The sequence below is a fragment of the Haliotis rufescens genome, unplaced genomic scaffold, assembly GCF_023055435.1.
Source record: "Haliotis rufescens isolate VD_foot unplaced genomic scaffold, xgHalRufe1.0.p SCAF_92, whole genome shotgun sequence".
NCBI lineage: Eukaryota > Metazoa > Mollusca > Gastropoda > Lepetellida > Haliotidae > Haliotis > Haliotis rufescens.
In genome coordinates, this window is record NW_025964386.1 from 143,129 (window position 1) to 260,535 (window position 117,407).

The 117,407-nt window shown below is 41.6% G+C and overlaps 7 protein-coding genes across 12 annotated transcripts; 4 read left to right on the forward strand and 3 right to left on the reverse strand.

Annotated features, from left to right (window-relative positions):
- The first annotated feature begins 2,153 nt into the window (after positions 1-2,153).
- On the forward strand, positions 2,154-53,709 carry LOC124135632 (E3 ubiquitin-protein ligase Rnf220-like). Of its 3 annotated transcripts, XM_046501055.2 has the most exons (15): positions 2,154-2,200; positions 2,967-3,566; positions 26,501-26,627; positions 33,529-33,571; positions 39,396-39,473; positions 40,368-40,410; positions 43,430-43,560; positions 44,098-44,230; positions 45,200-45,296; positions 46,005-46,091; positions 46,841-46,869; positions 47,295-47,370; positions 48,581-48,692; positions 49,683-49,757; positions 50,594-53,709. In XM_046501055.2, exons 2-15 carry the CDS (start codon positions 2,978-2,980, stop codon positions 50,663-50,665), a joined length of 1,692 nt encoding a protein of 563 aa, XP_046357011.1. In that variant the 5' UTR covers positions 2,154-2,200; positions 2,967-2,977; the 3' UTR covers positions 50,666-53,709. The 3 variants fall into 3 exon arrangements, with proteins under 3 accessions (XP_046357011.1, XP_046357009.1, XP_046357010.1); XM_046501053.2 differs by lacking the exon at positions 2,154-2,200 and having other exon boundaries at positions 2,636-3,566; XM_046501054.2 differs by lacking the exon at positions 2,154-2,200 and having other exon boundaries at positions 2,637-3,566; positions 43,430-43,491.
- A 360-nt stretch (positions 53,710-54,069) lies between these two features.
- Positions 54,070-66,566, reverse strand: LOC125377681 (basic proline-rich protein-like). The gene is made up of 19 exons (XM_048391592.1): positions 66,542-66,566; positions 65,251-65,444; positions 64,283-64,459; positions 63,776-63,991; positions 63,311-63,502; positions 62,829-63,041; positions 61,672-61,842; positions 61,243-61,458; positions 60,778-60,969; positions 60,296-60,508; positions 59,139-59,309; positions 58,710-58,925; positions 58,245-58,436; positions 57,763-57,975; positions 56,606-56,776; positions 56,177-56,371; positions 55,712-55,903; positions 55,230-55,442; positions 54,070-54,243 (listed from the first exon to the last, which is right to left on the reverse strand). The coding sequence occupies exons 1-19, from the start codon at positions 66,564-66,566 to the stop codon at positions 54,070-54,072; spliced, it is 3,546 nt and encodes a 1,181-aa protein (XP_048247549.1).
- A 4,505-nt stretch (positions 66,567-71,071) lies between these two features.
- On the reverse strand, positions 71,072-81,050 carry LOC124135631 (store-operated calcium entry-associated regulatory factor-like). Of its 4 annotated transcripts, none has more exons than XM_046501052.2 (8): positions 80,904-81,050; positions 80,352-80,516; positions 79,617-79,714; positions 78,143-78,235; positions 76,371-76,481; positions 75,067-75,179; positions 73,734-73,936; positions 71,072-73,448 (listed from the first exon to the last, which is right to left on the reverse strand). In XM_046501052.2, the coding sequence occupies exons 2-8, from the start codon at positions 80,413-80,415 to the stop codon at positions 72,997-72,999; spliced, it is 1,134 nt and encodes a 377-aa protein (XP_046357008.2). In that variant the 5' UTR covers positions 80,416-80,516; positions 80,904-81,050; the 3' UTR covers positions 71,072-72,996. The 4 variants fall into 4 exon arrangements, with proteins under 4 accessions (XP_046357008.2, XP_046357004.2, XP_046357007.2 ...); XM_046501048.2 differs by having other exon boundaries at positions 73,734-73,939; XM_046501051.2 differs by having other exon boundaries at positions 73,734-73,939; positions 80,352-80,506; positions 80,904-81,038.
- Positions 81,051-83,234: 2,184 nt separating this feature from the next.
- LOC124135630 (NADH dehydrogenase [ubiquinone] 1 alpha subcomplex subunit 11-like) lies at positions 83,235-86,266 on the forward strand. Its single transcript, XM_046501047.2, has 4 exons — positions 83,235-83,425; positions 83,990-84,085; positions 85,021-85,140; positions 86,016-86,266. The coding sequence occupies exons 1-4, from the start codon at positions 83,305-83,307 to the stop codon at positions 86,201-86,203; spliced, it is 525 nt and encodes a 174-aa protein (XP_046357003.1). The 5' UTR covers positions 83,235-83,304; the 3' UTR covers positions 86,204-86,266.
- Positions 86,267-90,437: 4,171 nt separating this feature from the next.
- On the reverse strand, positions 90,438-98,449 carry LOC124135673 (cell adhesion molecule 4-like). Its single transcript, XM_046501115.2, has 6 exons — positions 98,397-98,449; positions 95,779-95,909; positions 94,663-94,837; positions 92,856-93,035; positions 92,122-92,253; positions 90,438-91,319 (listed from the first exon to the last, which is right to left on the reverse strand). Exons 1-6 carry the CDS (start codon positions 98,437-98,439, stop codon positions 91,222-91,224), a joined length of 759 nt encoding a protein of 252 aa, XP_046357071.2. The 5' UTR covers positions 98,440-98,449; the 3' UTR covers positions 90,438-91,221.
- Positions 98,450-99,303: 854 nt separating this feature from the next.
- LOC125377682 (leucine-rich repeat extensin-like protein 5) lies at positions 99,304-101,209 on the forward strand. The gene is made up of 2 exons (XM_048391593.1): positions 99,304-99,330; positions 99,644-101,209. The coding sequence occupies exons 1-2, from the start codon at positions 99,304-99,306 to the stop codon at positions 101,207-101,209; spliced, it is 1,593 nt and encodes a 530-aa protein (XP_048247550.1).
- Positions 101,210-101,530: 321 nt separating this feature from the next.
- LOC124135672 (cell adhesion molecule 2-like) lies at positions 101,531-109,649 on the forward strand. The gene is made up of 6 exons (XM_046501114.2): positions 101,531-101,648; positions 103,168-103,289; positions 104,237-104,402; positions 105,659-105,826; positions 107,758-107,889; positions 108,392-109,649. Exons 1-6 carry the CDS (start codon positions 101,603-101,605, stop codon positions 108,463-108,465), a joined length of 708 nt encoding a protein of 235 aa, XP_046357070.1. The 5' UTR covers positions 101,531-101,602; the 3' UTR covers positions 108,466-109,649.
- The last annotated feature ends 7,758 nt before the right edge of the window (positions 109,650-117,407 follow it).

Below are 117,407 nucleotides of genomic sequence, written 5' to 3' on the forward strand. Positions count from 1 at the left end.
TTTCAAGACACTTGATTCTATTCAATATGTCTGTCCTCCCTCATTTTACACCGACCCACATTACCCAATCCAACAAAAGTGTTTGCATAATCTGATATTTGGTGTAAAAACAAAAAAACAAAAATGTTTTATCATAAACCTACTTCTATGAGACTTAATTTCACTAACACACTTAACATTGCACACTCGTTTCAAAGCGAGTGAGTGTGCAGACTAGACGGGGGTGTGGGTAGGGGTGACGGACAATTAGGTTGGGTGCGGTGAGAGGTCACATATTTACTGGTGATAAGTTTGAACTGCTGCACAGGGTATGATCCTGGAGGTACCAGTGACGATCTTTTTTAAACTTATTCTTAGCTTCAATTTAGCATCTGCATTTTGCATAGGGAACATAAATGCTTAGAACAGTTTGAATAAAACAACCAAGCTACTCTACTTAGTTGATAATATAGTGTTATTGACTGTTAATATAATGTTTAAAGAACTCTAGGGTGTTGCATGTCCATTATATTTATCATAAGAGAGTAGGGGGCGGTCGGGTAGCCTAGTGGTTGAAGCGTTAGAACGTCACACCGAAGACCCGGGTTCGATTCCCGACATGGGTACAATGTGTGAAGCCCATTTCTGGTGTCCCCCGCCGTGATATTGCTGGAATATTGCCAAAAGCGGCGTAAAACCATACTCACTCACTCATAAGAGAGTAGAGATAAACCGTCAGGTTACAGGAAGTATACAACAGAAAATTGAAAACATTACAAACGTTTTCAAAACGTCACTTGACTGAAAACAGTCGTCGAAACACTACAAACTTAAGGTCCAAAACACAACTATGATACCCGTATCAATACATCACTATCGAATAACCATGTCTTGTTTGTTTCATTTTAGCCAAACATGGGTATATCTTTTGCCCGGCAGTGTATAACACCCTGATGTACTGTTTAACTCCACATAATATTAATAACATGAGGGGCGGTAGGGTAGTCTATAGTGGTTTAAGCATTCGCTCGTCACACCGAAGGGCCAAGTTCGATACCCCACAGGGTGAGAAGCCCATTTCTGGTGTCCCCCTCCGTGATATTGCTTGAATATTTCTATGTGGCGTAAAGAATATACTCATTCACACACTCAACTGCATGTTCCAAATGAGCACTGTTATCTTTATAGCGGCCTGCATGAGCTAACTGTTCATTAACTATAATTTACAACATCTCTTAAAAAATACAATACTCAACAAGCGTTTTGACGGTTAACAGTGATGCATAGTCTGTCTTAGGATAAAAATGAAAAATTGAATCCAAGTAAAAGTCTAGAATGATTTGGCAAGTCTAATTTACCTTTGTTCTGGGTTCCATTTGGATTTTTATTTTGTTGATATACATTATTATTTATAAAATGACTTTTTTCCTGGAACTATATGTTAGTCTAAGTGATGCTTTACAAGTCTACATAACTATCATCTGTTACGGTATAATATGTTGAGCTATCTGTATTTACCTGTCAAATAACACGTTAAAATTCATGTCTCATTGAATGACCTGACAAAGTTGATATTTTCATGAGAGACACAGCCACGAGAAAGCGCGTTCGGTTCCCAGTATAATTTAGCGCGATGAAAGAACCGATAACCTAGCTCTACACTGAACACAGTATTTTAGCTCCAAAATATCTAGCTCTGCCAAAGAAATGACTGAACTGAATGCAATATATTAATGGCTGTTAACAGGAAACGTAAAAAACTAAATTCGCAATTTAATTACCGTACGTGTCTTCGTCTCAAGGATGAAACATACGCCAGGTAATTGTATATGGTTGCTATTTTCACTTACTCACATCTAGATGAATATACAATTTCATTTTAACGTTGGTATTACGGAGAGATGCAAACGAGACAAAAATATGATAGATTCTAGATCGATCTTAAATTTGTAAATATTGTGGAAACGCTAACATTGATCTACAGTTTAAATATTTCACAAATATCAGTCTTTTAACATATTGAGAAACAAGTAACCACAACAATTGCAACGTTTCCCGTTCCAAGGTGTTTTACAAACACCGTTCAGCCCACAGAGATTCGTCTGCTATCAAATACGGAAGTGAATATGGGTCGGGGAATCCCTCCCTTCCCATAATGCCTGCGAGGACATCCCCGTATCGAAAACGAGGCCGGGCGACCACTAGAAGTTGGGAGTATCGAGTAGGTATACCCAATATCTATCTGTCAATATTCATTGTCATCGATCTAAAATACATGATTATATGCCAATCACTTATCGAGTCCACCTTTTATCCTTCTGAATATTCAATTATTTTCCTGTTTTGTTGGCTTAAACTTGCAATTTTCGTCGAGTAATTATAGGTCATAGAGCAAGCCAACTGAGCGCGCTGGATTGTTTACAAACAGGAGTAAAACGAATCCGCGCTCATCCGCTTTCATCCTTCTATTTGTCAAATCAATGGGTGTCAAGTTAGCAACCTAATCAAAGTAGATTTATGGTTGGCCATTATTTCTCATATTTAACTACCCTTTCGTTGTCTAACACTTGTGTTATTTTCACTGTGTATTCCAAAGTGATTGGTAGAGTGTGACGTCACGGGGGTTCCCATATATGGAAGCCCATTCATTGTGTCAAATGAGTTGTAGTGTAAGTGCAGGGACGGGACTGATCAGTCAGTGTGTAAAGTGAACTGTAGGGTGACAGACACATGTTCAGCTCTCCGACAAGCCACAGTAGGATGTAGCTCTTGGACTTTTTACGATTATTTGACAACAGCTGATGTGACTAGTGGATAGCATAGCTGTGACAACAGTGTCATCCCAGTAGTTTTGTATTGTCAAATATTTACTCAGAAAAATCTGAGAAAACTGTTTTGATATTGCACACTTGCCATGAGTAATTTGACCGATTTCGCCATGTTTCGTTTTAACTTGTGGCCTAAACCGTTCTTTACCCCTCAACCAGGAAACGCAGGGATGGAAAACACATCATTTGTGCCGAATCCGTTGACATCTCCAGCGCTCATGGTGTTAGCGTCAACTGCAGAGGGACACGAAGCGGCCCGAATGCCATCGTCCCATCCATTCCAAGGACAAGGAATGGACAAGGATATGCCGACACCTTTCAATACCACAGCATTTACAATGTACAGACCAGGGGATCCATTTTCCCCACCCATCTATGCCCCCCTCCCTCCCTTCGTCAGATCCAACTTGGACAGGGGTGTGGGCCTCATAAGCCCCGGGGGAGGGGGAGCATTTCGCCCCCTGGGGCCAAACAGTTCCGAGGGGGTCGAGAACTACCAGTCTGCATTTACACCAGCCAAGAAGGCTAAATTGGACGATTCCGGATGTCACTATAGTAGCAGCGAAAATTGTGATCCGAATTTTAGTGAGTCGAACCCGGACTCGACAAGCATAAGGGACACCACACCATTTATTGTGAAGGAAGAGCGCCCCTCGAGTATAAGTTCTGCTGGCTGCGACACAAACTCCGAAAACCAGTCTGAGCCTGGGGACTTGTATGACAGAGGAACTCCTGATTCTGAAGGAAGAAATCTTAGAAGTGAGTACACAAATTAAAAATAATTTCAAGTGAAATAAAGGTAATTTTCTCATAATATTGATCGCAACTCTGTGATCTCTGAGTTTACGGTAATTGTTTTGTGAATTTGTATAGGTATTTTGGCAGGTGCATACGTACTACATGTGTATTGTAGGTGAATGTTTGTAGGCCTACAATGAGAATAGGTGTGTTATTGTTTGCTTTAGAAAAATGTTGGATGTGTTTTGTGGTTACAATTAAGAACAAATATTGGTTTCCCCATGAAATGTTACAGTGGGAGAATGATTCATGACCTTCAGATTTATTGAACTATTTTCATCCAAGAAATAACATGACTTAGCAATTTCTAAATTGTTTGATAATATATCATAAAGACGTCCACTTAAACTGGTATTTTAGATGTTATGTGATCTCTATGAATTGTCATTGAAGACTGGTAAACTCTAATGAGAACAGAGATGTTAATAATATAATTGTCTTAAAAATATAAATATGAAGTTGTAGGAACTAGGTACTTGTATATAATATATAAAGCTTTACACAAAGCAGTATATCTCGCCGCAGCTGTTCACATAACTCACATGAAATTTAAAAGATTGCCGTCATGGGTTAAACTAACTAGATTTATGTTTTATCATGATGATAGATGTTATTTTTTAGAGGTTTGTTTTTAACTAAATGTTTTACATTGAAAGGTCTAATATAGTATACAAATTCATCATTAATCTGACTGTTCAGTCCAGAGTGATAATTGATAATTCTGTGGTATTTCAATAATTTCACGGTATTAAATTATTGTTATGTTGGTAATGATAAATGTGAAACATTTCTATTGCAACAGAAGGTTTAATAAATTCCTGCATGAAAGAGTTCAGACAATTGTATTATCAATTGTATTATCAATTGTGAAAATCATTTCTGTGTACTGTTGAGACTCTTGCGTGTCTTGAGACTTTAAATTATCCCCTATAGTCTCTTGAAGCCCCCACACTTGTGTAAATGTTCTAAAAATCATATTTCTATAAAACAAATTCCCTTTTATTTTTATCTGAAAAGCTATAATCATTCTGTGATCTTGGTTCAAAATACAGAAATCATAAGTGGATAATTTGGAAAGTATTTGATATTTTCATAATTTCTATGTTATTGTGTACGCTGATAGTTTAAAACGTTGACTTCTTAAACCAAATGAAATATTCCCAGTGAGTGACCGAGGGTTCTACTTTCACTGTGTTGTGAAGCTGAATTGGTTTTCACCTTTTTAGTGAAATTGAATGAAAACTAAAATTCTTATCATCCACAGTGTGATCTTTGTAGCACACATCAGCTGAAACACACAATAACACACCAGAGTGAATTTTCCCTTGAGTGAACAAATTTTGGATAATCTCTCAACCAGAAGATTGTATCTTTAGTGTTTGTGTTATTGAGTATAAACAAGAATAGTTGCTGCAAATATATATTCCACATGGTAAAATGAAAAATATACCCTTGTCAAGGATAAAAAAATACTTTGTATTCAAGGCGGTACTGGTGTAGGGATACTTAAAACGATTTTCAAAGGTACAGAGTATATCAGTTTATGAAGTTGTATAAAAAAAAAAATATCTAAGTACATGTATTCACAAAATAATTAGTTTTAACATACATAACTAGAAAAAAAGGTGATTCAGGACTGAACTTTTATGATGAGGCATGTTTAGTTTTGTAAAAGTAATTCAAGCATAAATACACTAGTAGCATTTTGGTAAGAAGGTTGAAACAATACACCCAAACTCTGATGCACTACGATACACGGCCTACGATACACCGTACACACAGGCCTGACACAGGCCTGACACAGGCCTGTATCGCAATATTTGATGAAACAAACTACATGTTTACCTTAAGAATAACCCTATATCTTTATGTGTTTTTATGTGTGCTTGAAAAACCATGAACATCTTACAAATCAGCTGATCATTTTGGTTTTCCTGGGTTTTTTTTAAATGGACTAAGTCCGTCATCATTGTTTCAGTTCATGGGTTTTGTATTGTTATTCTAGATTATGAATATACATATTGTGGCCAGTATATTCAGATACATATTTATCGTTGCCTTTTGTAATGTTGCACCAATACTTGTTAAAAAGATCTCACTTAAATATATGAATGATAAAATCTTTTGATAAAGGTGTGTTTTCAAATGGATTTCTTTTAGCTGAAGTAGAAAAATGAGACTACAGTACGATGTTAATGAAGACACTAACTTAAAACATTAACAAATAATATAGTTAAGATTTTCTACTATATCAGTTATTCAATCAAGATTTAGGTCTGTAGGCATGGTAAGGTCTACGTAATCATAAGATGTTTTAAAAAATTCTGAAAAAAGTGAAATTGACCTTGTGTTGTGACAAAATAGTAGTATGAAATTTAATAATCAAAGAATACAAATTATCAGTTTCATTAAATAATACATTAATAGCCAAGCAAGGTGCATGCTCTCTAAAATTGAAAAGTTTCATTTAATTAAATTATTATTTAACAAAATCAGTTACGGGAACTTTTCACAGGCAAGTGTTTGAAAAAAAGAAAGAAAAGTTGTTTAAAAAAGAATTTTCATAAATAATAGTAAATATCATGATGATATGCTCTAGAGAAATTTGGTGGTTACAATCACACCCAGATGGCTTGGATTGTTGCGGTTTGTCTGTGTCGGGGCCAGTTTCACAAAGTGATCTTAGTACTATTGTCATAATTCCCATACAATTCACATAGAATTTCATTCCGATAGTCTCAGTGCTATCATGGCTATGTGGAACAGAGTCCAGTGTCAACTATTTGCAGACTTACGTCATACAGCTTGAATAATGCTCAAGATGAAGGCAAAAAAATTGAAAGCTGAAAAAGTTGCGTCCCTTGGGCCCGCCAGAAACCTTTGATTGTGGGTTCGAATCCCGGTTCGCCCCGATTATGTTTCTAGGTTTGTCAGCACCTGCATCACTTCGGGCTTTCCTCCCACATTAATATGACTGGAATACTGTTAAAAGCAGCGTTAAACACAACTCAACTGTATAACTGACATTAACTGTATGAAAGCTGAAAAAAAATATGTCTTCAATTCTGCAACCCGATCTTTGCCAAGAGCATGAAACACTCCTTTCAATTTACAGAATTAGCCAAAATGAATATTCCCCCCGCATCTTTATATAATGGAATACATCTTGTCAAAGTGTTTTGAGGACCTATCTATTTCATTTTTACACTTCCGGCAAATACCTTTTTTTGATTGATGGGTATTTTTAATCAATTGAATTTATTCCTTTAGTTGAACTATACAGCTGCAATCATTTAAGTTAGGTCCATATTTAGCCATGTAGGGTCTGCAAGTTGTTGAGACTGATGGGGTAGTCCAGTGGTTAATGTGTTATGCTGACGACCTGACCTTGAATCCACACGAGATTTGAAGTCGTGAAGCCCACTTTGATGTTTGGAGTTCTGCGTCTGCAATATAGCTAAAAGCAGTGCAAAATCCCACTCTCACGTAATCATCAAAAGTGCTTTGAATTCTTTAAAATTTCCAGGGGAGATAACTTTTCAGGGATTTTGTTGTTTGTACCTAGCATCAACAGTGTTCAAAATTAAGAATGAAAGTAAAGTCAAGTCAAGGAGTCCTCAGAATAACTTGATGGTAAATGTGAAAGAATTTGATCAAGGACCCCTTTACCCCATATTTTCTAACATTGATTAAAGTAAACTCACTCTGTAAGCTGTGTGGATTCTGGGTAAGAAACATGAAGAAAAGGCCACTGCTGTCAAATGTTTCTATGAGCTGTCGACCACTGGTTTCCCTTGGTGAGACTTGAGTATTTACAATTTGTCATGTTATAACAGGAATATTGTGGCATTGTATAACATTCACTAACTCTAGAGAACTGAGAGCAACAAGACTTATTTTTGCAAATGATACAAGCTTATCAGGGTTAGAAACTAACAGTTTTTGTCCACTAGTCCTTATAATGATAACATATAGCAAAACCCTTAAAATGGGCCAATTTCTACTAGTCCTTATGATACCTTTACTATTGGGCAGTTTGGTAAGGACTACAGGACTAGTGCCAATTTCTAACGCTGCTTATGATGATAGAAAAAAACTTGTAGCTCTATAGTTCACAAACCGATCTTCGTAATATGACAGTCATAACTCCCATAGAGTTACGGTTTATGGTTGTTGCAGAGATCACTTTGTGAGAGAGTTATGTGGTACATGTATGACCATCATAGAGATCACTGTGTGAAAATGTTCAGGGTGCTGTTGTACAAAATGATCTTAGCGCCAAGGTAATCGTAACTCCCATACCTTAACATAGACTTACGAAAGTCATAGCGCTAAGCTTGTTTTGTACAATCACAGAGATCATTTTGTTGAAACAGGGCCCAGTGTCTTCTGATTATACGGAACAAATGATATTATGTTAATCCCAAAGCCCCGGACAAAGACACTGACAGAAATCCCCCCCTAGAAACTATCCCTCCACCTTTCACACGGTAAATCGTTGACACTTAGACTATAATCCGCACATCTTTAGTTACCAGCACCCCCTGGTGGGGAGGAAATGAACAGGAATGGGTGACTTGACCTTGTGGAACAGCTTTCTGTCTTAACATCAACAAACACATGATATTGAGATTAGCGAGATTACTGTTATTAAGTGTGAGAAGACAAATTGGTATATCATTCAATATACCAGGAATGTCCACAGCTGATGACTTCAGCCATGTGATCAGGCCGACATCGTTCTTTGTTCGTTAAGCTTCAATAAGTAGTAGTTTGATAAGAGGGATTTAGGAATTTGTGGTAAGAAGCCATTACAGGTGACCGACCTTTTGAATTATTGTTTGTTTTAGGTGAATTGGATCAAAGATGTTTTTATAGTTAGGTATCAAAACAAAGAAGGTAGGATTGTTTCTGTAGCATAACTCATAAATTGTTTTACCATAATACTTCAGTATGAAACTTTGTATGAAGTGTGGTTAAATTGTTTAACTTCCCCTTTCATATTTTAGAGTTCCCATATATGGTGTTACTATGAAGTTCATGACCAAATTTTATAATGTCCGGTTGGCACTATTTCAAATCAGACATTTAGCAGTAACAATCAGACAAGTCTGATGCACAAACCGATTTCCAGATCTCTGCTATGAACCAGTTTTTGATGAAATGTTGTGTTGTATGGAATATGTCATCTCTATTAGGGGGGCGGTTGGGTAGCCCAGTGGTTAAGGCGTTCGCTCGTCGCGCCGAAGACCCAGGTTCGATTCCCGACATGGGTACAATGTGTGAAGCCCATTTCTAGTGTATCCCCGGATATTGCTGGAATATTTCTAAAAGCGGCGTAAAACCATACTCACTCCCTCACTCACTCAGTCACTCACTCATCTCTAATAGACTTGAATTAGATGGTTGGTTGGTTTGTTGTTTAACGCCTCTCTCAGCAATATTGGTATTGAAAGAGTTTAAAAGGAAACACATGATTCAGTTTTTTGGGGCAGTGTTTGTGTCTGCCATATTGTCACTTGACTGGTTACATTGTATGAAATCTTTGATCAGCATTTCGAAGTTGGAAGAACATGCCTACATGACACTTTTTATGGATAAGGAATAAAAGAAGTTGTTATCCATAAAAAGTGTCATGTTTTCATGGTAAACTGTATGATCAGTTTTATGACATACAAAAGTATGTTTTATTTTGTTTAATTATATTAATATATTTATAAGGGTAGAGGATATAGTATAAACTTAATAGTTGCTTTGTTTGATATAGATATGGCTCTCATTTTGGAATTATTTCTCAATCTTTGGTTATTGTTGTCAAACTGATTTATGGTGTAGGTATCTCTGGTGTATGGTGTAGAGTGGAGGGATTATTTTACACATTTGACATATTCGTATCTGGTTTCAAAAGTCAGAGTCATTCTCAAGGTTATGGCCACTATGTTTTACCAATGATAATTCCAAGAGTATAGACCCCATGGGGTGTCCGGCTTAAAATGATCCCATGTCGTAACCCCATGGAGATTCCAGGCTAGAATAGGTCCCCATCAACCTATGCTGGCTGTAAGAGGTGACTCTGTGGATGGGTGGTAAGGCTTGCTGACTTGTTGATAGTGTGTGATCATGCCGTGGTAAGCTGGTTCCACTGTTGGTACGTGACCCAAGCTTCACGTAATTTAGTCAACATAAGGCGTTTAAAAAAAGTGGTACGAATCTGTACCACACCTGGTTGTGAGTGAGCAAGCGTAACATCCTGATTACATATGTAGTTATTTTTATTATGCAAATTTTATATCTAGGTAACTCTTCAGGTAAACTGTGAGCAAACAAACTTCAACATGATATCTGAACTATATAATGAAATGTCAAATGGATTTGAATGCCTTTGTATAAAGCTACACATTGGATATAAAAAATAGCGAAAATAAGAGGAAAATCAATTTTCCACTATGATGCAAAAAGATGAGAGAGTAATATACACACGCTCTGCAGTGCGTCGAACTTGGCCATTGTAACTCGGCTGTCTTGATGATAATTTGCTATGGAACACAACAATTTGTTCTCATAATTGTTATTTCGTTTATGTGGAACCAAACTGTTTCAAAACAAATTTCAAAATATTGACCCCATTACTTTTTATGTCGACGTTGTGCGCGAATTTGTGTCAGTCATGGCAGAACTTTATTGTCACTCTCATTTGTATTTACCAAATCACTGTACTGTATCTATTTCTAATGCCAAAATTATTCGTACCATTATTTTCCCATGCATATTCTCAATGACGTGACCCAATTTTGCGACGAATAGTTAAATGGATCTCTCAAAATAGTAGAAAATGCCACACAATCTAAAATCTGTATTTTCGTGTGTTTTTTCTCTCTAAAATGTATTTACTGCAGTAACGATTTTAAGGTTTACAGGCGATGTTTCAGAATGGTTATTGGTGTCTTCATAAATGACAGATACCCATGATGCTTTTGTAATTGAATTCTATGTGTAAGAATCAGATATTTTGATTTCCAAAGATGAAATTAATTTACGCTGTGAATGTTGATTTAGTATTAAATGTAAATTATAGCGATATTTACGCAATGTAGGCCTACTTAACCATGTCAACCTTCAAAGTTGTTAACATTAATTTGGTTTTGCATAGAACATGTAGAATGACTGCATGATACCACAGAACATAGATCTCGAAGAATTCACAACTGTGCACTGCTTTAGTGTATGTGATGTATTTTGAGTTTTACTCAACATCAAAGATTTAGTGAGGGTTGAAGGGGACACATATGCCCTAGCTTCCAGAATCCAGGGATTTATTAATTACAAACCTAAATAAACATGGAGACATGAGCTCACCTCTAAAGTTTGTTTTGAGTGAAAATAATTTCAACAAACTGCTCTGCTAATGTTAGTTTTGTCGAGTGCAGCTTAACTTCGCAAACAAACTTTACGTAGTCTGTTTATTGTTTTCAAAACCAAGGACCAATGAACGCTATGTTTTGTGTCATCCAATTACAGCCTACGACAAATCGTGACTGCCTGTCTGCTAGTTTAGGTAGACAGAGTCCAGTCTAATGGTGTGGAATCATTACTCAAAATGTCATCTTGTCCATGCTCGATTGTTTTACAGGCCATTGTCATATGCATTGAATATATCGGAGTGTGGTGTTAGACAAACAAAATCTATAACAAACAAACACAACTAATGCTTGCTGTAAGAGTCAGATAATATGGATCAGATAATCAGCTGATTGTTCATATTGTGTAAAGACTCATAGATATGATAAAATTGTATATAATTTCACGTTGCCCTGGTACATGTACGTGATAGGGAACTAGTATTCATTTTCATTTTTTAATATTCCCTGATCTTTTCTCATTTTCAAGTTTGGCTGTGAGCCAGCACATGATGCAATTGTTGACTTTGTTGACAAAATGCCACAATTTGAATAAAACATGATATATTCCCCCAAAAAATCTTCACATGGAATCTTTGACCAGTAATGATGTTTGTTATTTGACAATAAAACGTTAAAGTACTTACTTATGCTAAATAATTACACAAGCACAAGTGTTATATGTGTAGACATTCTTGCTTTGTTCCTGGTCAAATGTGTGGTATAAAATCGTGATATTTCGTACATGTACATTTGCAGTGATAAAATATGTTTACAGAGAAACTGTTTGCGGGCACAAATCTGCCCCAAATCTCATTCCAACCAAGATGGGTATTCATGCTGTCTAGTGTTTTATTGTGGAGGTTCATCCCATCTCAGGTCTGACATTGATGATGGTACGAGCTAATCTTTGTCTGGTCACCATAAACTGCCACACATTTCATCTAATCTCAGGCTGGACATTCCACCATTTTCATACACCTCGCTCACGACAAACTCATATAAAGCATTGATAAGCCTGGACCCTTGGTCCTACGCCCGACGTGCTTGCTATGCTTATCTTGGTGGTAATTACACTCACCCCTTGATAAGCATATATTTCCAATATCTCCATTTGAATTGACCATTGCATGATGGGAAGTGTCATTTACGGTTAACGAGAGGACATTTCTGGAATTATTGGTCAAATGGACCATTGTGGACAGACTTGTAGCAATCTAGCATCTGTCTGTATCGTGATGGACGTTAATGACACCAAGGTGTAGTTACCTGTTTGTAGTTGACTGTGAGATCCTTTGTTACAACTGGAGTAATTAACAGTCTTTATCAACCAGGGCCACTATTATTGACAGTTGGACAGGATAGTAGTGTTCAGTGATAATGTTCCCAATCACTGAATAAACTGCCCAACAAGTAAGGTCTGCCATACCTGTAATGCATATGATCAATCATACAGTTCTCCTTTGTGATCAATGTTTGGAATTATTCAGTGTTGAAATAAGCTTGACAGTCATTGTCATAAACCCTTATGTTATTGACTGAAAATTTAGGCCAGCCCCAGATTAAAAACACATAGCCCCAAACCTCAAGGACTCTTAGCCCCACTTAATTTTAAGCACTCTTAACAGTATGCAAGTTTTCTATATATTGTTGAGGGGGCACGGGTGGCCCAGTCGTCTGAGGCGCCACAATTCGCTGTGCAGCGTTGCGTTCCTTGGGCATGCCAGAAACCTATGATTGTGGGTTCGAATCCCAGTTCACCCCGATTAGTTTCTAGGTTTGTCAGCACCATACCTGTGCTCACCGAAGTTGTAAACGCCTGAGTGCGACGTTAAACAACAAACAAACAAACAACAAACATGATAATGTACTTTTTGACTAGTATTTAATATTAAGTCACATAGACCCCCAAAATAGAGTCTGTACATAGGATCACAAAAGGTAAAAAAATGAAATCTAGAATTGCATGTATATTAACCTAGGTATCATATAAATCCTGACCTCTTAATTACATCATGGGACACTTTTGGTCATGTGACATTCAGTCACCCAATCACAACAGGTGGCCAGATTAGAATATCAAAGCTTTCCAAGGAACTTAATATGCATACATTTTCCATTGACATCAGAATAAATCACTTGACTGGAGCATAATTGTCACCACAGACGGTATAACTTGTCTCAGAAGTACAATTGCCTGTGTTCATCGGTGTCAATCTAAGCTGTGACCCCTATTTGGTTCAACAAAGGTGTGTACTGGTCATTTAAGAGCCTTAGAAAGGGACTCTTGGGAGAGCCTTCTATGGCTTCAAGTGCTTCAGCCATGTGCTGGGTGTTAGGAAAATAGTATTAAGCAGTGGATTCTGCAGTGGTAGAAATTGGCACTATAGTCCTTACCAAACTGCCCAATAGTTAAGGTATCATAAGGACTAGTAGAAATTGGCCATTTGGTGGGGTTCACTATATGTTATTATAAGGACTAGTAGACTAAAACTGTTAGTTTCTATCGCTGTAGTGAGCTGTTAACCATGTTAACCAGGGATGTTTGCAGTAATAGTAAATGTTATGCGCATCTGCATTATTTCAGCCACATAGCGACAAAGTAATAGCAATATAAGCTCTAATAATTAGGCGATATATCTCAGTGTAGAGCTGTGCTAAATTATAAATTTGGAACCAAACTTTTCTAAAATATGTGTACTTAAAATTAGCTGTTTCAATCAGAGGTGGTTATCATGATTTGAAACCTCTAATTGACCAATCAAAGTATTTGACAGAAATGATCTGTAAGATAAGAATAGCCAGAAGATCTAGTGGCCTTCTTGTATTCAACTAACCCTTTGAAAATTTTACTAGCCACAGGCCAGTGGGCTTGCGTTAAGTCTCTGTTACCCTTTACGATCCTTGTGTTAAAAGTGCAAGAATAGTTTTGTTGAATCATTAGCCTATGAGAACTTGTTGAACTACACACAAGCTGACAGACTTCAGTAAATTGTTAAAATGACCAATGTCATCATGGTCATATGCGTTTTCATAATGTTTACGAAAATGAACTTCTTCATGAAAAGTTTTGCGCATTCTAACTGCATGGTATTGTGAACATTTGCTTTTGTAAAGAACTTTCAGTATAAAAAGATGGTTTATTAATTTCCTACTTGAGTATTACTGATGGAGGTTTGGTATCTGGCATCAAATTGTGTTATCATGTTTGGGTCTTTTTTCTTATTAAAATATCCGATGGGTTGTGTTATCGGCACATAACTGGCATTAGGACTTGAGAAACTGCCACCAAATAGTGCTTTGTCTTACATAATCATGTCAGTTGTATTCAAATATTCAAAACTACCTAATACACTTGATCCAAGTACATATCTAATGGAGGTGTTTGATCTGAGCAACGATTATCTCCGTGTCATGGAACAAGTGGAAACTTTTCTGCTTGGACTTGCATACAAGGTGCTCGGCTGTAGGGGGATTTGGAAGCCTATGTAGTTAGCCATTACTTTTGAATTCATCATTATGAGGAAATCTCCCATATCGCTTGTTGATGGCCGTGTGAGATAGGAAGTGTCCTAGGTATTATCACGTATTGATGAGGCGACTTAGTCTGACTTGCCCAGCGGTCATTAAGGCGAAAGGGGGCTTTTGCTAGCCCATCATAGCACTTATTGCACAACAGATTGCCTGTCGACCCGACGCGGGACAGTCGCGAACAGGTTGAGCTTGTTCCATTACTCTTCCAAATGAACCTGTTGCCGATTCGGACCAAACGTGATACTGATCCCTAGGCAAACTACTGCATAAAATACTCATTTGCTTTTGCAAATTTGTTGGTCATTTGCATCCGACTGCTCGTTTATTCTCATCATTCGCAGTCAACGTTAAAAAAACTCATTCCTCAATCAGACCTGTTTTTGAATAACATTACCCAATGGCTTTGGGGAGTTGCAATTTCACAGTTTAGAAGCTAATAGAGGCTCCCCTTTTAGTGTATTGGGGAGAGGAACGCGATTGTCCAAAGCGTCCTGTATTTATCTGCTTGTCGTGGCTTTGAATATATGAGAGAGACAGACATGATTTACTATCCAGCCTTATCATAATGTATTTCTTCATTTTACAATGATCCGATTGATGCCGAAATTCATGCAGTAGTAATTAAGAGAGGCATAATCCCATTGACAGCAAGAGGACCCCTTGGCAACTCCGATAAGCAGTTTGCTATTTCATTGTGGCAAAAGTTAGCTCAAAGTTTATTGCTTCATATTTAACAAAAAGGAAACACTATGAAAGCCACTTGTGCAGATTCTTGTTTGTCAATGACAGAACGTCTTTGTGGCGTGTTTTAGTGGGATTTAAACCGGTATTGTTCTGTGAATAGGGGGCCAAATAAGTGTTCAGAAAGTCAGGCCAGGGACAGCCCATCTTTGTCGTGATCAAACAAACATGGCTGCCTTTCTCTGTCATTTATCTTCATTATTTGTTCGACTGGTTGTCAATTTTGTTGTACGAAGTTCGTCTCCGTCGAACAACCTAAGTCAGTCATTCAAACATTCTGTTGGAGAATATTCTGTCTTTTGTGACAATCCAAAGCACATTGCCTACAAAGGATTTGAAAACCTTTGGTGTGGAAAATAGCCGGCTTAGAAATAAACACTTCTACTATAGCCAAACCTGTCTGAGAGCGTTGAGCCTTTTATTAACTGTCATTGCGAGCCAATTTTCCATGTGGCTGCGCAGAAGCAATAAGGCACAATATCAAAAAGTGATAGTTGGTCGAGGCTCGAACTCGGAAAGTCTCAAGTCGACCTTGCTACAAATGAAAAGACCTTTTGGTAACCTTTTATCTTTCTAATCTAACACATGGCTGACTTCAATACAGCGCCAAACAGCTGTTCTTGTAGTGATTCTGGGTTGGGCGGACACAGTATTTTTGTGTATATAAAATGTATGTATAGAAAAGTTGTTAAGATATAGTTCATGTTGAGTGAATTCTGAACATGAAAGACTTCGAAAGTGAAATGATTGAGTAAGATCGGATATTGGACCTTGTGAGTCCGTTGTGCAAGACTAAATAAAGTGTATGGTGATTGAAGCTTTTCATCAGCAGTGTTGAATGGCATTATTTCATGTGCATTATTTGATTTTTGAATGTTTGAATTTTAAGTGTGGTTTACATTTGTGAGAGTTCAGGGATTCATTTTCTGCCATCAATATTGCATTTCTGAAATTAGTGAATGACCTAAATCATAATAACTTGATTCAAACATTGCCATAATATTTCAGTGCCTGAAAACTTAATTAAAGTTATGATAGAAAAGAAGAGTTATAGATAGTGAGAAGTTGCTTTATGACATAAAAGCTTCATTGGTCATAGGTAATATGTTCGATTCAAATGATTCATTAGCACCCTGTGGGGATTCTAGGGTAGAATAAGTCTCCAGCAACCTATGCCCCAGAAGAGGTGACTGAATCATGGGGTAGCTTTGTACACCGACAACATAATTCATTTCTTACAATATCAGTCCCTGGACTGTCTTCTCAAGACTTGATTGTTTACAGGCCACTGTCATATAGCTGAGAAGTGTGTCGTTAAACAACAACCACACGCGCACGCGCACACGCACACGCACACGCACACGCACACGCACACACACACACACACACGCAAAACTTTCATAGTCCCTATTTGATCAAAACATCATTTGTCACCATCAACATTTACTCATGCCTTGAATATTGGTGAGAAAATGTCTACAGAGCATAGATTAATTTGATAATGATTTATGGTTTTAAAATCTATCAGATCTATGGTTTATATGAACTTTTGATAGCCAAATACCAGTGAAGTTGGTCTTGATTAAATCTATACTTCCTTCTATTTGCAAGGTTAAAAAGCCCAGCTGCCTAAACAGCTCACGTTGGCCGTTAGTTCAATCGTGTACTCCTAGACTTCTATCACAGGTTTGTCAAGGCCCTTATTGATATACTCAAGTGGCTAAAGGCTACATTAATAGACACTATTTGCCTATTTATCTACTTTCTCGTACTCTTTAAGTATTATCACTTGATAAATTTTTGGTTGACAACAAGTGTGTTACTTCACATGAGCTTACCTTTATTGTGAATCTTGTTAAACTTCTTGTTTAAATACAAATGATTGAGAATGCAATTTAAAGGAGGAGAACCATATTTCTTAACAGACATGTGTGTGACTTTTCAACAGTCTGCGACAATAGATACCTTTAAGAGCTTGATGTCGTAAATAATGGTTTGGTTGTAGATTTCGAACCTGTCATGCTGTCATTGACTTGCACAAGATGTCGTCAATGGCCATTAAGTGTGTGTAAATAGCACAGTATAATTTCACATCATATATCAAAGCCTGTGTTTACAAACTGCAGCATGTTATCAAAAACCATTACATTAGTATATTATTTCTCAGATCTCTGACATTTTCACGCTTATTGTTGACTGTTAGTTATTTAGTAAATTTGGTTCTTTCCACGGAGGTGCTGAATACAGAATAATTAATGTCATTCCTGTTCACAGTGAAAGATAAACGAGACCTCATTTCCTTCCAAATGAAACTGACCCCTGGTCCGAGGTCGTTGATTTCGCCTCACATATTGTTTGAATAAGTTTATTAATTGAATTTAAATTTTCTGGGTGTCGTTGAAACGTACACTGATAGCGAGGAGGGCCATGTTAGGTGTTCATTCCTTGATAGAGCTATTAGGCTTAGTTGTGATATGAAATTGGTGTGTAAATTTACGTTATCTTGCTTGGGCTTGCCTCAACTGTCAGGTACATACCTGTTCTATTGTCAGATTGGTGAGTCTTCTCTTTCGCGAAACAAAGCACCATTTTATCATGTATTCACATACAAGAAGAGAATCTTTGCTTCTAGTCACTTAAGATATGTAAGTTTATAACTGGCTCATCAAAATTAATTCTATCAAGCAGTTTTCTGGGATGATACTTGTTTACTGTCAGAGGAAGAAATTAATATTTACAGTTTATGAAGATTATTGGGCGTAAGTGTACTACCTTTTCTGTAATACAACTGTTGATATATTTATGAAAATCAAATTGTTAATTTGCTTGTGTGGATTGTTTGGAATACTGTTTCCTTTTTATGCTTAAACTCTGGCTTTGAACTGAGCATTAGTTTTAATATTAAGTATATACTATCTATTCAAGAATAAAAACAACAGCATGATTGACATTAGAGAGCTTTAATTTCTTAAAGCAATTGGGGTTTTTAATGTAAAAATAATTCAACTAAAAAATGTCAATATGAAGGTAGCATTTGTAAAAATAATATACATTTTTGAATTTTAATTAAGATGAACACAAAAGGAAGAGAATTTATGGATGTCAACGTCTTTATTATGAGGAACACAACGTTTCTGAGTACATCAGGTGAATGAAGGAGTAAGCATGTACTCCGAAACGTTGTGTTCCTCATTATAAAGAAGTTGACATCCATAAATTCTCTTCCTTTTGTGTTTATCTTCTAAATGCCTTTCAAAGACAAGATGAACACATTGACATGTTAATATCTTTAAAACAACGAAAACATTCAGTGGTTATTGATCTGTAAGGGAGAACTGAATACAACAATTTAATAAGGATGAAATCAAAACCAGTTTCTAACGTTATAGCTTGTTTGCAATTATTAATTTCAATTTATATGGAGTAAACATATTTCCTTTCAAATGAACCATTTTAAACTGCTGAAAATTATTGAAATGAGTGAATTTCATTGTCCCATAAATTATTTTGTGCTACGTTTTGAAAAAGCCAGATTAAAGTTTATCATAAAATTAGAACAGTCTGTAATTGTACTTACATTTTCTTTTACGCATGTACGTATTGCGCTAGCTATCTACAACAGTGATATTAACTTTCCAGGTCTTATATCATGCTTCAACTGCCAAATTAATAAAGTATTTTTCTTATCAACACGTGTCAAAAACAAAACTGTTTTGTTTATGGAACATGTTGTTTTCAAGGCAAAGTTCATATTGCAATCGAACAGATTGACAAAGGATTTCAAAGACACGTTCGTGGGATTGCTGCTATTAGCTGAACAGCATGAACTTTACCCGGATAATTACAATGGATTTATGTCTGTTGAGTCTTGTTACATACCATGATATCAGAGTCCTTTATTTCAGCATGGTGAAGTCAGAAAGTTTTAAAAGAGCCTTCCTGGATTGATATGAACAGGGGTTTCCTTAGTCCTGCATGGAATATATTTATTTTATGAAAAGAAATATATCTAGAAACGCATACAAAAGCAAGTCTAGCCAGCTCAAGCTAGCTCTATTCCACAGCATAGGAACATTTTTTTAATTTTTAGTCAAGAAGGATATTGTGTAATATAAGATTTCAGAGACTTAATGTTAGTCTAGGGTTTACTTTACACATAAATGTTGTCAGCCATTATTTTTGTATCATTTTATAACAGTAAATATGGGTATTGTGTATGCAAAACATGTTACATACTCTGTTCATATTCGAAACTTGGGAGCTTGGGAAGCCTAGTGGTTAAAGCTTACGCTCGTCACACCAAAGTCCCGGGTTCGATTCTGCCTATTTCTGTTGTTCCCACCGGGATATTGCTGGAATATTGCTAAAAATGGCGTAAAACCATACTCACTCACTCACTATTTCAAACTTATTTTGTGACCTGTGTGATTTTGATTAAAAAAAGTCAGTTTGATCTATTTGGAAAATGTTAATATATATATTATAAATTCAAGTTAGATACAGAGCCTTTTGGCTATCTCTTTAAGCTTTCTTATTGTTTTTGAAAATGTGGGTCTTATTATAAACATGAAGTAGAAAAACATCCTGCTGGAACAAATATCTCAAAACAATGGTTTGTCTGTGGGAAATCTTTATTACCAAGTGAAACTGTAAGCTGAACATTGCACTTACTTTTGGTTCTGATGAAGTTTGTTTGATTGTTTGTTGTTTAATGCTGCACTCAGCTATATTCCGGCTATATGACAGTGATCTGTTAATAATCGAATCTGGACCAGACAATCCAGTGATTAATATCATGAGCCTCGATCTACACAATTGGGATACGAAGACATGCCTCTGACAAGTCATCCAATCCTGTTATGTTCCGTTGCCGATTGGGTCCATGATTAATATAAGATGACATTTTTAGAGCAAGTAGCAAGCATTTGATACAGATACCATAATACTAATAAAAATAAGTACGTTTTTTTAGGTAAAAAACACCACTAGACGATGGATGAAAATAAATTGTCGAATAGTGATTGCTTTTTATTGACAAATGCAGGAATATTTAAATATAATTTATTTTAAAATAAGTTAACAACAGCACAAGACTCCAAACAATTTGTAATTTTCATCGTTGTATATGATATATTTTGAATTTCATACCCTTTGAATCAGGCAACTTCAAACTGAATAGAATAGACTTGAGTTTAGTATCACTTAACATAATTTATGACTGCAACAAAAATAACATTTTTGTTGCATGATATATTTTTACGAGAGACAATAAATTTGATTCCCTAGTGTAAAATCACATATCTCGGTCTGTATCAAGTACACTCAAGTCTCCGTCAATGTTGTACTTGACACGTTTCTTTTGTTTTGAAAGAATGAATTCATCATTCATTCACGCTTGCTGAAGAGCTGAACAGTAACTAAAAGATCAAGATATAATTTGACAAAATTTATAGAGTCATGTTGTCATTAGATTGACTCAATTTGTGATGTATCTATGTTTTCGTTGACTTTCCACTTAGACAGAGCGTGACTTGGATCGTCAATAAATTTGGCTAAGTTGTTGGATTGACTGGTCTAGAAGATAACCCCAAAAGAATGCGATATTACCCTCTAGGTTAGTGAGAGTTATCTAGCAACCACAAGTTTCTTGTAGCTGTTTAACTGGCTTGGTGTCAACACTGTATACCACTACATGGACATCTTGAGTTTTTTCCATGCACTTGAAGGACATTCTGTGTAGGAGGATTGATTTAAAAAATTATATTTTTTGCTTGATATTCTGGCTTTGTTTGGATGTCAGTAGTGAACATCCTTTATCTTAAAGGTTTTGAATAGGTTTGAGAGGTATTTAAATATTTATGGAGAAATAGTTATGTCTTTTAAATGTGTAAATTTTTATTTCATCTATACAGAAATGAAGTTACAGCCGACATCGTTGGTTGCACATGATTGTGTCGGATTAACGAGTATGTCGGATTAACGAAATTAAGTGATTTGTGATCGAAAATCGGACATCTTCACGATAGATAATAACCGTGTGTACCTTGTAATAAAATCATTAAAAACGAAATATTTATATTGTTATGTTGTTTATTCATTCATTCCTTAATTTATAATTAATGACATTGCAATAATAATAATTGCGTTGTCCAACAGCAATACCACGTGGCGTCGCTCCAATTGCATTTGCCGATTCAAGATCAGTAGCCAGGCTTTGAATATTAATGAAGTCATCCATGCTTTCTTGTTTACATACCAGTCGACCATGTTTTATATACCTGTTCGTATTTTAAACTGGCTTCATGCACATTTATCTGGCTTCAATCTGTAAACTACATTTGTATAGCTTTGTACATACAGGTTTGAATAGCTTTTCCTGTTAATTGTTAAAGTTAATCTCTGCAGCCAGTGCTTGTCAAAACACGGGGTTGTGTACTCGCGGGCAGATGACCACGGAGTACGCTGACCACTGTGTCGGATTAACGAGACTGATTAATGAGTGATTTCGGTAATTCGTTTCAAATTAGGTGTGTCGGAGTCGGAGTGCGAGAATGTCGGATTAACGGGACTAAATAGCACTGAATCAATCGGTTCCCATCATTTGTGTCGGATAAAGCCGAGTGTCGGATTAACGAGTGTCGGATTAACGAGACTTGACTGTATATTGGTTTAGTGACTGGGATTTCTTCAAAAAAATTCCAAATTCAAAATCACATATGTTTTAGTCACATTCATAGTGGCTTGTTCAAGGAAGTAGTCACATTTGTAATGGTTTGTTCAAGGAAGTAGTCACATTTTTAGTGGCTTGTTCAAGGAAGTAGTCACATTTGTAATGGCTTGTTCAAGGAAGAAGTCACATTTTTAATGGTTTGTTCAAGGAAGTAGTCACATTTTTAGTGGCTTGTTCAAGGAGAAAGTCACATGTGACTAAAAGTGACTATCTTAGTAAATATCTAATGTGCAATTTGGAGCTTTCTGAAATATAACTGACATGACTGGCGCATTGCAAATGTAAACAATTCTACAAGTAAACCCATGTTTATGTATTGCTGTTGCAACATAGACCAAATGTCTTCTTTATAGTCTCGGTTGTTTCAGTGATGTTGAAATTGTGGTAGCATTGATTGAGGGCATGCTTGAAGGTCAGGGGTCAACTGCCAGAAAAACAATATATGACCCATACAAGCATGGATATATGTGTACAATACAAATAAACATTATTTAAGGGATTTAATCAGATAGGTATTTGCCCATGGTAGGTTATTAGCGCATATTATCAGTATGGTTACAATCTCCAACCACACAGCTTCAGAGGGGCGTCAGGTGGAAGAAATCTGCCTTTAGTAAAGTGCTGATACGTTACATGTAACACATAGATTCCCAATTTGAAGTTTTGACCCTAAGAGTTCAAAATTGCTTAAGGATTTTGTATATGTTAGATTATATTATCAACTCACAATGTGATCATAGGATGGTTTCTGTATTGGAGTTGAGATCTTAAAAATCCAAACGGGGGACAGAGTTGCTTCACTTCTTTAATATCCATTTCATAAGATACAACAAGGGTTTATTTATGAAACAGAAAATTTGCTATTTTTTTGTTTTAGTTTCGAGTGGTAAGGTGATTTAGGATCAGCGGGAAATGAGAAACCCAAATAGAAATATAAACAGCCTGTCTTTTCTTTCAACATTACATTATTCACACAAGTGGTTTTGTAAAGTGAGATTTTTAAAAATATTCTTTTTTTAAGATGTTGATTTTGATTGTTTAGGAGCACATACCGGGGTATATATAGTATATATATATATATATATATATATATATATATATATATTATGTTGAATGTTCTGGTGAGACGATGTTCATATATAAATGTTTCCTTGTTATGTTTTAAAGAAATTCCTAATGATCTTTTAATAAACTTTGTCTCAAAAATGTAAATATGACTCTTTGAGTTGACACCAAAATATCACATTAGATTCTTTTTTTGTCATTTGTGCTTTATAACAACATTAAATAACCATGATAACATTAAATCCTGCAGGCCAATGAACTCACATGATAAACTTTCAAACAGAAAAAAACTAATAACAAAGTACTTTCTCCGATTTGCCCTTACTTTATATGCCTTAAATATTGCAATACTTTGCAAACTTATTTTGCCAAGCTAATCCCAATGTAAGATCCAAATCATCCCAATCTGATGCGTGTACCTCAAACATTAAGACCACGGTCACAGTAAATCCCTCTAAACCCTACACTTATCTGCCACTGATAAATCATAAAACTCCACTCCATACCTTCTGAACCTGGAGCGTTTGTACTATTTGAACTAAGAGCCATTCCTTTTTCATATTTATTTGACAATCGAGAGAAGCTGCCTAGTAAGCCATCGCACTATGCTAGTCTTCATGCTCCTGATAGGAATAAAGTCGTCTGCCCTTTTATGTTCAACAAGATAAAAATTGTTTGCGATTGTCGATGGTGGGTTGTGACATCGTCAATCTGGAGATATGACATGCTTGTTTGATGTCCTACAGGGAGGCTCTGGTCGGCATGTTCAGCGAAATCCTCAAGTGGAGGCCTATATTCCTGTTTGATTCTGTAATTAACTGAAGATCTTGTGTGATTATTTCATTGATTTATTCATGTCGAGACAATCCTCTTCGCACTGCCTTTTGATGGCAGTATTAGCAACGGCACTGCATAAAGATCAGAAAGCGTCATGGCCGCCACACGAGCAGAAGACATCTTTGATTATGTCTCATTTCCTTGACAAGGTTTTTATCTTGTGACACCCAACTCACTCGAGTCTTTCATGCCATTGACTAACCGCTTTAAGTTTACTTGTGGGAATCACAGAGGGATTTATTGAAAATTGTCTCCTAGAAACTTAGATTATGGCTGTCTTAGAGAGCCACTTTCTGTTGCTTTTCATTTTCCCGCCTACTGAATCTTAGTTCAGTTTTTGACAGATGGCAATTTGCCGAGATTCCAGCAATATGAGATTATCAATTTGTAATTATGGGGCAGCAAGCCTTGTCCATCAGTTGGATGTCTTTTGCCAATGGTTATTCTAACAGGATGAAACATTTCCATACTATTTCCCGGCTGCTAATGCAATGGCGTATTTTTCTTATGGGTAGATAGATTGCTGTTGAATCATTTTGTGGGATGAAAGTAGTTTTGATTGTTATCGTAATGAACAGTGCATATTTATTCAACTTCTTCAAGAACTAAAACAAATTGGCTACTGATAAAATTGATCGAATACTCGCTGAGCAAACGTTTTTTTCATTACACAGATCACAGACATATTCAGTTGGGAAAATGGATTTGAGGATGGCAAAATTAAAAATAAGTTGGCTTCAAGACGGTACTTAACATAGTAACATGGTTAGATGAGAAAACACATAAATGTTTTGATTAGTTATGTGGACAAATAATAAATAATACAAACATAGACAAAGTGATTTGGGGGGGGTAATTTCCAGGTTGTTCAAAAATCATACGGATGGCTGGAGTTGCAAATGACAAGGCTCTTAGATCATGTAGGTTGAGAGTGAATATTTTCATTACCATGATTACCTAATTTGTTGTCGATTAAGAGCAGGCTGTTTCGTGATCCAATTTGTAAAGAATGGTTGGTTTATTCAAGATTCAAATATCTGTTGTGTGTGAAAAAAGTGTCATTGACATTTTGTGCCATGTTTACCTTGTTTTCTCATCATTCTAGCACTGGACTTGTTGGAAAGAATTTAAAGGAGACAAACATTCACTACATGATATGCATGATGGAGGCTTATTTTCTTTTAGAGAGATTATCTGTAGAATATTGTTCAGTTTTATAAATATCACTTATTTAGAAAAATAATTGATTTATGTGTGCCTTTGGCAAGCATAATACATAGTATTTATTCCTGATATTTGATATTTATGAAACTGAAACTCACACAAGTAATAGCCTCTTTACATATAATGTCATACTTAAAGTATAGATATAATAAATGTTTAAGACTTATTTTCATGTACTTGCTAATGTAACTTTCGAATAGAAACTGCGTAAGAATCATCATAACAATGTCTGAGTCAACCACCGCATATATATTTCTATATATACTAGTATATATCGTTGGACCATAGGTTTTTGAACATCACACGTTTTCGGACGGCCATGTTTATCACAATTACTAGCGCTGTAGCAAGGGATGTGGTGTCACACAGACATTGTAAATACTCCGATGATGACCTGTTTTTAGGATAGTCATCTTTTATAAATGAGTGAGATGTTTTGTGGTTGTTCTTGTGATTAGCGAGTAAACTACGAAAGTTTCTTAAGCATCCAAAAACCCATAACACGGGGATATATAAATCTATTACGTACACACCAAGCAGTTATGCACATTGTATATAGTGCAACGGTTTTTGTTTGTGTGCATGACCAATCACACATTGGGAAACTTTCTTCCGTGCAATAGTGTTTCTTGCAAGTAGACATGGCATCGATATATGGATGGGTAGGTGCTTGTATGATACCTGCATCTAACTATTGTGTTAAGTGTTTGGTACAGAGCTCCAGATAAGCTTTTGGTGTTGTGGGTATTTTACCCATGCATTTTAAAATCATTGGGTATCAGTAATTCACCTGGGTATTCAAATTTCTGTTACCCACTAGTTTTTACCCATGTGGGTATTTAAGTTAAATATTTAAAAACCCTATTCATCATTCCACAAGAAAGTGTGATGGCTAATGATCATGATCTAACTGTCATCGTGGAGTTTGGCAAGGTTGACGGAATGCCCGTTTATAATTTCAAAATAAGCTGATTTGCTAATCGAATACGCAGGGTAAAATTACTTCACAATATTTTGATGATACGCACAAGTTTTATTTTTGTAGCGTATCTGTAATGTTCGTTGCGTATTTGATACGCTTGGATTTTATTTTACTGCGTATTTCTGCATTTCTGATGCGTATTTTACGCAGATACGCAACTTATCTGGAGCTCTGTTGGTATATATACTACTCAAAAGAAGTCATATGAAACAATCAGGTGTTCTTTAATTTCTTTTGAGTAGCAGAGATAACTTTGAGTACATCATCAGATATGCCAGTGTTCTGACATGTTGATTGTTAAAATGAAAACTAATATCGTAACAGTTCTGAATAATTACTTGAATGATGTAAAATGTAAAATGTAAAATGTGTGTGTTTATTTCAGAGCAGCGGAAGCGAAGTGTGTTGGATGGCCAGACACCATGTTGCCCTGTCTGTGGCATAACCCTCCGAGCTGGGGAGGTCGAGTCCCACCTTAGTCTGGAGCTGGACAAGCTGGAGAAACTCAGCAGGTAGGAGATTTGTGTATTATGTAATTTTATTGAGAACATGGGTGGCCAAATCGCCTGAAGCCAAGGGAAAGTGTTGTGTTTCTGGTTTGGGGGTTTGGCCTAAAATGACCCATCAACTAAACTTTTGCATGATTCATCAACACCAGGACCTGAACAGTACAACTGAAACGTATTTGTGTCCAGTATTAAAATGCCTGGTTCACAGAGATTCATGAAAGTTCAGAAGAGTAGCACTTGACAAGCCAAAAAGACCTTATAATTCTACCACCCCCCACCCCCCCAAACACACACACTCACACACTCACACACATCACACACACATCACACTCACACCACACACACATCACACTAACATCACACACACACCATGCTCACACACCACACTCACACCACGCTCACAGCACACACACCACGCTCACACACAATCTACACCAATATGAGAGGCATCAAGTGCAGTTTGTATGTTCAGTTTTGACATAAGGCATCACAGTTGGTTTTGCAGAGTTCCGTCCCTTAGGAGTGCCAGAATCCTTTGATCTTGGGTTCAGATTCTCCCTGATTATGTTTTTAGGTTTGTCAGCACCTTACCTGTGCTGGTGCGTTTCACCAAAGTGGTAGACACATCTTGAAACTGCATCACTTGAGGCTTTCCTCTCACATCAAGCTGATGCACAGTGATATAACTGAAATGCTGTGTGGTGTGTTAAATTTAGCTCACACTCTCACAAACAACCCCAACCCACACCAACCCACCCCTAACCCTATGCTCTCACCCACAAAGAAACTTTTTGCCTTTTTGTGTGACATGCTGTAAAAGTATTTTGTGAGTTTACTTGTAAATCCTAATGGTAAATATTTAATGTGTCGCCAGCAAACATGTCAGTTTCTTTACTAACAATAAACATGTTATTTCTCATTAAAGTACTCTCTCACCGAGAGAGTATTCGTAAATTTTCTAAAGCGTGACAGTTATTTTATGACCAGACTGTGTCCACCATAAAGCACTACCATTGCTAAAACTGGACGTTACCTCACATTTGAAATACTTCCCATTACAATAAACGTCCAGGGGCTTGAATGCAGTTAATAACTCGACTAGAACCCAGAATGTAATCCCACCCGATCATGAATAACAAACAGTAAATGTATCAGAAGTAGACGCCATAACTCGAGTTAAAGTTCGCAGCCATCTGTAATACTCTATATCGGACCATTACTGTTTGCCAATATAGTTTTCATTGCCTAAGGAACACGATAGCAACATACAAAAATATCAGTACAGAGTTGTAAGACGGCTAGATTTTGTTTAATGGATCAAATCGTCTCCTCCATCCCCTTGCCGTGAATTTTATGTCAACTTGGTTCTCGGAAATTTGTGTACACTAAATTTTACGATCAACTCAATTATGTTCGTATTAGCCTTTCCCCCAGATGTGTAAGTTTTATGAAATGTAACAGCCTCCAATATATGTCGTCTATATTTCTTGCCCCATGGCAGTTAGTGTTCGCAGAACAATTGAAGAGTCAATCAGAGGATTTACCTTTCTGATTTCCTACAATGATAGCGTATAATTTTATCAAATTGCAACAAATAAAAGCAGATTTATGGCTGTCAACGGGTCAGTCTGTTTGCAAAGGCGCCTCTGGAAAATATGATTAAGTCATGAACAGGGATCCAATAGCTGACTAATACTGATTTAACGGTTTGACAAAGGGCGGGCATTGTGACGCGTGGCTTGATCGGGATTCTGTTCGGGAGGTTCGGTGATAAACAAGGGAGAGGCAGAGTAGTGGGCTTTATTATTAAATTTCCTTCACATTGTTATCACTGTTCGGCCATCTGCTCTCGCTTCAAATGCTCGGCAAATATTTCTCAGTGAGAGAAGTGTCTGCGAGTTCTTACATTCATCATAATTGCAATCTTGAATATGGCAAAGCTAATTTGATATAACAGCTCTTGTCATTGGCACCCAGTATTGTCGCTTAACAGCCCCTGTAGCTTGGTAACGGATGCTCAGTTAAGTCCGTCCGGCAGTTGTGCTCACGCGTTAAGGGTTTGATTAATATAAGATATTTTTATCCACATGTAATGTAGAAAAGTTATCTTTCATCATTTGTTGTCAGCACGGATGGAATTTATGTCAGTTTCAAGATGCTGAGTGCTGTAATTTAGAAAAGTTCTATCTTGAGATGAGTGGGGATTCAATCGAATGAGAAAATGTTGAATCTGATAAGATGAACAAGTTCTTATTTCTTTAAGGCTGAATCATCAACTCATCATGCTCAAGTTGAACTTTAACTAGAAAATAAACTAGTAACCTTAACTAGAAAATGTTAAACCAGCAATAGAAATTGGCACTAGTCCTGTAGTCCTTGCCAGACTGCCCAATAGTGAAGGTATGATAGTTCTAGTAGAAATTTGCCCTTTTTTTGCTATGTGTTACCATTATAAGGGCTTGTGGACTAAAAATGTTAGTTTCTATCATTGAAAACAGTAAATACATTGGAAATTCTCTCCGTTTTGTTTCTTTTTTCTTAACTTATTCACATAAATAATAGCCATCACGGGTTATGGTTGTATAATGACTATATACATACTATCTATTCGCTATTTTTTTTTCAATTTGCTTGCCAAGGGCACTTGGTTTAGATTAATCCCTGCACGTCTGTTAACATATTTCACTAAAAGAAAAACTAATAGTGTTAAGGGAAATAGTATTACAAGGTGAATATGTGAGTAATAAGTGTTGCCTTTGCTTAATGGTTAAGACAGCAAAAGTTTTAGTCCAAATAGTTTTGTTTTTAATAATTGTAAACTGGTAATGTAGTATATATTTTTAACCAATAAACTTCACTTCGTTTATATATACTCTAAACAAGCATTGTTGTTTTCAATTTTATTGTTATTTATGTTTTGACTACCGACCCAATGGTGTGTTTTTTAAAAGTAAAAATCCATAAAGGGTGGCAGGGTAGCCTCGTGGTTAAAGTGTTTGCTTACCATGTCAAGACCTGGGTTGGATTCTCCCATGTGTGAAGCCCATTTCTGATGTCCCCCCCTCTCATGATACTGCTGGAAATTAAGATGTGGGTGGGTCAAGGTATGTGAGTTTAGAGGTCCATCAGTCTTGTCCACTTCTTTTTCGACCCATGAAGATCCAGGGTAGAATAGGTCTTCAGCAATAGCTTGCCGTAAAAGGTGACTATGCTTGTCGTAAGAGGCGACTAACGGGATCGGGTGGTCAGGCTCGCTGACTTGGTTGAAGCATGTCAACAATCCCAATTGCGTGGATCGATGCTCATGATATGAATCACTGGATTGTCTGGTCCAGACTTGATTAGTTACAGACCGCCGTCATATAGCTGGAATATTGCTGAGTGCAGCGTAAAACAACAAACCAAACCAAACCAAACCTTGATGAGTGTTCCTTTTGTATTTGAATCTAGGGACCCCTAATATCGTTACCTTTAGGCGTTTTATATTTTTCGGGTTACGGACCCGCCGACTCTAATTTTTGAGAAAATGTAAAAAATATATGACAGATTTCCATATATTTTTCCCCCACCGATAGCCACGTAGTCAGTTATTTTATTTGTTATCATCACCTTTTAATAAAAAACATATGAATTTACTGTTGTAAACTAGTAAAGAGATACATAATCGATCTTTGACAATTGACAATTGTCCGTGTTGTAAGTGGTAGAATTTTTATTGTTACAAGGGGCTTTATTGTCACAAAAGGTGGTCTTTTGAGCACAGAATATGTTCATAAAGTATGCCAGAGGCATTCTGCATTAAAAAAAAATGCATCTGGCTTTTTTTTTCTTTTTCTTTTTTCCCCTCCTCCAACCCTGGACTTTGGGCTGAAAAATCCGTAATCCTAAAAATAAAAAAAGCCTGGCCTTACCATTATGAAAAGGGCCCCTTGACTTATATGCTTGATTTAGAACACTGTTATTTATAACTGATAGTCATTTTGTAGGACTGAGATACTCTAAATTCCATCTCTACGGTATACCCGAGATATATCAAACATGAGCGTTATAATTATTCATCTAAACTTAAAATTGTCAGTTTTCTTTTTATGCATGGTGTGTGCAAGGGCTGCAACGAATACACTATGAGGCGAATATGATTCATATCATGAATATAGGGTAATGAATACGGATATTAATTCACGAATGCAATAACAAGTCAGCAGCTGATGTATTATTTGTTATATTCAGTGAAACAATAACAACATAAATTATTTGACATGGTTGTTTAACTATTAATATATTATACATTTATATACTGCGCTTATCCAGGTACTAGTATCTGCTCAAATGCGACAATGACCAGTGACAACAATACTGTCAAATTAAGTATATTATAAGAGTGTTGTCTTTGAAGAAATCTAAGCATATAATATGTTGTTCTTATGGATATTTGTAGGTACAGGGTATTTAAATGCACATGATTGCATATTCATAAATATTCGATTCTAGTGGCCACGAATAACGAATTCAATTCATGAATGGATACGGTTCGATTCAACGAATACGCGAGTGAATTGTGACAGCCCTAGTGTATGCCCATTGTAACTGTTCTCAACCCTTTCAGTTTCATCCATAAGTTTTACATCCTCTGAAACAGTAAGAAATTTCGACAATCGTTTGATTATATATTTCTTAACAATGTTTTGGTTCATATTTCTTTAATTAGCATACAAAAAAAGATCAAGCAATTTCAAAAGTCTGTCTTGAAATTTCTGAAACAGTTCCATCAATCCGCTAACTGATGCGGTAGGAAATGGTGGTCCGGAAACCGAGATTCTCACACCAGCACGTGGACTGAAAACCAGCCAATAAGTGAGAGCATTGTTTGCCTTGATTCGTCAACACGTGAAGTTGAAATTTTGTTAATTCACAACTTTATTAAATCTGGCCCTTTTCTGAAGTCAGGTTCAGTAATCAGATTTATCCTCAGTGTCCACTTTGTGAGATTACACGCACTTTCCACTTTGTGGTCTCTCTGGATCCTACGAGCGCGCTTGACAGACACCGTGTGCAGGCAACTCCGCAAACCTAAGACAGACGCGAAATTGATCTGTGTTCTTAGTGATTATTACATGATTAAAGGTCCGATTAGAAACCTAATCAGTTTGCTAGTGGTGGCCTCATGTTAGCCTGGGCAGTGATTTGGGGACTTGGTTTGTCAGATGAGGCTATAACCCAATTTGAGGCTCACTTGAAAGAACAGGGGTTCATTCATCAGCCAATTAAAGACTGATCTTCACATTGAGGTGCACTGATTGGATTAATCGAAATCGAATTAGATTCTTTAAATTTAGAGAAGTGCAGATAAGAGTGTGATTTACTGTTTGAAGGTCCTGGCCCTTTGAAGCTCGACTGGAGGAGAGTCCCTCTGGGTTAAAGCAGTCATGCTTTGAAGTGTTGGCTGTGAGGTGATAAATGATAAAAATCAAATTTGTGTCTTTTGTGAAAATTTTATGCTATCAAAATATTTTTATCCCTTTGGGAGATAGCTCTTAGGCAAGTATGGCTTAGCCACTGTTGAATGTTTGGAATAGTGATTTTTTTCGGGGTAAATGGAAAAGTTTAATCTGGAGAGAGGTTTGAATTTGATGAATTTCATTTTGATAATGGATTTAAGTTTGAAATAAAATTTTAATTCGTCTTAAAACATGTAAAATTTTCATTAAAATTTTGAAGCTTCAATTTAACATGAAACTTGTGATGAATGTGTGATTTTTTTTAAGGATTCCTTTTTGTAAATATCTCTAAGTCAGTGGACATAGTGAAGGGTTGAAATGTAATTATCAAAGGAATGTCTTGATTGAAGAGGTAGAAGGGTATTTCAGAATCGATTAATTCCGAAAATGAGAATTTATTTCAACAAATAACAAGGGTCATTGACAGTGTTTTCAACAGATTTCCTTAATTTCTTAAAAAAATAATTTTGACTTTCATTGTAAAGTATGGACAAAAAGATGTATATTATTTGTGCAGAAAGATATGTATGTGTATAAATAATAAAATGGTTTGGTATCAGCATCACCAGTTCCTGAGGAATGTTTTGTTAAAGTTTCTGATAAACCTGATCACTTCTGTTCTCTTTCATTTCAGTGCTTACTGTCTGTTGGATTTTGAATATGTGCAAATCTGGGGGGTTTTCCCAATGAAATTAATAATAAATATCATGAATATGTCAGATAAAGGACTTTCCTGCTCCTTTAGTCATTCACAGAGGAAACTTATAAGTATTCTCCAAAAGGTTGATGAATTATGTTACTGATCATGCTGATGATATCATAATTGCAACCATGACCATTTGACATTATATATCAAGCAATCTTTGATCGTAATCACATCTACCTAGTCGTCTTGTACACTCCATTGATGTCATACAAGGACAGATACCAACTCATTTCAGCCCTTTGATAGCTGAATCTGTGATACAGTGGGCCATCCTCAATTGTTATGTGTACTGATTCAACTTGTCAGAGGACAAATCAGACTTGAGAATAAAGAAAGACGAAATCAGTTGGCACTGGACACACTCTTCTGGATAACAGATAAATTGACTTGTGAAAGTACAACCCATCTTCATTTATCCAGGGTACTTTATCTCCTTTCTATGTGATAAGTACCCTGGGACCACTCACTGCCTTCTAGGGAATATACAGACCACTAAACTTTCTGCTTTTAACATTAGGGTTGGGACAGGGACCCCTTCACTTTCATTCTGAGCTTCAAACAGTGGCTCCTGTCCTCTTGGTTCACTCACACGAGGGCAGGAAAAGACTCAAAGACTCCTTGATTGTACCTCTCTCAAGGCAGTAGCAGGGCTTTCATGTTACTTGTAGGAAAATATCTAATTTTCAATATTATTTTTCAGAGGAGGAAGAAAGTCAAGGGACTCCACACCTCAAGGGAGAAAGGTAATATGGAATTCTTTTATGTGAAAATATCAAAATAAGTAGAAACTGGAAGTTAAAATGTGTGAATGCTTATTTACCATTGCAGATCATTGTCAGGTCAGTGAAAATACCTGCTAATGTTTTTGTGGGCAAAAATTTTGTGGTTGGTTGAGAAAGTTTGTGGACTAAGATGGCTGCTCATAACAGATTGTTGAAACTTTGTGGTATCCGTTTCTGTGATTTAACAGATAGTCATCAACTTGAATAAAAAATTTAGTTTGTATGTTATATGCAGGGATCACAAGCCCACTGTTCAGAGCAAGCTTCCCCAATGTTAAAGGTATCCTGAGAACTATTTGTAATTTAGACAGTTTTGGGGTGTTCTTAATGTACTTGTAGATTTTTTAAGTTAATTTCTGTCCCTGATTATTTAATAGTGTAAAACTTTTAAAATGAAATAGAATTTGAATATGTTGGTCTGTCCTGTTGTAAGTTGAGTCAACATGTTTCAACGACATTGGTATACCTGAAATGTGTGGAAAAGATATCCTCCATTTTGTAGCAGCAGTGTATTCAATCGTATCATATCCCCATCATATTGTTGCCCTCTCTTAAAAACAGTTCCCTTATTTCTGTCCAAATCTCATATCTCCATATCCCCACTCCAGCCTCATCCCATCACTAAATCTCATCCTCCATCTTTGTTCCTCCATCTGTGTCATTGCAGGGTGGTCAAAACTTATTCAAGCCTTCATATTCTAACCTCTGTCAAAGTAATTATTTCTCCTGATATTTTCTGTGTGTTTTATATTTATGACAACAATGATTCTATTTTGGTGTTATTGTTATGAACACAATTTGTTTAATTTTTCACACGGGATTGTAAACTGAACTGCTTTCTTTTATCCTGTTTCCATTTTGCTGCATATTGATATGAAAAATAGAAAAATGAGAGTCGATATGTATGTATATTTTAGTTTATCGTAAAGTTATGTCTTTCGAGCCATAATTTATCTTAAAGCTCTGTCTTTTAACCCCTGTAACTTCGAGATAAATTTCCTCATTATTTTGGGGTGCCTGTCACTGTCGGGTATGCTGCAATCAGGCGTGTGTTTTTTTGCATATCTCTTGTGCCCCATGGGGGGGCACGGGTGGCCCAGTCGTCTAAGGCGCCGCGATTCGCTGTGCAGAGTTGCGTCGCTTGGGCACGCCAGAAACCTATGATTGTTGGTTCGAATCCCGGTTTGCCCCGATTATGTTTCTAGGTTTGTCAGCACCATACCCGTGCTCGTGGGTTTCACCGAAGTGGTAAACGTCTGAGACCTGCATCACTTGGGGCTTTCCTCCCACATTAAGCTGACACGCCGTGATATAACTGGAATACTGTTAAAAGCGGCGTTAAACCCAACTCACTCACTCACTCACTCACTCACTTGTGCCCCATGGGATATCGGGTTAGAATAGGCTCCCAGCAACCATCTGGTCATAAGAGACGACCAAATGGATCGGGTGGTCAGGCTCAGTGACTTGATGGATAGTGTGTTCAGGCTCAGTGACTTGATGGAGAGTGTGTTCAGGCTCAGTGACTTGATGGATAGTGTGTTCAGGCTCAGTGACTTGATGGATAGTGTGTCCTTGTTTCCTGACTGGACTGTATTGTTGCTCACAATATCAATCACTGGATTGTCTGGCCCAGCCTCAGCTATTTACAGGTTGCCATCATATGGCTGGAATATTGCCGACTGTGGCGTTAAACAACAAACAGTCTCATCCCTCATCTTACTCCAAACAATATTCATGCCATCCCATCCCTGTATTCTGAAATTTGATAAACGACATGGTGGTCCCCAAAGTTCATTCTCCCAAATCCTCCGTGACAGATTGCTAGAAACTTCTCACTGTTTTCTACCCGACGTACACCTGACATCTCCGAGACAAGTAAATCCAGGTATGGGTATCAGGTGCAAATTTTGTAAGCCTGATATTGATGTAGATGTCCTTTTAAAATTTACTAGTCTAAGTGACTGCTCCGACATTGATATTATGCCCATGGCAGTGAAAATTAATATGTTGGACTTTTTCGATGTATATGTTTCACATACACTCTTGACGCTGACAGAAAGATCCTGTAAGTCTCTGTTGACAGTGGAAATAGATATGTCGCAAAATCCAGACATAGCGTGGCATGGATGGACAAAAGAATAGGATTCGTGTTCTTTGCTGAGGTCTCAACCATGTAGGGATAGACATGATAGATTTCAGTGAAAAGAGCCAACACACAGACAGGACCAGCTGACAGTGAAAATATCGAGTTCACTATCTTGCCTCTGATATGGACAAATGAAAAACATTATCTATCTGCCTTGCTGGTTCATGCTATTTAAAGCAGAGTTAAACCCAATTCACTCACTCAGTTATTGTTCATAAGCTGCATGGGTGGCTCAGTCGTCTGAAGCACTGGCTTGGCTGGGAAGAGTTGCATCCCTTATGAGTGCCAGAATCCTGTGATCGGTTGGATCTCAAGATTGCCTTGATTGTGATCTTGGTTGGTCAGTACCATACCTGTGCTTAAGGGTTTCTCCAAAGTTGTAAATGTCTACAAGAGCTGCATCACTTCGGCACTTCCTCCAACATTAAGCTGACATACTGTGATGTAACTAGAATGCTGTTCAATGCCGCATTAAACCCGACTCACTACCATCATCTGTTGAATGCAGAAGTGATTATTTATAACTTGATGATAACAATTGAGACTGTTTCAGTGACCATAAGACATAGTTTGACTGAGTAATAATTTGTTGTGTACACAATTAACTGTTCACTGTCTGGATACTAATCAAAAGATTATTGACTCTGGTATAATGAAAGAATCGGATGGTCCTTAACTTCTTTTGAGTAGTTTATTAGCTTGCCTTCTGCTATTAGTGCTGTCCACGGGCCAAAGGACCAGTGGTTAGGTCAAATACTCTGTTACTCTGCCCACAGCACTCCAAGCTGATTACCCCAAGCACTGGAGGGTTGGTACTGGGAAATCAAATATTTGTTTGTTGTTTAACGTCGCACTCAGCAATATCCCAGCTATATGATGGCGGTCTGTAAATAATCGAGTCTGAACCAGACAATCCCTCGCAATTGGGATACGATGACATGCATCAACCAAATCAGCCCGATCCCCCGATCCCGTTAGTCACCTTTTACAGCGAGCATGGGTTGCTGAAGACCTATTCTACCCCGGGTCTGCACGGATATCAAATAAAAATTGCTAACACCTGTATGGAACTGTTAAGCAGTCACGTCCTGAATGACAGGTGTAGGGTACATGGGCAGAGTTGGGGGCCTTCCATCTAATATTTTAGGGGAGGGGACCTGAAATTCTGGTTAGAAACAGGTTATTTTTTCAGTGTACAATTTAGAGCCGTATAATCTGAGGCTAAAATATTTTTCTTCAGATACTGCACTTGCTATTTTAAACCTGAGATTTTGTCCTCTACCACTTAGAAGATAATCCAAATGAGGAAAAATGGGTATTGATACAGTGTTTCCAAAAAAGTGTATGTTACATCGAATGGTTTCTGAATGAGTTGATTCCAGATTGGAGGCTGCAAGCTCACTAAACATGCCAGGTGCTTCAACATTAACACCCTAGTTACCCTGAGATGCCTGACTAGGCCTGCCTTAAATATCAACCAGACACTGCCCCTCCCTACACCTCGAGATTATTTACCTGTGATTTAGACATCTCTCAGACCAATTCACCACCATTTCCCCACCCAACCTACCTCACCCATCAAACACTAACCCACCCACCTTCCCACCCCAACCCCTCCTGGCTGAACTCTAGTTGCCCGAGATTTAAGACTATACTTGCCTACCAATCTACCACCATTCCCCACCCCATCCACTAACCCCACCCCTCTCCTGGCTGAATGCTAGTTGCCCTGAGATTTAAGACTAAACTTGCCTACAATCCACCACCATTCCCCACCCCATCCACTACCCCACCCCACCCCCTCCTGGCTGAACGCTAGTTGCCCAAGATTTAAGACTATACTTGCCTACCAATCCACCACCATTCCCCACCCCATCCACTACCCCCTCCCTACCCCCTCCTGCCTGAACGCTAGTTGCCCCAAGATTTAAGACTATACTTGCCTACCAATCCACCACCAATCCCCACCCCATCCACTACCCCCTCCTGCCTGAAAGCTAGTTACCCCGAGATTTAAGACTATAACCTCCCCACATGTATTGTCCTAATCTGACATAGCATGTCTGGGTGTAAACCCAATACCCCAGCAGTTAACAAGGTGAAGAGAGGTAATTAATGGGGGGCGATCACCATCTTGTAGAATTGTCTCAAGCTGACGCTCGCTGAATGGTACGGCTAGTAGGAATGTGGGTGCCACCCGCCTCACAGAAAACAATCTGGCGTGGCAGTCCTCTGGCTGTCAACCTAACAATGATGTCTGTATTACCACTTCAGGCTGCTATAGCCCATAGCCCATCAAGCTTGAATTTAATCAGGGCACTTCTAGACATATCTGTTGCACAAGTTGCATAGACCATAATCCCTGTTAATCCTGGTCCTATCTGATAATCTTGATATATCTCAGCAAATGCCAGCTGACAAGGCAAGCAAGCTACTTTAATAAGGATGTCTCTTGTAGCTTAAGTTTCTCGAAATCTTCAGAGTGCAAATGGTGAAAAAATTGACTGGTTCAGATTTCTGATTTTTTTATCGAGGAGATAATTGTCTCTTTTGATGGGTTTTTTGTCTGGTGGTTGAAGTGGAAGCCAAGGGGATAAACTATAGATCCAGTTCCACGGTCGGCCAACCCTCGGTGTGATCTGTATTCATGATTGGGAGGAGGGTGGCGAGTGACGGACGTCCGTCTCATGTCCGTCTCGTCAAGGCCGTTCAGGGAGCGTTAATTACATATTCATGGTGCATAGGTTATAGAAATACATTCACCTTGTTGAGTCAGACCAGAGAGATGTTTGTCTCCGAGCAGGGTCAAACTTATTTAGATGTACATTGTCATTTGGATTTTCTCAGCTCAATATTCATTACTCTCATTACATTGCTATATATTCACACTGAGGGAATAGGTAAAAAATAAATGATATTTATATAATAGAAATGATTGCAACTTGTATAAGAATCACTTGAATAATTACAAACTCCAATACTGTATTATCAAATTTGAATTTTGGGTAAGAAAATGTTTTTGTGTATTCAGCTTAGAAATAGTTATGTTATTTTGGGCGTATTTTGACAGGTTTCAATTCATGAATATCATTAAGTGTTCAAATAGATAGTCAGACATCACTTTGATATTTAGTACCAGCCTAACATTCTTATACAGGCTGTAAACATGAAATAGAAAAAAAGTGTGAAATAAAAGAAAAACACAGAATTTCTGCATTGAAAAATAAAAATATTTGAGTTAACAAAATCATTATTTAAAACAGTAAAATGAGTGTTTAAAACAGTAACACTGAATCTATCCTCCAAAGTATCTTTGAGTGGTATTTTTGATTGGTTCATTATGCCCTGTCTAAAGTACCCATGGCTGGAGTTACAGGATGCACATACACTATAGATGCAATGGACAGTGTGACATCAGGGCATGGACAGTACTTGGGTGTGTCAGGAAACATCACAATTGGCCAGCAAAAGGAAGCAAACGAGCGATGATCGACTATGATCGATAATAGTTTTGAGCATCCTTGGTAATTCAGCTCTTGATTTCTCCATTCTTTTAGGATAAATGCCCTAGACCCTAGACCTTAGATATGTTTGGAAAGGGACATCCCCATGTTCATCTGTGTTGTTGTTTTTCAGACTTTGCCATCACCGTCCTCCTGCAGGAAAGGGAAGGAGTCACCGTCCCCTGAGGTTGCGTCTCAAGCCAGATTTGAGGTACAGCCTTAGTGCCCTTGTTTTACAAAGTAAATGTGTTTATCAAAGTTAACAAAGATCCACATAAATAACTTTGCTTTCTGTCTTGTTTTTATTTTAATTAACTCGCAGTGCTGTATCTAAAACTGTAAATTTGGTGACATCCTCACCTAACTTGCGCATATGATTTTGGGAGCAGTGGGGTAGCCACTATATATGTGGTTAAAGCATTGGTTCAGACACGGGCTCAGTTCTCCACATGTGGATATTGTCTCAAACCCATTTCTGGTGTTTCCCCACCTCTTGATTTGATTATTGCTATGCTTAATTGCTAAGAGCAGCCTAAAAGTGTTGAGTGATGCTCATGCTATCAATCACTGGTCCACCTGGCCAAGACTTGATTCTTTACAGGCTAGCATCAGTTAACTGGCATATATCTCTTATTTGTTTTCTAACAAGCCATGTAAAAAGATAATTCAATTAAAAAATATGATAAATTATACGATGATAGATGACATTTGCTGTACAATTTCCGTACAATACATGCCTTCATCTATTGTGTGCCATCTTAAAGCATAGTACATATGAAGTCAATATGAGTTTACACAACTGTACTCTCAAACAGATACCTTTTCAGATTGTCAAGTTTACAATAGGTTTTGAGTTGTGTTTTTAGCCCAGACATAATCCCTTCTTAACACAGTATCTGTTGATTGAATGTCTTGACGCGATGTACAATTGGAATTGTCATGAAATTAATCCACCCAGCACAAAGCTCCTGTACAAGTGTTTGAATCCCGACCCAAACAAAAACAGCTTAAGTTCCCGACAAATTATGTGAAACCGAAGCTGGTGCGACCTCGTGTCATCACCTTATTTATAGCCCTGTTTCATTTTACTATTGTTGTTTTTCAGTCCTACCTACGTATACGCTGTAATCGGCAGTCACGCCTCAGCGGTAAGTATGTGTTAAGTTCTATTTATCATCCTCCAAACTGTGGGTGGCTGTTGTTTCGACACTGTCCCTTCACACTACAGTCTCTTGAATTTCTCGGAACAGGTGGATTTCAGACATGAAAGAATAGCGCGCATTCTTTGCATTTTCAGTTTTAACTTTATACTTTTGGGGAACAAATGGTTTTTTAAATGTTTGGTTTTAAGGAGAACAGTTATATTGTGAAATATTTGAGTTGACAAGAGCAGCAGGAGTGATAAAGTTTCAAGAGATATTGTTGTCAAAGAAACTGATAGATTTTGTGGCATCTGCAAGTTCTCGGGTGCATGATTTATCAGAATTTGTTTGTATGGAGCTGCTTTGAAAATTATCCTTTCATGGTACAGCAGTATCAAAATTATAGTGTGAACGTATTAAGTATTACTGCGTCTTAGGCATATTTGCATATTTAATTTTTTTTTTCTTCATTAAGGCTATGAAAAGCTCTTAAATGTTTCTCACGATCATGTTGGTTGTTTAATATGAATTGTCAATGCAAGAGAATAAATAACCAGTCTAGATTAGCCCCCGAAACAGATTCCATTCAGCGTAAAGGGCCAAATAGCTGTAAAAGTTGTTTGAATGGACCTGAAAATTAGGGATGATGAATGTGATATATTTACGATGATGAATAACTTCATGTTTTCTTCTGAAAAATCCGCCTTTTTTAATTGTTTCATGAAGGTCAAAATTGTCCCGATTTTAACGGATGAGTTATCTTTCCTTGCTTAATCTGTGCTGCCATGTTTGCTGGCTAGTTTTCATCCTACTAAGAAAAAAGAAAGAAAAAGTGCCTGTTAACCTGGTTGAATACTATGAAGGGGACTGTTACGGGGTTGAATGATTGATTGAAACTTTGAAGCATTGAAGCATTGTATTGTATGTGGCCTGATGGCAATAAGCAATGGCAGGGGGAAATAAGTTAACACCAGCACTGCACTACACTATTGATATCTGTTATTGAATAATATTGAGGATCATTTCCTCAAAAGTATTTTTTGTTAAACATACAGCCTTATCTCAGACCATAATTAGAGGTACTTCCCTTTTACAACCTCCCTTGTGATATTCTAGAAGTAGGATATGGTGGACCTACAAACGTTTGAGACCATGTCGAATATTGCCAGGAAAGCTGAAGGTACAATGTTAACTGAGGCAGTAGTATCATGATACTGATTTTTGACTATTGCAATACTATTGAAATATGGGGGACCTTTGATATATTTACCTAATTTCAAGCCTGCAGTTTGTCCGGGTCAGTTTGTCGAATGTAACAGGCATCCTTAGGACAAGTAGAATTCCAGTAGGAATTTTAGGGGAATCTTATATGTTATCACTATTCGTGAATGTTCCAGTTTATGTTGTGTCCCTGATAAATTGAAAGCTGTATTAATACAAACTCACATATCTATATCTTACTAGAAATTGTGATGAAAGAAATAGATTGAATCTGTATTATCATATTTTTCTTCTCAAAGTTTTCTTCTCCGTATTTTTTTTTCGGATTTAGATTATAAAATTTTAAATAATTTATTTATATTGATAGTGACAGTAAGTCAAATGTTTTCACCTTTAACTTGTTTCTGGTCGGCAGAAAGAAAGAAAAAAAAAGTACTATTAAATATTTAAAAAAAAATTACAATTCAATTTCTTCTGGTCATGGGATTTGTAAACCAATTTTTGAAATATGTCTGGCCTTATGTTCATGAACAAATGCCGAACATTTTATGCACCCAGTAGCAGGGATTCTAATTATTGGGAAACAGATGTGATTTATGGGTCGGTGCTGCTGTTAAGTGTGACACATTCCCTGGTATCAAAACTACAAATACTTCTCATGAATTTCTGCGTTCACAAAAAGCGTTCATAAATTTCCACGGATCTATAAAACATGCGAACATCAGGTCTTCAAAACAAGGTTCATCAGGTCCGAACACATCACTGGCATCCCTCTACCCACGACAGCTGACAAAAGCATTTATTTTAATTAATGTTACACAACTGCTACAATGGTTGTATCATGTTTCCATTTCCTGTGTCCTATTATTCAAACAAATCCCTGTAACAAAGTAAACGTCTCCGATACTGACACACTGGTAGTCCTACATGACTATTATTCCCCTGTACCAGGCTGTTAAAGCGGGGTTCGTAATCGGAGTGTTTTGCTCGGCAATTTGTCTCGGTGCCCTACCGGCTTCCTTTGCTTGGATTGTCAGGCTTAATTTGATTAATATAAACTGACTAGATCAAGACTGGTTTAGACTGGTTGTGTCATTCACCTAATCCTGTCCTTATCGCGAATAATGCTGACAATATTTTATTTGATACGAGCAAGGGTCAGAAGGATATCAACGAACTTCTTGAACTTTATCCAAGTTGCACTGGAGACATAGGAAGATCATTATCTTTGTCTTTAAGCATGATTAATCTGTATTGATTGCTCTATTAGTCATGCCGTGAAGGTATCCTTGTTATGAAAAGCATTAGTGTGGAGATTATTGTAGCTTCAGAGTTTTCCTGCCTATTGATTTGGGTTGAAATATGGGAGATAAAAATAGTCTCTTTTGTCATGGTCACAAAGTGTTTTAATTTATGAAGTTGAATACTGCCTTCTCTTCCTTTGTTCCTGGTTCATATACAACTCAAAAATGTTAAGGATCACCTGATTCTTTCATATTCTTTAGTAATAGGAAAGAATCTGGTGATCTTTTACTTTTTTGAGTGTATGTTATAATTATTACAACTGTCAACTTTTGCCACTAGTTTTAGTCAAACTCTTTCTGCCTATAAGCTCAGCTCATAGTAGCCCATATATTAACATTGAAGTATAACAAGATTTGCATATGAGTTGGTAAAGTGAGCATGTGTCTTTCAAAGTTAATATGGTAACCACTTTTTTATTATTACATGTTATTTATGGTTGGATGAACTCTTCTGTGTTTTAAATTAATGCAAAATGTTACCTTTTTTTTTGCATTTGTAGCTCGGTGCCGGAATAAGAAGAAGAAGCCATCGGAGGAAGGTTACAAGGAGACATTATGTCCGGTGTGTAATGACAGACTAGCAGGGAATGCTGACGAACTCAACGCCCATGTAGAACAGTGCTTAAAGAAGGCTGGTTAATTTTACAGAATAGATACATTACCATTCATACCCATCTTGACAAATGATCGTTATGACTTCTCAAACTAGAACACTATTTAGGGAAACAATAACTTTAGAATAACTGTTTGCTTGGTGAACTGTGTCAGATGGTTTTATGAGGATATCCATTTTTGAAAATACACTGGAATGCCTTATACCCATTTTGCCTAAATTGGTCACTGAATTAATAATAATATCCTTGTTCAAAAATGGGTTATTTTCTGTTTTCCCCAAATTATATCCCTATAATCAGACGAATGCACAGCTGCAATAGTTTTGGGACAAGGATAAGGGAACACTAGCTCCCTCATTGATGAATGCAGCGCTGGAATATTGCTAAAAGCAGCCTAAAACCTTACTCACATATTGTAATGCCATGACGTAATACTTATGCTAGAACAAACTAGATATGCCAGACTAAATATTCGAGGTTGCTGTTACTTTTCGCTAGTCAGTTGTTGGAGGTAACTTTAGTTCAGGTTTTATTGTGAATGTCTTTCTCCACAGTATCAAACCCGTGGAGACCTGGGTGAGGATGAGCCAGTGGACGTGGAGGGGGACGGCGACCAGTACGAGGAGTATACATGGGCGGGGCAGACCAGGATCAGGGCTACCACCATGCTGCAGGGGGGGTTTGCCAGTGAGTTGTTCATTCATTCATTCACACTTCATAGCCCGGGGTGGGGTGGGGTGGGGTGGCCCAGTCATCTAAGGCGCCTCGATTCGCTGTGCAGAGTTGCGTCCCTTGGGCATGCCAGAAACCTATGATTGTAGGTTCGAATCCCGGTTTGCCCCGATTATGTTTCTAGGTTTGTCAGCACCATACCCGTGCTCATGGGTTTCACCGAAGTGGTAAACGTCTGAGACCTGCATAACTTCGGGCTTTCCTCCCACATTAAGCTGACACGCCGCGTTATAACTGGAATACTGTTAAAAGCGGCGTTAAACCCAACTCACTCACTCAGTCATAGCCCAGGGGGTGAGGTTGGGTAGCCTAGTGGTTACAGCATTCGCTCATCACGACAAAGACCCGGGGAACGTGGGTACAATGTGTGAAGCCCATTTATGGTGTTCCCTGCCATGATCTTGCTGGAATATTGCTAAAAGCAGCATAAAAGCTTTCACTGGCTGTTGGGTGGCCAGGTTTCTGGGACTTGATTGCTTGCATGTGGTTGTATCCCGTCGACGTGGGACATGGTCATGATATCAATCACTGGTTTGTCTGGTTCAGATTCATTTACTTAGATTGACGTAATATTGCTGGAATTTTGCTGAATGTGGCCTTAAACAACAAACAAAAGACATCTTTGATTGAAATAAGATGTTTGTTTGTTGTTTAATGTCACACTCAAAAATATTCCACCTATATGGTGGCAGTCTGTATATAATCAAGTCTGTTTCCAGTGTTGACATTATGAGCATCGATCCACGCAGTTGGGATACGATGACATGAATCAACCAAGTCAGCGAGCCTGACCACCCGATCCCGTTAGTTGCCTTTTACGAGAAGTAGGTTGCTGAAGACGAATTCTTACCTGAATCTTGAAATAAAAAAATGGTTGCATTTCAAAACCATGATGACACAGATTGTCATGTTTGTCTGTTGCAGAGTCAGGATTCCAGACGATGAACTTACGAAGAATACAAGACGAAGATATTGATCTCAATGTAGACGGGGATGATTCTGAAGAGTATGGAAAACCTCAGTATCCTTTCATTGCAAATGTGGAAACAGGCAGACATCATTCACCTGGCAACGTGCCATAATATTCTTGAGAACTATTGCAGTTGTTCCAAAATCCATAGCAGGTCCCCATTTCAATGATGTCCAATCTAATGATGTTACACTGATGAGCTGGCTGACTCGATTAAGCACTGTCATGCTGTCAACCACTGGTTTATGTTTAGCTTTAGTTGATTACCCAAAGTGCTTTTGTTTGTTTGTTGTTTAATGCCGCACTCAGCAATTTTCCAGCTATATGACGGTGGTTTGAAAAAAAATCTAGTCTGGACCTGACAATCCAGTGATTGACATCATGAGCATCGATCCTCGCAATTGGGAAACGATGACATGCATCAACCAAGTCAGCAAGGCTGACCACCCGATCCTGTTAGTCGCCTCTTACAACAAGTGTAGTCGCCTTTTATGGCAAGCATGGGTTGCTGAAGACCTATAAAAGTGGTAAACGTCCAAGACCCTCATCATTTAGGGTTTTCCTCACACATATAAATGTTTAAATATTGTTAATCCAAACTCACTCACCCACTTTGGAATGAACTAGTTTAGGGAAAACGAATCTCGAATATCTGGAGTTCTACTCCTGTGCAATTTAGCCATTGAAGATATAATTTTTCGACAAATTGCATGATGTTGAGGAGTGTGAGACATGTTTCTTTTCCTTAACCTTGTTAAGATTTTCTGAAGTTGATGTGATTCCTGTCAGTGCAGATGAACCGGGCGAGGACCGCGAGAGACAGGCATTGAGAGGAGCGTTACTCAGGTGGGTAGACTTACGCTGTTATCTCAGGGGGGCATGGGTGGACCAGTGGCCTAATGTGTGCACAGTTGTGTCCCTTAGTCATGACAGGATCAGTTGATTAAGTTTGAGTCCCAGTTTAGCCCATCTTCCAGAGGCAAGGGCATTAACTGACTGTAAAAGTCAAGTTTCCACCCTTGCTGAAATAGGCTGCAATTATGGAGGTATAGTATGACTGGACAAACGAGTTTAGGCAAAGTCCAGTCAAAATCGCGTAACAAAATCGACACCCGGTTTACAAACAACATGGATTTCAAATGTGCAGATTTCGGTCAAATGCAGGATTTGCAAAAGATTTGTACCGTCTACTTGGCATCGACAGACGTTTTCCAAATCTTTTCATGTTTTTAATCAAGGTGCTCACGTGATATGATGAAATTCGCTAAGTAAGGCCGGTTTTTTACAATATAGATCTTGATTATTGGTCAGATTGTCTTGACTGGGCGCTGCCTTTTTGTTTGAAGCAAATGCAAGTGATATGAGAGGTGGAATTAAACTGGTCAATAGGAGGGGCATAGAAGGGACATAACTTTGTTTTAAATCTGTAACAGGATCAGTTTGTTTCTCAAGTATGTGAAATCAAGTAGTTTGAGTGAAAAGTTTCTATATCATTTTAATTTCTCTTCTTTTTGAGTAAGTGTGTTTTGGAGATTATGAAATTCATCTCCTGAGTTTTAGCTGTTAAACTGATGATTGTAATGTCTGTCTTTCAGTTCTGACCCAAGTTCTTCACATACAGAAGGTAAGTAATATCAATGGGGTTTTCACTTGTGAGTGGAGCGAGATGAGCCACCATTGCCCAAAATATACACCAACAACTTTCTTGGCATGCTTTTTTCCATTAATGTGAATTGATAATTGTCGAACATGAACCAATTCGAGCAACCATATAGTAAAATACATGGACATCAGCAAATTTATGGAATGTTGCTTCAGCTGAATAAAAAAAATCTAGACTTGAAGAGTTATGTCCCCTTAACTGGTGTTATCCAGACATGTTTAAAGTTAATGGGTGTAACTTTGTGATCTAGGGAGCAGCTATGTCTGCATTGTGGTCTGATATTGTCACTGAATGATGGATAACTTAGTATTTTGTCGACGGGCCCCACTGTATCCTGTGTCGAGTGCATTTGTAATTGCTTATGCCTGATTCTTGCTTATTTCTAGGGCATTCCAACTCTCCCGAGTGTCAAAGTAAGCAGTCACATGACCACAACCACGATGTTCCTATGGAGGGGTCAAGGTATGTGCTGCACATTGAAGACTTCATGAATGCGTGGATTGGACTACAAGTTCCATTCACACCTACAGATATCTTGCATTATTGTTGGTCTCTGTATGTTTATTTGTTGTTTACGCCGCACTCACCGATATTCCAGCTATATGTCGGCCTGTAAATAATTGAGTCTTAAACAGACAATCCAGAGATTGACATAATGAGTATCGATCTACGCAATTGGCACATGATGACATGCATTAACCAAGTCGCCAAGTTCCGATCCCCTAGTTGCCTCTTACAACAAGCATGGGATGTGGAAGACCAGTTCTAACCCTGATCTTCACCGGTACATCTAGATAGCACTGGTAGTGGACAAGGGGAGTTCCAATTCGGACACTGTTATTGGCGTAGTGGTGTCACCATCATTGTATGCACTGCTGTAGGTAATCTACTACAGTCTACACCAGACACATCACTGGTTGATGTGATGAGCAATGCACCATGCTGTCCTGCTACAATGACACGGAATCAACCAAGGCACAAAGCCTGCCTGATCCAATTTAATCGCTTTCTTTGATAGGTTGCTGGGGATTGATTCTAACCCAGAATACCAATGGGGTCACAGGTAGCATGAGATTCCACAATTTGCTGTTCAGAGTTTTGTGCATCAGACGTGCCATGATCAGATGGTTTGAATGCCTTGTGGGCCCTACTGATGATAGTTGGTCTGTCAGCACCACACCTGTGCTGTTTCGGTTTGCATCAAAGTAAACGTCAATAAACTTTGTCACATTATCCTTTCCTTCCACGACCAACAAAGATAAAGTTTGTTTGTTGTTTAACGCCTCACTAAACAATATTCCAGCTATATGACGGCGGTCTGTAAATTTTGAGTCTGGACCAGACAATCCAGCGATTGATATCGATCCACGCAATTGGAATCGATGACATGCACCCCAAAGATGAAGTGACAAGATACAACGGCCTCACCGGGCTCACCCCATTCACTGTACCTGTGTCATTACTTCACTTTGTTTTTATGAGCAGATGACTGTTCTCAACAATAGTGAAATGCATGCTCAAAAACAAGCTGATACAATGGGGTCAAAATCATGTTGAAATGAGATTTCCTGTAGCAATGGTTATCTGTTCACTAAAACACTACCGTTAAAAGAATATCTGGAACAGCTTTATTTTTCAATGATCTTAAATTGCAGTTTGTTTTTTGTTTCAGTGTGAGCACGAGCACAGGTTCGTCTACATCAGAAGTTATCAGTGCACTGCGGTCCCGACTCCGGGATCTGGAGGAGGAGAAGTCCGAGAGACAGAAGTGTCTCATCTGTATGGTGAGTAGCAGATGGCTTGCCAACTGTGGCCAAGGCCAGCCATATTATATTGTTTTCCAATATCAACTTAAGAGGCAAGTGGTGGAAATTAATATAAATAAAAACCAACCTTTGATTTAGAATACACCTGTAGGTTATCCATTGATCTTCCACCTGATCAAGGGTTCAAATTGTAGTTTCATCTCAGTGATGCTTGGTTTGTCAGCACCATACACTTGGGTGTATCCAAAAGTGAAAAAATTTCTTCGACCTGCATTAATATGCTTTTCCTCCTACACAATACTCTCAGCTCAGGACAAACTTGAGCGTTATCATGATTCAATTCACTGCAAACCGACACAATTTGGTTGCGTAGGGTGTCATAGTATACTGTGGGGCCAGAGTTGCAGGCCTAAGCAATGCCAGCATGTGCTGATCATCGGTTTAATGAGACCACCTCCATGATCTAGTGGTAGAGCATCTAAGCGGAGAGTGGAAGGTCGGAGGTTCAGTCCCTGGCCACGTCATACCAAAAGACGTAGAAAGATGGTACTTGTTGTTATCCTGCCTGGCGCTTGGCATTAAGGGGCTAAAACAAGGAGTGGTCGGCTCGGAGACAGTATACTGAGTTGGGTATTCATGTTAAACTGTTACATGGTATCTCAGTGGGCTAGCACTATAAAATCAATGTTAGTCAAGACTAGTACAGTCAGCCACACCCACGTGCATGCACGTTACTATATAAGTGCAATCATCTTGAATGTAATGTTAAACCCCATTTCACCTTACCTCCGTTATATGTTTTTTTGTCAGGACCAGGCCAGACTTCAAAACGTTTTTATGATTTGGTTACCCACGGAATCATGACATACCCAGATACTTGAGGTATATTACGGAATATATGTTTAAAGTAGGGCATAGTAGGTTTAGAATATAGGTATGAAGCTGTCCAATTATAAGTAGGGTAACAGTAAGAGAAACACTTGCTTACCCATGTTTAATGTTTTACAGGAACCCTACCGGAATGCCCTGACGTCAATACAGTGCTGGCACGTCCACTGTGAAATGTGTTGGCTCAAAACACTGGTGAGTCTTGCAAGACACAACTGAGAGAAGATGGTATATCATGCAAAATACATTTCTCAGGATTTACTAAAACTAATGCTGATCCTGTGTGCCTTTATACAAGTTTTGTAGATGATCAGGTTTACCAGGTTAACTTTCTCATTTGGCAATATGTTTTGAACAAATTAAACCACTACCCGACATGAATTTCCTCATTATATGAAAAAATGCACCATCTATATCTTAAATGCTGTATCCTCTCTAGTAGTGTTTGCTGTAGTTGTCAAATTTGAGATTCTTTGGATTTGCTGAGGTCTCAGTGCTTCATGCTGCTTAAAATGGAGATCAGGCCAACCAAAGAGCTGAAGCCTGGATTCCATAGTGTTGTATGATGATGTCATCAACATATAAGGAATGTAAATTTGTGCAGCAGTCAATGTTTCAGTTATTTCTCAATGTCTTGCAATAAGTTTGTATTGGCCAGGAGAACCAGTGGTTGATAGCACAACCCACACCATAGGAGCATGACGAGAGTCGGCCAGATCAGTGGAACCATCCAAACATTATTTATGTCTTGGGATGGTGGCGTAGCCTAGTGGTTAGAGCGGTCGCTCGTCGAATGGGTACAATGTGTGAAGCCCATTTTTGGTTTCCCCCGCTGTGATATTCCTGGAATATTGCTTAAAGTGGTGTAAACCAATACTCACTCCCTCATAAGTCTAAGGGTGTTACGACAAACATGGGATAACCATTCTACCTTCCACCCTGTTATCCCAAGAAAGATCAGGATCTGTAATTCATGTCAACAAGATCTCATATTTTAAGACAGATAATTCTGAATTTCCTTTTTCTTTCAGGGAGCGAAGAAGTTGTGTCCACAATGCAACATGATTACCTCCCCTTCTGATCTCCGAAGAATATATCTCTAGTTCCCATCCCATCCACCAGGTGTCCGTAGGCTTGTAGTCTTGTTTGCAATCAGGGACAATTTTCATTGGCTGTGGATCCTCGTTGTTTGCTGGCTTAGCCAATCAGAAATCAGTACCTGGATCTGAGGTGAAGAAGTCAGTACAAGAAATCTGTTGGTGATGAGCTGCCCTATTGGTGCAAAGTGTTATATGTGAAAATGTAAATAAATAAAGGTTTTATTGCCAAAGTAGACCGTTGTAATGTAAAAATACCATACTGTACAGATAAATTATATGATATGATGTATTGTTATAACTTTGAATTATGTAATGCATAGTCGTGGAGGACTAGTGTCATTTTGTTCCAATGTTATGATATTTGTGGATGTTTTAAAGGTTTAATCATGATCAACCAGTATTAATGTTTAAGTCATCCCAAATTCACAAGATTTTAGTTTCCTGGAATTGTCATTTATTTGCATTAAAAAGATAAATTGGTTCGTTCATTATGAAGTACATGAAAAGTCATGAATTTCAAAGTATACCTGTTTTAAACAAATATTACATCAAAATAAGAATTTGATTTTTTGTTTTCATAAATCAAGTTGATTGAGAATCAGTTAAACACAGGATGTTTCCTTCTCAAATTATGAAGTTCAAATGCTGTTTGTCAAATGTTTTGGTTAATGGTCTCCTACAAAATGGTTATTTCACATGGTGAATTGTAGTTTTGTGTTGAGAGCCTGTAGCAGCACAGTCAGAAAATCACAGTATTACAACCTGGAGACATTATTTCCATGTGTGATAGGACTATTAAGGCATAATATTTGTGGTATCATTTTCTTTTGAAAGAACCTGCATTTTATAAACAGTGCTCCAGATCCTGCTCCCTCCAAAACCCTGCTTTCATTATGGTTGTCATAAACACTGACTGTAATTTGTCTTGTTAATCCAGAAAATTGAATACCCGTAATGTTTTATGGGGTTTAAGAGTATTCAGGAAGAGATCAAGGCCACAGTGGGGCGTGAAATATAATATGTTTACAGTAGGAAGTAATATATCCCTAAAGAAATTAAACTTGGTTGCTTCATAACATGATTTTTCCATAATGCTACACGGCGAGACCCCCTTAACAGTTCGGAAACAATGCAAGCAAAATGATATTTTCCAAGCCAGAGTGTATATTGGCATTGCCCTACCCAGAATCTTTTTCCTTGCCACCTGCAGATGTACTACTGTTTCTCAGAAGTTAAAGAACACCCTATTTTCTTCATATTTCTACAGTTAACCTGTCATGCCACAACAGATTAACTAGTAATATGAAAGAATAGTGTTCTTAACTTCTTTTGAGTAATATATTTGTGATATGTACTTGTTAGATGCATATAAATTGTCCGGAGATGAGATAGGAATATTTTATGACAGACTATACTCCCATAAAACCTACAAGTAACTCGTGTGGCCCTATGCGTATTGAGATAATGTGATCACACGAAATAAAGAGCGAGATTCGCTTATGAGTCATGACATCACTTTTGAAAGGAATTATTTGGGTCATGGTTGTTTTTGTTTTTTAAATTGTTGAGACTGCACTACATTTCAAAAGTCATTGTTTATTGTGAACGTTTTGTAATAGAATGTATTTCAAGATTTACTTTCAGAAATAAACCTAGACATATTTGACCCAATTCGGTAAATCTAGGTCTGCTCTGTCAGTACATGTGAAAAGAAATACCAGCAATAGTTTTGTATTGGAGTGAGTGTTTGTTGATGAAGTCCAGTAAACATTGTCTACTTGTGTGTCATGTGAATTGCTTCAACATGGCTTAGCCTCCAGCATTTAAGAAAAAGGGAAGACTTCGGAATGATTGTAGGTGTAGATCTTTATAAGTGTGATAATCAGTCTGCATTTCATATTGATCACTTCTTTCATAATATTTAAAAAATATACTCCTGAAAAGAAGTTCCAATAGCACCCGATTTTGTCATATGACTTACTATAGTTGGGTGTTCTTTAACTTCTTTTGAGCATTATATAGTGAAAACAGTTGATATCTTGTGACAAATGCTGCCAACAGCAAGCTTGTACCAGAAATGATCTCATACCGATATTATTGCATTAGATGCAGATATTTGTTTTTTGGACTGGTGAATTTTTTCTTTTCATATTCTTCCTTATCTATGCTGCTTTATTAGGGCAGTCAAATAAGATTTAACATTTTTCATCTGTCAAGTCTTCATATGTTGTTGAAACTAAAATAAAATGCTGTCCCAAATTAACAGAAAGGATTAACTAAATATTTTTCAACTGATCAGGGCCCACTTGCACAAAGCGATCTTAGCGCTAAGATAATTGTAACTCACATACTTTAACATAGGGTTAAGATAATCGTAGCACTAAGATGGCTCTGTGCAAGTGGCCCTAGGATTGAATCCCAGGTTAACCTTGGTTTGGTGGCACCAAATGTCTTTGAGCCAAGTCAGTCCTGCCTTTCCTGCTACATTAAGGCAATGTGGCATGATATAACCAATACTGTCAGGCCCCACCACAAACCATTCAGGGAATGTGACAAGTATTTAATCATATCAGCTGAGCTCAATACGAAAACAATGTACGAGTCAGCGATAGGTTCAGGGAGCTGTTTTAGCAGTTCACCAGAAATTAATGTACATGTATAGGTTTTATGTGACCTTGGACCTTGGACCTTTCATTTAGTTGGTTCATTCAAAACTTGTCCGCTGAAGGCAGAATATATTTTACCAACAGCAGCTGTTTTACTCTGAGTGTTCTGTTGTATGAAAAAAACATTGATACTGGAGAGTTAGACAATGTGTATCTAAATTTGTGTGTAATTATATTTATGAATGGGTGACTGTTCACACACGGATTGATCTCTTCGTGTAGAACAGACTTTGGGAAACTCTACCAAGTGCTATGCTCGACGAGTTGTAGATATTGTGTGTATGATTATTGTTCTTATGAGCTGAAAAATATTCCAAAGATATTCTCCACAGCACACCACTGTGGTGAAAAAGTGTAAATAAAATGCCAGAAAATTTGAAATCATCTTTGTTCTTGTTTGTTACCAGTTTTAAAAAGTGTTAAGGACATGATTTCACTCGTTTGCCTGTTCCAGGCTTGATAATGCATAGACTGCGGACATTAGACAACATCATTCAACACTTTAAGAATCATCCTCCAAGAAAACACAATGTCTATTAATCTGAAATATTGATGTTGGATTTTTTTTCACATCAACATATTCTATAAATTTTGAAAATCTTCAAGAACCCTGCAAACCACATTGCCCACACAGATGCTTAGGTCTTGCAAACAATTACCTCTCAGAATAAATATCATAAACTTCATGACAATGCTGTGGGGTGGCACCCTTACCTCGCTGCCTTACTCTCCCACACTCACTCACTCACACACTGAAGGGGGAGGCTGGTCAGGGGCAGGTGCCTGGTTGTTAGCCGTGGGAGGCTGGTCTGGGGGAGGGGCCTGGTTGTTAGCAGTGGAAGGCCGGTCTGGGGGAGGGGCCTTGTTAGCAGTGGGAGGCTGGTCTGGGGGAGGGGCCTTGTTAGCAGTGGGAGGCTGGTCTGGGAGAGGTGTCTGGTTGTTAGCAGTGGGAGGCTGGTCTGGGGAAGGTGCCTCGTTGTAAGCAGTGGGAGGCTGGTCTTGGGGAGGTGCCTCGTTGTTAGCAGTGGGAGGCTGGTCTGGTGGAGGTGTCTGGTTGTTAGCAGTGGGAGGCTGGTCTGGGGGAGGTGCCTGGTTGTTAGCAGTGTGAGACTGGTCTGGGAGAGGTGCCTGGTTGTTAGCAGTGGGAGGCTGGTCTGGGGAAGGTGCCTCGTTGTTAGCAGTGGGAGGCTGGTCTGGCGGAGGTGTCTGGTTGTTAGCAGTGGGAGGCTGGTCTTGGGGAGGTGCCTCGTTGTTAGCAGTGGGAGGCTGGTCTGGCGGAGGTGTCTGGTTGTTAGCAGTGGGAGGCTGGTCTGGGAAGGTTCCTGGTTGTTAGCAGTGGGAGGCTGGTCTGGGGAAGGTGTCTGGTTGTTAGCAGTGGGAGGCTGGTCTGGGGGAGGTGTCTGGTTGTTAGCAGTGGGAGGCTGGTCTGGGGGAGGTGTCTGGTTGTTAGCAGTGGGAGGCTGGTCTGGGGGAGGTGTCTGGTTGTTAGGTGGAGGAGCTCGTCTGGGAGAGGTGCCTTATTAGCAGTGGGAGGCTGGTCTTGGGGAGGTGCCTGGTTGTTAGCAGTAGGAGGCTGGTCTGGTGGAGGTGTCTGGTTGTTAGCAGTGGGAGGCTGGTCTGGGGGAGGTGCCTGGTTGTTAGCAGTGTGAGACTGGTCTGGGAGAGGTGCCTGGTTGTTAGCAGTAGGAGGCTGGTCTGGGAAGGTTCCTGGTTGTTAGCAGTGGGAGGCTGGTCTGGGGGAGGTGTCTGGTTGTTAGCAGTGGGAGGCTGGTCTGGGGGAGGTGTCTGGTTGTTAGCAGTGGGAGGCTGGTCTGGGGGAGGTGTCTGGTTGTTAGCAGTGGGAGGCTGGTCTGGGGGAGGTGTCTGGTTGTTAGGTGGAGGAGCTCGTCTGGGAGAGGTGCCTTATTAGCAGTGGGAGGCTGGTCTGGGGGAGGTGCCTGGTTGTTAGCAGTGTGAGACTGGTCTGCCGAAGGTGCCTGGTTGTTAGCTGGGAGAGGTGTCTTGTTAGCAGTAGAAGGCTGGTCTGGGGGAGGTGCCTCGTTGTTAGCAGTAGGAGGCTGGTCTGGGGGAGGTGCCTGGTTGTTAGCAGTATTAGGTTGGTCTGGGTAAAGTGCCTGGTTGTTAGGTGGAGGAGCTAGTCTGGGGAAGGTGCCTTGTTGTTAGCAGTAGGAGGCTGGTCTGGCGGAGGTGCCTTGTTAGCAGTGGGAGGCTGGTCTGGCGGAGGTGCCTGGTTGTTAGCAGTAGGAGGCTGGTCTGGCGGAGGTGTCTGGTTGTTAGCAGTAGGAGGTTGGTCTGGGAGAGGTGCCTTGTTGTTAGCAGTGGGAGGCTGGTCTGGGGAAGGTGCCTGGTTGTTAGCAGTGGGAGGCTGGTCTGGGAGAGGTGCCTTGTTGTTAGCAGTGGGAGGCTGGTCTGGGGGAGGGGCCTTGTTAGCAGTGGGAGGCTGGTCTGGCGGAGGTGCCTGGTTGTTAGCAGTAGGAGGCTGGTCTGGCGGAGGTGTCTGGTTGTTAGCAGTAGGAGGTTGGTCTGGGAGAGGTGCCTTGTTGTTAGCAGTAGGAGGCTGGTCTGGCGGAGGTGTCTGGTTGTTAGCAGTAGGAGGTTGGTCTGGGAGAGGTGCCTGGTTGTTAGCAGTGGGAGGCTGGTCTGGCGGAGGTGCCTGGTTGTTAGCAGTGGGAGGCTGGTCTGGCGGAGGTGCCTGGTTGTTAGCAGTGGGAGGCTGGTCTGGGGGAGGTGTCTGGTTGTTAGCAGTGGGAGGCTGGTCTGGGGAAGGTGCCTGGTTGTTAGCAGTGGGAGGCTGGTCTGGCGGAGGTGTCTGGTTGTTAGCAGTAGGAGGCTGGTCTGGCGGAGGTGCCTTGTTGTTAGCAGTAGGAGGCTGGTCTGGCGGAGGTGCCTGGTTGTTAGCAGTGGGAGGCTGGTCTGGGAGAGGTGCCTTGTTGTTAGCAGTGGGAGGTTGGTCTGGGAGAGGTGCCTTGTTGTTAGCAGTAGGAGGCTGGTCTGGGAGAGGTGCCTTGTTGTTAGCAGTAGGAGGCTGGTCTGGCGGAGGTGCCTGGTTGTTAGCAGTGGGAGGCTGGTCTGGCGGAGGTGTCTGGTTGTTAGCAGTGGGAGGCTGGTCTGGGAGAGGTGCCTTGTTGTTAGCAGTAGGAGGCTGGTCTGGCGGAGGTGCCTGGTTGTTAGCAGTGGGAGGCTGGTCTGGCGGAGGTGTCTGGTTGTTAGCAGTGGGAGGCTGGTCTGGGGGAGGTGTCTGGTTGTTAGCAGTGGGAGGCTGATCTGTGAGAGGTGCCTGGTTGTTAGCCGTGGGAGGCTGGTCTGGGGGAGGGGCCTGGTTGTTAGCAGTGGAAGGCTGGTCTGGGGGAGGGGCCTGGTTGTTAGCAGTGGAAGGCCGGTCTGGGGGAGGGGCCTTGTTAGCAGTGGGAGGCTGGTCTGGGGGAGGGGCCTTGTTAGCAGTGGGAGGCTGGTCTGGGAGAGGTGTCTGGTTGTTAGCAGTGGGAGGCTGGTCTGGGGAAGGTGCCTCGTTGTAAGCAGTGGGAGGCTGGTCTTGGGGAGGTGCCTCGTTGTTAGCAGTGGGAGGCTGGTCTGGTGGAGGTGTCTGGTTGTTAGCAGTGGGAGGCTGGTCTGGGGGAGGTGCCTGGTTGTTAGCAGTGTGAGACTGGTCTGGGAGAGGTGCCTGGTTGTTAGCAGTGGGAGGCTGGTCTGGGGAAGGTGCCTCGTTGTTAGCAGTGGGAGGCTGGTCTGGCGGAGGTGTCTGGTTGTTAGCAGTGGGAGGCTGGTCTTGGGGAGGTGCCTCGTTGTTAGCAGTGGGAGGCTGGTCTGGCGGAGGTGTCTGGTTGTTAGCAGTGGGAGGCTGGTCTGGGAAGGTTCCTGGTTGTTAGCAGTGGGAGGCTGGTCTGGGGAAGGTGTCTGGTTGTTAGCAGTGGGAGGCTGGTCTGGGGGAGGTGTCTGGTTGTTAGCAGTGGGAGGCTGGTCTGGGGGAGGTGTCTGGTTGTTAGCAGTGGGAGGCTGGTCTGGGGGAGGTGTCTGGTTTTTAGGTGGAGGAGCTCGTCTGGGAGAGGTGCCTTATTAGCAGTGGGAGGCTGGTCTTGGGGAGGTGCCTGGTTGTTAGCAGTAGGAGGCTGGTCTGGTGGAGGTGTCTGGTTGTTAGCAGTGGGAGGCTGGTCTGGGGGAGGTGCCTGGTTGTTAGCAGTGTGAGACTGGTCTGGGAGAGGTGCCTGGTTGTTAGCAGTGGGAGGCTGGTCTGGGAAGGTTCCTGGTTGTTAGCAGTGGGAGGCTGGTCTGGGGGAGGTGTCTGGTTGTTAGCAGTGGGAGGCTGGTCTGGGGGAGGTGTCTGGTTGTTAGCAGTGGGAGGCTGGTCTGGGGGAGGTGTCTGGTTGTTAGCAGTGGGAGGCTGGTCTGGGGGAGGTGTCTGGTTGTTAGGTGGAGGAGCTCGTCTGGGAGAGGTGCCTTATTAGCAGTGGGAGGCTGGTCTGGGGGAGGTGCCTGGTTGTTAGCAGTGTGAGACTGGTCTGCCGAAGGTGCCTGGTTGTTAGCTGGGAGAGGTGTCTTGTTAGCAGTAGAAGGCTGGTCTGGGGGAGGTGCCTCGTTGTTAGCAGTAGGAGGCTGGTCTGGGGGAGGTGCCTGGTTGTTAGCAGTATTAGGTTGGTCTGGGTAAAGTGCCTGGTTGTTAGGTGGAGGAGCTAGTCTGGGGAAGGTGCCTTGTTGTTAGCAGTAGGAGGCTGGTCTGGCGGAGGTGCCTTGTTAGCAGTGGGAGGCTGGTCTGGCGGAGGTGCCTGGTTGTTAGCAGTAGGAGGCTGGTCTGGCGGAGGTGTCTGGTTGTTAGCAGTAGGAGGTTGGTCTGGGAGAGGTGCCTTGTTGTTAGCAGTGGGAGGCTGGTCTGGGGAAGGTGCCTGGTTGTTAGCAGTGGGAGGCTGGTCTGGGAGAGGTGCCTTGTTGTTAGCAGTGGGAGGCTGGTCTGGGGGAGGGGCCTTGTTAGCAGTGGGAGGCTGGTCTGGCGGAGGTGCCTGGTTGTTAGCAGTAGGAGGCTGGTCTGGCGGAGGTGTCTGGTTGTTAGCAGTAGGAGGTTGGTCTGGGAGAGGTGCCTTGTTGTTAGCAGTAGGAGGCTGGTCTGGCGGAGGTGTCTGGTTGTTAGCAGTAGGAGGTTGGTCTGGGAGAGGTGCCTGGTTGTTAGCAGTGGGAGGCTGGTCTGGCGGAGGTGCCTGGTTGTTAGCAGTGGGAGGCTGGTCTGGCGGAGGTGCCTGGTTGTTAGCAGTGGGAGGCTGGTCTGGGGGAGGTGTCTGGTTGTTAGCAGTGGGAGGCTGGTCTGGGGAAGGTGCCTGGTTGTTAGCAGTGGGAGGCTGGTCTGGCGGAGGTGTCTGGTTGTTAGCAGTAGGAGGCTGGTCTGGCGGAGGTGCCTTGTTGTTAGCAGTAGGAGGCTGGTCTGGCGGAGGTGCCTGGTTGTTAGCAGTGGGAGGCTGGTCTGGGAGAGGTGCCTTGTTGTTAGCAGTGGGAGGCTGGTCTGGGAGAGGTGCCTTGTTGTTAGCAGTAGGAGGCTGGTCTGGGAGAGGTGCCTTGTTGTTAGCAGTAGGAGGCTGGTCTGGCGGAGGTGCCTGGTTGTTAGCAGTGGGAGGCTGGTCTGGGGGAGGTGTCTGGTTGTTAGCAGTGGGAGGCTGGTCTGGGAGAGGTGCCTTGTTGTTAGCAGTAGGAGGCTGGTCTGGCGGAGGTGCCTGGTTGTTAGCAGTGGGAGGCTGGTCTGGCGGAGGTGTCTGGTTGTTAGCAGTGGGAGGCTGGTCTGGGGGAGGTGTCTGGTTGTTAGCAGTGGGAGGCTGATCTGTGAGAGGTGCCTGGTTGTTAGCCGTGGGAGGCTGGTCTGGGGGAGGGGCCTGGTTGTTAGCAGTGGAAGGCTGGTCTGGGGGAGGGGCCTGGTTGTTAGCAGTGGAAGGCCGGTCTGGGGGAGGGGCCTTGTTAGCAGTGGGAGGCTGGTCTGGGGGAGGGGCCTTGTTAGCAGTGGGAGGCTGGTCTGGGAGAGGTGTCTGGTTGTTAGCAGTGGGAGGCTGGTCTGGGGAAGGTGCCTCGTTGTAAGCAGTGGGAGGCTGGTCTTGGGGAGGTGCCTCGTTGTTAGCAGTGGGAGGCTGGTCTGGTGGAGGTGTCTGGTTGTTAGCAGTGGGAGGCTGGTCTGGGGGAGGTGCCTGGTTGTTAGCAGTGTGAGACTGGTCTGGGAGAGGTGCCTGGTTGTTAGCAGTGGGAGGCTGGTCTGGGGAAGGTGCCTCGTTGTTAGCAGTGGGAGGCTGGTCTGGCGGAGGTGTCTGGTTGTTAGCAGTGGGAGGCTGGTCTTGGGGAGGTGCCTCGTTGTTAGCAGTGGGAGGCTGGTCTGGCGGAGGTGTCTGGTTGTTAGCAGTGGGAGGCTGGTCTGGGAAGGTTCCTGGTTGTTAGCAGTGGGAGGCTGGTCTGGGGAAGGTGTCTGGTTGTTAGCAGTGGGAGGCTGGTCTGGGGGAGGTGTCTGGTTGTTAGCAGTGGGAGGCTGGTCTGGGGGAGGTGTCTGGTTGTTAGCAGTGGGAGGCTGGTCTGGGGGAGGTGTCTGGTTTTTAGGTGGAGGAGCTCGTCTGGGAGAGGTGCCTTATTAGCAGTGGGAGGCTGGTCTTGGGGAGGTGCCTGGTTGTTAGCAGTAGGAGGCTGGTCTGGTGGAGGTGTCTGGTTGTTAGCAGTGGGAGGCTGGTCTGGGGGAGGTGCCTGGTTGTTAGCAGTGTGAGACTGGTCTGGGAGAGGTGCCTGGTTGTTAGCAGTGGGAGGCTGGTCTGGGAAGGTTCCTGGTTGTTAGCAGTGGGAGGCTGGTCTGGGGGAGGTGTCTGGTTGTTAGCAGTGGGAGGCTGGTCTGGGGGAGGTGTCTGGTTGTTAGCAGTGGGAGGCTGGTCTGGGGGAGGTGTCTGGTTGTTAGCAGTGGGAGGCTGGTCTGGGGGAGGTGTCTGGTTGTTAGGTGGAGGAGCTCGTCTGGGAGAGGTGCCTTATTAGCAGTGGGAGGCTGGTCTGGGGGAGGTGCCTGGTTGTTAGCAGTGTGAGACTGGTCTGCCGAAGGTGCCTGGTTGTTAGCTGGGAGAGGTGTCTTGTTAGCAGTAGAAGGCTGGTCTGGGGGAGGTGCCTCGTTGTTAGCAGTAGGAGGCTGGTCTGGGGGAGGTGCCTGGTTGTTAGCAGTATTAGGTTGGTCTGGGTAAAGTGCCTGGTTGTTAGGTGGAGGAGCTAGTCTGGGGAAGGTGCCTTGTTGTTAGCAGTAGGAGGCTGGTCTGGCGGAGGTGCCTTGTTAGCAGTGGGAGGCTGGTCTGGCGGAGGTGCCTGGTTGTTAGCAGTAGGAGGCTGGTCTGGCGGAGGTGTCTGGTTGTTAGCAGTAGGAGGTTGGTCTGGGAGAGGTGCCTTGTTGTTAGCAGTGGGAGGCTGGTCTGGGGAAGGTGCCTGGTTGTTAGCAGTGGGAGGCTGGTCTGGGAGAGGTGCCTTGTTGTTAGCAGTGGGAGGCTGGTCTGGGGGAGGGGCCTTGTTAGCAGTGGGAGGCTGGTCTGGCGGAGGTGCCTGGTTGTTAGCAGTAGGAGGCTGGTCTGGCGGAGGTGTCTGGTTGTTAGCAGTAGGAGGTTGGTCTGGGAGAGGTGCCTTGTTGTTAGCAGTAGGAGGCTGGTCTGGCGGAGGTGTCTGGTTGTTAGCAGTAGGAGGTTGGTCTGGGAGAGGTGCCTGGTTGTTAGCAGTGGGAGGCTGGTCTGGCGGAGGTGCCTGGTTGTTAGCAGTGGGAGGCTGGTCTGGCGGAGGTGCCTGGTTGTTAGCAGTGGGAGGCTGGTCTGGGGGAGGTGTCTGGTTGTTAGCAGTGGGAGGCTGGTCTGGGGAAGGTGCCTGGTTGTTAGCAGTGGGAGGCTGGTCTGGCGGAGGTGTCTGGTTGTTAGCAGTAGGAGGCTGGTCTGGCGGAGGTGCCTTGTTGTTAGCAGTAGGAGGCTGGTCTGGCGGAGGTGCCTGGTTGTTAGCAGTGGGAGGCTGGTCTGGGAGAGGTGCCTTGTTGTTAGCAGTGGGAGGCTGGTCTGGGAGAGGTGCCTTGTTGTTAGCAGTAGGAGGCTGGTCTGGGAGAGGTGCCTTGTTGTTAGCAGTAGGAGGCTGGTCTGGCGGAGGTGCCTGGTTGTTAGCAGTGGGAGGCTGGTCTGGGGGAGGTGTCTGGTTGTTAGCAGTGGGAGGCTGGTCTGGGAGAGGTGCCTTGTTGTTAGCAGTAGGAGGCTGGTCTGGCGGAGGTGCCTGGTTGTTAGCAGTGGGAGGCTGGTCTGGCGGAGGTGTCTGGTTGTTAGCAGTGGGAGGCTGGTCTGGGGGAGGTGTCTGGTTGTTAGCAGTGGGAGGCTGATCTGTGAGAGGTGCCTGGTTGTTAGCCGTGGGAGGCTGGTCTGGGGGAGGGGCCTGGTTGTTAGCAGTGGAAGGCTGGTCTGGGGGAGGGGCCTGGTTGTTAGCAGTGGAAGGCCGGTCTGGGGGAGGGGCCTTGTTAGCAGTGGGAGGCTGGTCTGGGGGAGGGGCCTTGTTAGCAGTGGGAGGCTGGTCTGGGAGAGGTGTCTGGTTGTTAGCAGTGGGAGGCTGGTCTGGGGAAGGTGCCTCGTTGTAAGCAGTGGGAGGCTGGTCTTGGGGAGGTGCCTCGTTGTTAGCAGTGGGAGGCTGGTCTGGTGGAGGTGTCTGGTTGTTAGCAGTGGGAGGCTGGTCTGGGGGAGGTGCCTGGTTGTTAGCAGTGTGAGACTGGTCTGGGAGAGGTGCCTGGTTGTTAGCAGTGGGAGGCTGGTCTGGGGAAGGTGCCTCGTTGTTAGCAGTGGGAGGCTGGTCTGGCGGAGGTGTCTGGTTGTTAGCAGTGGGAGGCTGGTCTTGGGGAGGTGCCTCGTTGTTAGCAGTGGGAGGCTGGTCTGGCGGAGGTGTCTGGTTGTTAGCAGTGGGAGGCTGGTCTGGGAAGGTTCCTGGTTGTTAGCAGTGGGAGGCTGGTCTGGGGAAGGTGTCTGGTTGTTAGCAGTGGGAGGCTGGTCTGGGGGAGGTGTCTGGTTGTTAGCAGTGGGAGGCTGGTCTGGGGGAGGTGTCTGGTTGTTAGCAGTGGGAGGCTGGTCTGGGGGAGGTGTCTGGTTGTTAGGTGGAGGAGCTCGTCTGGGAGAGGTGCCTTATTAGCAGTGGGAGGCTGGTCTTGGGGAGGTGCCTGGTTGTTAGCAGTAGGAGGCTGGTCTGGTGGAGGTGTCTGGTTGTTAGCAGTGGGAGGCTGGTCTGGGGGAGGTGCCTGGTTGTTAGCAGTGTGAGACTGGTCTGGGAGAGGTGCCTGGTTGTTAGCAGTGGGAGGCTGGTCTGGGTAGGTTCCTGGTTGTTAGCAGTGGGAGGCTGGTCTGGGGGAGGTGTCTGGTTGTTAGCAGTGGGAGGCTGGTCTGGGGGAGGTGTCTGGTTGTTAGCAGTGGGAGGCTGGTCTGGGGGAGGTGTCTGGTTGTTAGCAGTGGGAGGCTGGTCTGGGGGAGGTGTCTGGTTGTTAGGTGGAGGAGCTCGTCTGGGAGAGGTGCCTTATTAGCAGTGGGAGGCTGGTCTGGGGGAGGTGCCTGGTTGTTAGCAGTGTGAGACTGGTCTGCCGAAGGTGCCTGGTTGTTAGCTGGGAGAGGTGTCTTGTTAGCAGTAGAAGGCTGGTCTGGGGGAGGTGCCTCGTTGTTAGCAGTAGGAGGCTGGTCTGGGGGAGGTGCCTGGTTGTTAGCAGTATTAGGCTGGTCTGGGTAAAGTGCCTGGTTGTTAGGTGGAGGAGCTAGTCTGGGGAAGGTGCCTTGTTGTTAGCAGTAGGAGGCTGGTCTGGCGGAGGTGCCTTGTTAGCAGTGGGAGGCTGGTCTGGCGGAGGTGCCTGGTTGTTAGCAGTAGGAGGCTGGTCTGGCGGAGGTGTCTGGTTGTTAGCAGTAGGAGGTTGGTCTGGGAGAGGTGCCTTGTTGTTAGCAGTGGGAGGCTGGTCTGGGGAAGGTGCCTGGTTGTTAGCAGTGGGAGGCTGGTCTGGGAGAGGTGCCTTGTTGTTAGCAGTGGGAGGCTGGTCTGGGGGAGGGGCCTTGTTAGCAGTGGGAGGCTGGTCTGGCGGAGGTGCCTGGTTGTTAGCAGTAGGAGGCTGGTCTGGCGGAGGTGTCTGGTTGTTAGCAGTAGGAGGTTGGTCTGGGAGAGGTGCCTTGTTGTTAGCAGTAGGAGGCTGGTCTGGCGGAGGTGTCTGGTTGTTAGCAGTAGGAGGTTGGTCTGGGAGAGGTGCCTGGTTGTTAGCAGTGGGAGGCTGGTCTGGCGGAGGTGCCTGGTTGTTAGCAGTGGGAGGCTGGTCTGGCGGAGGTGCCTGGTTGTTAGCAGTGGGAGGCTGGTCTGGGGGAGGTGTCTGGTTGTTAGCAGTGGGAGGCTGGTCTGGGGAAGGTGCCTGGTTGTTAGCAGTGGGAGGCTGGTCTGGCGGAGGTGTCTGGTTGTTAGCAGTAGGAGGCTGGTCTGGCGGAGGTGCCTTGTTGTTAGCAGTAGGAGGCTGGTCTGGCGGAGGTGCCTGGTTGTTAGCAGTGGGAGGCTGGTCTGGGAGAGGTGCCTTGTTGTTAGCAGTGGGAGGCTGGTCTGGGAGAGGTGCCTTGTTGTTAGCAGTAGGAGGCTGGTCTGGGAGAGGTGCCTTGTTGTTAGCAGTAGGAGGCTGGTCTGGCGGAGGTGCCTGGTTGTTAGCAGTGGGAGGCTGGTCTGGGGGAGGTGTCTGGTTGTTAGCAGTGGGAGGCTGGTCTGGGAGAGGTGCCTAGTTGTTAGCAGTAGGAGGCTGGTCTGGCGGAGGTGCCTGGTTGTTAGCAGTGGGAGGCTGGTCTGGCGGAGGTGTCTGGTTGTTAGCAGTGGGAGGCTGGTCTGGGGGAGGTGTCTGGTTGTTAGCAGTGGGAGGCTGATCTGTGAGAGGTGCCTGGTTGTTAGCAGTGGGAGGCTGGTCTGGCGGAGGTGCCTGGTTGTTAGCAGTGGGAGGCTGGTCTGGGAGAGGTGCCTTGTTGTTAGCAGTAGGAGGCTGGTCTGGCGGAGGTGCCTGGTTGTTAGCAGTAGGAGGCTGGTCTGGCGGAGGTGCCTTGTTGTTAGCAGTGGGAGGCTGGTCTGGCGGAGGTGCCTGGTTGTTAGCAGTAGGAGGCTGGTCTGGCGGAGGTGCCTTGTTGTTAGCAGTGGGAGGCTGGTCTGGCGGAGGTGCCTGGTTGTTAGCAGTGGGAGGCTGGTCTGGCGGAGGTGCCTGGTTGTTAGCAGTGGGAGGCTGGTCTGGCGGAGGTGTCTGGTTGTTAGCAGTGGGAGGCTGGTCTGGGAGAGGTGCCTTGTTGTTAGCAGTAGGAGGCTGGTCTGGCGGAGGTGCCTGGTTGTTAGCAGTAGGAGGCTGGTCTGGCGGAGGTGCCTGGTTGTTAGCAGTGGGAGGCTGGTCTGGCGGAGGTGCCTGGTTGTTAGCAGTGGGAGGCTGGTCTGGGGGAGAGGTGCCTTGTTGTTAGCAGTAGGAGGCTGGTCTGGGGAAGGTGCCTGGTTGTTAGCAGTGGAGAGGTGTCTTGTTAGCAGTGGGAGGGTGGTCTGGGGAAGGTGCCTTTCATGTTAGCTGGGAGAGGTGTCTTGTTAGCAGTAGAAGGCTGGTCTGGGGAAGGTGCCTTGTTGTTAGCAGTAGGAGGCTGGTCTGGGGAAGGTGCCTGGTTGTTAGCTGGGAGAGGTGTCTTGTTAGCAGTGGGAGGGTGGTCTGGGGAAGGTGCCTTTCATGTTAGCTGGGAGAGGTGTCTTGTTAGCAGTGGAAAGCTGGTCTGGGGAAGGTGCCTGGTTGTTAGCTGGGAGAGGTGTCTTGTTAGCAGTGGAAGGCTGGTCTGGGAGAGGTGCCTGGTTGTTAGCAGTGGGAGGCTGGTCTGGGGGAGGTGTCTGGTTGTTAGCAGTGGGAGGCTGGTCTGGGGGAGGTGTCTGGTTGTTAGCAGTGGAAGGCTGGTCTGGGAGAGGTGCCTGGTTGTTATTTTGGGAGTGTGTGGGGGAGGTGAGGTGGGGGAGAGGTGCCTGGTTGTTAGCAGTAGGAGGCTGGTCTGGCGGAGGTGCCTGGTTGTTAGCAGTAGGAGGCTGGTCTGGGAGAGGTGCCTTGTTGTTAGCAGTAGGAGGCTGGTCTGGCGGAGGTGCCTGGTTGTTAGCAGTAGGAGGCTGGTCTGGGGAAGGTGCCTGGTTGTTAGCAGTGGAGAGGTGTCTTGTTAGCAGTGGGAGGGTGGTCTGGGGAAGGTGCCTTTCATGTTAGCTGGGAGAGGTGTCTTGTTAGCAGTAGAAGGCTGGTCTGGGGAAGGTGCCTTGTTGTTAGCAGTAGGAGGCTGGTCTGGGGAAGGTGCCTGGTTGTTAGCTGGGAGAGGTGTCTTGTTAGCAGTGGGAGGGTGGTCTGGGGAAGGTGCCTTTCATGTTAGCTGGGAGAGGTGTCTTGTTAGCAGTGGAAAGCTGGTCTGGGGAAGGTGCCTGGTTGTTAGCTGGGAGAGGTGTCTTGTTAGCAGTGGAAGGCTGGTCTGGGAGAGGTGCCTGGTTGTTAGCAGTGGGAGGCTGGTCTGGGGGAGGTGTCTGGTTGTTAGCAGTGGGAGGCTGGTCTGGGGGAGGTGTCTGGTTGTTAGCAGTGGAAGGCTGGTCTGGGAGAGGTGCCTGGTTGTTATTTTGGGAGTGTGTGGGGGAGGTGAGGTGGGGGAGAGGTGCCTGGTTGTTATTATGGAAGTGTGTGTTGGGGGGGTGGGGGTGGGGGAGAGGTGCCTGGTTGATATTTTGGGAGTGTGTGTGGGAGGGGGAGGGGATGTGTGGGAGAGGTGCCTGGTTGTTATTTTGGAAGTGTGTGTTGGAGGGGGGAAGGGTGGGGGTGGGTGAGTGCTGATCTAGGGGAGGTGCCTGGTTGATAGCTCTTAGGACTCGTGTACCAAAAGGGGGTTGGCGCCCTCAAATATGAATGAAATGTTTGCCGACCCCAATCCAATGTTATGTAACGATTTTACACCGTAATGATACTGGTTATTACTGTTTACAAACCAAACTTACAACATGTTTAAAGCGTGGTTTTGGATTTTAAATATAATTACAGTGACACTGTTTCGTCTTTAGATATCAAAATTTGAAAGTCTCTGTATCTCACGTTGCCTTTTAGATATCAATATAATCTCTGTCTTCCAGATACCATGGTTTGAGTATTAACCAGAACATTGCTGATGCAATATGAAATATTAACTGCCTCATTCACTCCAGAAACAAGCACAATACACAAGCAACGACTGTGGCTTACCCCGGGCCTTGATAAAGATCCTCATTCTCAAGCATTAGTTATAACGATTTATATGAGTGAGTGAGTATGGTTTTACGCCGATTTTAGCAATATTCCAGCAATATCACGGCGGGGGACACCAGAAATGGGCTTCACACATTGTACGCATGTCGGGAATCGAACCCGGGTCTTCGGCGTGGCGAGCGAACGCTTTAACCACTAGGCTACCCGACCGCCCCCGATTTATATGAAGATCGGTTTTGAATTATTATTGATAATTGGCACGGAGTTCGTCCGTCCGGTTCTCGAAGGGGACACATTTTCTCAAAAACTAAGTCTGTGAAATGAAATTTTGCACACTGGTGTTACTGGTCATGATCTCAAATGAGTTGAGATGTCGTAAATTCAATTTTAACAAAGCTATGGCCCTTGCTCCGTGATTTTCAACTTAGCGCATACTGCGTGAAAAGGGGACAAGTTTTCTCAGAAACTACTGAAGTTACATACATGAAACTTTGCATGCTTATCTAAGAGATACTTGTCAAGACTGAGTTCGTAAATTGATCCCGTCAATAAATATTTTACAGGGTTATGGCCCTTGATCCATGTTATTTTACTTTGTGCATAGTGTGTGCAATTGGAACAAGTTTTCTCGGTCTAGTGAAGCTACATGAATCAAAGTTTGCATACTTATCTAAGAGATACTTGTCAAGACTGAGTTCGTAAATTGGTCGCGTCCATTAATTGTTTACAGAGTTACGGCCTTTGATCCATGTTATTTGTGGAAGGTTTTTTTTTCTCAGAAACAACTAAAGTGACGTAATCTAAAAAATACTTATCAAGACTGAGTTAGTATAGAGAAAGGGCCTGTTGTGTGTATTAATTTCACATTTAATCATTTTTTACTGATGACAAAAAAACAAAAACAGCCCTATCTCTTCTTAAGGCTTTACTTAAGGGCTCTTTTTATAGTATATGTTCACTACTATATGAACAAACTTCTAATGTGCCTCATGGCGGGGGATAGTGATAATGCTGTTTTCTTGTTTAATGTCCACTTAATGTATTGAAACGTTTTATGTCCACTTAATGTATTGAAACGTACATCATTAGTTTGATTAATACAGAAATAAATGATATGCAAATTCAGCCATGCAATATAGGCGTATGGTAGTGTATTCTTAACTACAATAAACTACGGTTATAACGATCTCTAAGGGACTACTAATTTTAGTTTTTTATAACCGTAGTTCGTTATATGCGTAGTTTACTGTAATTTGATTTAGGGGGGTGGGGGGTTATATGAACAGTTTGTTGGCAGTGGCGAAAAAAAGGAATGGTTTTTTTTCTCACAAATGGTTCTCTTTAAGACATGTGACAGGCGCACGTCCAGTTGTGGTACTGTATTCCAAAGCTCTGGATGGAGCACACTATAGATCCACTCCTGTCTCGAAGTGAACAAAAATGATTGGCTGACACCAGAGACCGTATAATAATTTATTATAAGGTCTCTGTTGACACGTTTTCTTTGTTTGTGTGTTGTTTAACGCCGCCCTCGGCACCATTCCTGCTATATGACCGTGATCTGTAAATAATCAAATCTGGACCCAGTAATTGACATCATGAGCATCGATCTTCGCAATTGGGATCCCATGACAATCATACACTAAGTCTGCGAGTCTGACCACCCCGTTAGTTACCTCTTTTGACAAGCATAGGTTGCTGAAATGCGACGTGCACCCATTACACCACACTCTGTCGGCTCTTAGTCCGCAATTGCAGATGATCTTGTTCCACAAGAGACATCACAGAATTAAATTTAGCTTCACCTCACCATTTGAAGTCTCATTTTCCAAGTTAATACATTAAAGCGGCAGCTGTATACAATCAAAGTAGGCGCGTAAGAATCGCGTCTCGTTATATGTGCGTGTTTGTTTACCGCTGCGCTCAGCAATATTAAATTACAGCTATATGATGGCGGCATGTAAAATCTGATGAATGACGCCTTCGTGTTGACTTGGTTGGTGAATGTCATCAAATCCCAGTTGCGTAGATTGATGCTCGTGTTGTAAATCACTGGATTGTCAGGTCCAAACTCGATTTTTTACAGATCGGAATATAGCTGAGTGTGGCGTTTAACAACAAACAAATATGAAACTTTCTTGGCCCAAATCCCGAGTGCATCGTTCAAACATGCCATTAGCTCAAACGCTTTTCTCGTGCAGATCATGCTCTCATAGCAAAGGTCGCACCATAAGGTTAACACTGACAAATGTAAAAGCCTCGGACACAATATTACTCATATATATTGTAAACATTTTGCAAACCTTAAAATGTATTGTGAACAAAAACAACTTACTCAAAGACCGCATCCTCGGTCCAGAGGATGGAGCGTCTGCCCGCATACTTCCTCACTGACCAACTGGTTCGTAGTCATTTTAGTGGCGCTTCATTCAATTGATCGTTCAAAGGTTTTATAGTAAGTGAGTATGGTTTTACGCCGCTTTTAGCAATATTCCAGCAATATCACGGCGCAAAGGTTTTATAATAATAATGATCCCAGCCTGACGTACTGGGGTCGGTGAGTGAATGAGTTTTTACAGTATTTGCAACAACGAAGTACAGTAAACATGGGCTTCACTACCTCCTTTGACGATGTAAATGTACTCTGAATGCAATCTCATCAAAATAAGATCTTCTACTCTGATATAATACCTCTCTTCATGGAGATGTGATTTGAATGATACTGACTGGAAATGCCAGGGGCGGATCCTGGATTCAAATAAGGAGGGTTCCACTTGGGCCATTTGTAATTTCAATTTTACTTTAACAACCAAATCAACATGTTGTCGTGATAGGTAATGTGGATACATCATGTCATCAGATGTAACCCCTCACCCCACCCCCCAATGGGTTCCAGCTATTTGGTAATCCCAGCAAATTTGTCAACAAGTTCTAATTTCATATTGTATATCAATTTAATATTCATTGATGACCCTAATTCTCGGTTTCAAACACAGTTTTATTTACAAAGTCTAGAACAAAACCCTGTGCAAACTTTTAGCATCCTATCAAAAGAGGGAGCTGGGATCTTGGGCCATTATGTCCGCTTTCTGAACAGCCCAATTTCATCACTATACCACTTTGATGCAGAAATTGTAATCTTAAAAAGTAAGCTGGCACAGAACAAACCGTGCTTGGTACATGGCACTAAAAAACCACAAGGTGTATACAATATCCAAGACACATATCAATGTAGCCCTGCCTTTATTATCCACTCAGAACTGCCCATTTACATTGGCTTTTGGGATCAGGTGGTCAGACTCGCTGGATTGTCTGGTCACGACTTGATCATTTGCAGACCACCAACATATAGCTGGAATATTGCAGTGCAGCGTTGAACAAAAAAACCCAAAACAACAAACAAACAAACATTTGCTTTCTAGATACAGAAATCAAATACTCTGGATGCTTCTTGTTCATATGAAGAATTAAGAAACCTCCATGATGTTGGCTGATTACCAAGTTTCCCTGATGTGAACACCTATGGAGGGTTTGTCAGATCTTGATGGAGAGAGGTAAAATGTCAACTTTCAAAGAGAAGGTATTTACATTTTGAGTGATCTTCCAATACCTTATTCTGCAGATCATAGTTTAAGGTCAGCTGGCTCAAGAACATAAAACTGTCGTCAGAGTACAGAGTCATATGTAAACAGAGATACATGACCTCCCTAACAATGTGATGGACACATCCCATAACAGGATTTGTGACCTGTACAGAGCATCAGTTTGGATAGAGTCATAGTACATAATGGAATGAAAAAGTGTGGCATTATCGTTTACACAGTTTATATCCCCTAACATCAGACCCAGTACTAAATGCTTCAGACTAAAATTTTGTCCCAGAGTGAGTGAGTATGGTTTTATGCCAATTTTAGCAATATTCCAGCAATATCACGGCGGGGGACACCAGAAATGGGCTTCACACATTGTACCCATGTCGGGAATTGAATTCGGGTCTTCGGCGTGACGAGTTTTAACCACTAGACTACCCGACCACCCCTTAGTCCCAGAAATATAGTCATCTATTTTAAAATATATTTCTAAAAAAAAAAAAAGTAAAATCAAAATGGAACCCAGAACAAGGCTTAATTTTGGACTTGCTATATTCAACTTAGACTTTAGATGGATTCAATTTTGATTTATTCTATAGGGCTTGGAGACAGACTATAAATGCTTGTGAGAGGCGACTACTGAGGATTGGGTGGTCATAATATGTGGAACCACGCTAATCCTGGCCTGCAGTGAGTGAGTTGGGTTGAATCATATGTTGCTTTTAACTATTTCAGTTACATCATGGTATGGGAGTTCAATATGGGAGGAAAGCCGGAAGCAATGCAGGTCTCGGATAATTACCACTTTGGTAAAACCCAAGATCACAGGTTTGTTGATGACAAACCAAGAAACATAATAGGGGCAAACCAGGATTCGAACTCGAACAGTGTGATTCTGGAGTGCCCAAGGGTTGTAACTCTAATCATATAACGACTCTTGTCAAAAACATACTGTTTATTATCAATTCATATATTTACACTTTTTTTGGTATATACAGAATAAATACAATCACAATTGTACTTTGCTACTGAAATGTATGAACATGTGATGTGATTCTAATTCAACGTACACTTGACATATCAGAATCGGTTCTCTGATTCATGGAAAAATGTCCCCATCAAAAGTGGAGTAGTCATAGTTTTAATATACAATGACATAATGTACACTGGTATAAGTGAGTGAGTGAGTATGGTTTTACGCTGCTTTTAGCAATATTCCGGGGACACCGGAAAATGGGCTTCACACATTGTACCCATGTCGGGAATCGAACCCGGGTCTTAGGCGTAACAAGCCAACGCTTTAACCATGTAAACCACTAGGCTACCCCACCGCCCCTATACTGGTATAAACATTAGACACTAACTTTGTGATATTTATTTGGATTTCATATCTGTAGACTCTTTGGTGATATTTTCTTCCCACAGTTCGGAAGTAAAGATCCCCCACATAGAGTAACATTTCAGTTGGTAATACCTTCACCATCCAACATTAGTCCTAACTTGTCAAAGGCACCAACATGCATGGAAACGTTTCAATTAATATTGTTAGATACATTGTACAAATTCACAATATAAAGTTTCATAAATGACTTGAAAATTACTTGGGAAACAAATGTTCAACATGAAATGTTTGATGTATTATATCATAGTGATGTTCACACAAAATATGAACTAGACCATGTACAAGTGAATGAATGAGTGAGTATGGTTTTACGCCGCTTTTAGCAATATTTGGGCAATATCACGGCGGGGGACACCAGAAATGGGCCCTCCACATATTGTACCCATGTCGGGAATCGAACCTGGGTCTTCTGCGTGACAAGCGAACGCTTTAACCACTAGGCTACATGACCGCCCCCAAATACATCCAAGAGCTTATCAGTGATAATATAACAATGTCCAAAAATCTAACTGCACAACCAGCTGACAACCAGCTGACAACAAAACGATACCCCTTTGCAGAAAGGACCACAAAATATATCATGAAGACAGCCCTCACAAATTTGTATTTTTCATTCGCCAAGAACAAACTTGAAATGTGATGGTTCGAATACATTTGTATAGAAATAAATGTCAGATTTGTAGCACACACACCAGATGGTTGTCCAGGAGATACACAGCAAGTCACAGAGGTTGTTTTCATTTTCTTTACCTCCATATTAATAAGAAACAAATAAACAACAGAAAATAAATCCATTTGACATTGGACAGAAAAGAAACAAAACCACCTCACCTCGCACAGGTGAAACGGTATGCGATAATCACAAGTGAGAAGAAATGTATATAAACACATTTGGGAAAAAATTATGAAATCACTGATTAATAAAAAGCACCATACCATTTGACATGTATGAAAGAAAAAAAATCATGTCAGATCAATGTTTGTTTTCGCTAATCTTCTGCATAATGCATATAATGTTGGAGATGGCTAAATAAAGTGACAAATATTACACTTCAAAGAAAAACAAAATAACTGCTTAAATTATATTTCAAGGTCTTGATTTAACCCTTCTTCCTTTCACACATTGCGTCTTTAGCCTGATAGATAGGATCAGGGAGATCACATTTATTGAATAAATCATGTGCAAGAAGGGTAGGATCATCAGATCATCATTCTCCAGTGAAACATCTTCACTAAGCATTGAAGCTGCCTAATAGTGTGTGCATGTGGCAAGATATTAAATAAATCCTCTTGATCCTTAAGATCCAATTTGAAACCTAAATACAGACTTAGCCCCAAGGTATAGCAGCAGGTAGTACTGATTGAGGGCGAACTTGTGCCACAGAAAGGCCTATTTGCACCCATCCTGTCTTCTTGCAACAGTTACCTCCCTTAGCATGCTTAGCGATTCCAAGAATGAGTTATCTCCTCTTGGTTCCTCCAAATCCTGAGGCTGTCCTGGTTCCAGAGCTACTGCTGCCCGAGGAGTACCCCCCAAAGGATCCCCCAGAGGATCTCCCGGTGGAGTACCCACCACCCCCACCCCAACCACTACCCAAACCACTGCCACCCCCACCCCACATGCCACCTCCATTCCCCCAGAACGACCCTGTGTTGTGGTGACGGTGATGTGCGTAGCCACGGTTGCCATAGCCACTGTTGCTGCTGCCGAACAGGTACCCCAGTAACCCGCCTGCTCCCATGCCTGTCCAGAAACCTCCGCCAGTTCCAGTTCCAGTTCCAGTTCCTGTGTTGGTAGAAGTCCCTGCATACGCTCCTGTGTTGGCATATGCTCCTGTGTTAGCATATCCGCCAGTGTTAGGGTAGCCGCCTGTGTTGGCATATCCGCCTGTGTTGCCTGTGTTAGCATAGTCTGTGAGAAAATAGGGTAAAACATACCATGAATACACAAACGAGAAGATGTAAAATAGGCTTGTCAGCGTATTCCCAATGTATTCCTAAAGAACTATTTCTACCTATTTTATGGAGACGCAAATTTCTCAGAAATGAAGCAATGAAGTTTACCTAACATTAACATCTCATCAACAACATCAGAAAGTCAGCATCCTAAAACATATCTTACTAACACAAAATCATTAAAATGCAATGGCATCCTACTATTAATGCTATCTTAGTCAATGCTCTTGATTCAACTCACCTGATCCTGGTGTAAACTCAGGTTTGAACCCTGGGGGTGGCGCCTGGTTGTTGTCGTTGCGACTGTAGGGTGGAGGTTGGTCTGGGCGGGGTCCTGCAGTATTGGTCGGAGGAGCTAGACACATCTTGTAGATGATATAGATGACAAATCCAGCTGCAACTAGGGCAATAACGCCTCCGAACGATGTGCTTGTTGTCTTGTGGCTGCTGAGTAAACACAAAGAGCAACTTGAAACATAGCAAACTTGTTTACTCCATTTAGGCAAATTATTGGTGAGTGCGAAATTGGGTCCTACGGAAGCGCCCATTAAATATCCAACACTCCACCAAATTCCAATAAATATATATTCATTCCAACCATAATTCTGCATGCAATCAGTCAAATGTTGTGGTTGATAGATACATTTCTTAAACAGATCTTTCTCTTTTGTTTTGTGTATTGAGCTCAGTTAAGGAAACTACCCTGAAATAAGCCCCAACAACATTATGATCTGCTTTCTTCCGCCCTCTTATTCAACCCCAAAGTCTGGAACAAGGAATTAAACTGAGCTGAAAACTTGAGGAGGTGGAGGAGGTGAAATGGGATTTAACATCTCGTTTGAGATTACTGTGTGTGTCTATGTCTGTATCTCTGTTCTGTTTCCGGACTAATGCCAGTTTAATAATGCTAGCCCACACAGCATAACCCTGTTAAGAGCCAACTTTCCAAAATAACAATAAGTATTTAGATATGATCTTACAACACCAAAGCCCCATAATACGATCAGCCTACACAACAATACAATGTGATTCCCAAACTTAGCTGCTAATGTTTTAGCTTAGATTCTTTCTTTCTTTTCTTTCTTTGTTTGCTTGTTGTTTAACGCCACACTCAGCAATATTCCAGCTATATGATGGCGGTCTGTAAATAATCGAGTCTGGACCAGACAATCCAGTGATTGATATCATGGGCATCGATCCAGGCAATTGGGACCGATGACATGCATCAACCAAGTCAGTGAGCCTGACCACCCGATCCCGTTAGTCGCCTTTTACAACAAGCACAGTCACCTTTTGCGGCAAGCATGGGTTGCTGAAGACCTATTCTACCCTGGATCTTCACGGGTCCGCTTAGATTCTGTTTCAACTTGATGGGACAGATGAAACTCTATACAGACTTTGTAACAGTCTTCATAAAAGAGACGCGTTCACAGCAGGCGGTGTAAGGCTAAACAATGATCCTTTTAACATCGTTTTGTATGATGCAGCCAGGGATTGAACCACTGAACGTCCCAGCAGACACTCTGTGGACAATGTGAGGATGTGTAGACATGGAAAGTCTCAGTGTCTCCTACCTGTAGTAGCTGGAGCTGCGGTCATGGTAGTCGTCACCGTAGTAGTTGTGCTGGTTGCCATGGTTGTGTTTCTGCTGATGTCCTTCCTTTGTAAGGTCTATGGTGTACTCCAACTATAATGGAACAAAATTGACTGTGCTAAATATCGGACACTTAAACTATGCTTTACAATAGATCAGAGAGCAAAACTGTGCCATATATCCTCATCAGAAACTACAACTATGATACACATTGGAAACCAAAAAATATGTAAAGACGTTTAACTATATTTGTTTATTATTTCTTTGTTGTTTAACAAGACACTCAGCAATATTCCAGCTAGCTAAATGACGACAGTCTGTATATCATGGTATATAATCGAGTCTGGACAAGCAATCCAGTGATTGATAACATCATGAGCAACAATCTATACAATCAATTGAGAGTGAGTTAGTTTGGTTTTACGCCGCTTTTAGCAATATTCCAGCAATATCACGGCGGGGGACACCAGAAATGGGCTTCACACAATGTACCCATGTCGGGATTCGAACCCGGGTCTTCGGCGTGACGAGCGAACGCTTAAACCACTAGGCTATCCGACCGCCCCCAATCAATTGAGAAGCAATGTTTATTATTTAACACACACTCAGTAATATTCGATCTATATGACGGCAGTAAATATTCAAGTCTGGACCAGACAATCCATTGATTGATATCATGAGCTTCGATCTCACAAATGGGATACAAAGTTGATCATTTAATGCCACATACTGCAATATTCCACAATATGATGGCTCCCTGTAAATAATACAATTGGGACCAGACAATCCATATTGTGTGCTACACAATCCATGTTTTTGCAGTACGATGACATGCAATCAACCTTGTCACGGAGTATGAGCGTGCATGTGCATGTGCACGTGTGTGCTGCTTGTACTAGACCAGACTTGACGGATGACAAAGTAGACACAATTTATCAGTGTTTATGGATAACAACTCCTTTATTTACTGAAAAGGCAACATTTCGGTTTAGATCCTTATACTGTTGTCAAACAAGGCCTTGCTTGTCAACCGTATAAGGATCTATACCATAATGTCATCTCTACAGTAAATAAAGAAGTTGTTATTCATATATTGTGTCTACTTTGTCATCCGTCAACTTCTAAGTAATGCCTTTCAAACAATTCAATTATAATGAACTTCCTCGTTTATGCAGTTCCATTAAAATTGATATGATAGATATATGATGTCAGAAAGGATTGAGTAGTCAGTAATTAATCAGTACAATGAACAAAAATCATGCCAGAGGTCAAATTATCTCTTACCCCACAGGATCCCCTGAGGACATAGGGGTCATCGGGATAGTCATACCCCTCACAGGTCACCTCGACCTGGCCAAACCGATAGGCATTGTCCATATCAGTCTTGCACTCCCACTACAAATAAACAAAAATATTCTGTAATGTCAAGTCTTCATAATCAATAACAGGACAAATCTACATGAACACAAACTGCCACTGCCATGGCTCATTGCAAAGTCTTATAACAAAAATATAGAACAGATTTTGAGGTTAGGTAATTGGAATCATGTATACCAGTACATATTTTATGTATTTTACAGAGCTCCAGATAAGTTTTTGGGGTTGTGGGTATTTTACCCATGCATTTTAAAATCATTGGGTATCAGTAATTCTATCTGGGTATCAAATTTCTGTTACCCACTAGTTTTTACACATGTGGGTATTTAAGTTAAATATTTAAAAACACTATTCATCTAGTCCCTGCAAACTGGTGTCGTGTGGGTTCGAGAGCTATATAGGACTCAAAAATACCACGATACTTCCACAAGAAAGTGTGATGGCAAATGATCATGATGTAACTGTCATCGTGGAGTTTGGCAAGGTTGACAGAATGCCCGTTTATAATTCTAAAATAAGTTGCTGATTTGCTAATCAAATACCCATGGTTACTTCACAATATTTTGATGATACGCACAAGTTTTATTTTTGTAGCGTATCCGTAATGTTCGTTGCGTATTTGATACACTTGGATTTTATTTTACTGCGCATTTCTGCATTTCTGATGCGTATTTTACGCAGATACACAGCTTATCTGGAGCTGTTTTATATCTTCTGTATGCACCTTGACCATGCCCCTTTGTGGAGTGGAGATACAGCACCATATAAATAGCCTCATCATTGTCATAACTAGCCGCTAACCATGCAATCTTTCAACTGAATTTAAGTCATGTCTTTTATTTAAATGACACAAAGGCCCCACACCATGCTCAGAACTAGGTCGATGTGTGTACGAATCAGACTTTTGGTAAAAAAATATTCAGCATGTTCAATAGTACTTTAGTTTTTCTTCCAGAACAAAAAATAACTACGGTATAATTGGACGCAAAATATTTACATTGCAAATCCATAGGAGGCAAAATGACATTGATTTGTCACCAGCGTGAAATTATGTTTAACAGCCTTAACAATATTGTTCATAACATACCTGTTGATGTACACCTACTGTTATACGGCAATGCAGATCACATTGTTACAGAAAATGAAGCTATTTTTAAGGCAGTACAACATTATATATACTACTCAAAAGAAGTTAAGGATCACCCGATTCTTTCATAATGGTAAAATAAATCTGTCATGACATGAGAGATTACCTATAGTAATATGAAAGAATCAGGTGATCCTTAACTTCTTTTGAGTAGTATATGTACAACTGAAATGTTTTTGTAAAGTACTGTTCATTCAACAATGCATCTCTCCCCTTCACACAGACACAGACACAGACACAGACACACACACTCACTCACACACACTCACTCTCTCTCTCAACATTTTATGTCTCTTCTATAGTGTTGTATGTATTCTGGTCGTCATGACTAACTATCTAATTCTGATCTCTCCTGATAATATATTAACATAATAGCCACTGTAACACATTTCCTAAATGGATTTCCATAATCAATAATGTGTATTCATGTCCTGCGGTGACATACAGTATGTGCGTCTACTCAGTGTAGTTAATGGGCTCTCTGTCAGGTGTTATTGACTATTGACTGCCACACTACTAATGCAAGTCTCACCTGAACATCGTAACCATCAAAACCACGGTTTTGGCACTGAACCACCTGTGGGACGAAGGTGCGGCAATCAGCTGATCCACCAACACATTTCAGCTGAAAGTATACATGAATTATAAACAACCAACTCTTGTTTAACATTGTTTAAGGTCAACGAATACAAACACCTGCGTTTCAGGCAATTTGCCTGTAACCATGCTAACAGGTTAATAATTGTTCAAAGTTTGGATATGTTTTGTTGATGACTCATCTCCATAGTTACAGATGCAATAAAAGTTAAAATGTCAGGGTCACAAATGTTGACCTGATTAAAGGATTTTGAGAAAGTGTGAGTCAGATTTAAAACCTCTTTGAACAACATTTCAGTCACATCCTTGCATGTCAGCTTATTGAGGGAGGAAAATCATATGTGCTTCCCACTTTAACATGTTTAATGAAACACTAAAGTAAGAGTATGGTGGTGACAAACAAAAAATCAATCGGGGTAAATCTTGAATTTGAATGCATGATCTCTGGATCCACACATGTTTAAGAGAAGCAACACGACTGTATAAAGAAACATCTTAGACTCTCCTGGTCGTGCTGTTACCACTGCTGTAGATATCAATAACATTGCACTGTACCCCTTTGTGACTCACAGGGTCATAGAGCCAAAAACATGATAACATAGCAGAAAAATTATCCAGAGCAATTAACCTATCACCAGAGCAAAGTTAACTACTCCCCGAACAATCAGGCAAGAGTCATCCTCTTGCATTTTCTTTTAATCTGTATAATTCAAATAAAATAACGGGTAACCATGGTAACATTTCTGAAGATGTTGATGTTTTCCATTCCATGTGTGACCAAATCAGGCATATTTTGACCATCAATGTGTGTATTGTTCCAGATTCATAATAAATATAGCCTGTTAATTTTATTGCTGTTTTCACCATGTTCATGTTGACTAATTGCTTGAAACATATGATGAGCAGTTGCACCATGTGCAATGTACTGAAAATATATTTATATGTTTTTAAAACAATATTTTCCAGAAGGTTTACCTGAATATGCTGAATAACATTTAGTACGTTGATAAATGTCTGACAGGTATGAAGTTGTCGGACAAAATGGCAGATTCAACATAACATTCTGATTGATCAATAGTCAACATGGTCAATGATCATTGATGATGCTGTTTGTTTGAAAGGTGGTGATAAGTTAATTCCTTACACCTTTCCTTAAGACCTTTTCAAATTATCATCAGTTTGTAACAAAACAAAACAAAACTTTTTATTACCACTGGTAGGGGAATTATGATTTGGTTCATCATTTTCATAGTATCTTTTTCCTCCATCATGTCCATAGCATTTGACATAATAATCATGAAGGGTCATCATGTCATATCTGAGCTCATCATACATAAACAATGATAAAGATGATAAATGTACCTTTAAACCTAATCATGGTAGTGTATAAAATAAGTTGTATGACTGACCTGGGGCACAGGGGATGACCGACGGGCAGTTGTTGGCATCCCATATCTCAGTGTTATGGCGGAAATCTCACGCAGTAACACTCGGTCACTCATGGCACCTGGAAGATGGGTAATGATAATCATTATAAACATAGACACTACAGTATTGGGCTGGGACGAGTCCAAATTTACTACCCGGGTACCCACCCCCTCTATTACCCGACCCTACCCGGGTACCCACTATAGGTCTCAGGTGATGTCTCAAAATGTCCGAATGGGAACATTTTTAGCATAGCCCTGGCAAATCGTATTTAGATACATGTATTAAACAATCTGGTCATTCATACACTGAAGATGAATTTAGTTATATCTTTATTCAACCATAGGAAAAATCAGAAGGATTTGGTGCATAGTCAGAAAGAAATGCGAACATTAGTGACTTGTAGCGTAACCATAGAGTTCTAGATATATTTTGTCATCAAACAATATATCACGTGACTAACCACGGGTCCGGGTAGTCCTGTGGGTACCTCCTACTCAGTACCCACCCGACCCGGGTACCGAGTTACCCGTGCCAGTCCTACTACAGTACTATCATTATCTATTAGACAATAGTTTTCATAATTTTCTGAATGATCATGATGGTTAATGGGTCGTTGTATTGTGTACTTCAGCATGTGAGAAATGTACCCAAGGTAGGAATACCTTTCTGCATTTATTGAGGATATTTGTGAAATGATTATGATTAATACTTACCAAAGGTGGCCACTATGAAGACAGATGAAAAGGTGAAAATCAGGGAAAGAGCTCTTCCTGCCATCTTGTTAGACAGGGTAGAAAGTCTTTCACTAATTCCAAATATTATCCCCCTGGACTGTTGCTGGATTGTTTAATTGCTTTATGTCTTGCAACTGGAATAAACAGACAAAATAATGAGCAATGATTAGTATTTAGCATGTGTTTAGTGACTTGACAAGCTGTTGATTGGTTACATATAATGAATTCATGATTGTTGAGTACCAATATGTTTTAAGTCTACTAGGTCTTGGGCAAGTTTAGTGACTCTTAATACACATGATACATATATACATGATAGGTATATTACCTTACAAGCGGGGAATATTAACCGCTGAAAAACACTTCCGGGTGTTGTAGAACAGAGTTAAAACTAAAGCGAAACCACTCTTCGTCTTGCAGTAGCAGTCAGTTTGCAATACAAGCTCGTCAAAATACTCCGTCGATTCAGTACTAGTTGGTGACAGTTAGTTGTATCGAAAGTTCACGTCACTAATAAAAGCAAATTCTTACCTATAAATAGGTTATACTGATGCAAACTGTTATGACATTACGAAAATGTATTAACTGTACACTCTCACCAACCGTCTATTGACGAATCATCCAAGTTGCTGCGCCAACTCCTCACAGCGACAGCTACTTCGTTTTATCTATGCTATCACGATGGTGCGCAAAAGTCACACGTAGTTTGGAGCTTGGGAATTTTAAAAGGGAACCAACTCCTGAGACTTTTCCATTAGCCTACCACATAAAATATTACTTCAAACACGTTTCGTTTGGCAAATAAATGATTGGTGATATCACTTAATATCATTTGTGTGTGTGTGTGGGTGGGGAGGTGGGGTGGGGTGTGTGTGTGAGTGATATGAAAAACAACAACACACAGACTGTTAACAGGAACCAGAGTCGGTATATGGTCTCTGCAGGAACTAAGTAACAATGTGAGACCGATCATGAACTAACAATTCATTACATTAACCTTGTAAATACTTACACGATATTCGTGTACTGACCTGTCATAGTGAATTACCTGTACATAATATACTGGACTGGATATTTGCATAATCCACAAACAGCGATACCGTTAAAGAAACCGTTATCTAAACCGCGAAGCGTTCTATTATCATAATGTACTACCTTCTTGATCTTTTTTAAGCGGATAATGTTGACCTATTCACCTATGGGTAATACTGAAGGACTGAAGATCAAGTGTGTGTGTGTGTGGGGGGGGGGGGGGGGGGGGGGGGTGAAATTGCGTAGTCAACAACATTGCATCAATTTCACATGCTTTTACCTGTGTTTATTTTCGTAAGTGTCATATTTTCTCATGTAGACTACATATTTCAATGCCATATATTTTCTTTTTGTTGTCATATTTATCACTAATCAGCTGTGCTATATGAATTTCCCTGTGGATAATAAAGTCTTGTCTTATCTTATGCTATCGTATCTTATGTTACGAAATGTTTTGTATTTGGTCTAGACAAAGACGTATATAGATGTATTTGTACATACGTCTTTGGTCTGGAAGAGCCAAACCGTAAATAATCGCAGCAACTATCATGTCGGGGTTTGCAATCAATAACAGTCAACATTTTCTGCGTCTTTATGACAATCATGGTCAGTCGGTCAACATTTTCTTCGTCTTTATGACAATCATGGTCACAATAAATAAACAATTCATCGATTCATATTATCAATCCTGATTTGCAACTGAGATATTAAATTAGAAGAGTGACATGTCAGTTTTATATTCATCCTCGATTTCTCATTCTATTATGATAAATATATGTATCACAATAACATGGATATAACATGGATACTCGAGGATGTTTTAATTCTGGGCTGAACGGTTTCTACATGTGATTGATAATATATCAGTTTATAGTAATTCCCAAACGCAATTATAACATTACCAATATTGCGCAATGCTTATCATGATAACATGTTGATTTCGTTGTTAAGTAAAATAAATAAAATGTTTACATAATAAAGTGTTTATGCTATTTGGGGTTGGCTTTTGGGTGCAAGGTCTACCTTTACGTCCCTTCCAGTACATAAGGATAAAAAAAAACAACTAAACTCTCTCCTTCGGAAGACTAAAAAAACCCTGAACTATTAACACTAAAATTTAAAATATAAAATATCTACATCTTTTATATTCCGTCAGCGACATATACATGTTTGTATCAGATTTAGAAACAATGTTGATATCTTTTCAAAGAAATTTTTAAATTAACCTCCTAGGAAAAATATGATTCGTTGAAACGGATACTATCAAATATTTTATGGTCTCTGGTAGAACAAAAAAATCAATTCCTTGTGGAATCTAGACAATAATGAAGTTTTAGAGACACAAATGTGACCCCCCCCCCCCCCCCCCCCCCCCTCCAAAAAAACCCAAAACAAAACAACAACAACAATCAACAACAAACAACAACAACAAAAAACAACAACAAAGGCAGCGTTACTAGCCGAGTTTAGTCGGTATTATTTTGCCATGAATTAATTATGTATGAATTTTGCAACAGATCAAGGACGTTGGTCACGTTGACATCATCATGGAGACCAAAGATTCGTCTTTAGGGAGACTATAAAGACCCTCTAAATAGACTCCCTGATATCATTACTTATCTGAACTAATATTTCACAGACATTGTAAAATATGTGAAATTTCTATATAAAATTTGAATTATCTTGTAAACATATATAATTTGAATATAAGTAACGCAAATACTGCTAGACGTAACGAAATACATGTTTTGGATTTGTGTCTCTCTGATGGAGCTTCTAGCACAGTGGCGTTTGCAACCGAAACCGGTTTCGCGAATCGAACGACTATTTGACCTGTTCGTCCTTCCGGTTGCAGCCATAGCCGAAACATAGAGCAAGAACACAGAGACTGCAGGCAGAAATGGCGAGTTCAGAACCCGACAATAAGCGCCACAAGCGCCTTTATAACATCTTCACAGCGCCCGATGGAAAAGAATGCGAAAAGAAGGTTTTGTGGGGCACTACATACGGTGCTATTTCAGGTTGGTTTTGAATATCAGTTCGAACTAATGTCAGTCGCCGGTCGGTTCAGCTCCGTGGCGTTTCTGTCGCCGTATAAGTTTGCCATTGATTACACTGCGTTTGTTACCCTAATATGTGTGGTTAAGCATCAGTGCTAAACTTTGCAGTGAGACGGAGATAGATTGCCATTTCTACAGAATAAGCAGTGATTAGCATGGTTAGGGATTTGTTCACACTAGTGAACAAAATAGGATAAACATGATAAACATGATTAAGGTTTCACGTGTTTACTTACAACACAATGCGTTAACTAACAAGGTGAAATGTCAAAACGTGGACAAGTAATCAATAGATTGATGAAACATGTTGTAAAAAATATCAGAATACGAATAATATTTGCTTGGCCTAAAAACTATAATGCCAAATATTGTAGCTCAAGTTTTGTTTGAACCATGATGATACACCTGACTGTAGTCATGAATGATACACCTGTATGACTGTCATGACAACCTATCTGACTGTTATAATACTCATATGGCTGTAACAATACATTGGTACAGTCTGCTGATTTCCGCATGTTTCAGGTTCCATCCTAGCTTCCTATGACATCATGGGCTACAGTGGAGCGAGTACTCTTGCAAATGGTCTTGGAAGATGGGCTTTTCATTTATTTCCAATGGGTATGTATTACATTAATAAATGTTAGCATTGTATTTGTAAAGTTTATACTCCTCACAATGCCTAGGTCTTTGCAAATATGCATGACTTAGTGTGTTCCCTTGTAATCCAGAACAGACAAGTATCAAGAAGTTTTAATTCATCTCTATTTTGCCTACCATGATCATGATGATAACTGGTATCATCATTTTTATTTCCAATGCATATAGGCCACAGGCCTTTGTGTACAAAAGTTGCGTACAGACAAGTTTTAAACATTCAGTTTTGCATTTCTTACTTCATTTGCATAATATAGATATTTTGCTAGATTTGTAATAATAATATATCTGGTGAAGCCAGAAGCATATTAAATTTATGAACGTTAGGATGACAATAGATCCTTGCTTTGAGATATAGTTGCCGTAACTTGACATACGATGGACAAATAAGCAGGAAGTGGTACTCGGTGTCAACACAGTCTAATTTACAAAGTTTGCATTTTCCTAAATTCCTTGGGTTTTTAAAATGACGTCCATTCTCAATTTTCAAAATATGACAACTCAGTCTGAATCTCGTCAGGGTTGTTTTCATATTTTGTGAATTTAAGGATGACAACTGGTATGGCTGCACCAATGCTCGAAATCAAACACAATAGTCGTGGGTCCTGAATGAATGAAGAGTTAGGGTGTCCCTAGGTTCAAATATTGTGACAGCAAGCCAGAAGGACCCTAAGTTCAGAATCAGCAGAATCATTGTGTGACAAGAATATGATCAGGGCTATATCTAGGATGCTTACTGTGTCTAGGGGAGGTATTAGGAATGTTCTGAACTTGATTTGGATTTGTTTTGTCCAGTTTGGGAATTTACCAGTATTTGATCATGTTGATGTAGCACTAATTCTACACAGCTCACAGGATGTGCAAACTCTAACCTTACTTGTTACTTTCTCTAATAACAGCTGCTGTCGGAGGAACCTACACAGCTGTTTCGTGCATCTCGGGAAAGATGCGAGGCAAGGATGACCCGTTTAACCATATCCTAGGAGGCTTGGCTGCAGGAAGCATCTATGGAGTCAAGTGTGAGTGTTTCACGCAACCCCCTTTTTACTCCATGGTCCTCTTTGTTGGATTCAGGTGCTGTGACTTAGTAGTGCTTGAGCGAATTATCAAATAGTCGGTCAATGTTTTGATCCGCAGTCAGAGTGATTATCTATCTATTATCTTGTCTAAATTATTTAGAATAAAATTATGTCTTATGTTCCAAATATGAACAGATGTCCAACCTCACTTGATTCAATAGTGTTAAGTAACAATTATTTATGTTAATGATTGATGAGAGCTCCTGAAATTGAAAGAATGTTTCAGAGCAATAACCAGCACTACAGTTTAGTGTCCAAAGTTGCTTTGCTGACCAGCTATGTTGTTAGTTTGGGTACAAACAACTTCCCAAGGTGAGGGAGTTAACTGACTATAAAAGTCCAGTTTCCACCCTTGCTGAACTAAGCTGCAATTATGGAGTTATGTTTTGGCTGGACTAACCAGTCTATGCATAGTCCAATTAAAATCTGGAAATCAACATCAGAGGTGGAATCTGATTGGTCAATAGGAGGGACATAGAAGCGCACAACTTGTAATAGCCACTGGTGGCACCAGGAAAGAACCCAGAAATTCCGGCCTAGTTCGGCAACGGTGGAAACTGGACTTTTATAGTCGGTTAACTCCCTTGCCTTGCCTTGGGAAGATGGGGTACAAATAAATGACCCCTCATGTGGGTTCCAGGTTAGAATAGGTCCAAAGCAATGTATGCTGGCCATAAAAGTTGACCAAATGGATCGGTTGGTCAGCCTTGGTGACTAAGACTTGGTTGATTGACATTGTTGATTGACTTGGTTGATTGATTTGGTGTAATTTTGCTCGACTCATTCTGACTGTCCACCCTTTTTGTTTTTTTCAGTCCAGAGCCAGAAGGTGGGATGGGGTGTTGGTATCTTATTTGCAGTCATCGGTTTGACTGCCAAGACTGTCTACATGTACAACTTCTCTATACTACCACAGAAGGAACGCAGACAGAAAGGATTCTACGACTACAGGAAATCTTACTTAACGGAAAGACCAAACCCCGAGGGCAAGATTGACTGTTGATGTAAAAGTGTGTTAGTTGCCAGTTTACTTTGTGTGGAGGATGTGTATACAGAGGCCATTGTATACAGTCACAAAAATCTATGGTCAAGTGCTGCATTTGTCCCCTTATGGCATAATGCGAATACTAGAGAAAGACTAAAGTCTGTATTGTTTCCTTGTACATATGCATTAAAATGTGGAAATACAAACATGTTTAAGAAAAAAGTGTACATTTGTTATTTTTTATTCATTCCTTACGTTTTGAGACCACCCACCCCAAAAACATAATTGTGAAAATATTGCTTTCCTCTGAGATTCTATTTATGTCCAGGGCATCCTACGTCACAATGATTCATAAAGCTGGTGGTGCGACAGAGCTTTTTAGTATGGCAAGTTTACTTATATATACCCACAATGGAGATGCCATTCATTTTCAGCTTCAATTATTACAATAAGAGTTGTTATTTCCGGACGTAATCTAGGGATGTCATCGTATATCATGATATTGATGTATCGGTAAATGTTTATTGTCGATGCTGTATTTATACTTATTCACTGCCACAGAAATGTTTATGTTTACATGTATTAAGATTACCACGGTAAAGATGGACAAAGACAAGGCAGGTAATTGATATTGAACATATAATTGATCAACCTAGTTCATATTTGGCATTAAATTGATTAATTGCAGGTCTGAAAAGTAATTTTTATCTGTACACATTGACATACAGAATCATTAATTTTATTATTAATTGATATTTATCATCCAAAACTGGCTCCCACAGGAGATATTGCTTGGATGAGATCAAGCGATATCTACACTGTAGATATCGCTGCAATGAAATTACATCACAATGCTTTGCAGACCATTGTGACGTCACCGGTTACCATGACATCACAATCAAATGACATCACTAATGGCTCTGCCACTGAAGCTGTTTGCAGTCCTCTTTACACTGAAGACACTGCTAATTACTCTCTACAAATTGAAAAAGTTGAAAGAATGATGTTGGATCATAAATAAAATCTCACCCTCGTGTCTTTTGATATCAAATATATCAACACTCGTTGATAAAAGTGGCAAAAATCCTCGGCAAGCGTCAGAATTTTCCACTTTTATCAACTTGTGTTGATATATTTGATATCAAAAGACACGAGGGTGAGATTCTCTATATATATCGTCATACTTTTGAGTGGGGTAGGGGGGTACACATGTGACCCAGTAGTCTAAGGCGCTGCAATTTGCTTGGCAGAGTTGTGTCCCTTTGGGCACACCAGAATTCTATGATTGTGGGTTCGAATCCCGGTTAGCCTGAGTTATGATTCTGGGTTTGTCAGCATGATTCCAGTGCTCTAGGGTTTCACGCAAGTGGTAAACGTCTGAGATCTGCATCACTTCGGTCTTTCCTCACACATATGCTGACACACAGTGATATAACTGGAATACTGTTAAAAGCAGCATTAATCCCAACTCATTCACTTTTAAGTGCATATATGGATACAAATATTTCCAATTGATGATATCCTGACCCCAAAGCTATAAATCCCCTGAAAAGATTTCATGGCTGTAAAAACATGTAGACCTGTTTACACAACCCCCTCCCTTCTATCCCCACTTCCTACCAAAACATTAAGGAATTGATAATAAGATCTGCTGGTTGCATTGGTTTGAATCCTAGATTGGCTCTGATTATGTTCCTTGGTTTGTCTGCACAGGTTGCTGCAGCTATTTCACCGAAGTCAAATTGGGCTTTCTATCAATATTAAGCTGACATGTACAATGCTTTAAGTGAAAAGTGCCTCTAGAATGAACGTATGACCAAGATGGCTGCTGATTATTTTTATGTAGATTTATGTAAAAGGGTCACCCGGCTGTACTTGTTTCTTGTTCAGACTTTATTACATACAGGCTGCCGTCATACCGCTGACTGCGGCGGTAAACAACAAAGTGATCAGCGGTCGGTATATAGTTGTTTAAAGTGTTTGAAGACCAGTAAAATATCCAGCACGTCAGGCTATGCGGCGACAGAGGCAGGCGACTTAAATGAAGTTATAATAGTAGGTTTGAATAACTATGTTTCAATGACGATTCCAGATCGGTAATGCATGCTACTTCACAGGTCACACAGAGGCGTTGATAGACTCACGGTAATTCTCACTGAGCAATATTTTTTTTGTTTCGTGTTGATTGATAAGTACGTTCCAATTTTTTTCAATGATTACAGATAGTCCCATAGCAACGTGACGTCATATGAACGCACATTCGTGACCAACTCGTGTTCATTCGTCACCACTCGCCCCTTTCCGCAACCTGGAAGAAGACTCGTCCCCCTATCGATGAATGTTATGTGCGAAAATACGACAAACCAATCAGAATACGCGTATGATTTTAAGTTCTTCGTCAAAGAATCCCTCAGAAATAATTTTGATTTTACATATGTCTTGCATCTAAAAATATACCAAAGACACAGTTAAATGTGTTCAATTATACTGTATAATGTCGCACGTCCCAATGTGCTTTAAATTGCATCTGAAACAAATAATATACGGGGAAATATATGTGAACCACTACGCAAAGATTTTACAATTGTTTTAGGTATGCCCTTTTGCGCTAAGACGGAACCCGGTCGCAAAAATGGCCATGAGAGCGGCACGAGTCGCTATTCGGCTTGTCCCGGAATAACACGAGTTGGTCACGAATGACTCGTGTTATTCCGGGACACGCCGAATAGCGACTCGCGCCCCCTCTCGTGGCCATTGTTTTGCGCAAACGGGCATAGTTAAAAGAATTGTCAACTCTTTGCGTAATGATTCTCGTATATTTCCCCCATGTCATATTTGTTCCAGATACTATTTACAACATATCGGGACTTATTTATACAGTATGATTGAACCCATTTAATTGTATCTAGGGTACATTTTGGCTGAAAGACATATGTAAAATATTCCTGAGGGATTCTTTGAACGAAGAACTTGAAGTCATACGCGCATTTTTTTGCACATAACATTCATCGATAGGGGGGCGAGTCTTCTTGCAGGTTACGGAAAGGGGCGAGTGGTGACGAATGATGAACGCATTGTTACAAATATATGTATTTGAACAATATCACGTTCGGATCTTTCCGTCAAGCCTGGAAAAAGACAGCGCCTTCGGTTGATTGATTGATAATTGAAGACGAAGTCATCAATTGTTCATGACCTCTCAAATGATTTAACGCCAACTGTGTTGTGTCCACCCGTGTACAGGGAAAGCACGTTTGTCTACATTTTCTCATTTTTTAAATATTTTTTTGTCTAACGCCGCACTCAGCAATATTCCAGCTATATGACGGCGGTCTGTAAATAATCGAGTCTGGACCAGACAATCCAGTGACTGACATCATGAGCATCGATCCACGCAAAGGGATACGATGACATGCATCAACCAAGTCAGCGAGCCTGACCACCCGATCCTGTTAGTCGCCTCTTACGACAATCATACGACAAGTATTGGTTTCTGAGTGAGTGAGTTAGAGCAATATTCCAGCAAAATCACGGCGGGGGACACGGAAAATGGGATTCACACAATGTACCCATGTGGGGAATCGGTCCCGGGTCTTCGGCGTGACGAGCCAAAGCTTTAACCACCAGGCTACCCCACCGCCCCAATGGGTTTCTGAAGGGGCGGCCGGGTAGCCTAGTGGTTAAAGCGTTCGCTCGTCACGCCGAAGATCCGGGTTCGATTTCCGACATGGGTACAATGTGTGAAGCCCATTTCCTGTGTCCCCCGCCGTGATATTGCTGGAATATTGCTAAAAGCGGCGTAAAACCATATTCACTCTCACTCACTCATGGGTTTCTGAAGACATTGGATCTTCACCCGTGGGTACAACATTTTCTCAGGAAATGGCTACGGTTAATATAAAGAATAACCTAATTGCATGTCCGAATTTAGGATTATCTGTCCCTCGCCAAGGCTTGGAACTTACACAATTGATTCACTCGGGACGGATAATCCAGTGTTTAACCGCTGTTTACATACCGGCGGAAGGCTCAACAGCAACATTCTTTCGCTTATTATTATTGAGTTTCAAATGTTCGTCTGTCTTGTCCAGTTTCAATTTTTAACAGACTGAAATGTTGGACTATTGCGAGCTGCGGTGTAAAACGACATTCACTCCTTCACTGATCCAATTCCCACAGACACCTATCATGGATGATGTTAAAATGCGACCGACGAGTTTCTTTTAAAGCAAATTTATTAATTAAACAGCTTTACGAAAAATGCATAAAACTATTTCTTCCGCAGTATTACAAATGACTGTTCTTAATAGTTATGGCACAGAATATTAATGTAATTAGCGCGGATCGACTGGCGAAATTTCACATACGGCGTTAAACAACGAACCAACAAATGCACCCTGTACACAGAAATGTATGACTACTGCAATTGCACGTATTACAACGTCTTGACAGGAAATGGGGATCACACCCTGGAGCGTAATAGTGCATAACACCCTCTATAATCTAGTGTATTATATCTGAGTGACTCCATTCTAATTTGATAATGCATTGGCAACCATAGATTCGTATTGATCCCGATTCGAATAGCACGATGCTAAAATATGTCATCCAGTCAAATTACTCTCACCAGCAAGATAAATTATGTGCTTAGTTAGAAATGGAGCTATGGTAGTGGTGACGTCACTTCAGAAACGTTTATGATGTCAATCACTGGATTGTCTGGTCCAGACTCGATTACATACAGGCCGTCGTCATATAGCTGGAATATTGCTGAGTGTGGCGTTAAACAACAAACAAACAAACAAAAGTTCAGAAACTAACCCATGGAGGTACATAGGATATTTATCAAAATGGCTAACTGAGGCTAACTGAGGAAGAGTGTATATCAGTGCATGGAAATGTCTACATACTATAGTCAATCTTGCATGGTGACAATTTACAGTTGGCATGAATTTCTCTGGTTCATGCCAGCGGATAATTATAAACTATACCCTCTTTTGATGCACGTGCACCCGATAGTGCTGGGTGCATGTTCGTCAGGACAACCAGAGCAGGTGCAACAGTGACAGCGCCGTTATTACAACCGACTGGAGCAACTTGCTGTTCTTTGCATGTGTTTCTTGTCCACCTGAAACTATCAAACATAGTGTCTTACATGAACAGTTCAGTAACAGCAAAGGAAGAAGTGGCGTTCCTTGCAGTACACCCAGTCGGAATGTCGGGATATTGTTGTCGACCATGAGTGAGTGAATGTTGTTTGACGCCTAAGTCAAAACTATTGCAGCTATGTCTCGGTTGCTTGTTCAAAAACAAGTATGGACCAGACAAACCCGTGACCCGTACCTTACGATTTAAAAAAAATACAATGTAAAGCAAGGGATAAAGAAGACTTAAGAGAGGACATATTGAAATAGATGCCGATACGAGTGAGTGAGTGAGTGAGTGAGTGAGTTTGATTTTACGCCGCTTTTAGCAATGTTCCAGCAATATCACGGCGGGGGACACCAGAAATGGGCTTCACACATTGTACCCATGTCGGGAATCGAACCCAGGTCTTCGGCGTGACGAGCGAACGCTTTAACCACTAGGCTACCCGACCGCCCCGATGCCGATACGATGGTACTAGTTCCATTGCCTGGCGTTCTGTATTTGGGAATAAAACCAACTGGCCGCAGAGCGGATGGTCGGGCGTTCGATCCCCGGCGGCGTCATACCAAACCACGTTAAACGATGGTACTTGCTACCCTAAAAATGTAACCCTGTCTGGCGCTCGGCTTTAAGGGGCTAAAATAAGGACTGGTTGGATCGGAGTCAGTATACTGTGTCTGAGTGGGGTATTCATGTTTAAACTGCGGCATGGTATCTCAGTGGGATAGAACTAAAACAGGCGTTAGCACACACAAGTTCTACAGATACTGAAAACGTGGAGTACATACTAGCGACGCGTGGAAAGAGGAACACCTCCTTGATGGCGAGTTTGGCGGGAAGATCTGCCACACACCGGAACGGGATGTCGCCTTCGACGCTACGCATGCGCACAGTGATTGTGCTCTCACAGTCACCGAAACCTGAAATGTATTTAGATTTATAATACATATAGTACTGAAATACTAATACGCCAGTCATGAAAAATCAACTTCACACAAGGTCACTCATAAGACAAACATGTTATTTGACAAGAAACGACAAACACGCTCTGTATGTGTTTGATCGTAGTATGGGGATAAAACAAGGAGTGGGCGGCTCAGTCAGTACACCGTGTCTTATCACGGTAGCCATGATGAACTATGGTATCTCAGTAGGCTAGTACTATGAAACCGGGATTAGTCCGGACCAGTACAAGCATATGTTATATGAATGTAGTAATCTTAACGCGACGTCAAACCCAATTTCACCTCACCTCAATTACCTACTCGTCGGACTAATAGGTATGCCATACATTTTTCTTAGGGGCGATACCTTGATTTTATTTGCAACAAAGAAATAAAACAACAACAAAAATGGACACAACGAACATAAGGAACAAATGGTCAATTTGTAGTTCCCTAAAGTGGCTTCATACGGAAAGGGCCCGTAGAGGCAGAACAACATTTGTTGAAATAATCAACGTTTTAACGTTTAAACAGGTATCTATTTTGTTTTATAAATCAGAAGATTCGATGCTTTTTACCATCGCTTTTGTATATCTTAGAACTAACGCTCTTGACGTCATTTAGTTCTCTTTGTCCTTTGAACCATCTGAGGTCTGCAGGCGGATGGCTGTGCCAAGACCGACACGTCAGGTTTACGTCACCGTCGCTGGGCAACACTGACGTCACGTCTGAGGTCAAGGTAAGACGTTCCATCGGCACTGTGATACAAAACAACAATTAACAACTTTTAACATAAAAACACATTTTGAAAATGATTTAAATATATAAACTGTTGACGTTAACTCACGTTGTTATGATCTGAGTTGATTAGCGTTTGTTCACCTACAGTATCCAATATGACACCGAAATATACTAAATATAGAATCAAATCTATTTAAATATTGGCTACCTTGCCACAAGGAGACAGATAAATATATATACTATTATGTGATATACAGTAAAACCCCATTTTCTCGGACAGTATAGTTCCCATTGAAATCGTCCGGATTAAACATTTCCAAACATATGCCTAGTCAGCAATTTTCAAGCAATATCAGGATAGGCAGTAAACAGTTGTCTTAAACTGGCCAAAGAGTGGTTGTTAGCCAAGTCACAGATCGTAACCATATGACACTCGTTAATCGGCTCTAACAATAAACTCGTGAGTGATTAAATATTTCCAAATATATGCCTAGTCAGCAATTTTCAAGCAATATCAGGATAGGCAGTAAATAATTGTCTTAAACTGGCCAAAGAGTGGTTGTTAGCCAAGTCACAGATCGTAACCATATGACACTCGTTAATCGGCTCTAACAACAAACTCGCCAAAATTGTAAACGCCTCGACCAGCAGCACTTCGTAACTTCCTGGCAAGTCGCGATAGAAGTGATATACTGTAAATCTATTTATCCCAGAGAGGCGTTAAACCCGAGTCACTCACTCACTACAACACGCAAAGGGGACTAGGGCCATATTTTGCTCCGTCATCGGCAAGGGGTTATAACCCAAAAGCACTGACCCTATGTTTGATCCCATTCCATTTTCTCCTAATACGTTGGTTAGTTGGTTGCTGTGTTGTTTATCGCCACACTCAGCAATATTCCAGCTATTGTAAATAATCGAGTCTGGACCAGACAATCCAGTGATTAATATCATGAGCATCGATCCACGCAATTGGGATTGATGACATGCATCAGCCAAGTCAGTTAGCCTGACCATCCGATCCCGTTAGACGCCTTTTACGACAAGCATAATTGCCTTTTACGGCAAGCATGGGTTGCTGAAGACCTATCCCACCCCTGGGCCCACTTGCACAAAGCGATCTTAGCACTAAGATGATCGTTACTCCAATACTTTAACAAAGGCTTACAATAGTCTTAGGGCTAAGATCGCTTTGTGCAAGTGGGCCCAGGTCTTCACGGGAATCCTAAAAAGTAATTGTATCAGTCGAACATATTGTTTTTTGCAATTTGAACAATAAATGCAGAAGCCATGTATACCTTGTTATTTTGCATCCAAGAAATCTATCAAACATTTTTGGTCATTATCAGTTTAGTCTACTGTATGTTTCTGAGAAGGTTATCTAAATATTTTTCTTTTCTTCAATATTAAAAACAACAAAACAACAACCTAATATTGAATTTCAATGACTTGACCAAATTTGAACCCCTTTAGGCCAAGAGCATCCACCGAAAAGGTCGAAAGTGTGAATAAACGCTTAAACCGAAAAACAAAAACAAACTTGAAGAAAGTACTTGCTCGTTGAATTTTTCATGGTGCCTCAAATTCCAAATGATTCATGACAGTTTCTTAAAAGTTAGATGAATCAAGCCTAGTACGACGCACCTGAGACAGACACGTACGCGGTAGCCGTATTCGTTTCTGCGTCACATTGGTACAGTCCATCGTCCTTAACTGTGACGTCACGAATGACAAGGTTGTAGGTGTCCCGGATATGGAACTTGTAACTGTTTGTTGACCGGTTGTTGATGGAGGCGATTCGCTCGTTAATGCCTGAAACCTATAACAAGGTGAAGACTATACAAGTTAAGTTGCAGTGCTTGGCTTATCTCAATCCCATGTGTAATCTCGGCCAACACTTGGGGAACCCCTATTGGAAGTAGTTTTATTCACGTGACTATCACATAAAACAACACACCCTAACTGAAGGCATGACTCTTATGTAAGAGCGTGTTTATGAATATTAATATATATAGTGTTTCCATGTACTTACTTTACTTACTTTATTTCTGTTGACATAAAAAGTGGTGTGTTTTTTACACCATTAGCGCTTGAACTGTTTTACAAAGATAATTTGCTCCAGAATTGTTCTATGGAATCGTAGAAGGGACATTGTCGCGTTGTTGCCCTTATTAAAAGAAGCAAAACGCGTAAAAAACCCCAAAGCGCGATAATGCGATAGTTTGACCATTTGTCACATTGTGGCGTTTTGAATAATATTTTTGACTTTTTCCAAGCGTGACAATGCGAAAAGGCGACATTTTTCAGTGTCAAAATATGTGGTGTAGTCGCATTGTCGCCAAATCTAAAATGTGCGAGTGAGTGAGTGAGTGAGTGAGTATGGCTTTACGCCGCTTTTAGCAATATTCCAGCAATATCACGGCGGGGGACACCAGAAATGGGCTTCACACATTGTACCCATGTCGGGAATCGAACCCGGGTCTTCGGCGTGACGAGCGAACGCTTTAACCACTAGGCTACCCGACCGCCCCCTAAAATGTGTAATACAGGCGCTAAAATACACGACAACGTGGCAATGCCCCTCCCAGGATTCCATACATGTCCTGTGTCGCAAGAAATAGCATTATTTGATAGCTTCTTTCAGAGAAAGACCCACCCAGCCTCCTCCAGACTGCCACACTGTCATGACGTTGTATACGACACTCCATTGTTACCTGCTGACTAAACCTGTTACATATCAAACAAACAACACGGCCTTACCTTTTTCCAGATGACAAGTTCGCCAGGTTTTTGACGCCTAGTTTGGCACTCCAGTGTAACGTCATCACCAGTAAACGCCGTTACGTTAGACGGCTCGATGTTGATTGTGACGCTGGTCACGTGATTGAAAGCTGGAGAAATAGAGCACAGGCCTTATAAGGGCTGAACGATGCAGTGATGTGACACCGTATGGAATAGTCATGGGCGGATACAGCTTTTTGGAAAAGGGTTTTTCGAAAAAGGGGGGGGGGGGGGGGGGGGGGGGGGGGGGGGGGGGGGGGGGGGGGGGTGGGGCGCACCCCCGCAGCCCCCATCTGTATCCGCCCATGAATAGTCATACGTCTCCATGCATATCGTTAAGTTTAAACAATCCTATTAAAGTCAGATCTTAGTTTTCTCTGCCGTAACAATTGTTATATTTGGGATAACACTTTCTGAGTAAAGTACACATTCTCGTACTATTGTGAGTTGAGTACCGTCCGGGATTCGAACCCACACTGCCAGAGTGAGGCATTTAATCGCCAGCACACAAAGTTAGCGATCTAACCCACTCAGCCACCGAGGCTTCCACAAAATTGAAAGTCCGACAACTTGTAGTCTAGTTCACGTACTTTGTATACCCCTCTGACAAGTGTAAATTGGCACGGCTCCCATGGCCGAAAGCTATGAACACACAATGCCATTTAGAAAGTGGTTAAATGTAACAAATGTTATACTTGGGATAACACTTTCAGAGTAAAGTACAGATTCTCGTACTTTTTTGGGGTTGAGTCCCGTCCGGGATTCGAAACCCACAATGCCAGAGCGAGGCACCTAATCGCGCATCATGGAATTTGCTCATGTGAGGCAGTCTTCATCAGCTGATGAACGTCAACAAATACAACTTCAATCCTTAATTTGAATATTATTGTTACGTAAGGCCGGAATGACGGCGCACTAGAAACGACATTCAAAGCTGAAGATTGTTGACGTCATCCGACAATCGTGGTTTCCTGTGACGGCTGTCCTGATCAGGGCGCAGCTGTACAAAAGCGTACCGACTGTCGCATGTCTATATTAAGGTATACGACCACCTTAGCGCTTAGCGCTAGATCGCTTTGTACAACGGCACCCAGTGCATTTCTCTAAAGGGGAGCACACAAGGATAAAGAAATAAAGGGTGATAAAGAAAGCATAACACTCGCAAGCGTGTCACACTCATTTTACGAAATTCGTGTAAAAATAAATGTATAACCCGCGCTCTCGCTACAAGAATTCTGTCACTTGTAAACAGTTCGCACTACATGCTGTACTAATAATCTCCATTTAACCACATTGATTGAGTGACAAACCTAGAAACATAATCGGGGGGAACCGGGATTCGAACCCACAATCATAGGTTTCTGGTGTGCCCAAGGGACGCAACTCTGCACAGCGAATCGCGGCGCTTTAGACGACTGGGCCACCCGTGCCCCCCTGCTATTTTGAAAACAATGAAGTAATATTAATGTTTAAAAACAGTTGCTGTTGATTACGTACTCTCTACCTGTCAGTGCCATCCTCAATATCAATTTGCATATTTTTTGTTTGTTTGTTTGTTTGTTTGTTTGTTGTTTTACGCCGCAGTCAGCAATATTCCAGCTATATGACGGCGGTCTGTAAATGATCGAGTCTGGACCAGACAATCCAGTAATTGACATCATGAGCATCGATCCACGCAATTGGGACCGATGACATGCATCAACCAAGTCAGCGAGCCTGACCACCCCGATCCCGTTAGTCGCCTTTTACGACAAGCATAGTCGCCATTTACGGCAAGCATGGGCTGCTGAAGACCTATTCTACCCCGGATCTTCAAGGTTCAATTTGCATATATCATTGTATGCTCTGAAGTAGTAAGAAAGTGTTGAACTGAGTTCAGAAATTGATTTTGATCGTGAAAATTTACATCGCACAAATATGTAATGAAGAATATTGATATGATAAGGCTTAGAGCCGGGCTACCAAGACCTAAGGTAAACGAAAGTAGTTGGGCAGATATTGATGTACGTTTACGGCTCTGCCCCATATGTGAGTGAGTGAGTGAGTGAGTATGGTTTTACGCCGCTTTTAGCAATATTCCAGCAATATCACGGCGGGGGACACCAGAAATGGGCTTCACACATTGTACCCATGTCGGGAATCGAACCCGGGTCTTCGGCGTGACGAGCGAACGCTTCAACCACTAGGCTACCCGACCGCCCCTGTGCCCCATTTGTGAAACAAGTATAGAGAATGAATATCATTTTACTTTAGAATGTGAATATTACAACGATATTAGAGAACTGTACTTACCAAAAACTTTTTGCCATGATCCAAATATGCATAAATTTAAAATGCTTGCTGTCATCCTCATGTAAACAATTACTTGGAAAACATGTGAATACTTTTATTACAGCTATGAACGAAGACGTTATCATGAAAAGCCTGTAAATCTGTAAATTTGTACCTGACATTACCTTTTTTCATGTACCACACTATTTTAAATGTATGTATTGTATGTATATGGACCATCGGCCTTAGTACAAATAAAAGACTTCACTTCAATATTTACATATTCTTAAATATTGTACGGATGATAACACAAACTTTAAACTAACCTGTGAAACAGAGCAAGCACAGTAGACAAGCCATAGTGTTCATCGCATTAAGAGAAGGGCCATCACTGTAATACAAACCTTTGTCCTTAACAAGAACGTGAAATCCCTTGAATCACTTCTGCAAACATCCAGCTGTCATTATGGACGAGGATCAACACTTTAATCTGATTTCTAGCAACGCTAATTACGAAGCCATTAAGCACGCACCCACAACCAGAACAGCGAATCCCAATGATACAGCTATTTCACATTGCATTGCGTTGTCAATGTATTGGTTGTATTTAGTGCGGTGACTTCGTGATGTCGGATAGCGTTTCCGCTTGAATGATGTGAAGTTTGATTCCAGTTTTCAAATATACAATAATTGATTCTATTTTCTATTTAATGAGGGAGAAATGAAAACAGAGAACAGATTCATTTAATAGGTTAACGTTTTATTTTCGTCAGAAGGAAATATGTTCATATAAACGTAAACACACTAACAACGCAACATCCCCTTATCTTCATCTATCTATCTGTCTGTCTGTCTGTCTGTCTATCTATCAATCTACGAGTGATAGATAGGTACCTACGTGTGGTAGGTAGACATGTATCTATCTATGCAATGACCATTATTTATAAATGCTACTAAAATGAAGTTAAAGAACACCCAATTCTTTCATAGTACTATAGTACTATGAAATAATCGAGCGTTATTCAAATAATAACGTGTATTCTTCAATTCCCCATAACTAATAACAGAAAGTATAACATGAAATATGACATTGTCTGGCAGGCATTTAGTTTAACACGTATTCTTCAATTCCCCTCTCGAACGCAAGGCCAAGGCCATGCTCTTTAACATCGAGACATGAGCATGCCTTTAACACTTATCTCTTAATAATCATTTCAAATCTTGCGTTTCAAGATGCCGCACCATGCAAGTCACTTTGTCGTATCCTTGGACTTACCCCTCCCCTCGACAGCCTACCCCTCCAGTCGTCATCCTACCCCTCCCCTCGACAGCCTACCCCTCCAGTCGTCATCCTACCCCTCCCCTCGACAGCCTACCCCTCCAGTCGTCATCCTACCCCTCCCCTCGACCGCCTCACCCCCCAGTCGTCATCCTACCCCTCCCCTCGACAGCCTACCCCTCCAGTCGTCGTCATCCTACTCCTCTCTTCGACAGCCTACCCCCCAGTCGTCATCCTACCCCTCCCCTCGACAGCCTACCCCTCTAGTCGTCATCCTACCCCTCCCCTCGACAGCCTACCCCTCCAGTCGTCATCCTATCCCTCCCCTCGACAGCCTACCCCTCCAGTCGTCATCCTACCTCTCCCCTCGACAGCCTACCCCCCAGTCGTCATCCTACCCCTCCCCTCGACAGCCTACCCCCCAGTCGTCATCCTACCCCTCTCCTCGACAGCCTACCCCTCCAGTCGTCATCCTACCCCTCCCCTCGACAGCCTACCCCCCAGTCGTCATCATATACCTCCCCTCGACAGCCTACCCCCCCAGTCGTCATCCTACCCCTCCCCTCGACAGCCTACTCCTCCAGTCGTCATCCTACCCCTCCCCTCGACAGCCTCACCCCCCAGTCGTCATCCTACCCCTCCCCTCGACAGCCTACCCCTCCAGTCGTCGTCATCCTACTCCTCTCTTCGACAGCCTACCCCCCAGTCGTCATCCTACCCCTCCCCTCGACAGCCTACCCCTCCAGTCGTCATCCTACCCCTCCCCTCGACAGCCTACCCCTCCAGTCGTCATCCTATCCCTCCCCTCGACAGCCTACCCCTCCAGTCGTCATCCTACCTCTCCCCTCGACAGCCTACCCCCCAGTCGTCATCCTACCCCTCCCCTCGACAGCCTACCCCCCAGTCGTCATCCTACCCCTCTCCTCGACAGCCTACCCCTCCAGTCGTCATCCTACCCCTCCCCTCGACAGCCTACCCCCCAGTCGTCATCCTACCCCTCTCCTCGACAGCCTACTCCTCCAGTCGTCATCCTACCCCTCCCCTCGACAGCCTACCCCTCCAGTCGTCATCCTACCCCTCCCCTCGACAACCTACCCCTCCAGTCTTCATCCTACCCCTCCCCTCGACAGCCTACCCTTCCAGTCGTCATCCTACCCCTCCCCTCGACAGCCTAACTCTCCAGTCGTCATCCTACCCCTCCCCTCGACAACCTACCCCTCCAGTCGTCATCCTACCCCTGCCTTCGACAACCTACCCCTCCAGTCGTCATCCTACCCCTCCCCTCGACAGCCCCCCCAGTCGTCATCCTACCCCTCCCCTCGACAACCTACCCCTCCAGTCGTCATCCTACCCCTCCCCTCGACAGCCTACCCCTCCAGTCGACGTCATCATACACCTCCCCTCGACAGCCTACCCCCCCCCCCCCCCCCAGTCGTCATCCTACCCCTCCCCTCGACAGCCTACTCCTCCAGTCGTCATCCTACCCCTCCCCTCGACTGCCTAACCCCCCAGTCGTCATCCTACCCCTCCCCTCGACAGCCTACCCCTCCAGTCGTCGCCAATCTTACTCCTCTCTTCGACAGCCTACCCCTCCAGTCGTCATCCTACCCCTCCCCTCGACAGCCTACCCCTCCAGTCGTCATCCTACCCCTCCCCTCGACAGCCTACCAAACCCCTAGCCGTCCTATCCCTCCAGTCGCCATCCTGCTCCACCCCTCACCAGCCTGCCCCACCCGTCGCGATCCTACCCCACCTGTTGCCATTCTGCCTCACTCCCTGGCCATACTCAATCTCGCCAACAAGCCCCCTTCACATCGCCATGATGCCACCAAAATATCTTGCTTCACAAATAGTTCGTGAAAACTGTCACTTTTATCCTAAAGTAGACAGACAAATCTAAACATATATTCATATTTCCATATATAGCTACATGTAATAGTGTGAACGTTTGCTAGGGGTTACAAATTCTCTGTTGGATCATGATCAACAATGAGTCATTTTAATACGCCATAGTCGTGGCAATGACATTGTATTTATTAGCCATACACCCCCAGAGCAGGCTAATTCCCGTGGACGAATATGCGCAACAAACAAGGATAACCATGCGATGTTGGGTGTGTCATCCCAACAGGCACACCTTGCGCTTGTATCATGTGCCTAGCCCTGGGAGAGTATATAACAGCCATGGACAATGGTCAGTTTACAGTTGACCACAGTCCTCACTGAACAGCGGGTCAAGCTCAACTAAACAGCATGATAGCTCTCTCCGGTATCATCGTGGGTCTTGCGATTGTCCATTGTAAGTATTTAATGGGACTTGAACCATGAATCTACCTGTATCTTGGTTCATATAATCAATGTGGTATTTATGAAGTGTATTCAATCATGTTGCCTGCTCATATGAAATGCATTTGGTATCTGTGTAGTAATTAAACAGAGAAATGCGAAATACCCTTTGACAAATATATGTTAAAGCTTCAATAATTGTTACAGTTTTGGAACTTGTGTTGAAAAACGAAGCTTGATGGTTATAATCTGCCGACATATATACTCTTTGTCTTGGACGTAGTTGTGGCTGTTGTTTCTGTTAATAACTATGAGAACCAAGTAACATGCTGCAACGTCTAGACTAGTTGTTCTACGGGTGGCCCAGTTGTCTAAGGCGTCGCAGTTCGCTGTGCAGAGTTGCGTCCCTTTGGCACGCCAGAAACCTATGATCGTTCGAATCCCAGTTCGCCCCGATTATGTTTCTGGGTTTGTCAGCGCCAAAGAGCTAAACATCTGAGACCTGCATCACTTCGGGCTTTCCACCCACATTAAGCTGACACGCCGTGATATAACTGGAATACTGTTAAAAGCGGCGTTAAACCCACTCACTCCAGGACTGGTCTTTCGTTCTGCCTGTTTAACATGAATAAAGCTGTCTTGGGCTCGTACCATCAAGCGATCTTGGCTAGGTAGTCCTATGAACCAGTTCCCTGCGTATGACCAGGATGCCCGGTTTTCTAGTTGCCCTGTTACCAGTTTGCTCTTGAAACAAGTTGCCCTGTGACCAGTTTGCCTTTGTAACCAGTTGCCCTGTTACCAGGTCGCTCTTGTAACAAGTTGCCCTGTGACCAGTTTGCTCTTGTAACAAGTTGTCCTGTTACCAGGTTGCCCTTGTAACCAGTTGCCCTGTTACCAGGTTGCCCTTGTAACCAGTTGCCCTGTTACCAGGTCGCTCTTGTAACAAGTTGCCCTGTAACCAGGTTGCCCTTGTAACAAGTTGTCCTGTTACCAGGTTGCCCTTGTAACAAGTTGCCCTGTTACCAGGTTGCCCTTGTAACAAGTTGCCCTGTTACCAGGTCGCTCTTGTAACAAGTTGCCCTGTTACCAGGTTGCCCTGGTAACCAGTTGCCCTGTTACCAGGTTGCCCCTGTAAAAAGTTGCCCTGTTACCAGGTTGCCCTTGTAACAAGTTGCCCTGTTACCAGGTCGCTCTTGTAACAAGTTGCCCTGTTACCAGGTTGCCCTTGTAACATGTGACCAGTTTGCCCTTGTAACTAGTTGCCCTGTTACCAGATCGCTCTTGTAACAAGTTGCCCTGTTACCAGATCGCTCTTGTAACAAGTTGCCTTGTTACCAGGTTGCCCTTGTAACCAGTTGCCCTGTTACCAGGTTGCCCTTGTAACCAGTTGCCCGATTTCCCCGTTGCCCTGTTATCAAGATGCCCCGTTGGTCATAAACCAATTGTATGAAATCCTTACGACTGAAATAACATTGTTCTCGTAACTGATAGATATGAATCTGTCATAATTAAAAGTACCTGGCTTTTTACAGCGAGTATGGCCGCCATATCGTTTACTATCGCCCCCTACAACACAACGGCGGGGATAGGGCAGACAGCCACCCTCGCATGCATTGTGGCTGGGAAAACCTCCGAGTCCGTAAAATGGAAAAAGGTATGTACAGCATGTTGTCCCTCTTCAATACATCGTCAATACTTCACGGGTTTGTATACACAATGTTCCGCCATCACCCATGACTACATACGGCCACGTTTATAAAGGTCCGGGATAGAATTGGTCTTCAGCAACCCATGCTTGTCGAAAGAGGCGACTAACGGGATCAGATGGTCAGGCTACGCGGTGTGGAAGTGACTCGTCAAGTCAAGTTATGAAATGAACCGTATATAACTCACGGAAGTCAGAGGAGCCCTACTCTTTGCATGACATTAAAGTTACGTGTAAAAAGTAGATGGCTGCAAAAGTATGGATGTTGTTGCACGCAAAGTATTGCCGATATGATCTGAATGCTCACTGGCCTAACCTTCCCGTGAAGATCCGGGGTAGAATAGGTCTTCAGCAACCCATCCTTGCCGTAAAAAGCTACTTTGCTTGTTGTACGAGGCGTCTAACGGGATCGGTCGGTCAGGCTCCTGACCTGGTTGATGCATGTCATCGTATCCAAATTACGTGGATCGATGCTCACGATGTCAATCACTGGATTGTCTGCAATGTTGCTGAGTGTGTCCCTACAGAAAGGGTGTCAGAGGAGAACTTCTTGTACTTTCGAGGACCTAATGTTATGTGCAGCCATGTGTAGGCATAATTGCACATTTTAAATAACATAATTTATAATGTAAATCGCAAGCATTCTTTAATAAAGAAAGGTGTGATTATATAAATTGTACATGTTCAATGTGTGGATCGTGGGGGAACAGCGGAATAGTTACACGACACAAACACACACACACACACACACACACACACACACACACACACGCACACACATATATATATGTCAGGAATATTCTTACTTTGTGTATACTATTTTCAAAGTTGTATATTTATATACAGGCTGGATTTGAACGTTGATCGAGAATCATACAATATTACTTTTTTCGTAGAGTGACAACACCCCGCTAACTGTAGACACTACCGTGGTGGGGTCCAGTCGATACCAAGTTGTGGGGGCGTATAACCTCACCATCTCGGGAGTCACCACAGCGGATGAGGGGGGCTACGTCTGTGACGCAGGGACGTTGACGAAGACGGCATACCTCAGCGTTGTCGGTGAGTTGTATCAGCTGAATGCATGTTTCTATACGAAAACATTGTAGTAGTAGTAGTAGTAGTAGCCGGTTTAGTTGTCCTTGGTCTAGTGGGTAGAGCGTCTGCCCGGAAAGCGGAAGTCGGTGGTTCGATACCAGCCGCGTCATACCAGAAGGCGATAAAACAATGGTACATGTATTTTCCCTGCCTGACGCTCGGCATTTAAGTGAGTGAGTTGGGTTTAACGCCGCTTTTAACATTATTCCAGTTATATCACGGCGTGTCAGCTTTATGTGGGAGGAAAGCCCGAAGTGATGCAGGTCTCAGACGTTTACCACTTCGGTGAAACCCACGAGCACGGGTATGGTGCTGACAAACCTAGAAACATAATCGGGGCGAACCGGGATTCGAACCCACAATCATAGGTTTCTGGCGTGCCCAAGGGACGCAACTCTCCACAGTGAATCGCGGCGCCTTAGACGACTGGGCCACCCGTGCCCCCCTCGGCATTTAAGGGATAAAACAAGGACCGGTCGGTTATGGGGAAATATACTCTGTCTGAGTTGTGGCTGCCATGTTGAACTGCAGCGTGTTCCAGAAGATTAGCACTATAAAACCGGCATTAGTTCGGAGGAGTACACATTTCTGGTGTCCCCCGCCGTGATATTGCTGGAATATTGCTAAAAGCGGCGTAAAACTATACTCAGTCAGTCGGAGTAGTACAAGCAGTCACACACATACGTGCATGCACGTCGCTATATAAGTGAAATAATCTTGATCGCCACGTTGAACCCCGCACCTCACCTATTTGACACAACTAATGAAGCATATGTATCGATGTAACTATCTTGTAAGGAACGCATACATCAATTTTTCAAATAGACGAATCACCGAGTTTGTCACATCATATAACCACAGCCAATAAAGTTATTTACCCGTGAAGATCCAAGTAAGAATTGGTCCTCAGCAACCCATGCTTGTCGTACACTAGAGGCGAAAATTGGGATCGGGTAGTCAGACTCGCTGACTTGGTACATGCTTGTCATCGTATCCCTATTGCGTGGAACGATGCTGATGATGTCAATCACTGGACTTCCTGGTCCAGACTCCATTATTTACAGACCGCCGTCGTGTAGCTGGAATATTGCTGAGTGCGGCGTAAACAACAAAAAACAATATTAAATTATTAGTTTCCAGGCACTGCACCGTGATCTGCCTCTGTGACAATTGGAATGGCATAATCAGAACAATACTCATAGACTTCCTCTTTCTTACAGATCTACCAACTAATGTGAGCTTGTACTGGAGCAGCCCTCCCATCCCTGGGCTGCTGGCTAACCTGACATGTAAGGCGGCGCACGCCAACCCTGCGCCTAACTTCGCCTGGTATAAGGACGACCTCCTGTACGGCGCCACGCCCGTGTACTACACATCGGGAACATCAGGTAATGGAATTACCCTTGGATGAAGTCATCAGGCGCATTCCAAAGGCTGATTATCTTACAAAGAGGCTTAGATTCTTTTATTGCCAGTTTTTGTTTCGAAATGGTAGTTATAACACCGGTGTGCCATTGTGACGTATTTAGATCAGGTGTTACTTTAGGTCCTCCAGTTTTTGGGTATCGGTCGATGGCTTTCTTTAACTACCATGAATCACGACCATCTTTTTCGGACTGTACAAGACCATCTGAAAAGTCCCATACACCCGCTTTGTACATATTTAAGTCATAACAGTTTACGTTATACGTTTATCTAGCTATAGGTTAAGTGAGTGAGTGAGTTAAAATTTAACGTCGCATCGGTATTATGTAAGCTATATAGCGACATCTAGCTATGGTTAGTACTGACATCATGCAGGGGTAGTTTTATATTACATGTATTTCCGATGTCTTCATAATCTACAAGTACGTGCAACTTTAGTGCCGTTTGAATGTTACAAAAAATGCTCAAAAGAAGTTAAAGAACACCCGATTTGTTTCAAAAGACAACAGTTACTTTTTCATGGCTGGTGGATATTGCAAAATACAACCTTCAAAATTGTGGGTGTTGCTTAACTTGTTTTGAATGTACCTGTAGCTCTTGGTAGTCTTGCACTCTCTCTTAACCGGCAGTTCAATGTAAAGTGCAAGACCTTCTTATGATAGAGTGACCCTCGTCCACGAACGTTGTTAGCTCGATATATCGTTTGAAACGATGTATCTGTATGGCCCTATACAAACATTATCGGTGATAATGTAAAATATGACCTCTCGGGTCTTGAACTTCGGCTTACTCGATATCGGTGTCCCTAGAACTCCTTTTTTATCGTAGGTTTATTGCATTTAGGGGTGGTGAGGTAACTACACTACCGGGCAAAAGAAAATATACACTTGAAAATTGGATTTGACCAAAACATTACAAACGTTGTCAAAACGTTACTTCACTGAAACAATGAAACGTCGCCGAAACAGTGCAAACTTTAAGTCCAAAAACTATGAAACCCAAAAGCCATCACCATCAAATAACAATTTATTGTTGGTTTCACGTTTTGACACCATCAAACATGGGTGCATACTTTCTTTTGCCCGGCAGTTTTGTAGGTAGAGAATTCGCTCGTTTCAACGTACCCTAACGGCGTGGGGCGTTAAACAACAAGCGCGTACACAAACACGGACACACGCACGCATGCGCACACACAGCATCCAATTACAATGTATGTATGGGCAGAACGAAGGGGCAGAGAAGCATAATGGAATATTTATGATTAGTCGTAAGTAGGATATTACAAAGTATGGAATCTGTGATAATAAACAATCGAACTTCGTTAAACATATATTACAGTAAACTACGGTTATAACGAACCCAAGGGGACCACAAATTGTAGTTCGTCATGACCGTATTTCGTTTTAAGCAAATGGACGGGACTAAGAAATAGTTCGTTACATCTGTCAGTTCGTTGTAAGCGTGTTCGTTATAAACGTAGTTTACTGCACACTGATTTACAGTCACTGAGAGCTCCGCATTGGCATACACACTAATTTGATCTAGCGGAACTTTGTTCACAACTATATTATATTATTGTTAACAATTCATTGTGTTGTCGAGCATACAGTTCACGTATGATTTTTCACTTGGATCCCCACAGAAGAACGTTGAATCTCTGATAATGCCTATTCTGTATAAATCAATTTAATTGTTTGTTCATATATCTTAGCTTGGTATGAATTATATTTATTTTTCTATTGCCATATACTAGTATTAAGGCGCAGTAGAATTATATTTTTAAAGAGTTTCCCTCAAATTGTGTATGTAGTTCATGCAGTGGAATATTAGAAAGGTGTAAAGATTCTGACATGTAGTGGAATATTATTTCACACTCTCACTGCCGTTGTTACAGGGTACGTGGATGCCTACAGCGTGTTGCCAGTGCGCTTGACCAACGATGACCAGTCGTCCAGATTCCGATGTCAGCTGGAGTACACTGGACTGTCCAGAGCCATGGAGGCCGATCTCGTCGTGGTGCTTAGCAGTGAGTCCATGTACACGCGGTTCTGTCACGCGGTTCTGTGTGTTTATACTGAAGATACGCACAACTGGTTCACACGCTGCGCATGCTGCGAAAATCTTAAATATTTCGAACCCAATTAAAATATACACATGCTTTTAATTTTTGTCAGCCCCACGATATATGCGTCTTAAGGGGGCGACAATAATTATGAGCATGATTATAATTTATGATAGGCTGAACTATTTCCTCGAAATCATTCAAAAATGCTGGCATTTTATTTTTCATTTTTTTAATTTATTTTAATCCTACCTTTCAAAGCACCTGTGTACATGTAGCTTTCGACTGATGTGATTTCCATGAAGCATGAATGTGTGGTAGGACCATATGTATGTAATGTAAAGAAAGTTAAACTCACATTGTTAATTTTCTTATCTAGGTAGGTACTTGAGGACAGTTACAAAATATTAGGAGGGCTGTGGTCACGGAAGCGCGGGTGGTAATAATAATAATGTCTCTTTTACAGGCGGAGGACCCGTTCAAACCAGGAACATTCTTGTCATCGTGTTTGGAGCGTTTCTTTCAGTTCTCCTATGGTAGTAACTGGGTGCTACGCGCATGAGCGGTGAAACCAACAAGCAGACGACATCCGTGAGGTTTCCATGGCAACACGAGATCGGAATGAAATGTCGTTCGGTATAGATATGGAGAGGTGTGATAACTGAGTCGAAATAGGTTTATTTAAAGTTTTCAAAAAGTCATTTATCTGAAGGCTAGAGCAATTGTCACAGGCATCTTCACAAAGTATTCTCCTGCTGTGACGTCTATAATAGCAGAGACCATATAATAGATTATATGGTCTCTGATAATAGGCAGTACACTTGTACAAGCTCGTTTGACGTATGTCTCAAAACGACTACATGTTTGACCGCTACCTAGTGTTTATCAGATGGGGTCCACAGTCAAGACTTGACCCCATACAAATGTTGGAGGGTCATCAACTATTGGACTCCATCGGCTTTGATTGCCCCCGTCAAGCAGAGACATTGTTTCATTTTAACACAGGCCACTAAATACAACGTCTCGACTTGACACACATCCTCGATTATCAAGTGTATCATACATCGTCATCCTATTACAACATGAATGCATTTGCGACCATACCTTCGTTTCGGAAGTGACGTAAAAAACCCATCCTCTTATCACTATTAACTTAGAACTGAGCTTGAAATCAACAACCAATCAAAATGCCTATTTTTAAATCTCTTTTAAAGTTCGGCATAGATACAAATTCAAAATTACGACCTACCCTAAACCAGCCCGCCATATTTAATCGAATCAGAACATAGTTAGAATGGACTAGAGTGAAAGTCGAGCCGAGCTGTGATGAAGCTGAGTTTCATTTCAACCAGTTTCAAAACGAAGTTATGGTGGCGAATGAGTCCAGGGTAATCATCATATCAGAATGGGTATAATACACTGGGTAATCGAGTATGCCTTGAACATGGCCACGAGACACTCCCTTTATGACGCCAACTTTTATGACAATTTCGCCGGCGCGTGTTGCTTCCTATGACCGGATGCGCCTGATCCGAGGCAGAAGTCTGTGGTATGATTATAGCTGCGATTTCACATCTTATTGTTTCAGGATAGATATTAATATCTCAGTTACATCAACCCAATAATCCTTACAAGAATCAGGCCACCGTTTTGTAAAATGATTCATTCAGATAAGACATCACCTTAACGTGCCTTGGGAAGTACATGAATAAACATAATGGTCTACATTGAACTCCTATTGTTTGTGTCTTTTATGTAAGTTGTTGCGCAGAGTTGGACACTAGAAATCTGGCTGGTTCGAATCCCGGTTCACCTCGATAATGATTCCAGGTTTTTCAGAACCATACCCGTGCTCGTTGGTTTCACTAAATTGGTTAACGTCTAAGATCTGCATCACTTCTAGCTTTCCTCCCACATCTAACTTCCTCACTCACTCATGGCTTAGGTCAGTTGTAGGGTGTCTTGCCAAATGGTCCTATGTGGGCTTTCCTTCTACGTCAAGCTGGCAAGCTGTGTTAATTGGAATACTGGTTCAAAGAGGCGTTAAACCCCACTCACCCACTCATACACTCTTCTTTAAACATATGCAACATTTCATCAGGAAAAAAATGCTTTCCTCAGAATGTCTTAATTAGGACTTTGTTCACGTCGAAAAATGTTACCCATGAAACAGCTGTATGTAAGGTTTCCATGGTGACACTGTCATGCTGTCAGTATGTCATGAGACCGCCTCCGTGGTCTAGTGGTAGAGCGTCCGCCCGGAGAGCGGAAGGTCCGGGGTTTGATCCCCGACCGCGTCATACCAAAAGACGTTAAAAGATGGTACTTGGAAACTAAACTGGACTTTAATAGTCTCTTGCCTCGGGAGTGAGTGAGTGAGTGAGTGAGTGAGTGAGTTGGGTTTAACGCCGCTTTTAACAGTATTCCAGTTATATCACGGCGTGTCAGCTTAATGTGGGAGGAAAGCCCGAAGTGATGCAGGTCTAAGACGTTTACCACTTCGGTGAAACCCACGAGCACGGGTATGGTGCTGACAAACCTATAAACATAATTGGGGGAACCGGGATTCGAACCCACAATCATAGGTTTCTGGTGTGCCCAAGGGACGCAACTCTGCACAGCGAATCGCGGCGCCTTAGACGACTGGGCCACCCGTGCCTCCTCTTGCCTCGGGAAGATGAGGTTCGGGCCATAGAAAGTGAAACCCACGAGTATGGGTATGGTGCGCATGTCAAAGAGTAGGGATGGGTATTGGAGCATTCGTCACCACTCGCCCCTTTCCGTAACCTGCAAGAGGAAGAACACGAGCTGGTCACGAATGGGTATTGGAGGTTTAAAGTGCATCACAATATTTCACGATATATTGTATCATTCTAAATTTTGAATTCCGAAAAATCTGAAACATCAAGATATGGATGGAAGTTCACAAATAGAACAAAAAAAAGGATGCTGGTACAACAAAATGTTTACTCATTTCATAAATACACAGCCATCTTGAGGCCCTGGATGCACGCTCGGGGACAGCGAGGGTATTTGGCAAGTGTCTTACATGAAACACATAATAAAAGTCGCTATTTCAAATCATCCGATATACTAAGCATGAACAATATATATTGTGATACGTATCGAGGAAAGAAGGAACCTCAATTTACCGATATGCCGGTAATACCGCACACCCTTAGCAAAGGGTATCTGTTCCCGTAGTGAAATTGTACCTTTGCTACAAATTTATCTTGGGGAATTATTCCCTTGTAACAGTTTGTACAAGGAGTTTTCCACCATACATTTACACAGGCAATATTTGATCCGGGTGGAAATTATTCGTTGACACTGATACGCCAAAGTTTTTTGTGAACAGATCTACTCAGGGAAACTTGAACCCAAGTTCTGCGAATCCTGGTTCTACTAAGGTACGCAACTCGCTTGATGAAAAAAATGTGCCCCCCCTTCATAGTTAAATTTGATATATACTAGTATGTGAGTGAGTGGTTTTGCGCAATAAGGTGTGTGTGTGTGTGTGGGGGGGGGGGGGGGGGGGGGGGCAATAAGGGAGAGAGGTGACAATAAGGGAGGGAGGGGACAGTGAGGGAGGGAGGGGACAGTGAGGGAGGGAGGGAGGGGACAATGAGGGGGGGGGGGGGGGGGGGGGACTGGGGGTTGTAGATAAGGCGGACCTGCAATATACAAAGCCACAGTGGAAGTTTGAGATTTCACTGTAACTGACCCAGATAATATAGGTGATGTAGAAGGTGAGTGAAAGGATGCAGGAGGGTTGTTGTACATCACTGACTTAAGTTTTGATATTTGAAGATAAAGGCTGAAAGATATGGCTGTGAGAATGTTACTTGTCAAGTCACTGTATCATAATGTCATGTTCAGGAGGGAAACCAAGGTTATTTATCTGATCCCTTAATTTATCTCGGACAAAATTTACCTTTTAAAACTAAAAATGCATCTAAATGAAGCCATTGTACCAATGACAGGAATCTCGCCGGTGAGGTCATTAACGCTGTTAAACGTTACATCGGACGTCATTCACAGTATTGATCACACCAGGCATGAATCATAAGTCGTTGCATGTGTTGTTTGAGCACATCAGTCTAGACTGACCCACCACCTAGATAATCACTATTGTGTTTATGGCACCTCTGTTAACAGCACCTATCTACATCAGAGGTCGGTTCTTATTAGAGACCCAGTCCAAAAACATTTGTGAATGTGGACAACTGCCTTGAATTTAACCCAAACTATATTCATGCCCATTCAAAATGACATTGTTTTGCGTAATAGAAAAAAAGTGAAAAATCATTATTTATTCGATTGGACGACCAACAATGACACAATGTGTTTCCAGTGTAAAAGTCAAATGCGGATACCTCCCGCTCTAGAAACTTCTCATGATAGGGACACATAGCACAATTAGACGTCAAACATTTACTCTCTGAAATGAATTCTTTGTAACGATCCCGTTAGTCGCCTCTTACGACAAGCGTAGTCGCCTTTTACGGCAAGAATGGGTTGCTGAAGACCTATTCTACCCCGGATCTTCACGGGCTGCCTCACCTGATATGATTTCATTCGAGAACGTGGGACATTATTTCGGCAAGTTTTTAACCCATTTAATTAATATTTTGAACTAAATCTAACTTACAACATGCATCGAGGGGCTTCCGGGCCATATTCGTTGAAGAATGTAGCTACAAAACACTATAAAAAGTTCTCTACATTTATCTTCTTTTTTTATGACATTTGGTGACATTCAGCGTGGAAACGACCTGATTATTTCATACCAGCTTTTGCTGCAAGTGAGTGAGTGAGTTGGGTTTAACGCCGCTTTTAACAGTATTCCCGTTATATCACGGCGTGTCAGCTTAATGTGTGAGGAAAGCCTGGATGCAGGTCTCAGACGTTTACCACATCGGTGAAACTCACGAGCACGGGTATGGTGCTGACAAACCTAGAAACATAATCGGGGCGAACCGGAATTCGAACCCACAATCATAGGTTTCTGGCGTGCCCAAGGGACGCAACTCTGCACAGCGAATCGCGGCGCCATAGACGACTGGGCCACCCGTGCCCCAGCTTTTGTTGTGTCAATTTTAGTTTTATAAGGTTATTTCAGGATATGTATCAATGTAAAGCCTTTGTGTGATGTATATATTCCGACATGTGTAACAAACCAAAACCTGCTGCGTTAACACAGTTACTGTGCATGTCAAGGTTGTTAGAATGATACTGTCTGGGTAGATAGTATGAGAATTTTAAGATTTAAACTTGGACATTAATGGAAAAAAATACTGTTCTTGTTGAAGAACTCCCTCATAGTATTTCAACTACCTTGTTTTGCCGTAAATAGCTGAAAACTTCCTCATGTGGCTAGAAATAACTCGCTTGTTGAAAAAAAGCGACAAAAACGATTCCATAATCATAAAAATAGCTTATAAAACATTGTACGATTCCCACTGTACAATAATCATGTGTATATAAATTGCTATTAAAAAGGGGTGATGATACCATGTTTTCGCCAAAAGGTGAGCGTATCCTGCCTCACCGGTGGCACCCGTCACAAACACATGCAACAGCAAATCATTTGTTGACCTGAAAATAACCGCAGGAACATATGGTACAAATCCACTCCAAATAAGGCTAAAAACTTGACTTAATCATGCTCCATGTGCGCGAGTGACATCACATATTTCACAGCGAGAAAATGGTAGTTCCTACCTACCAACTTCCGGTTTGGAATGGACAGCGCTCACCCTATGTGATTATAACCTATGTCGGGAATAGAACCCGTGTCAAAGCGTGACGCGAACGCTTTAACTACAAGCTACCGCACAGCCGCCAGTTACTTGCATACATAAAAATAATACATTGATTTATAGGATTGACCTGAAGCCCTATACTGTCGTGTTTGTTTGCTAAATTGCTTTTAAATACATGCACTAAACGTTATTGTATTGAAATCTTATGGACTATACGGCTTTGTCGAGTGGTCATTTTTGAAACTTAAAAAAACTTAAAAATACAGATGAAAGTTAGACCAAAGTAGATAATGCCGTTTTAAACAGTATAAGGAGTTAAAGGAATGGCACACTTCAAAAATTCATTTCTTCCAAACATCATATACTGTAAATCTCTGACGTGGAATAAAACCAGATATTTCACCAAGCGTAAAGGACAAAGGAAATGCCAATTTGAATTCAAGTACATTTTGAATGTTTAAACAAAAAGAGATGAATAATGACTTTAAGACAAGTATGAATATATTCACATATTTTGCCTATGTGTATTGTTACGAGTGGTTCCACTATACAGTCTCCATACATAACAAGGCGAGATCACACAACAATTTAAAAACAATTTAATACTGGCAGTCTTATCAAGCTTCATATTATACACAAACAGCAATAGTAACAATCATCACAATAAAAACAGTAAGTTGCAAGTAAGTAAGTACTTTAGTTGCTTAATATTCATTTTTCATCTCCCTTTATCAAGCATTCCAAATAATTAATAAAAACAGTCTCGCTTTATGCTGTAATATTCCTATATTTCCCAACAAGATCCATTGAATGCTTCACATAATCCATTATTACCCATAGTTCAAATCTAGCCGACATGGCACGTCAGTTTACACCTAATCCCGACCTGGGAACTGACCACTTTGTCTTCATCTTGCTTGAAGAGAAATAGCCAAGCTACAATTGCGTAACATCAGCCTTTACTAGGCTGTGAACTTATCAGGGCTTGCATATAGGCAATGTGAAGGTGTGTAATTGGTCAGTGTTAATCACTGGCAATCTCTACACAAGCAACATAACATATAAAAAAGGTTTGAATATATACACATGCACAAAAGTTAAGCGCCACCCACCATATTTGTGAGCTGTTACTTTTGGCACTTAATGATGACTATTATAACGAGATGTACGATTGTTATAAGCCGTATATGTAAACCTCATGTGATGCAAAAGTTGTCCCAAAGCAAGTTTATCTTGTGTTCCAAAAGAATATGAGCAGAAAGGAATTTTACCGACGACCAGAAATTGAAGGACTAGAAAACATTGAAAAACTTTTTTTGTTATGTAACTGTCATGATATCAGCAGACCATATCAGGTGTCACATAGACACCATAGGGAGTGCAGAGTCTATTGCAAGACAGAAACGTCAGTAACCTGTGTATGATCCACGGACATTGACCACAGCTTCAACCCTACGCCTCATACTCATTACAAGTCGTTGAATGCTTCTCTGAGGCAAACGGATCCATTCTTCATGAAGTGCGGCTTTAAGTCCAGCGAGATTTTGAACTGGGGGATCACGATGTCTGATTTTCCGGCCAAGAATGTCCCAGAGATGCTCAATCGGAATAAGATCTGGACTACAGGCCGGCCAAGGAAGAGTGGCAATAGCTTCTTGACGCAAATAAGCCAAAACTGCACGAGATCAGTGTGGTCTAGTATTGTCGTCCATGTAAACACGTTTTGTCTGAAGAGGATGGTTTTCAAAATGAGGGACTACCACTGGACGAAGAACGGCATCTTGGTATTGTTGGCCATTCAGGTTTCCACGAAATGTCACCAGCGGAAGTTTGCAGCCGAAGGAAACACAACCCCATATCATGACAGACCCCCGCCACATGCTAAGGTCTTCTGGATGTTCCTTGGTGCAAAACGAGTGTTACGTTGCCTCCAAACACGTATTCGACCATCAACAGTTCGTAGACGCATTCGAATCTCGTCAGACCAATGGATCCTTCTCCAGTAGTTCCATCGACTACGGGCACGACACCATATCAGACGATTCCGCATGTGCCTCTCAGTCAGTTGAGGACGTTTGACTGGTCTTCTAGCGTTATAACCAGCCGCTCCGAGGCACTGCAGTCTAAAATCTGTTGAAGTGGCAAATGGATTTCGTCTGACTATCCTGAAAAAACGTCTATCCTCTCTGTTAGAGGTCTTTCTTGGCCTACCAGACCTATGCCTGTCATTGACATCATTGGTTTGACCATGTTTGACAATCAAACGAGTGATAACACTGTGATGACGACCCATTTGTCTTGCAATGGCCCTGCATGACATGCCAGCATTTTTCATGCCTATCACTTGCCATCTTTCAGCGTTCGTTAACTTTCTCCCCACCACGGCTGTTTTTCAACCTCTATTGGAAGGGGAATCCCACACAGGAGCAAAATGCAACCACGTGTCTGAAACTTGAGTTTTACTATTTATAGGGTAAGGGAACTGCAGATACACGTAAAGCACGCTTTCTTTGTTGTATCTTGACAAATTTGGGTTCTTGAAACTATGGAAGCCTAATTCAGTCATACATCATCATATTTCGTATTTCTGATTCCCAAACTTGAAATCAAGAGACTATGAATATGGTGGCGCTTAACTTTTGTGCATGTGTATACATTTCATGAGAAGTAAATATCCATATATAATGGAGTCTCATAACATTATATATTGCATAGCTTGATGAGATGGGTTTAAAACCGCTTCGACATTTCAGTTAAATCAATGTGCGTCATCTTCACGTATGAGAATAGGAAAACGGACGCTGACTGTCCTATATTTGGTAGTGTTAACGGCACCTCTATTTCCACGTGTCTACTTTTTATAACTTACCATGTGACACTAAAAATACCAACAGGCAGTGAGAGCATCCTCCGGATGTTTATCAGTTACATCTATAAATGAACCATTACGGAAGTGCTGATGGACCTAGACCTTGCCTCGAAGATCAAACCAATGGCTGCTTTGGCTTTGACCACCCCCATCGTAACTGGCAAACAAGTCAAATTGGTCAAAACACTGTCTCGCCGTCCAAGTTTGTTTGTTTGTTTGTTTGTTTGTTGTTTAACGCCGCACTCAGCAATATTCCAGTTATATGACGGCGGTCTGTAAATAATCGAGTCTGGATTAGACAATCAAGTGATTGACATCATGAGCATCGATCCACGCAATTGGGATACGATGACGTGCATCAACCACATCAGCGTGCCTGACCACTTGACTCCGTTAGTCACCTCTCACGACAAGCCGCCGCCCGTGGACAGTTTGGGCCAGCTGAAACTTGTTCACCGTATCAAAAGGGGTAGGATGGTGAAACATCGCCTGTACCATCCCCTCTTAATGTTGCTGGAACCATTTCTTTTAATAGTTTGTTTCCATGGCGATCATATTCGAAAACCTAGTTTTGCCTTTTTTCCCCTAAAGTATGCAGATAATTTTGATGAACCATTGTGGCAGGCTAGTTGTTTGTATGTTGTTGTTTAATCATATTCCCGAAACAAAGGAGTTAACTGACTATAAAAAATCCACACTGGGCTTTTACAGATTACTCCCTAGCATCGGGAAGATGTTGTTTAACGCCGCATTTAGCAATATTCCAGGTACATCGAGTATGGGCCAGACGAGCCAGTAGCTGGCATGAGCATCGATCTACGATACAATGACATGCACCAAACCAAGTC

What these genes read in the sequence shown, in the direction of transcription:
- LOC124135632 (XM_046501053.2), top strand. Translation starts at nt 2,894, where the DNA reads ATGAGTAATTTGACCGATTTCGCCATGTTTCGTTTTAACTTGTGGCCT. An exon ending in CCACACCTCAAGGGAGAAAG is followed by an intron (nt 33,572 to 39,395) that starts GTAATATGGAAT and finishes GTTGTTTTTCAG; the next exon opens with ACTTTGCCATCACCGTCCTC. An exon ending in AGAAGTGTCTCATCTGTATG is followed by an intron (nt 48,693 to 49,682) that starts GTGAGTAGCAGA and finishes AATGTTTTACAG; the next exon opens with GAACCCTACCGGAATGCCCT.
- LOC125377681 (XM_048391592.1), bottom strand. Translation starts at nt 66,566, where the DNA reads ATGAGGATCTTTATCAAGGCCCGGG. An exon ending in CTCCCACTGCTAACAACAAG is followed by an intron (nt 63,042 to 63,310) that starts GCACCTCTCCCA and finishes CCTAACAACCAG; the next exon opens with GCACTTTACCCAGACCAGCC. An exon ending in AGCCTCCCACTGCTAATAAG is followed by an intron (nt 61,843 to 62,828) that starts GCACCTCTCCCA and finishes CTCCCAGACCAG; the next exon opens with CCTCCCACTGCTAACAAGGC.
- LOC124135631 (XM_046501048.2), bottom strand. Translation starts at nt 80,415, where the DNA reads ATGGCAGGAAGAGCTCTTTCCCTGATTTTCACCTTTTCATCTGTCTTC. An exon ending in TTGATGGTTACGATGTTCAG is followed by an intron (nt 76,482 to 78,142) that starts GTGAGACTTGCA and finishes GTTTATTTGTAG; the next exon opens with TGGGAGTGCAAGACTGATAT. An exon ending in CGCAGCTCCAGCTACTACAG is followed by an intron (nt 73,940 to 75,066) that starts GTAGGAGACACT and finishes GTGTTTACTCAG; the next exon opens with CAGCCACAAGACAACAAGCA.
- LOC124135630 (XM_046501047.2), top strand. Translation starts at nt 83,305, where the DNA reads ATGGCGAGTTCAGAACCCGACAATAAGCGCCACAAGCGCCTTTATAAC. An exon ending in TACATACGGTGCTATTTCAG is followed by an intron (nt 83,426 to 83,989) that starts GTTGGTTTTGAA and finishes CGCATGTTTCAG; the next exon opens with GTTCCATCCTAGCTTCCTAT. An exon ending in TTTTCATTTATTTCCAATGG is followed by an intron (nt 84,086 to 85,020) that starts GTATGTATTACA and finishes CTCTAATAACAG; the next exon opens with CTGCTGTCGGAGGAACCTAC.
- LOC124135673 (XM_046501115.2), bottom strand. Translation starts at nt 98,439, where the DNA reads ATGAACACTATGGCTTGTCTACTGTGCTTGCTCTGTTTCACAG. An exon ending in TAAGATATACAAAAGCGATG is followed by an intron (nt 92,254 to 92,855) that starts GTAAAAAGCATC and finishes AATACATTTCAG; the next exon opens with GTTTCGGTGACTGTGAGAGC. An exon ending in CCTCTTTCCACGCGTCGCTA is followed by an intron (nt 91,320 to 92,121) that starts GTATGTACTCCA and finishes TATGTTTGATAG; the next exon opens with TTTCAGGTGGACAAGAAACA.
- LOC125377682 (XM_048391593.1), top strand. Translation starts at nt 99,304, where the DNA reads ATGCCGCACCATGCAAGTCACTTTGTC. An exon ending in ACCATGCAAGTCACTTTGTC is followed by an intron (nt 99,331 to 99,643) that starts GTATCCTTGGAC and finishes TCCCCTCGACAG; the next exon opens with CCTACCCCTCCAGTCGTCAT.
- LOC124135672 (XM_046501114.2), top strand. Translation starts at nt 101,603, where the DNA reads ATGATAGCTCTCTCCGGTATCATCGTGGGTCTTGCGATTGTCCATT. An exon ending in GGGTCTTGCGATTGTCCATT is followed by an intron (nt 101,649 to 103,167) that starts GTAAGTATTTAA and finishes GGCTTTTTACAG; the next exon opens with CGAGTATGGCCGCCATATCG. An exon ending in CTACACATCGGGAACATCAG is followed by an intron (nt 105,827 to 107,757) that starts GTAATGGAATTA and finishes CCGTTGTTACAG; the next exon opens with GGTACGTGGATGCCTACAGC.